A 143,247-nucleotide genomic window follows, 5' to 3' on the forward strand; every position below is an offset into this window, starting at 1 on the left:
GGGGTTTCTTGTTCTGCCCCCTGGTGAATGGTGTGCCATCAGGGAAGACTCCGGTCCAGTCAGTAACTCGGTCAGAGTAAACAGACTGACCTTCTTGATACTGTTTTCCTGAAAAACAAGAAGGCCATAGAACACACATCAACAGGAGTAACAGGCATGTGGCATGATAAGAAGGTATAACAGTGCCTATTAAAGGAGTCAGTGGAGAAGTTAGCTTACCATTGATGGTGCAGTTACGCGCCCAGACCACTTGCCCATCAGGGAGCACCGTTTGGTTTGGTGGGAAACGAAGGTCAATATTGAAGGTCGCTTTGGCTCCGGTCAGGGTGGGAGCATCGTTTTTGAGATCAAAGGTCACTTCACCACCTGGAAACAATGTTGCACACAATTTGATATTTCTGGACAGCCTGTCACGAGATGTGGTAGCAGATCCTACTGAAGTGAGAATAGTGAAACTCACCAAACCAACAGTCTCTGAATCTTGCGTCCCCATCTTTCCACACGGGATACATCCGTGAGTTCCATGAGCGGTAGCGTGTGAACAGGGTTTTAGGCTCTGGAAAAGACAAAGCATTGTGAAGCCTTCAGGGGAAAAAAACACATCATACGGTTCTGCTCATTCTCCTGCGGTAAGTATCCTAAACATCCAGCATCATGTGTGAGAGTGTGATTCTTTGTTTCCAATGAAACAAGAATATCTAAATTGTGACTTTTTTAATTCTTCTGTTCTGTCCCTAAAAATCCCATTCCTCAGCTGCAAGATATGTTTTAGTTTTCTTTGTGATCTCCCACTCTGCCCAAACTACACCATGAGTTCCAATTTTTTTTTAATAGAGGTAAAGATGTATGGGACTGTAGAAATACACATGAATTATCTAAACATAATGATGAAGATACTTATAGAAGTGAGAGCAGGTCTGTGTTTTTGGTGTTAAGAGGAGTAAAGGAGTGTTGGGGTTCTAGGCAGTGGGAGTCACACGACCTGCAATCCCCCTCAATCCTTTTCATGTGACTATCAGCTGAGCAACAACATCCGTAATCCCAACTGCAGGAATGAGGGATCTCAGACATTGGGGCAGCCTTTTACTCAGCTAGTGATGTGTGTGTGTGAGCGTGAGAATTGCATTAGGGGATTTTCTTCAAGTTTAATCACTCAAAATCATGTCACAATAACATGACTATTGATATTCAAACATCACATGCAAAAAGAAAAAATATATCTCTTTAATCCTGAATTACATACCTCGGAAAATATTTGAGCATATGGTCAAATTGATATTCAGCAGCAAATAAATTGGCATGTAAAGGTTTTATACGTCATCATCCATCACTTTTACACAGTGCTGAGCTGTGTTAGTGTGAAATAAGCGGAAAATTATAGATAAATTAATTTGCTGTTCAATTACTTGATAACAACAGTCCAAACAAAGAAGCACTAAGTCAAGGATTCACACACATACACACACACGCTTGTGATTGAAGAGAGGCAGTAAAGTGTGAGATTTACATTAGTCACAGTGCTCAAAAGTAATCTGTTGCTTACCCTGTGGCAAAATTTTGTAGGTACAAAGTGTCTTAAAACTCAGGCTTTAGCACCACAGAATAAAGGAGAGTTATCATTTATCATTTATCTGTAATTGTGTTCTTAGTGGAAAATCACCCAAAGTACAATTGATCAAATTTGTCCAAAAGGAAACCAAACATACAGGCAAGTGCTTGATGAGACTTTGTCATCTAATAATTGAGACGTACTCACTTGTTGCAGTTGCAGATGTAAAAGCCAGAACAAGCGTCAACAGTGTCACGGTCCTCATTGTGTAGCAGGGGGCCTGTCCTCTTTCTGAGCCCTGGTCCTCACCCGCAGTCCTAAACCCCAACTCAACTCCCAGAGAGACTTGGGAAATGTGTCCCCACTCTCTTTAAAAGAGTCCTGGGTCTTGAATTACCATAAACTTTCTTCTCACCTCTGACATCATAGGGAGTCTGCAAACTGGCACCGCCCACTTTGGCAAACAGATAGGTAGTTTTATAATTTCTGTTGCGCTGATTAGTGCAACCCCTGTGTAACACTGTGATTACTGTAGTGTATTGCTTGAACAGTTGTGTTCACTCATATCTCTTTTATATTGTTACTCTCTTTTTGTTACATTTTCTTTCTCACCTGACCTACATTATCTAGAGCAAAAAAAGGAAAAGATAGAAATAATACATGTAAATAATTCAACTGAATACAAAGTAACAGACATTCCTCAAGCAGGATAATATAGATATTTTGTAAGTGCATTATTGGAAAATAAACAGGTTGTTTTTTTTGCAGTGTGACTGAATATGTTGTATGTGATGCCTGCTCGTGGGAGAGAGATGGGCGGGAACCGTGAGCGAACCTCGAGTCATGCCTGTTTTTGATGCCTGACCTCACAGCTATGTGTGCATGGGGGTCACAAGATGAGGGTCTGGATGCCAAATCAATAGCATCCTTTTATTCCTCATCCTTTCCTCCGCGTCCTGCTCTCTACCCCAGGCTGTACTGTAGCTCTGAGAATCTCTGCCAAGAGCAACCGACGCAATAAGCTGCACCCGTGCTCGCTTTGTGAGACTGTGGGTGCTCATTGTTCCTCTTTAATAATCCAAAGTTTCACTCAGCTGAGCATTGGACTGCATTCAAACTAATGAGTTGATTGAAATGGTTAAAAGAAAAAATTAAACCTAAAATCAACTTTTCATTTTGTTTTTTGTAGAACCATAAAGTATCGTAACTGTAAATATAAATGCATTGTAGCAATTTCCACACAAATTTTTTTTATCTTGCTTTAGATTTGCAAATTTGATACTGAAGAAAGAAAATCATCCCACACATAGCATCTTTAAGTACATCAGGCAAATAAAACCTTAAACGGGATGCCATTGATACATTACATTTATTAATTTACATAAATTATTCCCATGGCTCATCTGTAATAACTATCACTCTCTAACTTTGCGAAAGCTAGAGAAGCAAGATTTTAATAATAATGTCAAACCAGTATACATTACTCTGCTAACACAGAAGGAGACTTATTTTGTAGACTCATACAATATTTGTCTAAAATGTTATACTCAAAAGTGTATAAAAATCGGCCCTTTGTTGCATGTCATCCCCTCTCTCTGCCCCCTTTTCTGTCTCCCTCCACTATGACTGTCTAATAAAGCAGAAATGCCAAAAAATTATCTTAAAAAAAAAATTTGTTTAATATGAAGTTGCAGAAAGCAGGATGGGACTGAGCATTGGTCAGGACATGGAGAGGTGGGGGCAATGAGGCACACCTGCGCCCAGGTAACCTTCTATGGGAGCATCCCAAAGCTCTAAAAATCACTCCTCCTTTTGGGAGGAGTTTGGGATGGGGCCACTTTTATGATGATAGAAGGATTCTATTCACTTCTCCTCCTCTCATTCGCTTTCCTCCCTTCCTTTCCTCACCTCCTCCAAGTTACTTTCTGGTAGGAGACAAGTGGTAGTGAGGGAGGACAGCTGTAGACAAACTACGGGCTACATCAGTTATGATGGGGCCACTTCATCAACAGCAGATGCCCATTTTTGATGTCGGAGTATAGCAAATAAACTGTTCCAAATGACCTCCACTCTCCCTCCCTCCTTCCTCTCTTCCACTTGTCTCCTCCACGTTACTTCCCGGTAGGAGAGGAGTGGTAGTGAGGGAGGAGGAGTGAAAAAGCTTTGGGATCCACCCCCCAGCGTCCTGTCACCCTCCCTGTTGCAGGGCCAGTGGTTTTACCATGAAGGTTGTCTCATGTTTGTGAGATTGTTCAAGCTGTGCTGCATGTGACCACTCATGTGCCGACAGACTGGTCACATGTACATAACAACAGAGCTAACAAGCACGTAAATCCTTCCCACAGGGCAGCTGACCCAACATACCATAGTCAACCTTTACAGCTTCATGCCTTCACACCTCTTCATCACTGACTTGTAGCTCGGCACACATGTTGAACACATACTTTCTGAGGGTAGGAGAACTGAAATTATTCATATTCTGAAATGAGTGATATACAGTAAAAACAAATGTTTGATCATGATGCTTGTAATTCCATGAATCATATAAGTTTGAGTGTTGTGTCACTTGAGACGTCCTGATGGCTCTGCAGGCTGAGGCACAGTCGTACACAAAGGGTTAAGGTTGGGTTTATGGGCTTGGCCGCATGTCGTCCCATATTTCCATGTTTCCTCATAACTCTCTAGTGATTAAGCTACTATCTAATCATCAGGGTTTCCACCAGTCATGGAATTTCTAGAATATCATGGAATTTTGAGAGGTATTTCAGACAGTGAAAGTTGGGGAATTTGATAAATTCTCTCTCTCTTTTACAAATGGGTCATTTTTATAGCAATAATCCAGGATATATTTTACAATTTGTTTCAGCTCAACTGCCCATTCAACCTTTCCCTTATCTGACATTAACCAGAAAAAATGGATTTTGTCTTAGAATTCAGATGGATCCCAAAGATCCAAAAATCACTCCTTCCTGGTCTGCGACCCAGAAACTAATGTTCAGGCCACCATCTGCCTGCTGTCCCAGTAGTGTAGGATGGGCAGGTGTGCCCTCTGTGGGATTTAAACTGCATGATTCTTTGATGATCCTCTCCAACATCAAGGACCAGGCTCACTGGAAGGGGGGCAGAGATGAGCTCAACAAGGCCACCAGGTTTGCCAAGTCCAAGTACAAGACCAGACCGGTGAATCAGTTTGTCTTTAAAGCTTTTTTATTCTTTTTGAATTTGACTCAAGAGTTGTGACACACCAGCTTCCAAGGCTACAGGTGAATAATGTAATACTTCCATGGAATGGACTCTCCACATCTCCAAACCAACATCCATAGGACCTGCTCACCTTCTTCAACTCCTTGGAAAATATGACAAACAACAACAACAAATTGCAGAGATTTACAACTGGCTATGGATTACATTCCTTTTTTTCTTTTTCTCCTTATTTTTTCTTTATTTCTCTCAATCTCTCTTCCTCTCCTTTAATTCAACCCATATAATTGTCTTATTGCGCGCTTGGTTTTTTGGACCTGATTGTACAATGACCACATTGCTCAAAAACAGCAACAACAAAAAAAAACTCTTGTTGGCGAGTCCATCGCCGACGTAATTCACATGCGACGAGACGTCTCGTCATGTGACACTTCAGTGTGCTTGAATGCCTGTTTCTTATCCCGAGACATGCCTCGATCCCTCCAATTGCACCTAAAATTAAAACATCAAGAGTTTGAGACTTGGCCGACAGTTTTTTACTAACCATTTTACTCAGTCAACAGCGTCACCCCTTGTAAAATGATTGCCGATGTGATAAATGGGATGTTTTTGGGGCAGCCGGGTGTAGGACCACCCGCCTACGAAAGTCGGTGTATTGTGAAACGAAAAACGAACGCCCCCAGGGTAACGCGGGAAAAGCTGATGAGTTCTGTGTTTTTTGCAGAAGGGAGCCGCGCTAATCCAGATATTTATTATTTTATCATTGCAGCGTTAGCAGATGACCCCGTCCAACTGCCCTTCCTTCGCGTTAACCGGTGCTTGTGGAGGCTCGGGGGAAACATTTTCTACAAGTTGTAGCGTACTTAGATCGCTTGTATTTGCCAAGAAGATCAGTTAATTATATGTCTCTCGATTCCCCCCTTGGCTTTACGTTGTGCTCGTAGCTGCCGAGCTGACTTGGTACAACACAAAGGAGTCGGTTTAGCTCATTTACAAACGCACATTAGGTCGTTTTATCAGATGGAGTCGTTTCAGAAAGTAGAAAAGATAGGGGAGGGGACGTATGGAGTGGTGTACAAAGCAAAGAACAAAGTCACGGGAGAAACTGTTGCCCTCAAGAAAATCAGGCTAGACACGTAAGTGTTGTTGATTATCAGCTGGTTACGATGTGGGGCTAAGCTAACGTTAACCGAGCTAACGGTAACGTTAGTTACGTTGTTTCTGTTCAATGAAGCTGTTATATCTTTGGGGTTTTGCCACGGAGTTGCTCATTCTGTTTTCGGACAACTGTTACGGAATTTTCTCTCGTTTAGATATCAGTTAATTGACATTCAGTTTAGAAAACAAAATCACTTTCTGTGACGAGCTGGGCAACCCTAACTTAACTGAGGTGAAGTTAGTTAATGATCTCCTCCTCCGCTCTAACATGGAGTGATGATTTTAACAAATAAGTTGCAGGGCTACCACCACACTAACAGTGTGGGATGGGCATATGAAAGTGAATAAATAGCAGAAACAATGTGTCACAAGGAGTCTCATTTGGCACCTGAAGATGCCCTGCCAGTCATTTTAGTGAGTCCAGGGGCTTGACTCATTCTGTACATCAGTGAAACGAGAATAGTATTTCCCCAGGCCAAACTGCTATTTGTGGTAATGGTAAAACTGGAAATAAGTGTGTGTTTATTTGACAGTCTGGCAGCACAGAAATCTATGCTGATGCCTTCTCTGCCTAAAAGTTAATTTCATCACACGCCTGAATTTGCCTAATGAGGTTTATGCACCAACCAGTCATCAGTTTTCAAGCTGTGACTGCATTTTGATATGTGACACTTTATAATGTGTAACAGGTGCTCTTTCTCATGTAAGCTCTTGCTACAGCATTGCCATTCTTTTTTGAATGAAGGACGGCAAACTGAGGACAAGTCTTGCTTTTGTGTGTGACTTTATTCATATGATTACCTACCCCGAACAAATACACCATCAAATGTCACTAATTTACCAGCATTTGACTTGTTGTTGGTGTTATTTCCCACTGCATTGTGTGTTTACATTTGGACAGATAGCCTAATTGTTGGCTGATTGCTGAATGAAACGTTAACACTTTATATGGAATATTCTTGTGCTGCCATGCCATAGATGTCGGTGACCAGAGCACCCGCTTACTGGGCTTCAAACAGTAGAAAGTCAACAGGTGACGTCAGGTCACGTTGTCCATTGTTTGCTACAGTCTGTGGTGTGAACATTTCAGCTGCTTGGCCCGAACTGTCAAGATACGAAAACATGTACAGTAAAAAAAAAAATATATATATATATATATGTGTGTGTGAGCAATAAAAACTACACTAAAACTAACTTTCTGAAATCCCTCACCAAGCTGAAATAAACCTAAGCTGACAATAAAATGAAGCTAAAAGGAAATTGAATTTGGAAAATTATTATAACCTGGATTAGATAATGAACTTCGATTAAAATATGCAGCCAATTTACCATGTCTTTCATTCAGTGAAACAGAGGGTGTACCCAGCACTGCCATCCGAGAGATTTCACTCCTCAAAGAACTCAGTCACCCAAATATTGTCAAGTAAGTACTTAATGTTGCCATTTTAGCTAAAACCTGCTTGCAAGATTATCATATCACTTAAATTGTGTTGGTTAGAAGGTTCTGTAACATTTGGCTAATCTGCCTCTGAAATCTTTCAGACTGCGTGATGTCATCCACACCGAGAACAAGCTCTACCTTGTTTTTGAGTTCCTCCATCAGGACCTAAAGAAGTTCATGGACTCCTCCTCTGTCACTGGTATCCCTCTGCCTCTGGTTAAGGTAAACGTGGCCTACATTGCAAAACAGATTTGTTTTGGTCTCTTATGAACAGCTATCTCGAACATATAATGGATTGTGTGATATATATATTTTTGGAAATCAAGATGAAAATGGACTCTCTGGAGAAGTTTAAGTTTATGCCTCTGTGTGTGTTTCTTACCCACTTGTGTTTGCAGAGTTACCTTTTCCAGCTGCTGCAGGGCCTGGCCTTCTGCCACTCTCACAGGGTTCTCCATCGAGACCTGAAGCCCCAGAACCTCCTCATCAATGCCCAGGGTGAGATCAAGCTGGCTGACTTTGGCCTGGCGAGGGCCTTCGGGGTGCCTGTCCGCACATACACTCACGAGGTAAGGTGTACGGCTGCCCTGCTCATCATGTCATTAGGTTAAGAGTCAAATCGTGATTGGAAAGATTTTTCATTTTGCAGTTGTCAGTGGTCTTGATCCAAGAACCGTCGGTGTTTGCTAAAGTGTTTAAGATATTTGTGAACATTGGAGTAAATATACCAATGTATTGCGATGAGACATTTGCAAAAAAAACGTGCTAAAAATTACCATTTGCAAGAATTATTCTTCAAGAATGTTATTTCCATGATTGATATAGTCAAAAATTCCAGGCAAATTAGATTTGTTTTGTAGATATTCTGTTTAGATTGTTTTTACAGATTTTTGAGACATTGTGGTTTCTTAACTACGTACTTCTTTGATAATGTTTTTCAGGTGGTAACACTATGGTACCGAGCACCAGAAATTCTCCTGGGCTGCAAATACTACTCCACAGCTGTAGACATCTGGAGCCTGGGGTGCATCTTTGCTGAAATGGTAATGCACTCTTTTTCAACTTCCAAATACAAGCGCCACTGTGAATAAAAGAAGCCTCTGTATAGAGAGCCTAAGTCCCTCCCCTTCCAGTGGACCACCATGGGACCTTATTTTGGAAAAAATATGTACGGTAGTCAACGGCGAGAGACAAATAATTGTTTGATCCCGTTTGAATTGTGCCATGAATTACACATATGATGTTTTGTCAATTTAAAAGATAATTTTGCAAGTCAAGAAAGTCGCAGTTTGTCGTAAGACTGTTGAAGTATAAGACTGTGAAAACACGTAATTAGAAAGACTACACACCCAAAAGTCGCGTAAGTGATGTCATAACTTTCTCTCTCCACAAGCTACCCAGAGCTGCTGAAGCTAAGTCCCTCTCAGATAGCAGTATTATACACAACCTGGAAGGTAGACAGTAAGAACGGATTTAAACTGGTTTAGGATAGTTTTAGTACAGTGGGGGGAGGGACTTAGGCTCTCTATTGCGCATAATGGATTAAGCAAGACATCTCACCAATAGTATAATCTCCCTGTCCCCTGTTGTCCAGATCACCAGGAGGGCCTTGTTCCCGGGCGACTCGGAGATAGATCAGCTATTCCGAATCTTCCGCACCTTGGGCACCCCCGACGAGGCCGGGTGGCCGGGCGTCACCTCCATGCCCGACTACAAGCCGTCCTTCCCCAAGTGGGCGCGGCAGGACTTATCCAAAGTGGTGCCTCTTCTCGATGAGGATGGGAGGGAACTGCTTGGGGTGAGAACATATTATTTTCCCTTATTTTTACATATATTTTGTGATTCAGTGTTTGGTTATTTGGTTTTGCATAGGTCTTACCAGGAAGTTATAGCTGAAAACTGTCAAAGTCTGAAATGTATTCGCTGTCCACTGAATACCAAGCCACTGCTTACTGTTGTTTACAATCTTTGACTTAAATCAGATATATTTGGAAACTTGCCCTTAATTAAAACAACATACCTCCACAAGAAGACATGGGCTGTGGATGATGTAAAATAGGGATGTAATGAAGCAAATGAGCTAAAAAGTGAACCTGTATTTTAAAAGTCCATGGACATACTGTATGAATAATGACATTTCTGTTTTATCATTTCTTTTCCTTGCAGCAAATGTTGAATTATGATCCAAACAAGAGGCTATCTGCCAAAAACGCCCTTGTACATCGATTCTTCCGTGATGTCACCATGCCAGTTCCTCACCTGCGGCTTTAAGACATGCAGACGAAATGTCAGGCAGATTCTGGCAACAACATCTGAGCAATAAGGACCTCCGGAGCCTCACTTCAATCCCACGATTGGAATGGACAGGAAAAGGGGACACTACGGGACGTTTTGGTCCCTTTTTAACAGACCATTCATAATACTTAAACCAGCTTTCTAGAGGGTAGATGTTCTGAGAGTTTCGCTGTTTTCAGCCCTGATGTTACACCTAGTTATGGATACTTAACTGGAATTGTTCAATATCATTATTCTGCATATCTGTGTGCCATCTTTGCGGTTAAGGTTATTTGTTTATTGGGATGATCCTCTGGCTGGAGTGCAGATCAGATTGTCAGATGCATTCCAGGAGGAGAGCATTTCCCACTTCGGTTAAATGGTATGTGGGGTTTAAGATGTCCAAATTTAAATGGCCAAAATGAAGTATGATTGCATAGATTTGTGGCACAGTGCAAATGTCAGGTATCCCATCTGACAGTAGCCAGCGCATTGTTTCACATTGTATAAGACTGGGGCTGCAGCTAAATGAAGGAGCGCGTGAGGATCTCATCAACAGTTGTCACAAAACAGTGTTCACCAGCAGATTGTCAAACTCTAGTGTTCTCCCTAGGTTGTTTTTCCGTTAAATTCCAAACTTGGAACTGAAATCTTTTACTTGTGATTCAAACTGTGGCTTTTATATTTCTGGTTGTGTAACAGACAAAAGTTGGAGATGCAGGACTAGTCAACACCACAGAACATGAAACGTTCAGCTTCCCTTGCAGGATTAAAGTTATATACTGTTATTTAGCTTTGTACCTACAGTTGTGATGTACAAATATTTTTTGTTCTGTCGTAATGCAGATTTTACAGAATCATTGTGCTTTTGCATCTTTCTTACTCTAGATTTTATCCAAAACCTATTGAACCATTTTTATGAATATTGTCTATTTACAGATTGAAAAAAAAATAAACTTGTTTAAATCACTGTGTTATTATTTGTTGCTGTACACTATCATGTTAACAGAGGCAGCAGGCAGGAGACATTTCATTTTAGTGGTGGGTATGTGCCAGAGACGGTTCACATGCAGGGTCAGTAGGGGGCGCCAGTGTCTCACAGAACAGGAGTCAGGTTGGTGAATGGTGGCTTCTCAAGCTTTGGCACCAAGCAATTGTGCCAAATAATTTCTGGCTCCACCTGGTGAAGTAGGTGAGTGCACACTGTCCCATTGCTGCACATTCACTCTACTGAACTCAAAAAGCACATTTGGCACCACCTCAGAAACATTAATAAGCTGATGATGCAACAGTTTCTTGGAGTAACTTCTGTTCAATATGCCCGTTTTAATATTGAGTCAGTCTAATGTTCTTGAGTCAGCTTATGTGAATACATGGCAGCTTGTGTATTAATACAAAGTAGGCATAAAACAAAGTATGAGTGTTAAGAAAGTGGCGTTTTAAGTATTCTCAAGACAATAAGAAGTATGTTTGAATATTTTTTAAGTCAAGAGAATGATGAGGCCATATTCTTATTAAAACTGATTTTGTCAGTGGTTTATTGTGCTTCCCAAATTAAATGGCACAATCAAGTCAGTAGTCTCAGAATCTATACTGACATCAGCTTATTATCATACTTCAGCTCCGCGGTTGAAGTAGGAGCTGTAGCACCATTAATGAATGAGATGAACAAGACCTTTTTAAGTTTGACCTGAAATTAAAGTAGTACAGCTCCACTATTAAAACATTTGAAGATAAATCCTTTCTTGTTTATTTATTTATAGAAAATGTGCCTATTTTTAATAACACTAAATCAACTGCTAATATCTGGTTGGCTTTAATGGGATGGTGACCTAGCCCCTTAGCACAGCAACATTTACTTGATTTTCTTGTTGGTGTAGCATTGTTAGTGAGGTGACTAATTTTGAGTTTGAGTATTTTGAGTTTCACTTCAGTTACAGTGTTGAAGTTACTTAATTTTTTTTTTATCATTTAGTGAATACATATTTAAAGGGTTACCATTATGTGTGCCCTATCACCCACTATTGAAAACATACAAGTGGACAGAAAAGACGAAGTATTTTTTCTTTTTTTTTGGTCCTGCTTCATAGAAGGTGAGGAAGTGGGGTGGGTCCTTGACCACACTATTCCTGTGTTAAAGCATAATCGTTTTAAGATAAAGCCTGTTCCTGGATTTGATGGCCTGGATGGCCAGGTGTGTTTTAGTATGGTGGTACTATAGATTTTTATGTCATTATGACATTTTGTGTCATTATGACATCTGCATTGTAAGATGCAAGAGGCTAGATTGATACCTTATTTTACTGTATACTGTTAAATATTAACTGCCATGGAGATTTCTCATTTGTATAGTTGTGCATTGGAGACATCTGACCAGTAGGGGGCAGGTAAGATTCACTTGTGTATTATATTAGCACCCTCAAGCCCAAATTCAGTAAGGCTGTGGTGCTCCTGATACTCTGTAAGTGTTTGATTCATTAAGATTTTCATACTCATTAGACTACTGTGCAACCATACCTGCTGTTCAAGCCTTGCAGGTGCAAGACGGGTTATGCAATCAAGCATGATTCTGATGATTGATTTGGATTATTATAATTCTCGAATCTACTGTATTTATAAACCATTCATTCAGTAATATTTACACACAAGTTTATCTAACCAATCTATCTTCCCGAACACAATTTGAATAGGGTAACCTATGTATGTGCATCACACATTGCGCATACAATGTACAGTCTACATTCATTAACCATTGTTAGTGTATCACATGTAATAGTTTTCACCTAATTTTGAAGGTGCAGCATGTGCTGTGTAATGGAAAGTTTAGTGAATTTGGGCCTCAGGGTTTCATGATTTATTCCTGTGTTAGGCCCTCAGGAATGTAGGTCTGTAATGCAAACACTTTGGACTACATAAAAATTAGATTCAGTGAGAAGGTTGAACTGTTATAAGCGCAGATTTTACAGTAAAACCTGTGACTTTTACACAAGCAAGCCTTGAGAGTTGTTTTGTAAGGAAAATGTACAAAATGATTATCTTTTATCGGTTACTTTTGTCATCACAAATGAGATTCACTGTTCAAGGTAGTTAATAGTGTTTGCTAAAAACAAATTCAAAACACATTTAAAGTGTGCAAATATCAACCAGAATCTGTGTCAACCACAGATGTTAGTTGTGATGAATCTGGCCTTTTGATGGATGTCCAATAGTATTCAAATCAAAAAGAAAGGAGGCCGATATTTCTCTGAATATTGTTGATACACTAACGTTGGTAGCCAGCCACATACTCACTGTTTACAATGCTATCAGGTTGTGTTTTTTACCTGCATTTCTCCAGGGAAAGTTGACTGAGCAAGCCTGCTCTTTTCCAGCACCACCTTGTTTCTCATGTGCACAGTATCACACAGTCAGACCTGGGAGCTGCTCAGTACAACCACAGTCTTCTGCTGCAGGCCACTGAGCAGCTTTACTGCAGCAGCTGGAGGTTCAGTGTCTTGCTCAAGGGCAGCTTGTCAGTAGTTGCTGAGGGAGCGTTAGTCATTCATGTTCCCCACCCATTTCCCAGTCGGTCTTGGGATTCGAACTGGTGAGCATTCAGTCACAAGCCCACTTTGTTTATTGATTGCTGACACCAAGCTCAGCAGCGCCTCAATCACTATACATGGAAAATAAGATTGCAGCTATCAAATCCAAGGCTGTTCCTGCTGTGCACATTGAGTCAAGCATTATTTATCTGGGAACTCACTGCCAGCTTAAGTCTGAAAAAGAACAAGGAAAGCAAAAAGTAGGATTCATTCACCGTAGACATGTTGTAGCTTAAATGAAGCGCTGGAGTCAGCAGTCGAAAAAAGTCTGTGATACTGACCCGGTATACCAGATAAAGTTATTTTTCTTAACGCTGAAGCTACTTAAGGAAATTCAATGATTCTGCATGAATCAACTGCCTGGCACTTTAAAAACTCCCACCACTGGAACCAGTCATCAATTCATTTTCACTAAATATTGGTGTCAGTCCGGATAGTATGCTCTGGCCTTTTGCCTGAGCTGTGAGTGCGTACATCAGCCTTTGGTCAATATAAGTTTGACCCTTGCTCATACCCTCCGTCCTGCCAGGCTGCTTGGGAGGCTCCTCCTGGTAAAAGATAATGGGGACTGACAGGAGGGAGAAGGCTCTGGCAGCCATGGTAATTGTTATAGAGAAGGAAACTGTCATTACGACTACCTCCTCAAGACAGAATAGAGCTCAGGAGAAATGAAGTGGGGCAGCTCTGCAGAGCCGGGAGGAGCGAGGCTGGAGGACGGGCCACATCTTACAAGAGCAGGCTGCAGAGGCAGGAGAACGCCTCATTGTTCTGTGGGGAGTTTCAGTTAAGAAAGCAAGGAGAATGAATGACCTCCTTATAGGATCCCTGCTCCACTTTCCAGCGTTGTGCTTTATTCAAACAGCTCTTTACTTTGTAGTGTCAAGGTGATGTGTGGATATACTCATCACAGAAGGAAATCTTGTCAGTCAGTATTGTTCCGATTGACGTCATACTCCCTCATGCTCAGCTGTACTTTTTTTTCCTTTAAAAAGTTTTAATTATTTCTTCTGCATTCTTGCTGCTCTGTCAATGGAACGCTACATTCCTCTCCTCGGATAAGTGCTGTCTCACTCCAATTGAGCAGAGTAAATGTGAAAGCCAGTGAATGGAGCAGCCTCAATAGGAGAAAATAAACAATTGCATTGGTCCAGGGGTGCAGCGGGGGAGAGCGGATGAGAGGAAGGGAGAAAGGCCTCCCTAACGTGCTAAGATTCCCATGGATACTTAGTCCTTTTTCTGTTTAAAGGAGGATCTCGTAAAGTACTTCAACAGTGGATGATTTCTCTTTTCTTTTTACTCCGTTTTTATTTGAGGAGAGAAAGGGGTGGTATGTGTGAGGGTGATTGTTGGACATGGGGGGGGGGGGGTCACATGCACACACGTGCGCGCTCGTATACACACACATGTACAATTTGCTCCTCACTTGTCGAGTGCTAAGTTTGAGAAAAGCAGTCCATTGTTTGGGAGTGAAAGGTTCTTGTTTTAGCTGTGTAACTAAATCAAAAGTTCCTTTTACACAAAGGGTTGCACAGCCTCAGTCATCCATACTGTGTCATTCTGAGTGGCCAGGGTTTTAACTGTTCACTTCTGTTAAAACAACAACAACAAAAAAATCACCTCCACCACTCTAAACCCCTTTCCCCTTGCCTGATTTTTCCCTTGATCCAAGTTTATGTTCCTCACCTCCCTATCATCCATACGCGTGTACACACACACACACACACACACACAGTCTTACTTAAGTCACTTTTGGGGTATTTACATAGACTTACATTCATTTCCTGGAAACTTACCCTAACCCTAACCATAACCACTGACCCAAAAATCAGCTTTTTACCAACTGGGGACACGGCTTTTGTCCCCAATTGCACAAGCCGTCCCCAATCAATCAACTGGTCTTAAGTCTGGTGTGTGTCCCTGAAAGTGACTTAAGTCATACCCACACACACACACACACACACACACACACTATCTATTTGAGCAGTGCATTTATACACATACCAATACCAGAAATCCAGGGAGACAAACAATGAAGATACCTGGGACTTTTTGTTCATATAAAACAATGCAAATTCAAGGATGCAAAAATGAGTTCCTCCTTCACGCTGCCTAACAATAACTGTTGTGGAACCATAACTGTTTGGTGCTTGGTCATCTTCTTCGTGACCTAAGCCACCAAATGCAAGAATCAGCAACAGGTACCAATAAATTATGTAGATTTGGAACAATCACAGTCAGCTGTTGGTACTTTGGTGGGAAAGGTCTATTCTGGGTAATTATCATAGGTGAGAAATTTTATGACATATTTTGTGCATGTATGGAATGACAGTAGTGTGTTTATACATAAATACAGGTTTGGTATATAGATGCAATGTCCTTGAATATCAAATCAGCAGCTCATACCAGGAAATATACAGGCCACTTTACGCATGGCAGGTGTTTAGAATGTGGGACATGGATTTGTTTATATTTTCTTAATCATGATGAAGAGGTTAATCAAAATTGCAGGAAGCCAAATGAAAAGACCTAGCTAAGTCTTAGCTTAGTCTGGCCTTTACAGCAATAATGATATTATTCTCATTATTTAGTCCATTGTTCAGAATCATATACAAGACAGAGAGGTCAGAGGTCAGGGGATATGCTTGTTTCTCCTGTAGCCTAAAGCAAATCCACTCTGCAATATCTCCATCTCAGTCACAAAGGTTGTTCAAAACTTGCCAGTCTGGTGAAACAACAAAGCCAACAGAATTGGTGTGTAATTTATTGTTGGATTTTCCCAGAAAGCCAAGGTCAGACTGACTTGCCAGTATGATCCTCCGTCACTTGAGATTCAGGAAATATAATAGATGGAAGATATTTGGAGCCGTATGTTCATTTAAAGTTCAGTACAACAGTTTTTCCTCTCAGGCCAATCCATTCTCCTGCTAAATTTACATTTTATCATTCAAGTTATATCGTAACGTTTATAAGATAAGAACAGTGATGAACAGATGCTACTTGTATAATGGCCTCCATTGTCATACATGGTATGGGAGATGCATTGATTAAGTCTAGAGATGATTTCCACAGTTATATTTCCTCAAATATCCTGTGTCCTTCAGACACTGCTAGCTTTATCAGTTTAGCCCACAAAGAGTTTTGAGCTGATCTGTTTAAGGAGCACAACTCCAGTTTCAGGTTTCTCACTGTGAAGCTTCAAACAAATCAAAACCTTTCTGCTCATTTTCTCTCATGCTAAGTCCGTCACCCCCCTCACCCCCATGCCTCTTCTTTCCCATCCTTCTCCATGTCTCTTCTCTCCCTCTCATCACGTTAGGACAGTACCAGAGGCGCCTCTGCCAACTAACCTACAGCACTTTACTGTCCGGTTTTTCCAGGGTTTCTTTCGTCTGGTTTTCCTAATATTTTAAATGAAGTCCAGTTTACAGCACATTTATAACACCTGACCAACATCTTCATAATAGCAATATAGTAAATGCATGAATAGTGATTCATGTATCACAGCATTTGGAAGATTACCGAAGGGTTGGGAAAGTTACTGCCATTACTGCCATGCTACTGGGTGCTTTTTCCAGTATATTTGTTGTTTTCCATTTTTTTCCAGGTAAACATTACCACAAGCTGAAAATTCCCACGTAATTTCCGATAATGTTTCTGTTGTGTTTTATCTTTCTACGTTTTGCTCCACTCCACTGAGGCCCCTTTACAGAAAGGGGCATCAGTGAGTTGGCAAGACGCCTCTGTTGCTCTCTTGCATGCCAACAACCACTTTCTTAGTGTAGGTGTCAATTTTTTCAAGTGGTGGAAATCTCATTTTGGAATGAAACTCAACAATTCAATGTGGGGAAATAGCACAAAAAAAAAAAAATAGGATGCTTAAAATTTGGTTTGTGCCAAATAACTTAAAAATTAAATTACATTTTAATTTAATCTAGCCCACTAATAAAGAATATTAGATTGACAATATTGCTGGAGGTACATTATGAAAATGTTCCTAATGTCTGTAGCCCATCTGCTGCTGCACAGCACTTTCCTCACGAAATATTGCCGACTTGAGGCTAAACATAACTTAAGTTAGCTGCCACACTAATGCTGATAGTAATTTGTTTTATTCAAAGAGCTTGGTTGTCGTGGTTACCCAACAAAAAACACAGAGAGAAATGAGCTCCGATATCATTCAGGATATTATGGTAAAGACTAAAGAGAATGAAAACATGGGACAAAATAGGCTAGCAAGAGACATTTCTACACACCAGGTGCACTCAATTCAGTTGAAAAAATCTCTCGCATAAGAATTTTCTTAACTTATGTAACACGTGTAAAAAAAAAAAAAAAAAATAGGCTGCCTCTCTTGATTCTCAGTTTCAGCTGCAATTGTGTAGGCTTGGACTGAATGCACTGCAAGTAAAGAAGAAGCAGCGGGTGTAGCTGCAGTGGAAAACACTGAGACAATAAGTTTGTATGGAACAAAAATCACCCCCTAATCTGGCCTCAAACTCGTTAAGACATCTCAGGCAAAATGTTACGCCCCTGAGTGCAGGTTGAGCTTTCTTCCATCATTTACAGGAGGCATGGAGGAAATATTTTGGTTCGGTACATGGCTTAACAACTCAAAAAAGTCATTTTTCACTTGACGTGGTCCTTAATGAGCGGCTTTGGGGGAAGGCAGGAGAAGCCCGCTGGCCAATGAGCTGCACTTGGGTCAGTTTGTATTTAGGGCGAATGTCTGAGGCGAATCTTTGAATGACTAAGTAAGAAAAGCATTATTACTGTAGGACTGCTGGCAGCTGGTGGCAGGAATGTGAAGGAATCAGAAGACATGACATAGAGGGTTGAAGACCAAGATGATGAACTGGAACTGAATAACTGCATCATAGAAATTTGATTATAGGTACCAGTACTCTGAGGTCTGTTTTTCATAAGTAGGCCTTACTTTAAGTGGTATTTTTCTAACTTCCAAACACCCACTAGGAGGTTGGACATCTGTGTTGACTTATGGCTTTGCTGTTGTCATCAACAATATTTTCTCTATACCAAGTCAAACAAGGGTGGGAATCGTTTTCAAGGCTTTATAGTTCCCCATCGACTACACCTTGATTTGTGGGCATGTGGGCATGATTTGTGGGCGTGTAACCACTTGACATATAGCAGACAAACCACATGTCAATTTGTTGAGCAAAATTTTCAGAATAAAAATCTTCATGGCAATTGTCATTTTTTAACTGAAAAACATGCCTTGGGTTTAGCGATGAAAATGTGTGTAATGAATTACAAGGTTGTGCAGAAACTGTATGGGAGCTAATAAATAGTTTGGGTGGTAAATAGTGACAGTTTTAAGGTTTACAGACTGATTGGATGATGAGGACGAGTCCTGAGGTGACAGAGGCTTGCAGGGCTGAATCTTTGAAGGGAAAGCTAAGTGAGGCAACGGCTCGGAGGGAATCTGTCAAGGTGATGGGTAGTCCCGGTTTTACTGGACTGGCGCTGTCTCCCAGAGGAGCGTTTATGGAACAGATGAAGTGGGCAGAATCCTTCTTTGCACTGGTATCATGCAGTTTCTCGATGGAGGGCAGCTGACAGTCAGTGATGTACCAGACAGTAATGGAGTATGTGACAATGGTTTTGATTATTGATCTCCAAAATGGACTAGGATTGGTTGTGACATTGATCCTGCGCAGGTTCCCCAAGAAGAACATCTGCTATTGGGCTTCTGGATTAGGCATGAGGTGATCTTGTCCCATGGTGATCCCCAGCAACTTCAGTGACTCAGCTGGGGTCACAATTAAGCCATTGATCTCCAGGTGGAGCTGAGCAGACAGGTTCCTTTAGGAGTCAATCCTCATCTCAACATCTTTTACAAGTGTTCAGCTTCAGGTTGTTAGCAGTACACCATGACATGAGGCAGCCATCTCACACCTCCACCTGTACATGGATTCATCACTGCTGGTAATGAGGTCCACCGACAGGATTTTCTCTGCAAACTTGAGCAATTTGACACAGGGAGCAGAGGGCGAAGTGGGAGGAGGGGGGTTCTAGGAAAAATGTCTAGATGATGTATGAATGACTATATGACTGTAATCATGACAATTTTACCTGTCACACAGTTAGCTTGAGCATGATGATCATTTAGACTGCTAGCATCTCTACCAAATGTGAGGATATAGCAGTCTTCCCTATTGTTCTGAGTGGAGGCTATGCTAGCTTTCTGCCATGTCGTTACTCAACGCGGACACTTTGACATATTGATAGTCTAGAAAGCAGTGTATTGACCCGGCCAGTTTTTCCTAGGTAGTTCAAGCTGATTTCACTCTCAGGCTGGTTATTAGCGGTGTGGACCTGTTCACATTAGGAGCGTTTTGGGTCAGCAGGTCAGAGGATCGGCTCACCAACACCTGGGGGACGCAGAGTTCACCATTTAGATGGCCATTAGAAACAGAAGGCTGGATCTAGCTGTGTTGGGAAGTGATTATTGATGCTTTATTGTAATAGTCAGAGGGTGGATACAGCATTTTGAGAGATGCCCTTGTAAGTGTTCCGCAAGTAAGCATTGTTGATTTTGGAGAGGGATTGTGTTTTTGGGGAAAAAAAGGGCGGATTCAGAGGTAGTGTTGATGAATGTGTTGATGGTGGCATTTTGATAGGGGTAATTTTGACCTGACAGGGCCCAGGCTCTCTCATGAATCAAAATGTGTCAGCCAGGCGCTGGAGATGGAGGGCCACTCATTGTGGCTCTGACACCCATGTGAGGGGCTGAGGCTGCTGGGGGTCAAGTGTGACACCTCATTAGAACGATGTTGATTTAGTGTGGCTGCAGCGCAACAGACCTCCTCCCATGGGGTATGGAGAGGCGTTTGAGTGAGGGGGTGGGGAGCGGCGAGCACTGGACAGAGAATGGGGCCTACTGCTCTTCATCCGCAAGGCAGTCATCTGACAGCTTGCAAATCATGCACCTACGCCGAGCACACCACCCTGCCCCCTTTTTAATTTGCACCCTGTCCCCAGTTTTTAAACATGCATTTCTTTAAACACAAAGGAGCTTTGGGAGAACATTTTGAGAAATGTAAACGTGTACCTAAATCTGCTGTCTCATTTTTTTTTTTTTAACCTATAGGCAATGATTTGGTCAGTTTTCCCCCTCAGTGAACCCAGCCTCCCTGTCAGAATAATCCTGACCTTTCACCTTTGATCTTTGGGTTTAAAATTGTTCTCTGTAATGTCAAGATTACTTTTGACAATCTGCAGTTGCGCTTTCAGCTCAATTGAAAACCGTTATTTGCCGATTTTAGGAATGAGAGTGAAAGTTTAAAAGTACATTTTATATTTTTATATCTAAATTTCTTAATCATATTCCTTTGTTAGGTTTTGTGCATTATTTGTAATTTGTGTCATGCTTTATTTAATTTTTTTGTGTTGAGGAGGTGATATTTAGAGAGCTGAGATTTTTAAGAAGCTTTTCTGTGCTTTCTGATAAACTTCAGTTGCTAGGTAATGATTTAAGTATTTTGGCAGCTTATTCAAAATGAATAAAGTACCCTAACAATTTATATTCTCTTAAGGCCCACTCATGTTAGAGATATCTTCTAATAACTATCAATCTGTTATTGTTTGTTTCATTCCACAGAGGGAGCGCAGTAATTACGCAATGATACTTTTTCTTATTCACGTATTCAAATTAGAATAGAGATACAAACAGTAATTTTAGGTTTCAGCATGTTCAACAATAAGGTTTTGATTGGTGTCGTGACAGTTATGGCATTGAGTATATAATGTGGATGCAACAAAAGTGCCACCATTCTTATCCTAAATAATGGATTTGAATGAAATTTGGTATGTTTGATTCATATAAAGGTCCTCGCTTGTGTAACAAGTTCCATAGTGTATACTCACTCTAAATTATAATCCACACCAACTTGCGCCAATAGCTGTAACATTTAATATACTGATTAATATTTGGCACCATATGTGGTGTGGGCAGAGGTTAATTCTGGGTTCGAGGTCATTTACGAATCTCAGTCCACAAATTATATATACCAAGTTTGCTGTTGAGAAGAATAATATTTAAAAAGTTTTAGGGAAACTGGGAGACTGCTTCTCAATAAAGAAAAAATTAAATGATAGCAGATTTGAACAATCCAAAAATAATTTTGTAGGCAAAGTTCAACTTTGACCTTTAACTTCAGTGCCCCCATCTGGCCAACTGGCCATACTGCAGCCACCAACTCATGGTGCAAAGTTTCATCTCTCTATTATGTAGGATTTCACAGGACATTTAGGAGAAAATGGGAGGAAACAAGGAGAAAAACATTGTGTGTCTGTCCTGCAAGAGATTATTTTGTCAGTCCTATAACAACACAACTTTCCCTTCCCATTTTTGTTTTATTTTTAATGGCATAGACGTTTTATTGATAGTTTTTATGGAGATTATGTAAATTAGGGGATTTACCCTCCTCAGCAAATCTAATGCAAATTATTACAATGCAAAAGCAGATGACCACCCCCATCTCCATTATTCTTCAATGTGCCCTTTTATTTAGGTAGCTTGACTGATCCAGTCGTATTAACTGATCTTTTTTTTCCTTTATAACATTACAGCAGTAATTACACCACAAAGCCACACACTGTCACTGCTGGGCTGTCATAGGATCAGTCTGCCAGTCAAATCAGTGAGGAAATCGTATTTTCCTTGCGACTGTTTGAATTTGATTGAATTGACTCTGAGGCCTCCCCCAAATGTCATAGCTTATCACTATGCTGTTCCCCCTCTTTCTGCACCACACAAAAGACATTAAGTAACCCTTTTTGCATTAACCCATCATGCATACTTAAATTTGAAATGATGGAAAGCGTTGAACCAAATTAGTGTATCAGAGAATGCATGAATAATGAATGAATCTTAATTCACAGCTTTGGTCATTTATCATCAAGTATAGACAAAGATTATTTTTCTTAACAGTTGGAGCACTGCAATTTACAGATTTTGGGTGTACTGACTCACTGATATATGCACTTGAATCTAAAATAATATTGGCGATAAACCTGTCCCTCTCTGCCTCTCTCTGTGACGCATGCATGCACATGTGCACACGTACACACACAGAGGTGTAGAGGGCCATCTGTCTTCTGATGGTACAGATCTGGGAAAACAATGTGGGCTTCATGTCATTTCACAGACTTCCCTCCATTACAAAGCAAACTGCCACAACAGATATCATTGTCTGCCGTTTTTTGTCACTATTGTGATCTGTGGTGAAAAGTGATTTAAAATGTTACAGATTGCAGAAATGTTATTTGTCATCTACTTATTAACCAATCTGCCTTGCCAAGAATGAATGATTTATGAATGCTGTTATATGTCACAGTCCACTTTTGTTGCCTTTGAGTTTTTACTCATTAGTCTGAATAATAACTGTCACTAATTCAAGCTGTTCTCGAATGGCTTTTTGAATAGAAAGAGAGGGAGAGAGTGCGAGTGAGAGAGAGAGAGCAATAGAGAGGAGAGAGGCCTGAGAGATTAACTCCAGTGAGCTCACTCTGTGAGGCCCAGGAACGGCTGAATATTGTTCTAGTGGTGGGGAGATGGGGAGATGGAGAGGGGGGCAGAAAGGAAAAAAATCCCTATGCAGCCAGAGAAATGAACTTGATGATCTCAGGGGGGCGGGGGGAGGATCACCATTCCTTGCTCCTGACAATCAAAATTAGATTGGCCAGCACTGTGTCAACACTAGCCTCAGTTAAGGCATGACAGGGGAGGGAGGGAGGGCAACCCCCCATGGGTTTTTGAGAGTTTGCCATGTGAACTATGGAGACCCCACAGTGCCTTTCACTGACTGCTCAGGCCTCAAAGAAATCCACAACCCTTTTTATTGGCCGGCACTGTAACCAACGGCATCTCTTCCCAACTTCTATATTTTGGCAATTCATTATTGCTGTTTTTGTTGCCATGTTTCCTGAAACCTAAATCTGCAATGCTGCGTTGCAATCTGCATGGCTTAAAAAAAAACATCCCCAAATATGAATTGTCTTTGTTTAGCAATGGAGCTATAGAAATTGCTTCTCTTTTTTAGAATTGTATTTTTTCGTCTTTATAAATGTGTGCCAAAATACTTTCAGGGCCAACCATAAGCATCACATAAACATAAAGCAAATACATATATATCTTTTATGAAAAAAAATGGAACATACAAATCTGATGAGCTCTTTAAGGGTTAGAGGTCGATTGAAATTCATGATACATGTCAGACAAATTGCAGCCTGTAAAGATCACAAGCAAAGCAAAGTTACATGTATAATATCAGGAAACAGAAGGCCTCCTAGCACTTCACAAGTAAGCAAAAGAATGCAAATCATGAAAGATAAGAAAGGTGAAATACCATATATAGCTGCCACTGTATGATCCATGACCTCCATGCCCATAACACCCCTCATTTCTCAAGATGGATCCGATATGTGAAGTGGGATTGTGTTCATCGCAGAAACGCAGAGCAAATTTGTTTTGTTTGTTTTGTTATTGGTCTCTTAATATGGACGTCTGTCAAGGGAGGGGAAGATTGAGCTGACCAAGGGTTGTGTTTTTGGAAGTTTGATCAGTGACCTGGAATCTTTCAGTTTGCTCACCCCTACCAGGGCAGAGAGAGTGCAGCTGTGTCCTCGCGTAACCTTCCCATTTCTTATTATAACATCAGAATGCATTTGATCAGAAACAACCCAGGAGAGGAAACAACAACTTTTGTAGCTGCTCCATGCTTCACAGAACAGAAACAGAGCATCCTGTTTTTTTTGTTGTTGTTTTTTTGCACAAGATTTATACTTGAATCCACTTATAATGACATTTTTGCGTTGTTATTTGTGTTATTGTCATGCTGCAGATTGAAGAGGATGTTCAAAGAAAGGAAGGAGGTTTGGGATTATTACCATGGCTGTAGCGGCAGGAGCCGAGGACAGCGAGGTACAAAAGGTTTTGTTTTTACGCTCTTGGGCTGATTCCTGTTGTTGCCAAAAGAGAGATGTCCGACTGACTTTCAAGTAATCACACACTGCTGTGAGAAGCATTCAAAATAAGTGGACGGAATGTTCAGATTGCTGTGTGTCGGGAGAGAGGAGGCTGCTGGTAGATGTTTTGAAAGTCAAGTCATCATTAGGATGTTACACCTGTGAGAACCAGGGAGAGAATTAATTTCCCACTGGCTCAGACTGCTGTACAATGACAAAGAGGTTTTTGGTGTATGTTTTGCTCATTGATATTATCCTCTTTTATACCTGCTGTGGTCTAAAATGTTGAAACTTTCAACTTCATGTTATACTAACTATACAACTATACAACTAAATGTGTAGGGTTTTTGAACACTGCTGTAGTACCTGCAGTAAATCCTGTTTTGTTTTAGAAATATCTAAAATATCTGATCATGGATGTAAAAAAAAACAATTTGTCTAAAACACTGTCACACAATTCCTGCAGAAATGTGCAGAATGTTTTGAGAGAGCCTTGATTCATTTTTGGCCTTTTAACAATAACTTTTACTTTTATTATTTGCATGTTTGCGAAATTATATTCTTTCTTACAATTATGTTAATATTGTGAGTCCACATGGGTGCACTCTCTTTTTGTCAACACATTTACCTTATCATTATTTTGAAATTAATGTTTGACTGTCACTGTTATACATCTAACTAACATCACTCAAACTCAGGTTCAAATACATTGTTGAATCTTTCATATTGATGCTCCATTCATGAGAATTAAACAGTCCCATTCCAGTGAAACTGTGGAACAACAAATGGATTTACAGAACACTGTGTAATTAGGAGCTTTGTTGCTTCCTATGTGGGTCTGACTGTTAGACCTGAGAGGAACTCCTCCAGGGTAGGGATGGTCCTCTCACGTCCCCCAGGTCTGCTTTCTGACCTGCAGGACGGCAGAGCAACATGCCCCGGCAAGGCACACACTGTCAACCAGGCCCGCTGGATTGCAGCTTACCACTGTCTATGGCAGAGCCTAGCATTAGTCCGCTCCCAACCAGATGGTGCGCCAGGAGCACAAAACATTTAAGTGACACCTGTCATTCACGGGACACAAGAGGGGAGACACTGAGCCGCTCGTAGTTACGAAACAAAATGAAAACTAATACAGATGTAAGTAGTCCTTTCTCTCAAAGTGAAATCTCCCCTCTCACCAAGTGAAATCTTACAGGATCACTTCCCTGAAAGTGCATAATTCATAACTTTGTAATGGGTTCTGGGGAGTGATGAGTTCTGTACATTTTAATAAATTAAGCACATTTTCTATATGCTTAAGTCTCCTGCTACTATGACTACTATTAGTATTTAGTATTAGTATTTAGATTTTATTACTACTGCTACTACGATTTATGCTACTATTACTCCTGCTACTACTACTACTTCTACTACTACTAATAAAAATAATCATTTTTTTCTATAGTGCTTTCAGGGACGTCAAAGATACAGCAGGCAGCAGAGCATACAAACAAAACACCAGAACACAAAAATCAAGATAACAAGGTATATAGCAGAATAAAACTAAATATATTCAGAGACTAAAACAAAATCGAGTAAAAGTAGATGACAAAAACAAGATGACAGGATGGAATAGCAGCTCTGCTAGCAAGAAAGATATATGAGTAAAAGTGAGTCCCAATTATCAAGTGCAAATAACATATGATGTACTTAAGGCAATGCATCCACACTGAAACAAATGGGATGAATACTTTTTCAAAAATAATTTTCTATTCAGTGTTTCAGTTCTATTCCCTCCCTAATAATATGATTTTCTTTTCCACTTTGAGAGGGAAGAGTAAGCTAATGAGATCTAAATCTCACACAAACGAAAACCTCCAAAACATATATTTTTTATTATTGTTTTGCACAGTTTGAATGGGATGGATAATAAGCAACTGTACACTGCAGTACAGAATCTTCATATTGAGTGAGCTTTGTTCAGCTGCCTTGCCCTGTCACAACTCAAAACTTGTGTCTCCACAGTTTATTTTATTGTCATGTGAGATTCTTTCATCCCATAAGAGTGTGTGTGATCTTTCCTGAACAGTTCCCCTCTCTAAACACTGGCCAGTCAGTGAGCCAGACAAAAAGGTGTTACTGATTACTGTGTCCAGCAATTTAAGCTATTGAGTGCTGCCCCCAATTCACCTTCTTTCTTAACTTTATGGCCATAATTGCCATAAAGCTCCTCCCAAAACCTCCCAACCCCCAGCCCTCTCTCTTTAGAGCTTTGTTCAATATTCCCATAGTACTGTACTTTTTTTTTTTTTTACGCAATTCCGCAAATACCTCCACAGCATAGTTTTATTTTTGTTTTTAGTTGATGAAGCCAGGTCAGAGTTCATCATGTTAGCAGTTTTAAGGCTTTCAGCTACTTAACACTTCATGTCCAACTTCTACAACTGCCCCTCATGTGCCAAAACAATAAAAACATCCATCGGTGTTGTTCCTCGTCTATGTAGGGCGGGTATGAGGGCTGATGTGTTCGGTACATTGACGCACTTGAGGGGCAGAAGGACTGTGTGAATGTTTGTTTATGTCAAGTGAGGATTTGTCAAAAGGTTTATGTCATTGCTGGCATCAGTCTTCTCTAGCTTGTACTGGGTGGTCTTTGTCTGTTTGCATCCGTAAAAAGCTTCGTTCTCACTCTCGTTTGTCCCCTATTGATTCTCTAAATTAGGTTGATGAGAGGCCCTCCTATCAGGTGGCATATTAATTGGGTCAGGCTGGATGGCATATGAAATCCAAATAATGGCTACCCAAACCAACACTAAACCTTTGTCCTCTGAACGCTCTCTTTCACCAATTAGCCTCAGAGTGAATCTGCTTCCTGCCACCTCTGGTACCCGCTTCAACTTTTCCAAGACCCAGGATGCCACCAGTGGCTTAAGTAAAGTGTGTGTGTGTGTGTGTGTGTGTGTGTGTGTGTGTGTGTGTGTGTGTGTGTGTGTGTGTGTGTGTGTGTGTGTGTTAGAGAGAGAGAGAGAGAGAGACGCAGTGTTCTTATCAAGGTGTGGGAGCAGGCTGGCCTGAACAGACGAATTAGAATTGGTAAAAAATAAACAATGAATCTCATAAGCTAAATAAATGATTTATTGTACAAAAGAAAAATGACAGTAAATAAACAACAAAAGGCAAAAATAACAATTGAACAGTTATTCATATGCACAACCATTAAACTACAAAGTTGGGGTGATTTTTTTTACTACACAAAGAACAGAGGAATGAAAGGGGAAAGTGAGCAAAACATTAGAAGCGGTGAACCTGTCCAAAACATCATAAATGTCAACATTTGGGTAGTTATTTACATAGAGATTTCTTACTCTCATATATTTATATGAAAACACTCTCACACATACCAGTATACAAACACTAAAATTCAAAATGCAACTTCTCCACAGCTTTAACCATAGTTAAGCCGTAGTTCTGGGCACAGCTAGTTATTTCTTTTGACCACATACATTACCAGAGCCGCTAACTTCAGTCATTCTTTCGAACACAGCTGTCAATAACTCAATCTGAACCTGAGAGCAAGGGGACCCTGTGGTTTTCATCTACATTTTTTTTTTGGGTTTCTTCTGGGTTACACGTTTGCACAGATTAATTTATGACAAAATCTCAAATTAAAAAAGGTTTTTAGAAGGCTAAAGTGAGGTAGACATACTTTGAAATGCATTATAATTGATATTAATAAATAGACAATTGACCAGTTGAATTGTTTCCAACCACTGCCCCTACCAGTTTTTTCTCCCTTTGAAATGTTCTAGCATATTCTTGCTATCACAAAAGTTACAGCACACAACATGTCATCCTCTACTTTGGCTAACGATCCCTGGATACTCCTCCCATTCTTACATGGGTGCTTTCACTTAAAATACACACAAAGGCAAAACATGTCTATGTAAGACAGTCGACACATCGTTAAAGTCAAAAGGACATAGTCTCTCTAACTTGGTAACAGATTGAAGTTGATGGGCGGGCCATTTCCAGTTAAAGCGTTCTATGTTCATTGATCCAGACACTTATTACACACATGACTTATCACCCAAAGTGGGCAAGAGGCCTTTTAGGCCGCTGGTATGTCCAGGTTCCAGATTGGATAGAAGTGTGTGAGTGTATGGACAGGCCCCCGCTTCAGACAAAAGTCAGGAAAGCGTGATGGTATCAAAAGAAGTGATAACCTCTCTAGTTTATCCACATGGTTTATCACCAGAAGCTTGAATAGTTTTTTATCCTATACTGTACAAGCTCTCTTGTGCTTGGTAAAACACAAACAACACTTCACCTCCTCACGCCATGAACGTCCCATAGTGCAAAATTTATTGTTGGTAAGGTAGAGTGCCCAAAAAGGTTTTTGTACCCCTTTTTAATATATACATATATCATTTATATATAATGTCAGAAGGCTCTTCCTTTATCCAACAGCATAGTGCTTTCGTTTACAACAAAGGGATATCTTTGCTCTGATATCCAGGAGACAAGACAGACTTCAAGCTTACTAATCTACTCTATGTTCAAGCACTTCCAATATTTTCTCCATGTTGACGATACAGTTGAGGTTGCGTTGGGGGTGGAGTGGTGCATGGGGGCATTTCAAAATGCAATCAAAGATGCTCTCTGAACTAAAAAGAGCGGTTCAGCTGCATTCACTTGTGGTTGGATGTGATCTATAAAAGGACAGTTTGACCAGAAGAAGCTGTTATTATTTCAATGTACAGTACTGTAGCTAAAAGGATTTTTTCTGTTCTTTTCTGTTGCGGAGGTGGGGTAAATACTTGTGTGCGGTATATCTGCAAACTAAGTGATGTTTCTCAAACAAGTATCACTAACAAGAGAAAGTGAGAGAGTGAAGGGACTGGCTTGACAGGAGTAATGTAGCTAATGCTATTTTGTACTTTTTAACTCAGACACATGAACATTACTGTAAGCTGTAGAGTATGTAAACTTCTATTGATAGTATTGTGTTATTTATTTTTGTATTACTTTCGACCCATTAAATTAGCTGAAATTTGAAATTCACTGGAGAATACTGGCACCTTTGTGTGGTTGTCATACTTTTATTTCAAGGTTTCATCGCTCATCTATATCCTTGAGTGGAGAAGGCATCATAATAACTAGGGATAGATTTTGCCATCAATCTGTTTGCTATTACATGCTCAATCACAGTCCTCTTTGAGCTATGAAACAGTGCATTTATTTTCATTTAATGCAGTGTTAAAGTGTTTTTTTTCTCTGTTACATAGAGGGAAGTTTGAGAATTAAAATGTGATCTGACCAGAAAGCTTTTGTCCGTCCTCATTGCAGGAGTGCGTCACACTGTGAGCCGACAGTGAGCCTCCTCCTCCTCTCTGAGGCAGAGCCGAGTGCATCTGCAATACAGTTTCCTTTTAGAACTTAGTGTGCAAGTTGAAACTAACTTCACTTGCACTATAATATTAACTACTGCTGTAGAGTGTAAGGAAAAGCTATATTAACAACTTTATTTGTCCACTTTTAAAGATGGAGTAAAAAATAGCATAACCTCTCTCTCTCTCTCTCTCTCTCTTCTTTTTCTTTTTGTGTTTTACAAGACTACAAATAAAAGAAGATCAAAGTAACTGTGAAAGGTTTCATGGATACTCGAGAATGTCACACTGGGGTGTTATACATTAATAGAGGGTGTAGGTTTGGTTTTGGATCTCCTTAACACTTAACATCTCTAAAGCACATCTCTAAACAATTCTCTAAACAAGATTTTGGATTTATCCTAATAGTATTCATGAGCATGCGAGGAGGGTTTTGTTTTTTTTGCTCATCTGCTGAGAGTTTTTGTTAAGTGATGGATTGCAAAATAATTCTGATCATGCCCCTTTCCCAACATTTGTGTGGATCAAATCCCTCCAGTAAGTGTATCAGCGAAATACAGTATTTCTAAAACTTCAGATAGCCCAAATAACTCCTCACTTCAGGACTGAAATTGCTTTAAAAAAATATTGTAAATGCTTATGTCTCCTGTTATCTCAATCCACTAACCTGGACATTTCACAAAGATGCCATTGTTTTAAAAAAAAAATCTTGAGATAAAAAACAAAAAACAAAAAAAAAACAACCACAAAACTAACAAACACTTATAACATAGTTTTGTCTCATTTACCGTTTTCTGAAGCTGCTCCACAAGTACAACCTCTTTGAATCATTCAAAATGTATTTCTATCACTCAGTCCTTTTTTGATTCATATTTCTTTTATAACTTTTTTTTACATTTAGAATAAATTTAATTACTGGAAAACATGGAAGCCCAGTGGGGGGGATGTTTTGTGGCTGAGCAAAAGTGAAATCTGGTGCCAGGGAGTGGATTCTGGTGCCAGGGGAGAGCTCCATAAGGGTTTTGGGTGGTATGATGCAACGCTGTGTGTCTCCCCTGCAGCCTAAGAGCAGCCACATCTATCTACCACCATTCCCGGGATCTTGCCGTGGATGATCTGCTGCTTGTCATTGAAGTAGAGCATGTTAATGGGGGACATCTTGGTCGGGGTGCAGCAGGGCCCGGCGGAGCCTCTGGGGTTGGCGTGCTGCACCAGGTGGGTGTGCGGGTATTTCTGCATGAACATGTACTCGCACTGGCCGGAGCAGTAGTTGGCTTTGTAGCGTTTGGGGGCGATGATCCAGTCCCAGCCGAAAGCCTCGAAGTCCACCGTCAGGGGGTAGCGGCAGCAGCGGGACTCGGTGGAGTGCTCGTCGCAGTCCAGGCCCAGGTTTCTCCGAGAACGTTTGGTCGTCTCGAGAACTTTCACTTCCAGGAACGGCTGCTGGAATCAGGGGGAGGAGGGGCAAGAGAGAGAGAGAGAGGTGGTTATAAGAGAACACTAGCAGTGAGGAGACTGAAGTGACCACAACACACAAGCCATCATCCAAGTTTGGGCTCCAAATCTTAAAATAGGACTGATATCAAAGAAGGAAAATGTGCTTATTTGAAAGGCAGTTAATCATTTTCTTAGAATTTTGTTCACCAAATTTCAATTTTCATGCTAAAACTATCTATAAGACATTGCTGCTCCAGGACTACAGGAAAATAAAGTGCGCCCCTGTTTCTTACATGGTCCCACTGGGTTTGGATTGCCTAATTCCTTATGACAGTGTAACATTATGCAGCATCAACTGTCAACACTGAAAGTGGAGAGCAAATGAAGACACTCTTATGACTTCTTGACAAGAATATTCATGTCTTATTTGGGTTTTTTTAGATCATTTTTAGATTCGATTTTCATCAAATCTTAGGTTAAAAACAGAGCAAACTGTATATGAAAGGATGATTTCTATAGATGTCCTGTGGCTGTCAATCCATTCATCATCCCTGTAAAGATGATGCTAGTGTTAACAGGAGATGTACGCACACATACAGCTTAATAATCACGATGGTTTATTGTTTTTCACTGTAAGACCAGATCATTTTCATTCTGTTTCATTCGCGTGAAGTGAATGGGAGCTGTCTGAGTCTGGAGGTACACACACACACACACACACACACACACACACTCACTCACACTCAAGTTCAGCTGACCAGTTCACTGCACAGGTCTGTGTAGACTACAGTGCAATCAATGCAGTAATTAGGACATTTTTTTTGCCTACATGTGTTTATGTATGACATGGATGTAGAATGAATACTATTCAGATCCATGTACCAGCTAACCTGTCTAAAAACTCTTACTGGATTTTTGCTGGAATTGACTATAATGGTTTATCTGTAAGATTAGTGACTTAAGACACCAACATACTGCTACAAACTGCTTATAAATAGTTAAATAATTGATTAAATAATATTCTGGCACTCTAATTTCAAGACTGCAACCATCACAGACAGCTAGCCTTAATCAAAATGTGAACATCTGATGAGAAACTAGTATTATGGGCTAGTTAGTCTGTGGAAAGATTTTTTTTGTCCTGGACCATGGCACTGTCTTAGCATGAAGAAACAACATAACACTTCCAGCCTCAGTGCATGTACTTCTACATGGCAAGGGATTGCCCCATCTGTTGTCTAATTTGGAGCCATACTGATATTTAATCATGATATAGCCTCGCTTTCAATGAGGAGTAAAGATGATGCAATATGGTTAGAATACAAGATAAATTAATTTGTCTTTACCCTGCAGTAATTTCTAAATTGACGGTTAGTGATTTTTAGAAGCCCCCTCTTAGGACATTTTAGAGACATAGAAAGTTTTTGTTTTTGCAGAGCTGACACCAGCCTCCTGAAGGCCTTTTGCTAGAAAATATGGTTTGACACCATTACCTTCAAAATTGACTCCCTTCAAGTAGTTCAACTGCTTATTCTTAGTGATACTTCTGCTATTGAAATGCATCGGATTGCTTGTATGCAAGTAGGCTAGTAATTTCACACCGAATTATTTTGCACTAAAAAGCTGACAGGAGGATAGTCACAGTTTCTCAACAATAAAAACTGGTGTAAAAATGTTGTGAATGTCATTAGAGGATGCTTGATTAGTAAACATTTCAGTAGCCTTTGTGGAAAAAATAAGCAAACCCCTATTCAATATCAAATAAAATCGAGTAGTAATCGAATAAAATAGAGATGATTGCTCCACAAGTTAGTTACAACAGCACCCTAAGAGACTGTGCATTTCTATCCTACGAGCTACTTTATTGCATCCATGTTGAACCCCAGGTGTAAATCAGTCCCTGATTGGACGTCTAGAATGAAAACCAGCAGGACTCTGGGTCCGAGGACCAGGACTGAGAACCACTGCACTAGTTCCCAGGCAGGTAGGTGTAAATGAAACACAGTCACAGAATTGCACTAATAGTAAAGCTTGACTGTTTCTGCACACAACAAATTTTTTCCATTAATTCCATGTCATTTTGCAACTCAAAAGTCACATACAGATCACTGTAATGATCACTGAAATGTTAGTTGTGATCCAGTCAGGTCCACTGCTAAATGGTTTGTGCAGTCAGCATCTAATTTGAGCAGTAACCATGACAACAGAACTGTTTGATCCTTGATTTGCTACTCAGCTTAGTACTGTCTTTACATCCAAGCAGGTGAAGGTGGTCTGCACTAAGTGAAATTTACAAACTACTAGCCACTAAACCAGGAAAAAGGATTTTACACTTTAGCTCTGGAACAAACGTATGCAGCTTGTGCAGCCCAGACCTGGACCATAATTGCTTCAACTTTGGCTTTGATGTACTGTAGGTACATCTGATATTTTTTTATTTTTATTTTTTTTTAAATGCACCTTAATTAGCTTTTTACTGTGGCAGTTCTCTGCTGGAGTGCTGAATGCATTAGTGGCTAAATGATTGACTGGATGTCCGAGTCTCAAGCAGCTACAGCGATCATGTGCTCGTTTTAAGTTGTTCACTGGTCTTTTGTGTGTTTAGTGTGGTTCTTTCAAACTAATCTTCCAAATGGGTTTGATACAAAAATCATCATAGCAAATTAGCCCTGATGAGTCATCCATTAACAACATGAAGTGGGATGATATTTTAGGCTCCTTGCTCAGAGCCTGAACATCAAGTCAGTCACTGAGCCAAAACTGTATGCCAGACCCTCACATGATGTTGTGAAGCAAAGCCTGACAGAACCAGTAAGATCCATAGTAGAAACCTGATGTTAGCTGTTTGAGCTAAAGCCAACGCTGAAACAGTGACGGTCCACAATTCCTCTGAGGCACTGTGAGTGACAGATTACCCTTTAAGGAAACACTTTACTCAGATTACTGCTGTTAAATAAGATTTTACCTATTACTGAACTACCGATTCACTTGCTTTTTCCACAAATGGTACTAAATTCTTAACAAACAGTAAATGCATGGTGCCTGAAAAACTCGTTATATTTATATATTCTTATAATTGACGGATGTAATGATTTACTCATTGTTTTCACCAGTTTCTACTGATGAGAGAGATTTTATAAGTTAAGTTTTTCATTCTAATCCTTCAGTGTTTCATCTAATCAAGTTTGGTTATTTTTCCCAGTGGAATGAATAGGAGGTCTTGACTTGCATGAGTGTTGCTAACAGTTGCTAACAGCTACCAATTTTTCCCAAACTAAAAGTCAAACACCTGGATGGCATGAAAGGTTTCTTAATTAGTCGTTAATAAAATAAGCATCTTGAAATTCAGAAGCCACACGCGTTACATTTCACAAAAACATATGAATGAATTTCTCCAAACTGATGAAATCATTTAGCTTTTCAAAGCAGTAACACAATGCTACATTTGAAGTTATTCTTAATGGTCAAACTGTCCATTTCTAACATGCATGGCAGAGCCGACCCTCTCCATGCTTGGTTTGATCCATGACCCAGCAGGTCATCTGCAGGCTACCATAACCTTGACCTTTGGGCAACGCAAGAGGATCAAATATTTTACTTCATCATGTTTATTTTACAAAGCCTTCCTCTCCCCACAGTGATTCCAGCTGGGCTCGAGCACAGTTTTTTGTGACGCATTCAAAAGAGGAAATAAGCCGAAGGGCCATAGGGGTGAGACCATGTCAGCTTGGGCTTTAGGGCTTTTGTTGTAGAAAAAAGGCTCAGAGGATCAGGGAGAAGGGGAGTTTGACTCTTTCTTTGCTTGTTGTGTTTTGCTTTATTTTTGTATACATGCCTGTGTCTCTGATCTTTTATTTTTTTTCCCCTTAAGAATAACAATGCATACTGCTGTGTGCTCAGAGTGCAGCGATTTATTGGCCAAGACACCAGAGCTGACCTCTGATACGTGTTGTGAAGATCTGACCCAAATTACCACTTAGTAAACATTTGGTGTTGCTTAACTGGGATGAGTGGCCTACATAATTCAGACGTAGATGTTGTATATAACAGTCAGTGCCAAGTTACACCGGGGTTTCAAACTAGATTAATGGTTCACAACTGGTTTTGCTTTGAGACCGAAATTTGACCTCATCCATGAAGTCACATGCACTACATTACATAAACGCAGTGATTCTTCACTAAAAAGATCATCAGAGCAAATATGCAGGCCTAGGCCAAATCACTCTGAGCCTAGTGGCATATGATTTGTGTACATTGGTAAAATCAAATTCACAGAGTTTGAGGCCCAGGAGCATCTCCTTGATGTGAGACTTCATGGTTCACTGAAGCCTGATGTGAAAACGGGTCTTGGAAGTATCCAAACCTTTGATTTCTTTATAGAAGTTTGGGACAACTGTTTGTTGGGCTACAATTTGAATACCAGTTTAGTATTTGCAAGGCATTGTTTTTAACTTTTTTCCACAACAAAAGCCATTTGAATCTTGTCAGCATTAGCTTTCAATACAATATTGGTTTAGCCTAAGTGTGGGATTGTAAAAGGCCAAGCTGTGTTGAATTAGTCAAATTAAATGAGCTTCACAAGATTTTCAGTTTTCCCCATCATTTGGAAAGAAAAAAGGGCCAACCTGCTAGGCACAAAACAATACGGTGTGCTGCTTGTTGTTGCAGAGAACAAAAAGGATCAATATGCACCTTTCCATATTAAGTTTGGGATTTCTAAAATGCAAACATGACCTGAGAATATGTGAGCCATTGCATATTCTCTATATCATGCATACACTTAATCTGTAGGAGATTAGGGTATGTGATATGGCGATAGCAAATGGTAAAGGCTGATGCAACAAATATAGGTTATACAATACACTTTTCTTTTCTCTCCACTGTAGGCTCATAATTGGACTAATTTAGAGTGGCCATGACTAACATGTTAAAGAGAGTTTTATGGTGATAATATTTAGGGTTGGAAACATGTGGTGCTTCAATGCATGATAGGTTGACATACAATTTATGATGTCTGCTGTCTGTTTTAAAATTCAAATTCAAATCAGCCACTTGAGGAATGAGATTAAATAAGGATTTCTTCAATGTTCAGGAGCAAGTTTTGTATTTCGCTTGTAAGTTTCAATTCGTCATTTCCTGTAGGAAGAGAAGATGTCCCACCAGTGACCGTACCCCACACCAGAATTAAATTTGAGCAATTCGGGTGAATCCTCAGCATCTCAATTAGGGGGGATGGGATGCTCTTCTCTTTGTGGCCGTACTTTATGATTTAGGCTGATAAGATGGGTGTAGTTTTATATAGAAATCTTGCCTAGTGCAGCTTTAAGCCATTTGTGGCTATACTGAAATTGCTGTCATTATGGTGCATTATCACTGCTTTGACCCTGCTGGAATACAACTGCAGACTTTGGAGAATCGGGCTTGTAATCGTAAAGTTGCCAGTTTGAATCTGGCTGGGAAAATCTGGCTGGGAAAATCTGGGCTGATAAAGTGAGTAATGCGTTCACCAGCAGCACCAGACTGGTTGTACTGGGCAGCTCGCAAGTGTGAAAGCCTGGAACTGTGTAAGTGTGCAGCAAGGCGTTGCTGAAAAAGAGCATGCACGCTCAGGCAATCCTCCCTGTACAAATAAAGGATAACGACATATAAAACATAAGTTGGGAAATCCCGAATGTCTCCTGTTGTTTTAATGACTGTTTTGAAAATGAAGACTCCTAAACACTAGTAAAACTTGCCTGAGGAGTGACCAGCCTCTTTTTTCTCTTTTGTCTGTGACATTCCCAGCAGTCACAATGAACCAAAAAATACTATTCAGACAGGACAAGAGAATAAGGACAGGTCACTTCCAGGACCACCAGTGGCCTCTGTCTTCATCTGACTTAATTGACTAATTGGGTTCAAATGTAAGAGAAGATGCTTTTCTTTACAACAACAATATTTTGTTGGTATTGTCTACTGTTAATGCTGCAACCCAAGATCCAATGGTTGAGAAACACTGGATTAGATGTCATGTTTCGCTGCACAGCTAAAGTAGCAACTGCTTTTCTTGAGAGGCTTACACTTTCATCAGTGCTGCAAGAGTTTCACAATTCAAGTGAGAACAATATCACTGCCATCTCTCTGTTCCCCATGACTATTAAGGTTGGAGTCAATTCCAGTTCAGTTCAGATGAAGCTATCAGTACATATTGTATCTACTTATGTTTTCAAACCAATCGTTTTTTCAGGTTTTTTGTTGCCCCCCTTCGATTGGAATATCAGTTGGCATTCACATTATCTGATCTGTGATGGAAGTGACTCTTGTGCCTAAACCCCCCCCCCCCCCGTCTCCCCGGGACAGGTCTGAGGGTCCTTACCAGCCCCTCCTCCCCAGGCCTCAGCGAGGTAACGGCCAGGTCATTGCCGCTCTCATCAAAGGCGTTGATGTCGATGCCCCAGTTGGTGTGTGGCTGTTTGAACCAGTTCTGCAGCACGTGCTTAAAGTCAATACTTTGCCAGTGGCCCACTCTGGAGTTGAGCTCTATCTTCAGGGAGCGGATGCGGATGTGGCGGCTGCCCTGCTCCGTGACGGGCTTGAGTCGGAGGATCTGCAGGTAGACGGTGGAGGTCTGCTGAAGCGGTCGCAGGTACACCCACAGCTGGGCCTTCAGCACCTTGGTGAACATCAGCTTGGGGCTGAATTTGAAGAAGCAGCAGCTGGGCTTCCCGTCCACCTGGACCAGCGGCTCCGCTGCAGAACAGAGGGGAGTCACGTCAGTATATATTGTGGTCATGGTCCTCATACAAATAATACATTACATTGCACTTGCACTTACTGTGAAAACATATAGAAACCAAACACTAACATGTTTCACCCAATCAGCCACACCATTAAAAAATCCCTTGAGATCAGAAGTTAATTCATCAGTTTTGATCAAGGCTCATCATCCAAGGCTTAGCATTTTGTTTCAGCGTGTATGACAAAATAAATTTAAAGTGGTAATCCACATGATCCACTTCCCAGAGATCAGCTGTCAATCAGTGTGGCCAGAAGCCAGTAAGTTTGAGTTTCTGTAGGTGGCGCTCTTTTCTTTGTCTGTTCAGCCATGGTGGCTATCACTGCTCATGCTGACTACTCAGTTCTTCTTCTGTTTATTCCAAACAAACCGCTGTTAGTTTATGTCAGGTTGGTAGGAAAGACCAACCCGACATCGGGTGTTTAGAACAGCAAAAGTAAAAGCTTTAATCAACTTCAAGTCATTTTTGGCTTTTTGGTTACAGAGTGTGTCACTGAAACAGACAGGTCATAGTTTGGGATCTGCCTTCTTACACCTTGGGATTGAACTCAGACCTGTGGCAATCAAAAACAATAACATACACTTATCAGCCTTTGTTGATTTACAACAACTGTATCCAGCTGGCTAACTCCAAAGAGACTATCTCACCAAACCATGTATGGGTATTTCAAAGTAGATAGGTTTATCATTAAGGGGTTGTATTGCATGGAGTCAACAACAATGTTGAATCAACAATCTTCCCTCTAAACCCTACATTACAACAACCCCCAGCTGGAGAGAGATGGGTTCAGCTATGTATTTGAGTTAACAGGAACAAATGAACAGAGACAGATGTATCCATGCTGAGATATTCCCCTGAAGAACCCACAAACCATCGCACTCAAATACATGTGTTGTTAACAACTACAATGACGTCAGGCCAGATAACTGGAAAGGATCCCATCTAAGACAGCCAAGTCAGGGCATTTCAAGATAAAAGTGAGTTTACTCCCAAACAGTTGTAACAGTTGTTGTCACACAGAACAACATCACCCAACGTTTTTCTGTCTTTTCTGTGCACCTACTATGGAATTCAGACTTATTGGTCCAGCCCTCCTCACAGAAATGATCTATTACTGAAGCGCAGTCCTTTTCCTCTCTAATACAAACATATATTTCACATCAAATGGTGGCCAGTGGTGACGGCACAAATATTTATGGCATATAAAGACACTCTGTTTCCTGTAATGTAAGCAGCTTATTTCTTTCCAAGAAATGGCTCTTGGTTGTTGGAGAAACTGTTCCCTATGAAGTGATAACATGTCGATTTTTGTTTAACACAACTGAATGGATTAAGGAAGGTTGTGTTCATCTTGTAGCTTAGTATTACATTATTGTCAACGGATGGGAGATCAGTTGCTTTACGTATACAATTCCTATTTTCATGTCCTGTGATGAATATGGAAAAGAAATTAATAAAAATGTAATATACACCTTCAGTTTGAGGTATATACGTTTCAGAGTAAATAATAATCCAATCCCAGAGTTATTTTGGATTTGGTTGAGGATGCAATGCTATCACACTGTTGTCCCACCTTAGTTGTTGTACACTATATACTCCACAACTGAAACATGCAGTTGTAGTTGTAACTCACTAGTACCTCAACTCACTCTGAGCACTGTTTGTGGGTAAACTGAGCCGGAGTACCATCCTCTGTCTATCTGATCATATTTGCAACATCTACAGGAAAGACACTGGTTATCATATGAGCACATGATCCTAAACCATGAGGGTTAATAGTTTAGTATAAAGACCGGGGTATTTGCCTATCTGAAAAAACAGTCTTTACAGTTGTTTTGTCAATTCAGTCAGGTTAGATCTGTGATTAAATCAAGGTTGGATGAACAGATACATTTGCATATTAAAACAAGGATCAGTAATGGTGGCCAGTGGCCAGATGGTAACCTTAGATTCCCATGGGTCAGTCATAATGAAATGGTTTAGCCTCCCTTACGATAAGCAATATTAAAGCATCTAAAGTTTTTACTAGCTGACACTAGAAATATATTTGGGGTCTGGATTAGGGTTTGTGTCAAATGACACAAGGAGTGTCTTCAAATAGGCAGATTTATTCCTGTCATGATCCTCAGCCCAGGGTTTCTCTATGATTTGCACCACATGTCAAATCTGCACAGTGGTTCATTTACATAGACCTCCATCTGAAATAATGACATCCATCCATTGCATTCATACATTCATTTCCATGTAAAGCGTTCATTTATTAAGGGAAATTTATTCTGCCTCTATCTGGCATAATAATGTGCCAACTGAGTACAATAGAATATTTAATCTCCCTATTTTCAGAGAACATATTTGATATTGTGCAACTCAAAGATTTAAACAAATAAAGCATGTTTACTCTAATTTATCTTAGAGAAGAGTGTTGTTGTTGCTCCATTTAAAAAAAAAAAAAAACAGTATGGACCTGTCAATCATTGCTAAATCTGAGGTTGCTCAGGCAACCTGCAAATGCTTCCTGGGTCAAAAGGTTATTTGGCACCTCAGCCTAGTTAAGAAATGGGATCAGGGGTCAAAACCGTCAGCCCTTTTACATCTCCGGGGTGCTGGGGAGGGGCAGTCCTAATAGCCAGATTGAGTTTGAAGGTCAAGGTCGACCCTATGGCAATGGTAATATGTCTTTCTTCACAACACTCCTTTTCACCAGAGAATCATCTGAAATCCCTGAAATACAACAGAACTGAATCAGCCACAATTTGTTTTTGTTTTGATTAGGGTGGAGACTCTCCAGCCAATAGTGATTTGTTTATCAAACCTCCATTGACCAGGAGAGAACACTGCACAGGGCTGTTTTTTACACTAAACAAGTGTTGTAATTGAATTATGGGCATGCATAGAGGGATATGAATTCACTGAGGTACAGATGGACTATCCATTAGAAGAGTCCAGGCCAACATTGAATAAGGGCCAAGCCAGGGACAGACGTGGTCCTTCAGCCTGTATTTCCAGGGACAGTCATTAGTGAGTGTAAATTATACAGTGTCTCACGCTGGACAAACAATATGTCAATGTTCCTTTTGGTGGGTTGCTGGGGTCACAGCAATTAACGTGGGTGGTGTTGTGTTTGCTCATCAGCACCAAACTGGGAATGAATGATTCTGCAGTTTACTTGGGGTTTACTTGCGATTACTATTTGTTGTTGTTGACCTAGGGTTAGGTCCTAACCCTAGACCTACGCCAGCTATGGCTTTGCAAACAGTTTTCATCGCTTTCACTGAGCTCTAGAAAAAGAAACAACGCACCAAACACTGCAAAGCTGAAACAGTTTCACGAGGAGAGGCCTACCGTGAGCACCGACCCTCTAAAGGAGGAGTAATCTGAGAAGCAAGGTCTATACACCGTGATCCAGTTAGGACCCCAGTTATTAAACACACATGCACAACATATGAGCTACGTCATGCTAAACAATGACTGCATTGATAGGTGAAATCAATTTGTGCCTTTATAGATCCTGTAATTGAACAAGTTAAGAGGCAAACCATGCAGTATGAATGCCTAGAGCTTAATTACACCCTGCGTCTTGGCAGAGCGTTCCACTGGTGCTAAATGAGCAAGGCTAGCTTGTAAAGATCAACTAAACCAACGGGACACTTAATCCCCCACCTGAACTCGCTTTGCTCCTGCTGCCATGATGCATTACTGGTGAATGGAGTTCAGAACTTTACAGCCTGTAGGGTGCAGTACCATTTATATGGCTTAATTTCCTGTACAGTTTGCTTTGTTATAGCTCAGTGCTATAACACTCTTCATTTTAAACCTGGGGTGAGGATAGAAATTCAGATTTTGCACACAGCACCACCTACTGGAGCCATAACACTTGCTCCTCTCCTCCAGCACAGTAAAGCTGAAGGTGAAGATAATAACTAGTCACTTAAAGAATACTCCTCTTATTTTACTTAAAAACTAAAAACAAGGAAAGTATGGACAGAGGCTATGTTTTTCCAAGGGAAACAGGGTTGTTTGGTTTTCCCTCCCATGTTTCCACTGTGCTTCATTATTACAGCAGCTTATTTCCCTATGGTATAATTGCAGCATATGCAGCACATGAATTTTACTGCCAACACACAGCAGGCCTGCAGGTGAGACTATTGAACATCTGGTTGACTCCCTGGGTACCTGTGTCCCATAGTTAGCCCGAGGCCTTCTATATGTTCATGTAAGGGGAGACTTATAGAGTATAAGGGTTTATTCAGCATGCCATCTGTCCATTCCAATACCACTGAGGCCATTTCAAAGTGAACCACTTTTTAATAACCAACTGCAGTAATATAACCATGTGGTACACGAGAATGTAGCCAGCAAAACTAATGAAAACTGATAAACAGGAGCAGCTAGGGTAATGGTTAAACAGTGTAAAAATTTTATATTTCACCATTAAGTATGCCTACATCTTAAATGATATCTGAAATAGGGGAGATAAGCATATTTCTTTGACTCCCACAACAACACATGAAAGATAGAAAACACATAATAGAGCCACAGTGAGTTCACAAAGCCTCCTGCTTGGTCTGATGAAGGCTGTATCTGTGCTGGTTGCTTCTTGTACTTCCCATCTCTCAACTTCAATAATAATGAGCAACCTCACTATGTTCCCAGCAGCAATGATAAGCTACCCAACAATAATCAATACAACCAATTTGCAAGCATATGGGAAAATGCTGGCTTGAAAAACAAGAAAATGGACTCACTCAAAATATCAGGCAGCAAAGTTAAAAAAAAAAATCTTAACATGCGGCTTCTGTGAATGATGCTATACAGTGAATGATGTCAGACGGTTTGACAGGATTTTATGAACTCACCATTAATTTGTCAACAGATGTTTAGCATAGCATGTTGAAGTTTTATTGTGTTTTGGCTTTGAAAAAAATGACCATCATAACCATAACTAGCTCAGAACTTTGAAGAAGTTTCATTAGATTGTACTATTTTATCCAAACTCATGAAAGATGTTGGCGTGCGTATGTCGCCTCTGTTTACATGTGCAGTAACATATGCCAATCAGGTGAAAATACGCTGCTAAAATGGGCTGGGGAAAGAAATGGTCATCTATTGTTAATGTCCAAATGGATAATGCATAATGGTATAAACCTAGATAGGGGTTTCATTTGCATATATATCTATATTTTCTTTTCTTAATGGGAAATGCAAATGTGCCATTTTGTGGCGAGTGTGTGTTTGGGAGCCTTAGTGTTGAATAAATGTGACTCTAGGGTATCCCCACGCACCTCAGCATATTAATCATCGTGACACGTTCACGGCCCTTCTAATAAGACAGGGGCCACAGTGCACCCCCTCAAACATCCCATCCCACCCCAGCCCCACTCCCTCTTTGTCTCTTGGCCAGTCCCAAGGGACAGAAAGGGTGGTGGGGGAGGCAGGGCTGGAGCAGGGGATGGAGGGGGGGTGTGAAGTTAGACCCCCTCATTCAGAACCCCTCCCTTGGGACAACGGCAGGCACAAGACTCCTATTAGGACTGAGCACAGTAGCCCCCCAGGAGCAACAAAAGACACCTCCTAATGCTCCCTGTTCTAGCTCAGTGAACACACACACACACTCACACACACACACACACACACGCAAACATACAACCACACATATACACACAACAGACACATCGGCTCCAAACTGACTGTCTTCAGAACAGAGATAGGAAGATTATGATAATATATATATTCATATGTGTGTGTGAAAATTGTTACCAGAGGAACATGCAGAGACGGCAGGACAGGGGCAGAGAAAGATAAAGAGTGAGCGTGCAGTGAACTGCAATAAGGTGGACAGCTGGACAGCAGGCAGCGTGCCGGGGTCTTACTGTGTGTGTTTGTGTGCATCCACACATAAATTCAAGAGGTTAATGTCAAAGGAACGTTTTCTGCATGTTCTGCTGTTTCCAAAACAGTCAATTCCCAAACTTTTCCCCTAGATAAATAGTTCATAAATGTCTATCTAAAATCAAGACAAACAGAAAAATAAAGAAAATGTCTTTGATAGATTTACAGGCGATATTTGAATTGATGCATCCAATGCACTATGTTTGGCTGCTTTGAATTTATGATATGCTTCATTCAATGTGTTATTGAATGTAACTTCTCTGAGTTCAGTATTTGCCTCAGGTTTTGTTTTAATAAAAGCAAGAGGAAACTCCAAAACAACATTTAACCCATTTAGCAAGAGACTCTCATACAAACAGCTGAGCAGAGTCTGTTCTTGTGAAAATCCTCATTTTTGTACCTTTGGATTTTCGCCACTGATGATATCATCATGATTCAGTCCACCCCATCAGCCTTTGAAAGTGCTACAGGAAAGAGGAAGGCAGTGCAAATTTCCCACTCCCCCACCTATAGTGGGTGAGCACTGCTGTTCATTCTGCAGATGATGCTGAGTAAAGTGAATAGGTTGAGCAAGACTGAAATGAGAGCATGTGTTGTTGCTATTTGGAAGCCATGTGGAGCTTAGCTCACGCCTACTGGAACATGTTCATTTATAAAAGCCTTCCTTGCATATTTTACACTCCTTTGCTTCCCTGCTTATTTTTGTCACATTTATATTTTCATCAACAGCTGAAACCTGCAGCCAAGAGCAAAACTTGAATCCCAAAAAATAGTCAGTGCACACTCAATTTTCATTGCACACACCTTCCTGAAACCATTCCATGCCGACTTAAACTTGTCTGTCCATCAACTGAATCATCTGTCGGGTTGACAGCTATCACTTGTAAGACCACAGTCAATACAGTGAACTGAAATGTGTCTAAAATTAAAGAGCACTTGAGTTTTTTCCCATATCATGTTTCAACATGACACCAACACCAACATTATCCAAAATGTCCTGCAGTGTGTGAGTCAGTATGGCGTTCAGTTTGGTAGTGACCTGCAGGGATGTAGAGAGGTGATTGATGGACAAAGGAAGGAAGAGAATAAACAATGAAGAGGCTTGTGAGAAAAAGTAAACAAGACTATGCTGTGTCTCCATTTATAGGATAACATGAGCATTTCAGCCCATTACACATTTAACTACTTTTTACACTTATTTAGGCTTTATTTAGATGATGTAACCTCAAACACATCTAACACTTCCAGTTTCCTCATTCACAGGCCGACCATATGTCACCAAGTGTGGTGATAATGTGCTGCGTATTTGACTGATGCAGGGTTCTCCAAGCTTAAGATAACTATGGTTATTATAGCTGGAATGCAAAATAAATACACTCATTGATAATTCTACTAACTAGTTACCATCATTAATTTGTGGGTGAAATTTAAACATAATAGGATCCAGATCTACAAAAGCTCCCTATTGCATATTTAAATTCCCTCTATAAACAGGTGCCTGTTGGCGGTGCATGATAGCGTGAAAACAAATCAATACATTATTCCCAGTATATTGATATCGATATTATTATTACTGATCAATTAGTACTCTTAAACATTTACCTTGTATTGATATAGGTCTACTGCACATAAATATAGTGTCATAATGTTCAAGAGTTTATCTGTGATCACCTTTTGTGCCTCAGCTAAGATACGCACACCTAATCAGTCTAGTTTACATCATACACTCTCTGATCACATGTAAATCAGTTAAATTACTATGAGATCATAGACAAAAGTCAGGTCTAACAGGGTTATGCTATACCTAGTGCGAAGAAAAGTTGGATAAACAGTTAATTCATACTGACAGTACACTCTGTTATGTCGAGCATCACCCATAAGATAGAAAAGCACCTACATCAAATTTACAAGATGCTGTGTCATAAACAATATTGTATCACTGTTTTCTAGATGGAAGCTGGAGAATCTGGGACTGGTTGGGGCAAATAAAGTAAAAAATGCACAGCAACCATCTAACTCCATCTAACTTGTGTGAATGTGAACGTCCAGTGTCTATTTTAACTTGGGTAGAAGCCTAACAACTGATGAAAGACAGATAGGATGCTGATGCTTCAAGTGTGATTGAAAGAATAATATACAGCGTAAGAAGGCGATTAAAATAAATGCAACCGCTTCCTCTCTTGTGTTTATTTAAAGCTCATAGCAATTTGTCACAGAGCAGTGAGTGACAGGGAGAGAAGCTCAGCGCCAAAATAAAGCATATTCCACTCCGGCATGAAGCCATTCACAGGACAAGAAACTGTTTCCTTTTGCATAGATAGGTATTTCTGCATTAGTATAGCCTCCACTGTAACATTACCAAAGGACAATGTTTACATCCATTTTAAACTTTATAAATGCACCATAATCAGGTAGGTTACACCACTAGTAAAGGCTACACATATACAAGGCCAAGCAAATCTGCAAAACTGCAAACCTGTGCTATAGCTGAAACCATGATAGCCACAGACATTACAGCAGCTATCATTTGATCATATAATCCGTCTGCTTACGTTATTACTGATCAATACAACGAGCATAGCTAAGCCAACATGCAAACTTTGCAGCAATGTGTTTGCAATGCAAAACAATGACAGAGAAGGAGTTTACTCAGAAACGAAACCTAAAACAAAAAGAGCTTTCAACTAATGTGATGACTAATGTCATCACCATGGGATAGCCAAATTGTTAGTTTTTCACCTGCTTGCACGGACAAAGCTTGCTCTTCTCATCAGTCAAGCAAGAAATAGTGAAATTAAGCTAGGAGAGACATTCAGAAACTGTGAGTCTTTGAATGTCAACTGTGAGTTGACTTTCAAGTCCATCGGCCTGTAGCGGAAGGTTAGCATCTTACACGTTTTGTCCAAAAGGTTGGATTTGGAGACACTGTTGGCTGTTCTCAGCTGCTCTCATGGTCCAGTTGGAACAGAAAAAAAATATGTTGGTTTGATTTTGTTTATTGCCTTATTTCATATGGCAAATTATTTCTACAAATGACGATCAGCTCACCCACCTGCTTGTTTCAGAGAACAAACCAAGCATACATGATCACTTTCTGAAAGTCTAGATGACCTACACCAACACATGTAGCCAATGACTAACACATTTTGACCTTCTCATTAGACTCCACCTTGACCTTTATGATCATGTCCCTCTTTTCTGGGACCCTGGTCACTGATACATTTTCATATGATCAGAGTGTGCAGAAGTCTATCCGTTGCCCACAATTACATGTTGATGAATGGCACACTCATGGGATAGGCATAGTGACAGATCAGAGTGGTACCTGAATTGTTGTTGGGACATTATATGAAGCTGCCTTGCCCACATCATTGGTGTGTGTGTGTGTGTGTTTGACAGCAACTATGAGAAGGGATGGGGAAAACAGTGATTTAAAACTGAGGGCGCACACGTTTTATCTAAGGGTGGAATGCACCCTAATTCATGTCTAATGGATTATCTGAGACCAGCTCCATGACATTACACCTGTGCTGGAAATCATTAAATCATGCCTTTGAGCCTAACAGGTAAGCTGCACCAAAATCTTAATTCATGACATGACTTAGCATAAGAACACCTTCTAGCCTGTGGGGACGTGCCACTCAGCTTCTCTTTCTTTTTTTCTGGAACCTGACCAACCAACTCATTTCCCAGCTCAGTATCATGTAAACAAAACCATTACCAGCACCCTTTCCAAATAATATTTCCAAAAACTTTTGAGATGCATGTGTATTTGTATTTTTGACATATTTTATATAGAGGCAGCTTCACAAAAAACATCAATCATAAACCACCATAGAACATCCTTGACCTAGAGATAAGCAAGTAAGAGTCGCACTGCTCATCTGTTTTTAGCTATTACCATACAGACAGGAAGCAAGGAGAAACTCACTTAACTCACATGATTTTGATCGCCTGACTTGAAAAATAAGGAAGCGAAATCAGCATAGTAACATGCAAGCACATTTGATGGTACTAGACACAACAGGAAGCAGCCAGGGCTAAAGCCGCAGCCATTATGATTAGCGATTTTATTTGACTTCTTCTTTCTTGACTTCTTTTTTTAAAGGTGAGACAATGTAGATTACTTGAACTATTTCCATTATACTTGTATTTGAATCTTTTTGCACCAGGCTTGGCAGCAGCATGACTGAGTCTTGTTTGGGAAATCTAGCTTTTATAAACGTTTTGTGCAGATGTCATGGGTCAGTGTTATTGGTCACAAATACCCAATTAATATTTTTCCCGCCGTAAATACTAGGTAGGGGGAGAAACTCACAGGCACCTGGATACAGTCCTACTTGAAGCTGATTGGCTTTCAATTTATTACATCAGTCGAAATTCTCACTCACTGAAACTTTTCCTCTTTGCCTCCTTCCATTGACTTTGCATGCATTTCTCTGCCTCTACATTTTTTTTACCTTCAGTCAAACTGTAGCCGAGCTGGTTAGCCCGCTTTCTCGCTAAGTCTACCAGCGCAACAACACTTAAACAAGCATGTCATTGCAGCATAGGGGACAATAAGGAGTGTGTCATTGCAAGTAAGGTGCACAAATAAATCAATCAATCATTACTGATACATTTAATGCAGCTAGTCCTGCAGGTTCCAAGCTTGCTTCTTAAACGTGTTAATTCGCTACACATGCACACACACACACACACACACACACACACACACACACACACACACACAAACGCACACTCTCTCACACAAAGACCACTGACTACTGACACCACCTCAAATGCTTCAAAACTGCATGTATGTAAATTAAATACTTCTTCCTCAAAGTCTTTCAGTTGCCCACGCTTGGCTTTTGAAAAAACCCTGAAGCACACTGAAGGGACCCAAATCTCTCAGGGCCTCAGCCAAGGGTTTTCACTTAAGACAAAGTTAGTGTGACCAGATCTTGCCAACCAGGGTGCACCCACCCACCCCCACCCCCCCTCTAGATCACAGTTGTTAGGAAGACTTTTCTTTTATCGTATTTACTCAGCAATTTCTATACAACATGGAAGTATCTATCTTTCCCTTCACAGGCTTCTGTATTTCCCTCTGTGCTGTACAGCACATAAATCAAACCTGGCTCTTGTCCCTAAAGAACATTTCGACGTTTGGACAATGCGTTTTCCATAACTTCCATAATGAACTTCCTGAGGTGCTATGGGCATGGCAGGCGGAAATGCAACCACAGGTGATGAATATAGCAAGAAGCTGCTCTCACTGCTACAGAAAAGAGGCTAATTAAATTTTCATGTGGATAATCATGAGGTAATCCGCTGTTAGCTGCGCATCTTTCCAACACAGTGGTTTCCTCGAGGGACCCAACATTATGCCCATGCAGCATTTCCTTTGCTTAAATGCCTTTCAGAATTAATGGACTCTTCCATAAACAGATCCGCGGCTCCTCACACCCGACCACACAGACCCTGAACGCATCCATCAATAATAATCCCCTCAATGATCTCCATTTTATCTTCTCACTCCTCTCCCCTCCTCCTCACTCATGTTCCTACACAGGGCTTAATTACTGGTGTGAAGTAATTATTTCCTTTATTAGTGAAACGTAACATCTGTTTCAGGTCTTTTTAATTGTACCTATAAAATCCTTCCATGATTTCTGTCCCTTTAGGATAGGACTGGGCTGCTTGTTGCTCCCTGTGGACTCACTCCCTTCTGCCCCTCCACCCCCTTCATACCCACAGCATGGGCCACAGTGCACCTACCTCCATCACAGTCTTTGAATTCCTTTTAACAAGCAATGAGGAGCTCACTAGTGGACACACACACAGGCGGTGAAAGCAACGCACTCAGGTGGTCTTTATTACCGAGACATTTATAATCCAAGGAAACGCAGAATGTCTTTTGTCGCACAGCGATGCGCTTCAAATTGACATTAATGTAGTCTTACGTGCGCACTCAGGACTCCTCGGTGTTGTATTTTTGGTAAAGCATGCATTAAATTCTGAAGCAAGATATTCCCAAATGCCTGGAGAAAAGAATGGCTGGAGTGAGTGTGGTACATGGGAGCGTGGGAATAGGGGAAGGAGGGTGGAAGGAGTGAGATTCCTGAGGTCCTGGGGAAATTTTGTCCCTGTATTAATAGACTTTGGTCCCTTTGAAATTTTATTAGCCATAAAGTTGACAGCATGTTGTGCAATTTCTACAGTCCTACAGAACTTTCTTACGTTTTTTACTTCTTTTTAAACAAACCAGTCGTGTCAAGGTGTCCAAACAATTCGTCACCAAAGTTTATCTTTCCCTTGAATTCCCTCAACTGATGCGAGCAACTAAACAGGGAGAACAGGTGTCATCGTCAAACAGAGACCTCCATGGAATGAATAAATCTATAAAAACCTCACATAGTCATCAACTTCCAGCAAACACTGGCCAGTGGGTTGAAGACAGTCCGACTTCTGCTGGTCTGTCCTTTTAGCGCTCTCCCTCTTAATTTTTATGGTTCCTGCACCTTCAGGAAATGACCCTTTTATAGGGTCAACACTATAAAAGACTTGTTTTTTTGTGGGAGTGGTTAGTGGATGTGTGTGTGTGTGTGTGTGTGTGTGTGTGTGGCGGGGGATAAGTGTTCAAGTTACTACCGGTTCGTCTTTGCTGCCAAAGAAAGAGACCCGATGAGGTTAATAGTCTCCTCTTCCAATATATCACATAGCTGTGAACTCTGTGACCCTTTTTGTCAATAGGAGAACTTTTCTCTGGAGTGTGTGGTGTGTGTGTGTGTGTGTGTGTGTGTGTGTGTGTGTGTGTGTGTGTGTCTGTGCGTGTGTGTGTGTGTGTGTGTGTGTCTGTGTAAGAGTCTGTATGTGTCTGAGCATGTGTGCACATGTAGAAATATATACACTCATACCTCTATATGTGTGTGTCAATGTACATTTTTACATATTCAAGAGTGTGTAAGTGTGTGCTTATACTGTACATGCCTAGTGTTAACGGTATTACATAATAATATCTGCATGGGTGCTGCCTTATGTTTCACACAGTCAGGATGGACCAGACAACCAAAAAGTAGGTATGAAATAGTTCAAGTAATTGATAGGCAGTTGAGGTTTCAAGAATTGTCAAATGTACATGAAGAAATGTAGAAAATCAGATGCTCTACATCAGAGTCAGGTCTGTCCTTATTCATTCCATTAAAGGCATAGTTTTCCGTTCCAAACATTCAATGATCTCCCACTTATGTTTTGGACACATTGCCCTGTCCTTTCACTGAAATAAAACTTAAAAATGGAGAAGAGGCTGGGAGGGAGGGTAAGCGAGTGCTGCTCTCTGCTGGAGTGTCTGCTACTGGGCAATCGCAATATGATTGTCGCGGTACAGAAATATAGCTTTCTCAAGACTGGGATAATTAAAAAGTCCCTGAGATCTTGCACAACAACTGATAAAACCATAAGAACTGCGGTCCTGGTCCTCAGAGGTCAAACTTGTTTCCTATTTGCTCTGGCAGAAAGTTTTGGTCAGAGTATTTTCAGTAGTTATCTAGCTACCAAGTAACTCAATTTAATGGCTGACTCCAACTTCCGGACATATGTGGTTAAATAGCATTAAGGTGTATAGAGAGAGAGAGAGAGAGAGAGAGAGAGAGAGAGAGAGAGAGAGAGAGAGAAAAGGAAGGGGAGGTCATTGATGGAAGAGGAAGGTCTGGTCTAAATGCCATGGACAGGTGACAAATGAGAGACTACTGGGGTCAAATCCTCACCCCACCTCAGGCAAGACAAACTGCAACAAAATACACACTTACACACGTATGCGTTCTCACACACACACACACACACACTCATGCACACACACACACACGCACACATACATACAAACACATAAGCAAACAGTTCAGCTCAGGTATAAAGATATATAGATTTGGGGAAAAAAATCCAACAAATACGTCACACATAAATACATTAACACTCGTTCACAATGCTGCACCACAAACTGACACACAGAAAGCTATTAAACTGCTCAAAAACACTTCATTTCATATGCATGAATAGCGAGCTGAATAGTTACCTTCACAACACACTCTATGGAGGGAAACGTTTTAGTACATAAAGTGCCGCACTACGATATAAATAGCTCTACTTTTCCATGAAATTTCATAGTAATTAGAGACCAGGAAGCATGGACCCTCTCAACCCCCACTGCGGCACCCACGTACCTTGAGTGAATACTAAGAAGCAACTCTGGCACAGGTCCAGTTCAGTATGTACTGTGTGAACCCACATGGCCCATCAAAGGCAGTGCGCACGACCGTGAAAGGGTGATTGGGTTCGAGGTGCGCAGGGAATAGTGTTTGAAGTCCTCCTTCTATCAGAGAGACAGAAAAGGCACTTTTAATCCCGTGGGATCACTAAGGCGCCACAGGCAAGAGAGATGCACTCATTCTCTCAACTCTTCCACGAGTACCAGAGAAAAGAGGGAAGAAGAGAGGGGGCTAACAGGGAGGAAGGTGGGGGCGAGGGGAGAGAGAAGTAGCAGATGATAAAAACTGCAGCTGATGTAGAGGGATGAGGCAAACAGAACAGAGAGGAAAGGAGAGACCTGAATGAAGGTGAAGTGCTTTACCATGACAGTTACAGCAGTAATGTCATTAACTCCTCTGGCAGGCATGAGGCAGAATTAACCAACAATGGATTGTAATCATATAATGCCTTTCTACCTAGAGGAGCTATAAAAGCACTTTGCATGGTGTGTGTTGTGTGTCCTGTGTGTGTGTGTGTGTGTGTGTGTGTGTGTGTGTGTGTGTGTGTGTGTTTGGGCGGAGGAGGAGATGGAGGAGATCAAAATATGGTTTGAGGGTGATCGTGATTTCTCCTGTAATGGACAGGTTAGAGAGTCAGGCAGCAAGCAGACACAGGGGTTTCAACATGTCTGTGTGTACAGGTTGACAGAGTATAATCAATATAGGACACATTAGTAGGCCTATAATAGAGAGATAACAGCAATTTATTATAGAGTTGAATGGAAGACATGCATGTCAGTGTGCATATATGTGTGTTTGTGAGTGAGAGAGAGAGAAAGACAAAGAGAGAGAGAAAGAGACTGGGAACAATTCTAGAAAAGGGTCAGCAAATTAACTTGACGCACTATGACTCTCCTCATCTAAAGTTACTGCATGGAAAGCATGTCCTGAAAACAATTACCAGATAATGCAAATGGTTTTACTACAAATTTACACAAATCAATCATCTGATCATCTGATTTGTGCTTCCATGATTCAGCTGTAAGATGCAAGACGTTACTCCACTGAATCCCTGAATCATGTACTGAACAGCATCACTCATATCTGTGCAGAGTAAAAACAAGTCTCAAAGCACTAAAGTCTTAAGATGTTTAAGTTCATATGAGATTTGTGCAAGTGATAATTTGATAAGTTACTATGGCTCAGTAGAAAGAGTATTGGAAGAGAAAAGAAAGATAAATCTCATATGGCATTTCAGCCTGCAACACCATGTAAATTTAAAGTTATTGTGCTAAAATCAAACAGACAGGTGGGGCTTGCAAGACAGATTTGGAGGGTTTAATTATATATAGCCGATGTATTCTCCAAACTAAATAGGCTACATTTAGATGAAAAGAACGAAGCAAAGCACTTAATGCCCTTTCAGCATGTAGAGCCAAAACTACAAAAGCTAAGTCGATGTATGTCAACTATAAAACATGTCAGTGTAGGCAAAAAAAAAAAAAATGCAATTAAAACCTGAGAAGTTCATTATGCCATCGCTCACAAAGTCTGACAACACATGAGGCCAAAGTCGCCTCCACACAAGCCTATCTTTGTTCACTCGTAGAGAAAAAACTGATTATTTGGAGGGTATTTCATCCGCCCTGTGCAGAATATATTATGTGTGTAAATGTTGTTGAACCCCGCGATTCGCCAGGAAAAGGTCACACACTCCCCTCGACCCCGAGTGATTCTCTGTCTTTGTGTACTCGTAGTGAAAAAAACGAGCTGCGCCTATAAACTTCGCATTTAAAAGGCAAGTGCGGTCGAGGGGGGCCGCTGCATGAGGGAAACAATGGCAGCTTTTTGGACACACTTTTTCTCACTGCGATGAACAGCAGGGAATCCGGTAGAGCCTCCTATAAAAGACCGATAGAGCACAGCTGCCAGGGTTCAACTGCAATTTTATAAAATGTCTCTCAGGGCCTGCGGTTTATCTGCAGATTTATGTCCGCAGACCTTATGGGAAACTATAAGTGGGCAAGCAAGTTGTTAGAGGGGCCTCGTGACGTGACCATAACACCAAAATTTAACATGGGGCCTATGCAAAAAAAAAAAAAAAAAAAAAGATAAAGTCGCAAGGATGCAACTGCCAACCAAATGTTGCATTATCATTATTGATTTATGCACTTGACATTCAAACGTCTGTCATGCGTCCGTTCAAAGTCAAACACAAAAACACCGTGCATGACCATTTGAAATGTAAAAGTTTAAACATGCAGCCAGCCTGTCTGACAGCACTGCTGCACTGGAGGGGTCAGCATCCAGCCTGGCCGAAAATATTACACATCCAGTCTGTAACCCTGCAGGCAGGACTGTGTTGCCAGGTGCTCAACATAGCCCTCCATCATCATCATCATCATCATCATCATCATAGTCAAGACAAAAGCAGTTCAGTTAATAGGCCATAATGGACCAATCTGCGTTAAAGTGATGAGGCTCTTTACTGATTATTGATTTATCAAGTTCACACATGATCCCTATTTTGACAGCCGTGGCTAACAGTTGACCTGGGCCATTTGTCTAATTTTATCAGTTCACTAGAGGCACAGAGTGGAGCCACGCTGCTTGACCATAATAATCTCAAAAAGTAGGTTAGGTCACTCCAGTAGCTCGACTGTCAACACAGGACACAGGCCGGAGTCATTTCAACCTATCTGCCACATCAACATGCATTTAGAAACAGTCGCTCCCAGTGTGTGTGTGTGTGTGTGTGTGTGTTATTTTGTTGTAAACTGTGACTCACGCTCGGAGGCCATGGTGATCACGGACTCCGTGGTGGCGTGATACTCATCCTCCTCCATAAACTCATCCTGGGACGACGCGTCTCCCTGGAAGTCATGATGGTCCAGGAGCTGCTGGAGCGGAGGCGCCTTGGGCAGCAGCTGATTCACCACCTCCCGGCTGATGTTGGGCGCCTGCTTCAGGCGCAGCTTGCTCAGGATCTGGGACTTGATGGTCTCCAGTCTCAGGACTTTGCTCTGCTCCCTCCAAACGCACGCAGAGCATTCATGGGCTCCGGCGTCCTCGTCCAGGAGAGACAGCCCGGCATCCGTGGGCATCTCGCTGGCCGGAGGCAGCAGCAGATTGGGCTCATCGCTCCCCGACTGTCCCAGGGAGATGAGCACCATCAAGCACAGTAAAAAGTTGTACCTCGGCATTTTCTCGGTTTATCCCGTTATATGCCCTTCTCTCAGATGTGTGCCGCTACTTGCCTTATCCTACAAAAGGTAGGCAATCAGTGATATTCATCTATTCCAATGCGATCACTCTTAAGATTTTTAAAGCAGGAGCTTTAGCAATAAATTAAAACAAAAAGTGCGTTCCAGTGTGTCGGTAGGCTGTTCTGATTGAAAGTAACCAATTATCTCTCAAATGTATGCATAGCCCGCTCACATGTAAATGGTTGTTTTGGGGTCCGCTATTAGATAACAATTTAGTCCATAGAGGTGTGAATGTTCAGAAGTGTCACTGAAAAATGTGCAAGTGCGGTCAAAAAGGGGCTCTTTATATATCTCCGCTGCCCGGTGTCGTAATCCGTCTCCATTGGCTAAGATTGCAACAAAAGGCTTTTAGGTCTGTCACCAAGTCAAGAGGGATAGAGCGAAGGGAGGGAGGAAGCACCATTATGAGAGTATAAATCTTCTTACAGTACAGAAACAATGTCGCAAATTAGAGATATAGCCCAATTAGGTTATTGCGTCATGATGATGACAGAAACTAGCCCGCTGCTCCTGTTGTTGTTGTGTTGTTGTTGTTGTTGTTGTTGTTGGTTTATACTATAGCCTACTGGTGCTGTTGAATAATGGATTCCCCACGAATTCCCCACATGATCCCCTAAATTGCACACAGCCTATCAAATCGTTTCTGCTGCATTTTAGCAAGAAGCCAATTAACTTCACGCCGCAGTTGCAGTTAAGTCTTTAAAATGTCATAGATGGACAGAAGAAGCTCAATAAAACTCAACCAGGGGATTCAGAAGTGGTTTGTCCCAGGATCCTCCAAACTTTACATCGGGTTTTGACCATCAAGCAAGGCTATGTCAAAACTATATGGTATAATACAGACTAGGAAAACAATTAGCCTATACGTTTTCTCTATAAAATATGTGCTTTAACCTGGGACTATTACGGATTTTAAAATGATAGACCCATTAGCCATTAAATATGACAATGATAAAAGGCTGGTTGAATGGCTTTGGTAATCCTGCTACACGTCCTTGGAGTAGCAGGCCTGGATACAATCTTCTTTTTGCAATTTATATAGGCCTATTCAAAGCTAAAATTATAATAATCGATAAATCGAAAAGTAATCGATAAATTTAAAGTAATGGAAGTGTCATGCATTGCCAAAGAAGCGTGCTAAATGCATAGGCTATAGCATAGGTTAGTTTATTCTTCATTGACATTTTGGATAATGCAATTTTCGGGTTTACAGGATGCATCACCTTTCATCTGTAAGCCTTTGTGCAAGACTAGTATCAGTTAAAGAGCTTCATCTTTAAACGTAGCCCAACTGCAAACCATTAAAAGATACTGCATTGTATTTATGACTGTATTTATGCTTAGTGAAACTTGTAGTATTATTACTGTGCCAAATTTCTAAAAGTAAAATTTGCACTTCTTGAAGCAATGAGTTGCCTGCAGTCAGTGAGGCTTCAGTGACCTACTACTGTCCTCTGCTGGAGGAACTCACAGTTGCAGTTGCTCAGTGCAGTGTAGAGCAGGTTGTGTTTAAGATACTAGTTTTCATGTGAGTTACATCCATCACTCCTATGGTTACTGGGGTCAGTTTCACCATATGGAATTTGATGTCAAACATATAGCCCAGCACCACAGATGTTTAATTGATTTCATGCTATTACACCTTCACATCAGAATCAGCTTGGCTACAATGACAAAGATGTGATGTCTATCGAAGTCGCTATGAGTGGGAACCAGAATTCACATGATGTTATCTGTATGATCTTAGCCAGTTCATAATGTTTTATGTGCATGTTATATATTGAAACTGAAATTATAATAATGAACTGAATTACAAGTAATGAAATTATGAGGCATTCTTCAAATTGGTGCTAAAATAAAAGAAAGATGAACACATCTTTCCCAAAGAGAGCCAATACTCTCTTGATCCAAAAATAAATCTTACATGCTGCTGTATGTGCACCCAGTTTGTCTGCACATTAGCACCCAGGATGATTTCACAGGCATATGGGTGGGAATGTTGTCTGATTTGTAACTATCAGCGTTACAATGAAATTAAGCTCATTTGAATGTTAACTGTTATTTGGGGTATTTTTAGGGTGTATTTTCACTTTAGGTAAAGTTATTCCAGAAATCCTTGTAACTTTTGCTTGAGATATTTTAAAGGGAAATTCCACCCTCAAATACTTGTTGCATTCAGCTGAGGGTTATAGCTGCATGTAGTTGGAGAGAGTGATAGTGATAGCAGGACAGGTTTTACAGTCAAGAAAAAGAAAGACTATTCCCCTTAAGCAGCATGTTTTGTGGTTGCATTGCATTCTGGTCTATTGAGGCTACTGTCAGTGGATAAATGAATGTCTGCCTCTTTTACTTTGGATTTCTCCCTGTAAAATAATAAAGATGACGATAATGATTATAATTATTATTAGTATTAGTACCGGCTTGACTGGATAAGGCTAATTAGTTTTAAATTTACCGGCTTTCCACATTTGAAAAGAAATCCTTTTATTTGACAAACTACTGTCTCCACAAAGTGCTAATTATTATGCATCAAGCAAATACGGAACTGTTACATAATCACTGATGAGTTTAGGAGTCAAGGATGCGCGATGGTCCACATCTGAACTACAAAAGAACCATGAACGTTCCCACGGTTCCAAAGCTTTAGTCGACTCTCTCGTGAACGTCATCTCTCTGGTTTTATTGTCCACGCGCTTGTGTGACTAGTGTAGGCGAAATGTAGGCGGACTTAAAGACAGTTTGGACCCCGTGGCCTTCCGTAGATCACGGCTTGGGCGTCGTCATTCCACTGCTGTCTCGGAAACAAACACCAAACAGCACTTCGCCCCGAGCTTGGAGATCTCTAATATCCGACAAAATGCATTCAGTAACGCTGGACAGAAGCGGCTCTCCGAAGAAAAGGACGCTTTCTCGGGGAATGAGCGAGGACGAGTCGCTTCGCAGCATTATAAAAGAGGTGAGAAACCAGAAATCACGGCGTCGTCGCTTTAGTTTTACGGGTCTATACTTAGCACTCGTCTGAGATTTGTTTACAAAGGTGGCGGTCGCTTTTGCGTAACGCTTGCTCATCCTCAGTAATTTTCCACGATATTGCGTTAGATCGTTCAGTAAACTGGGTGTTAAGTTAAGTTGTAACGTTAAAGAACTTAGAGATGGTTCAAATGAACATGATAGGGCCCATCCCCAGTTTACTTCTCCATCAGTTTCCTCTGTATATATTGTCAGGCTGTGGCTCTGATGTTTTTCTTTTCTTTGTTGTCTCCTTGTCAGAGTGAAAGTTCATCCAGGCGTCTGACACGCAGCGACAGCAGATGTGGCACCCTGAAGAGGAGGAGTGACAGCCAGGTAGGCTCCAAGTCATTAATATGTAAATGATCCATATAATATATCAGAGGCTGTGTGTAGGACTTCATTTAAACTATGCTGCCCACACACATATGAAATACATTAAACACTCAGATGTACACGACTACTAAATACACATACATGTAGGAAACATTGGCACATATACTGTAGCCTATGTAAAGTACTAATATAATTACCTTAAACAAACCAAGATTTGCAGCCTTTACACTGCATTGTGCATTGTGTGCCACTGGCTCAGATTCATGGGAAATCTGCTGGATTGCTTTACGGCACAAAACAGATACTCATCTTTACTTTGCAAGTAATACACAACTTTATTCCAGTTCCACTATTCTTACCAGTTTCTACCTCATGTTAGCTCACCTTGTCTGAATGCATGTTGGCATATTGGCTATACACTCTGATCTTTCTTCATGCTCTTCAAAACAAACACCAGCAAGGGGGAGGGGGGCAAGTAACAACATCCTCTTTGCAACAGAAAGCAACAGTGTTTATGGGAAATGCGTTCTTAATTTTGCCAAACACAATATGTTACATGTGGTACCTTTAACTTCCCATTTTGGGCTACGTTCACACCACAGGCCTTTATGCTCAATTCCAATCTCTGCTCATATCTGAGTTTTTGGATGTTCATACCTGTTCTAGGATGTAACCCATATCTGATACCAATATGAACTGCATGTGTGTACAGAGTAACAATAACAAAAGACATCACATCTGTTTCTGTACCTACACTTCTTCCGCTTAATTCAAACACATTGCGGCTGAGTTTTGACTGCATTTAGGCATCTCCCCAAATACCAATCAAATCAATTACTGCACTACATTTCATTTTCATTGTTGTTTCTCACTGTCCTCCATGCTGATGTAGGCTCAGCCGAGCTGCTGTGGGCACCAAAATCACAGCAGTTGTCTCAGGTGTATGACGTAAGAGTGATTTATTGTTATGGCAGTACTGACAAATTCCAAGTTAAGAGGTCAAATACAAGCCGTAAGTTGTGTATCACATACTGTATGTATGTGGTCCAGATCGACTCAGCAGCTTTTTACTGTCCTCACTGGTAAGAAAGCATCAGATCTGGGTCACATGTGAGGGGGAAATCAGAACTGGGACACTTTCAGCTGCAGTCTTGCTTTCTCCAGCTAGCTACGATGGCTGCACAGGTTGCCTGCCCTCGTTTTCTGCCTTCTGGATGAACTTGAGACTGTCACACATACACTATGTATGTATGTGCAAGCACAGTATTTTGTTTGTGTGAACAACAAAGTTTGAATAAAGTCCTACACAGCCTCTCATAAAATAATGTTTGTCTTCACTTCTCTCCTTAATGTATTTTACTCAGCAATGTCATGTAGCTAATGAAATGTTTTGTTGTTTTTTACTTTCAGCAGTCTGACCCGGACCTCTTCATGGGGCTCCCAGAAATGGTGACTAGTCGTTGTTATTATTCTTATTATTAATTATTTTCTTAAAATCACTGCATAATTTATCATTTTATCAAATAAAGTACACAATTTTTAATGTAAAATTTCCAGCAAATAAATGGAAAGCCCACAGTTGCTGATTGACTGGCTGTTTCATGTAAGAAAGGTGTTAATAAACTCTGTTATGAATCTCAGTGTTTCAGTAAATGTGCAAAACTGCTAAATGTACTCGTTTAAATGTGATGGACATTAAATGTAAGACTACTAGTGTGACAACAAATAACAGTGTATATATATATAGTATAATATATATATTTTATAATATATATATATATATATATATATATATATATATATATATATATATATATATTGAGTCTTGGTGCAACCTGGGCATCTTCCCTGCCAGCAGTGGAAACTTCCTTGTTGAAGGAACTCAAACTGCCACAGCAGCATTAAATGCATTGAATGACCTCATGACTGCAGAGATTTTGTGTTGGCAAAACAAGAAGCACTTCATGACCAGAGTCCAAGTAGATTCAAAGAAACAAAATCACTTCACTGTAGGTTTGATGTTTGTTATCATTTCCCTGTTGGTGCATATCACTGTTCTTGATGTTTTGAATCTTAATCCTAACCTCTCCATGAATAACTCAAAAAAGACAGAAAAACAAATAGGTCTAATGAGGGATGACTGCAGTGATATACAGTATTCCTTTACATATACAGTAAAACCCCTACAGCAGGTATGCTGGAGTGATTGTCATGGTACCAGATGAGGCCGCCCACTGATTACTGTCTGATTGTCTGTGAGTGCTTGCTGTTAGTTTAACTTAGAAACGCTGTCCGCCCACTGACCGGCTCGTGTTCCTCTGAAGCTGCCTACATTGATATGTGACTGTTTTGGTGGTGTTTGTGGCGTAGCTGGAGCTGCAGGCCAGCTATGACGAGGTGGTCCAGGAGCTGCGTGGGCTGGAGGTTGAGCGAGAGGCTCTGTTGTTCCAGGTGGACGTCCTGCAGGACACGCTGGAGGGCGTAGAGGAGCTGCTGGCTGAGGCCCAAAGGGAAGCTAGACAGGCCAACATGGTATGTGTAGGCATGACCAACACTAAACACTACAGGACTTGACTCTAAAACACTAAAACGCTTGACTTTACTCAGGCCACATCAAGGCATTCAACATTTCCCATGGGCTCCTGTCAGTATTCTTTGTCTTTTCTAATGTGAAGTTGTTGTGTATTTTTGTTCCGACTAAGTATAAACATTGCTGTAACCAAGACTGTGACCGTAACATGTCTGCTGTCCTCTCATGACGCCAGTGTGTCTCTCTGCATTTGTAGGAGTTGGAGCGCGAGAGAGTGGCCAAGAGGAAATTGGAGAACATGGTCTGCTCTCTGATGCGAGAGGTGGAGAGATTAAAAGAGGTAATGGGGCTGCTGAAAGGACAACATTACATAATTTTACACAGAGGCACAAGCTTCCTGAATGTGCGCATGAAGACTGACTAATGGCTTGTTAATGCATGCCAACTGTTGTGTAACAGTTTGTCAGGGGAGTGTTGGCTGGTTTCAACTTAAGTTTACTGAATCTGACAGGTGTGTGTGTGTGTGTGTGTGTGTGTGTGCGCGCGCGCATGCAGAGTTGGGAACACTGCATAACAACTGAATGGGATAAATTCAGGGCTTGCACATTAGAGCCTCTTTTATATGAATCACACAGGTTGTTCCAAGGTTGAAATGTTTTTAAAACTGAACCAAACTAAAACTGAAATTTCACTTTGATCCCCTGAGGTGTAAAATTATGCATTTTTGGTTTAACAAAAAATGTCTGCTGATAGGTCACAAATCACACATGTTTATATGCAAGGCGTAGGCAGTATGACAACAACTGCAATTAGCAAAATGAAGTAGCCAAATTAATATAATTAATAGCTGGCTGGCTGTATTTTTGTCTTCTTTTCATTAGAAAGACCAATTTTGTAAAAACAATATGTAATTAGATAAAACTAATTCCACACAAGTGTACCCATACTTTGCCACCAGCTGTATGTCCCGCATAAGAAATTAGACAATTTGACGTGAAGGGGGACTTTATTAACTAACAGATCATTTAATTTGTCTTTGCAGGAGAGGAGCACCACTGTTCCAGTGAGCACACTTGTTGGGGAGCATGAAAGAGAGGATGAGGCGACGAGACAAGGGCACCAAATGAAAAAAGACGCAGAGGAACACAGTCAGGTCACACACAGAGAAGGTGAAGACTCCTCCCTGGGTGCACCTCTCCCTGAAAATCAGGTGGGACAGAGCGAAGAGGCAGAAGATGAAGGAAGCCCCCTGACGAAGCTCCACAGGATGGTCAGTAAGACCATTGGACAGATGCCCACTCTGGCACTGGACAGCCCGTTCTCTCCAGACGGGGTCCTCAGGAGGCCTTGCCAGAGCAACGTGGAGGACGGGCGAGATCCGTCTCCGGACGGGAACAATGACACGGACAGCTTAAGTGCCTATGAGGACGCGTCTGCCGAGACCCCGGAGCAGGACAGCAGGGTCTTTCCAGGCGACTCTGCTGCGGACCCGTTGGAGCTGCCGGACGACGATGAGGGCGGGGATCCAGCCAACAACTGCCAGGCCGATGATCCTGAGGCACCAAACCCCAGAAGTCCTGATTCTTGCGTTCTGTCTTAAGTTGATTCATTTTGCCATTTGGTTTTATTGGGAAAAAGATTGAAGAGCGTGATTGATCCGTTAAACGGTGAAAAATCTACTCTTGGACTTGCAGTTTATCCAGTTTATCTGATATTTATATTCTTTTTCTTTTTTAAAGGTTATTTTTCTGGGCTTTTGCCTTTATTATGATAGTTTTTACAGTAGAGATAGACAGGAAAGATTAGGAGAGAGAGAGGGGAATGACATGCGACAAAGGTCCCAGGCCGGATTCGAACCCAGGACATCACGGTTGCATGGTACACGTCTTCGACCACTAGGTCGCCCCCGATATTTATATTCTTATAAAACTTAAAGGCTAACAATAACTTTCAGAGTTGTGGTAATACACTGTAGTAGGATAATCTTGTTAGCCATCTAAATCTACCAAGTTCATTTTTAAATTCACAACAAAGGAACTCTCAGGATCCAGGTGGTTTTCAAGGTGGTTTGTAGTAATGACTACTTAGTATCATTTGCCAATCATTCCTTTCCACGTCTGAAAGGACTAACAAGGTTGATCTAGTCTGTTTCATATTTTTTACCATTTGCTAGACACGGCAAATACTCTCTCACATGCTGTTTTGACCCTTTACCTCTCTGGTAGTCAGTTAGAAAAGGCTGTTTGCATACTAAGAGCTGTCAGGACACAAAACAGAATTTACCTGTGTACAAAATACAGTGAGCTCCATGAGTACATGGACAGGGACTCTGATGTTGTCCTCATGTTACTTTGGAGGTGAAAATTACAGTGAGGTTACAGTACGGATTGTCATTGCGTAGATATGTTGGAAAGAGAATCTGAGTCTGACGTTTTTGGATTTCAGACTTTTAGAATTCCTACAGTAAGAATTTTTGACTAAAAGCCAAAAAAATACTGCTTTACTTTATAAATATAATATTGATTGCTTGGCATGCCAAAATGGGTCGACGATATACAAAGAGGGCTGTAGTTTGTTGTTCATCTGATACACCTGAATTATTGTGGGATTGAACATCCACAGTAATATGTCTTAGTCTCGCTGTATACGGTTTTAGGTCATGTACTGATGTACTGTCAAACTGGTAATAAGGGAAAGGATTTTTTTTTTTTAAATGTAAGGGAATACTTTTCAATATTTGTACTGCCTCATTTGCCTGATATTCACAAGAACATTTATTTTTATCTTTCAGAAGGTCTTAATACCTTTCCTGTCTCATTTTGAGAATCTAGGAAAATTGATTTGGCTGAATTTGCACTTTTTAAAGTTCTTGTATTGTGGCAGAATTTGTCAAATTGCATTCGAATAAACATTCCCTTTATAATACAAAACCTGCCTGGGAGAAATAAACAGCTGGCCCACTGTTGGCTGTCTTTTCTCTGCTTGCATGGTAATTTGTTTGCACACTTGCAGTGAAACTTGATGAAATTAGTCTTGTTGGACGTCTGCTGTTGCTGTACACACTGTATTTGTATTTAACCTTAACTTTTGAATGGATTTTTGATATTTTGTTTTTTACTAGATTACATTTCTTTCTTATGTTTGAGGCAAAGTCAAAGAATTGACCTTTTCCCCTCACTGGTGATCAGTGGTTTGCATGCTTGCCTAAGAATGTATTTTGATTTTCAATATGCACATGTATTCATTGGTGTCATTTATTTGTACTTTTGCACGCAGTACTTCTACAAATATATTAAATCATACTTTCAACTAAGTAATTTACTGATAATCAATGTCAAAAAGGGTGTTTTAAAAAGGATTTCAATTTTATATGTTTGCAAATCATGTATCGTACAGTAGCGCCCTGATTTTCAGTTTAATCTTTTGCGAAATTAAGAAATCTCTTAAGCACTGTAAGGGCTCGCAGTTTTGACTGAACACCGCATGCAACAGTCACGTCTCTTCAAAAAATGAGAGATCGCAATTTTCATAACTAATAGTCATCATAACAGACAGTGGAACAGCTAATGAATGAGTGCACATTTTAAACTGAAACCATGCTGTGGGTTTAGCCATGAAAAAGTGTTCGGAAGCTTTTGTTTAGACTTTATATACGGTTTGTCATTTGTATCGCCCCTTTGCTTCGCTCAGTTTTCCATGTGCTTCTTATCTTCTCTGGACTTGTTCTTACAGTCCAGGGTCAACCCAAACTACTGCTGGTGCACCTTGCTAATGGTCAGTTAGCTATTCATTGTACAAACGGCTCGGATCACACGTTCTCAGTCTGTACCTCTGACTTCTCATGAAGCAATCCAGTCACATTATTTTAGTATGTCACCTGCTCTGGTCAAATTGCTGTAGAAGATGTTTACTGTCACTGTAACAACAAAACTGTTTTGTATTTTATTTCCACACAGCGTTGCAAAACATATGTCCCTACTATAAATTGATGCATTTTATGGGTCTAAATATTTTTGGCTTGTCCCAAGCTTGTGAATTCAATGTTCAGATGCATATAATAAGTGACACAAATTTCTACATTTAATTGAAACTACATTCCGGAAATATCAAAATAAAATATGTGAAAAAGTATTGGTGTTGATTAGTCATTTGAGTTTATTTTGATTGTAAATTTACAATTTTTTGTAACTGCCAAAATACAGGAAACAACACCATAAAGTAATAGAGCATCGGGCTCCCATGAGCCACCAGGACAGCTTCAGTGTGTCTTGTCATTCTGCAACAAATATCTGACTGAGTAGTAGTATCAGTAGAAGCAGTAGTAGTAGTAGTAGTAGGCCTATTAATCAACTGTTTCCTTTATTTTTGCAGTTACCTGTGGCTAGCTATCCTCTCACTAACATAATTTCAAAACTATTGACTCCAACAACAGACAATCATTCTCCATGCATCATTGTTCATGAGTTTAACTGTTGTTATTTTTCAGATAGAAATTGTAAAGCACCAGGGAATGACTTTTCACAAAACATTTTCACTGTGGTCAACATGCAGGAAGCACATGAGTCTGGTTGGTTCCTGATAGCTGATGTTTCCCGAAAGTTCAGCAGAGGACAACTTTTTCTCGCTGACAGGCTGGTAGACCACAGTCATGCAAGCTGGGTTTCTTTTGCTTGCCTAGGTCTGTAGTGGTGTACTGGTGACTAGTGTGCACTCAGAAGTATGACTTAGTTCAAAATATATAAAGGTGGATAAAGAATCTGAAAGGATCCTGAACACCAGTGACTAATGTAATGTCATTGACATAACATTGACATAACATTGACATAAGTGATTGATGTTATACAATAATGAAATATCACTTCAGATCCCTTTATTTGATACTGAGAGTCCAAATAACATTATTACAAGAGCTTGTAAGGAAACATATCCCTGCACTGGACAACATAAGGCACAGGTTAAAAAAAAAAAAAATGCTGATATAAAGTGACCTTCCATCAGCTTTAAATAATAATGGCTTATTTCAAACATAGAAATTAGCTATGTTTCTGACACCAAATCTCATCAAAACAACCCTTTTTCTTTCTTGATGCTCAGTTGTTTCCACTGTGGCAGGCCTCCAAACTGCTCTTTGGTGATTCCAAATATGTCCTGGAAGTCCGAGTCAGAGAGGTGTTTCTGAAAAGCAGTTCACACAGTTTAGTAAGAGAAAACAGATGACTAACATTTTTACTTACCGGATAAGGAATTACCAGCGTTTGGCTCAAAGACACTTTAAGAGGGTCAAACCCAGCAGGACAGCCTCATTAACCACTAACCATCCTGCTGCTCCTCAGTTCATTTTGTAGCCAGTTGAGATCACATTATTTTTTCATTTAGTTGTTATCTCCCTTGGCCCTTACTTTAAATGCATAAATATGTTTCATGATCCCTAGGAAATCATTCTAATTCAGGGAGATGAATCATGCCATCTTTGTGACCCTTGCAATATCAGTATAATTTGTTTAAAATCTGAAAAGATATTAAACTTATACAACCGTAAGTTGTGTTGTGGCATGAAAGACAATCAGGAAGTGGTAAATGGTTCTTCAATGCAATAGATTACCATGTGTTTTATTAGGTTTCTAGACAATTGGATGTGTAGAAGAAAATTCAGCACACTGTTTCATTGGGCAGAACTAATAATAAATGTAATAAGAATAAATATTGTTTTCAGTGTATTCACTGTTTGGCATGCATGCTCTACACTGTCATGTTTTTCACACCAAAAACAGTCTGCACAAGGCCAAGAATGGAGGATCATGGGTAAGGCCATCTGCAGAGGTTATGCATATCTCGCACAAAAATAACTTAATGAAAGTATCCAAAACAAAGTCATGTTCCCATGCGCTGTCTGCAACAATAACTAGTTAGATCATGCAGAAAGTGTACAACAGGTGCACAAAGATGGCGGCCTGCTGGAGTGGCATCGTTCGGACCTTTCGTCTCCATCGCACCATGCTAAGCACACCCAGTTTCAACCCTTCCTTCCTTCTCTCTGTCTGATCCAGCACTAGAGACTGGAACTTGACTTGAGAGAGTGATCATTTCCAACCAACAGGCCCATCTTTATGCGCCTGTTCCCTTCACACACAAACTACCTCCTTCTGGGCGGGGTCGACCCCCTCAGGCAGCTCAGTAGCGCGCTTGTTGACCAAAGCTTCTGGCGGGAAAGACTGGAAGATTCTCTCAGTCTCAGCACAGTCCTGCTCCTAGGATGTCATGAAATGAAAGCGATAGACATTTTGAATTTATGTCATTTTTCCTCACCAAGCACTTAGGAAACTTATTTTCCACTTTTGGGTCACAGTTTATATACAGTTATAGTTTTTGTCCCTTGTTTTTGACTTCTGTCAGCGTTTTTTGTTATGTGAATTTCATACATATTTAGTTGTTGTTTTCTTTTAATATTGACAGTTTGGCTGGCTAACCACAAATTAACCAGGATTAAAATTCTTCATCACGTTTTAAAATTTCAGTCTATAAAATGGGTTTTAACATTATGTCAGACCACTCTGTTTGTGAATTGGCTGCTCAAAAAAGACCACATACTTATGTTTCAGAGAAGATAAGCCAGAACATTTCAAGCTCTAAGGATCTAATGTAATGTAAGTAATGTGAGTCAAATCAACCTTTATTCTTACTACTGTAAAGTTAGCAAGTCAGCACTCCAAGAGTAACAGTCCCTGAATGGCCTGTACCAATGTACCAATATAGAAGTTTTCACATGTAACAAGTTCTTGAACAAGTGTAGAAGCGTAACATTTTGGTTTCTAGTGTGGAGTTGCTGTACATTACTCTGCTTTTCCTGTTGGCTAACAAGCTTAAGAAATGAATGATATTGTGCTTACATTTGGAATAAGAACTGGTGACGTTAAATCTCCCAACTCCTTCTTCAACTCTTCATAACTCTTTCCTCCCTGAAAGAAAGAAACATTTTTCAACATATTTTTGCCACATCTGAATATGGGCTTTGTGATTGATGGAGGAGACATGGGCTATATGTCACACAAGCACACACACACATTTCACTGTGTGTGTTTCACTCACACTCCATTTGGAGGGATCCCAGGCGGTGAACCACCCAGTGAAGGTCGGTGGCTCGTACCCTTGCTTGATCAAGATGACAGGAGTGTCTGGGTCTCTGGACCCTGGGTGGGTGCGCAGGTATTCCTGGCTAGTGACCACTGCCTCCTTCCGTTCTACCTCATTGGCCTCATTGCCCACCCAGAGAAAGACCTGAGACCACCAGGGACACAACAGATGGCAGAGGTGGGAACAGAGAGCTTGACAGTTACAGGGGATAGAAACCTCTAAACGGGGGAAGAAGTGAATTGATTGATTGAGATGTCACCTAACGCAGCACAAAAAAGCCTTCACACAAAACAAGATATGTTGGAGATTGGAAATTATTTTTAAAACTAAATAAATAAATCAAAAATATTTCTAACAAACACCTCATACCTGGTCCCATGTGTCTAGCAGCATGACATCATCCTCACTCAGGTCGTCCTGTGTGAACTGAGTCACCTCCATCACGATGAAACGGCCCGTCTTATTAGAGCATTCAAACAGGCGAGGCTGGTGGTCTAAAACAGCCTGCTGTAGTCTTTGGAGAAAACACACACACACACACACATAGTAGAGGAAAACAAATGTGTTTTCTCTGGAGGTGATACTATGACTGCTGTAACAAACTTTTTTTTTGTTTACATTTGAACAGTTGTAAGTTTCACTTGTTTGCCAATATAACTAATAAAATATAACTTACACCAGTTTTATCATTACCTCTTGTCGTTAGCATAGGGAGCTTTCCCTCCAACCAAATCCCAGAATTCAACGGGCTCCTGACCCTCTGCCACAATCTCCACAGCAGTCCAGTTCTGTCCAATCACAGAGCTGATCTCCTTCGCCATGGCCCTCTCATCGCCACTTGATCCCTTGGTGAAAACAAGACAGTTAGACAATTGCACCATATTCATATTGCGATTATGCTGAGCTCAGATGAGATAAATGTGGACCATAGTTGGTGCAAGTTTGACTGTGACCCACCAGGAAAATTGTCTGCACAGCACCCCAAAGCTGGCGGGGATTCAGAGTTTAGCTCAAGAAAACGTCAACAGGGCGGACTGCTGTCAAAGGGGCTTGGACTAGACCCATCTTGTCTCACTGCTCAATACGCCACTATGGTTTCTCTGCTTCTTTATCTCATTTTAACAACATCTTCCCTACCTTGCCGCACCACACATTAATTCCTGATTGGCTCTTCAGCAGGAAGACATCGTTGGAGTTAAGAGAGGTGGCCAGGGCCGGCACCTCAATGGCTTTGGTATTGGAGGGGTCCGAGCCGTGGACCTGAAACAACCTGATTGGTGGTTCTGGATCATTAGTCCCTTTCCTAGATGTGCCACCCTAAAAGGAAAGAAGGAGATGTTTGGGAATATTCTGTTGGCATATTCCTGTTTGAAATGACACTTAAGCAGAGCATAATCTTATGTTGTAGACAAACCTGTCACTAAATAAATTGTAATAAATTGTAAATAAATTCTATGTTTCCAATGTGATTATTCCATAAGTGCAGTCAACTGTCATACCTCAAAAATGACCATTTTACCCTTAAAAATGGCCATAAAGTGTCTTGGCTCTTTGCCCATGGTTACTCTCATCTGCACAGGCTGGCCACCATACTTCTGATCTAAGTCCACAGCCTGAAATGCAGACGCTGCCAGTTCATCCTGTGATGCATGGCGTCCCTAAAACGACACGTGGCAAAGTATTTTCATTTTATCGTAGACTGCACTGATATTCAAAAAAAAAATACAAGGCAGGAACAGTGAAGGATAGACATTTTTGAGCGAGAGAAACTTAATATTTTTGTGCATGATCATGAATTTAAGTGCTATGAAAGAGGCTGAGTGGTACTGGTGCACACCACTTTCCCACCTGCCATATATAGAGCAGGTAGTTCTGCTTGTTGTGAATCAGGTAAGTGTAGAGGACCAGGTAGCAGTCTCCTCCGTAGAAGTAGCCATACGATTGAGGATCCACAGGGACAAGCTCCAAGTCCTCAATCCGCCACACCTGGGTGCATCAGTGTTTCATACATACAGAATTTGAAACATGCTTTTTTAGAAGTTAGAACTAATCTTAAATTCTGATTTCATTGTCACCATTACCTCCACTTGGCCTGTGCCATTGTCCACCATACGTTCCTGTGCAGCTACTTCTGGCATCACGTGCATCAGAGAGGCGTCAAATTTTTCCTGTGTGACATTAGCTAAACGAAATAGGTTTATAACACAATGTAGAATCAGAAATCAGTAACCAGTTGAGTTTTAATAAGACAAAAGGTGCGTTTTCTTTCTTGTTTGTTACGTTTTTTTGTGACTTTCCAAACACAGACACTTACCCACTTTCCCCCTTGTGTGCACCCTGCCCAGACCTTGAGTCTGGTCCTTCACAGTCCAACTCTGGAACAACTGCTTGAAGAGCGCTGACTCTGCCCCATCATTCACCGTCTCCACATTGGTGGTGATGGGATAGCTTTTCGCCTTAATGAACTCCTGTAACAGTCAGTCAGTCAGATAGAAAACCGCTACATTGGAGATCCAAGAAATATGGCATGGCAGAACAATCATTTTGGAGTTACACAGGGAAAAAAAAAACACAAGGTAGAGTAAAATGCAGAAAGAGCAGGTAAGCACTTGACATACATGGAGGTCTGATCATCACTCACCAAAGCTCTGGACATGGCAGCCTGTCTTTCAGCTTTGTTTGCTCTCTTCCCCTTCCAAACAAAGATCTTCACCCCTCCCTGGTCCAGAAAGAAGCAGTCCTAAAAAAAAGTATTACATTAAGTATGCATATCCAAGCCATTTCTTATATCCAGTAAAGATAATATAGCCACTAGAGGTGATTATGGTGTTCAAGCCCTAATAGCAACATCAAGGACCACCAGGGATCTAGAGCTGCATGGGACAAAGGACAGACCATGACAACCAAGTTTCATAGTGGCACCCAGAGATACAGTGATGGTTAAAACATACAGTAGGCTACATGCATCATTGAGTCAACATTGCTGCCATTACATCACATCCAAAGTGCCACCAAGCGGCCAAGTTTTGACAGATTTGAATGAATTTGGTGTGCATGCTCCAGATATCCTGAATAGCTCATCAAGTTTAGTGATTCTTTGAAATTTCCTTTAATTAGAGGCCATTCAGTGATACGCCACATCCACATTGACTAACCACAACCAAACCAACCATATTATGACTACAACCTGGCCCTAGAGCATGTATACCACGTCATAACATTCAGTTGACCCAATTTCAAGATATCAATTTTTGGCATTTGTGGCGCCCCCTGTTGGTAGATTTAGAAATGGCTTGATACTCATGCTAAGCCTAATACATATATCAAGTTTCATGATGATCTGATAAGCTGTCATGAAGTCATGACACCTTTTGTGATAGGCCACACCCGCACTGGTTGATACAACTGTTGAGCTGAGTCCATAGATGGTGGCAATCTGGCCAACAATGCTGAAGGAGATGTTAAAATGTGTTTTTTAAAGAATTCAAAATTGCAGAAATGTCATTATGGCAGACATGGGTGACCCGATTGGCAAGGTTATAGAGCAGCTCCAGCTGAATATGTGTACCAGCATTCATGTCAGTCAAACTTATGATTTGGGAGTTAACCTTTCAAAGCTGAACATTTTTTTTACCTTTATTTATAGTGCCACTATCTTGCCAATTTGGGTCACATTTCTTGTGTAGTATGTTCCCACCATTATCTATCATTTTGCCAATTTTTATGTCTCTGTCAAGTACCATTATATGAGAAATTGCAAAAATGTGGAATAAGGAGAATAATAAACCAGAAGCCCTAATTACAGTTGCTGAGTATATTGTCGTTGGGGAAAGATAATCCAGGCCCTTGTATGACACAAACTCACCTCATGATTCAGGAGATCCTGAACCAAAGGTCTGGTGGCAACTTCTGCGACCTTCAACTGACCATCAGCATCCGACACACTGGGATGAAGGAAGAAACAAATAAGAAGAAACAAACAGCACATTAAATGAACATGAGTGAATCCTCATCCACTGACTACATGACACATTGGGAAACGTCTTGGTAGTGACTGTTGACACCACTGGTCAGGCAGCAGCTCACTGGTAAAGGGTGAGTTGTGCCTTCTGTTCCTGGTCGGCTGTTTCGTCCGGACGGCCACTGGTCAGCTCACAGGTTCTTTCACCAAGAGTGCCGGTCAGGACTTGCATGTGTTGAGGCGAGTCTCCCTCTGCGTCGCCTTCAATCACCCTGATCTCTGCCCGGCCTCCTCTCTCTCTGTCTCGGATGTCTTTGGCCAGCAGCATGCCCTGCGGACCAGAGGAGCACCACATCAAAACTGCACAACCTGGGCCAGACACAGAACATTGGAATCCTACACTACAAGTTTGTGCACACAAAAAGGTGAAAACATTCAAAAGCAGATTTTGTCAGAGATGTATACATTTCCATATAAACCTATTTTAAGAGTGAGATGGTTGACATGTTGTTTACTTTAATTATCTTTATCAACTCATTCAAAAGCCTTTGTGTACTTTGACAATGCCAATTTTAACCAGATTAATAGGGGTACAAGTCAGCCATAAGTTCGCTTTGCTTTTGGAAAATTCTACCATTCATATTTAGCCTGTTTTGATGCCTATCTCATCTCATCTTGCTGCAAGGTGATTTTGGCAATGATATATGCACTTTTGGTTTATTCAGGAAAACAGTTTTCACTAGCAAGCAAGTTTCTTGTTAGAACTAGGCAAAGACGCTGAGGGTTTATAGGTCAACTGTTACAAAACAAGTTGAGCCGATACTAGTTTTATCTGCTTCTCATTTTGAACTTTCTTGAACAGGAAAGGTAACTTATATTAATAAGTAAACTAGCTAACTCTTATGGTTTTTTAACAGTATTCTTAACTAAATTACTAAATGCACTTCAGACAAATAGACAAAATAATGGAAACATCTAGTATATGAATATCAAGGACCTGATAAGGAGTAGGGCCACCCTTTGACCTCCGAAAAGCTTCAGTCCTCCTTGTAATGCTGTTATTTAAGTTCTGAGCTGTGTGCGGTGGGATATTGGACCAAGCCTCCAGTTCTTTGAGGGGGGAAGGAAGTGGAAATCAACTTCATACTCTGCGCTACTGATCTGATCTGGTGATTGGGGAGGCAGTGGAAGGTGTTTTGACTTCATCCTGAATCCACTCATGAATTTGTTTTACACTGTGTAGGGTGCACCTGGTCCTGTAAAATGGCCTCATATTCTTTGGCTGTTATACAACTATGAGGAGCAATCATTAGACCGAATATCTCCCACAAGGTGGTCGCCTATTACAGATCCACTACCATGTTTAACAGATGGCAACACACATTGTGGGTTGAAAGCATCATTTGGTTTTCTCCAAACGTAAACTTGTCGATGTAGCAAAAAGGGCGAAAGATGAATCATCCAGTCACCCATATTGCTATTTTCCTTCGCTCATTGGTCCAGGCTTATGCATATTTTTGGCATTGGATACAAGCAGTTTCCAAATGGCAGCCCTGCCATAAATACCAGGATTGTGAAGCTCACAACATATAGCTTTTGTTGAGACAGTGTTGATTTCATTCTGTGGTCATTTTTGTTTTTGTAAATTTTCTACTAAACCATGTGCAGCAACCATGTGTTGCTTCCCATAAGCATTCTGCAAACATACTAATGAGAACATGTTACACACAAACATGCACACAGTACTGACAGTCACACAAATCCTACCTTAAGCCTTTCTTGTTTGTTACTCTCCGGTCCATTCCACTGAATAATGGTCTTACCAATGTCCACCAAAAACACATCTCCAAGGTTAAAGCTCTGCCAGCTCATCACCACCTGGATCAAAATAAAACATCAGGCACTCTTCCTGTTTGACTCTCTGTGGCTCATACTGTTAAATCACTTCTCAGCATGGCTCACCTCCATGGCGATGACCCTTTTCTTCCCTTTCACATGAAGCAGTCTCTCAATGTCGTAGGAGTTGGTCTCTGTATGTCTCATGCCTGATGCAACTCCACCTTTCTTATAGCTAAATAAGACAGGGTTATTTTTTTCCACTTTGTCTTTTTCTGTCCCTAAGTGTGTTTGTGTTAATATATTCACAAACACGATGAGTTAAATAGCATCTTCCTATGCATATCAAAGTTACAAATATTGAAGGTCAATCCACAAAACAGGATGTGAGATCACAAATCTCACGCACCAATCCAATGACATCATCTCCACGGCCACATATTGATAATCGGACCAACATTTTCAGATTAACTCACATTATTCCCAGTTTGAAGTGGCCCCTAAAGGCATCAGACTCGTGGTTCTGCACCTCGCGGTGCTGCACCGGGGTGGAGCCCAAAAACTCATCAAGCTGTATGGTGTAAACAGCAGCTGCACCCTGTTCATCCTGACTAGACTGGGAGCCGATCCAGTAGTGGATATCATACCCCAGAGAGCTGCCCACCTTCTGGGTCTGGAGAGACACAGGGGTGGAGAAACAAACGGTGTGAGGTGATCGATAGAATAAAAACCTATATATCAATAATGCAAAGAGGTGACAAAAAAGAGCGTTTTGTCACTGGTTCCTATACTAAAAGCAAAAAAAAATAGCATTGGCATCCAAACCACAATGATTCATCAGTCAGCATTCAGGACTTACAGAGAGAAGTATGTAGCAGTCACCCTCGTAAAAATTTCCATAAGATTTTTCAGGGACTTGTACCAGCTCCATTTTCTATTGCACAGAGAGAAGCAGATGTCTATTTTACTTTAATTTCCACAAAAAAAAGAGGCAAAAAAATCATCCTGCACATTGGAAAACTACAAAAATCTCACATCTAATAACCAATCTCCAGTTTCTCCCATAATTGCTGCTCTGTAACTGTTTCAATCATTTCTCACTGGACGATCAGGTGGAATTTCTTGTAATTAAATCAGTCTGTTGGCTCTGTTGGAAGAGCTTAACTCTGTGTTGTTGTTCAGTCCACAGTCAGCATTAGAATACCTATGATCTAAAATCAAATTACCTCAACTCTCCAGATTATAATACCAGGGTTGTGAGTTACTGCTCTGAATGTGTACTCCATGTTGCTCAGATGCACTCAATTTGAATTTCAGGTGTCGCTTGCTTTTCCTGCTTTGGACATATGAAGTGGAAATCATTATGAGAACAGTAATGCAAAAATACATTTTCATGCATTTTTTAGTGCATCAAATACAATCTCCTTATTGTCAGACGCACAACAGCAGGAATGTTTACATTACAGAATATAGATTTAAAAAAAGATGTTGACTTCTCCAACCTCAGTCTATTTTCTCTTGATAAACTGTACAGTATGAGACTTACGATCAACCAAAGTGTAAACCTACAGAGAGGCAATACAATTAAATCACATAATACTGTGAACTTATGTTATGGAACAGAATTTACCTGATATTCTTGTTAGTAGAAGCACCTGTTACCAAGTATGATCCTCCAACAGCTGATTTTCCAGGAGATGACAAAAGGCTGTCAATCCTCTCTTTTTTCAGCACCCCTAACAGATTTGCCTGTGTTTGCATGTTCCAGGACCTTTCCTATTTCTCTGCCCAATCACTGGGAAAGATACACAACCCTACAGGCAAATGTGGTGAGAACAGGATTGGCTCATATTCAAATCCTTATGTGAACAAACTTGAACCAGTCATGGTGGTAGGAGCGAGAGGAAAGTCATAAATATACCTCCCCCCAGGAATTAGAATGATGGTATTGTAAAAAGCCATGGAACAAAAGACCTTTAGTTGACGGAGCCTAAACAGCAGCGAGTACTAAACAGCAACGGAGGCCCTGATGCTGTAATCAAACTGATGTGTATGATGATGAGATGGCTCTACAGCCCAATGCCAGGGAATGATTTACAAATGAGCCATAACACAATACAATAGGGCATTGTTAGCAGAGGTGGAAAGTAACTAAGTACATTTACTCAAGTACTGAACTTAAGTAGAATTTGGAGGTACTGGCAGTTTACTTGAGTATTTCCATTTCGTGAGACTTTAAACTTTTCCTCCACTACATTTCAGAGGGAAATATTGTACTTTTTACTTCACTACATTTATCTGATGGCTGCAGTCAGTAGTTACTTTACAGAATAAGGTTTTACATGCAAAACGTACAATAAGCTCATACAATATGTTGCATTAAAGAGTTTAAACTATTCAACAGTATACGGACAGTATATATAACATTAAAAATACGTCTTACAGGTTAATGCATCAATAATTTAACACTCTGAAAAGGACTGTTCTTCAGAATGAGTACTTTTACTGCTAATACTTCTATACTTTTACTTACGTAAACTTTTGAATGCAGAACATATACTTTTAATGAAGTATTTTTCCATCATGGTATTGTTACTTTTACTTAAGTAAAGGATTTGAGTAGTTTTTCCACCTCTGATTGTTAGTAGGAAGAAAGGTGGCTCCTAAGCTGAAGGACAAACAAAATGGATCCATCAGCAGGACGTTAACATATTTTATCTGTCCATATCATATGCACATGGGTGTAGCACTGGAGAGAGACTTTTATCTCTAATCAGAGCTTAAGTACAGTGTGTCCCCTTTCCCTTGTGTGTTCTCAGCTAAACCACATGTATAATGTTATCTGTGTGGGCTTTGTGTGTCCACTGGACAAATAGAAAAAAGTTGGTGAGTTGATTTGGTAGCAATATCTTGTGATATATGGAAGTTCCTGCAAAAATGAGCTATTTAAAATCCTTTTTAATCCTATCCTTATTTTTAAATCCTCTGAACAGCCTGGTCTCTAGTTTCTGGGTGTGAAGTTCCATCAGGCTGTTATTTAGACTCATGTCATATTTAAGAGCTGCTGAGAGCACTCAAAGATTTAAAGTTAAAAAAAAACAAAAAAACTGACTGTGAAATATAGGTCAGTGCTTGATCATCTAACAGTCAGCAATGAAGATAGCATTTATAACAAACTATAGCATGGATAAATTCATGCAAAAAAATATATATAAACGTGATGTATTGAAGATATCTTCAATTTCTAGAAAATCTTACATTTAATTGATTTAAATTCATGTTTGCCTCATTCTCTGGCGAGCTAGCACAATCACCTCGAGAATCCTTAGAACTTTTTTTATTAGTTGTTTCAAAATAGTGCTCTCTAGAAGCTGCTAGTGGATGCACTACAGTGTAATGAGCATGACATTTAAGAACAGGCAAAAAAGAAACATACAACAAGGTCAGGTCATCTTTTCAAGCCTCCACCGAGACCAGAAGACGTCCTACAGGGTTTTGGAGAGGTTCAATGAAAAGGGAAGCGTCAGATGCATCTATCCAAGGCTCAGTTTACTGCAGAACAGCAGGCAAAAGTGGCATAATAAACAAATCAGTCTCTGACCTAGATTGTTGAAATACATATCTTAAGAATCTGTTTGTCCTTATTAATTTGTCCTGCTTCTTATTTGACAAATGAATGAATAGATAGATAAATCTGAGCCCCAGAAAGGGGGATGGCAGGTAGTAGAATGAGGGAAAAAATCTGTCACAACTCCAACATGTGTGAATCAAAAAGAGCTAAAATTATTTATTATAAAATAATAAATTCTACAAGACTCTTGGAGCATTGAATATATTATCATTGAATATATTGATTGTCGACTATACATGCAATTATGTAACCTTGCACCATTGTTTATTTGATATATATTTGATATCACTGGCACCATAACGACGAGTGCATCAGTGACTGATGTGACCAGGATAAAATCCACCATGGTGTCTGTGGTGACTGCGCCCATGGAGCCGAACCATATACAGACATACTGCGGTGGTATTGAAATTAAGAAAAATGCAAAGCAGTGCCGCTGTAGTCTGCACGGGATGAAAGAAATACTGTTTTGATTTGCAAAATCCACGATGCACAGTAGTCGTATTTTCTACAGATTTTGTAGTTTACAGATATGAGAGAGAGAGAGAATGAAAGAAAGTGACTTCACCTTCTTTCACTAGTTAAACAATACACTGATGTAATTAGAACCTGTGGCAGGAAAACAACAACAACGGCTTGATTTCACAAACTCTTTCAGCTTTTGCATGACTGTCCTCCATAGTTATGTCTCTTTTGGAGATGATGTCATGTAGTAATCAACAACCAAAATTAAATGAGTAACACACCTGTAAAACTTGAGCAAACAAACCTAAAAAGCTGTAATTCTGTCTCATTTCTCCCCTTCTTTTACCATCGCACGCACTTTAATCAGTGTTTTAGAGTTAACTGAAAGACACAGTACCAAACCCTGTGTAAAAAGGGGTATGCAGTGATGTGATTATTTTTCTTGTTTGTTTGTTTTTTGTATAGGTGTCCTTGTAGTTGCATATACTGAACTGTAACTGAAAGTGCAATTTGACTTGTTAACTGGATCCAGTACCTTACTGACTCCTGCTCTCCCCCTCACATTCCGCCTCCTCCTCCTGCGTCACTTTTGGGTGATCCTACTTCAAATTCATTTCCTCTGTTTTAAAGAAAAGAATCAGACTCTACTCCCCCCAAAGCCATAAATATATAGAAACATCAGCCTACATATCACTGTTGTGTTTTTTTCAGTTTGTCACCGGTGGAAATGAAAGGATTGGCTGTGCTCTCTTGGAGAGTATATGGTTCCATCAGCGCCAGATGTTTTCAGCTCCTCCCTGTGTGCTTAGTAAAACATTCCAGTCCAGCTTTGGGAGTCTGCTGGTTCCTCCAGACACTCTCACTCCACTCCGGTCAAAATTCACAGGAGCTAGAGTGACTGCCCTGACAAAATGAGAGGACTTGTCGTCTTGGTGACTTTGGCCTGCTTCGCCAGCGCTCAACACCAAGCGCTGATTGATTACTTGGAGCGGAGACTGCTTGCTATTGAGGTAAGACTCTCTTTACCTCCCTGCCGAGCCCTGCTCTCCAGAGTCCCTCTGAAAGGAAACTTTCCAGGGACAGGGAACCATCAATGGAATGCAGATGTGGGGAAATGCTGGAAAAATGCAGGGAAATGCAGTTTCTCTTAAACGTAGTGTTTTTCTGCTTCTTTGGCTGGCTTAAGAGATGGAGTTAAAATGCAGATTAAAACCTTTAATTGGTGAGCTGCGCAGGCATGACAAAGATGACACAATATGCACAAAAGCTGCAGTTTGTAAAAAGTTACATAATGAAATACTTCTAAACTCAAGAGGGATTGATAAATGAAACTCTGCAAAAAGCTGATCATCTGCTTTACCCATTACAGCACTTTCAGAATCTGCTGTCTAGACCGGACACCAAGCATGCAGCTCAAAGCTTTTAACTCTTTCTCCCTGGGGGGCAGCGCTGATCAGGATCTCACATCTTCTGCGTAGCTTAGTTGTTCAGAATACTTGTATTGTCTTGGTATCATAGAAGTATGTTTATTATGATGATAGAGTAGAAAGCAAATCTTTTCAGAGACAACATATGCCAGAACAAACATCTTTCAGAGGCAGCAATTTCCTGCCTCTGTGTGCATAAATATCTTCTACTCTCTCTCTCTCACTTTCTCTAGAATAGGTTTAGAGTCCTTATAATAACATTTTCCTTTCGCTTGCCCCCTCCACAGTTAGGTCAGAGGTCAGGCTCAGCTACAGAGCAGCACCCCTGCTGTTGGCAGGGGTTCAGTGTCTTGCTAAAGGATACTTTCACCTTCTTTGAAAACAGGATCGCATCTCTCTATGGCATGAGCAGACCAACCGCTACGCCACAGAGCTGCGGGAGTTGAAGCAACAGATGGTCGCCCAGCTGGAGAACCTGGACAAAGAGAAAGAGGCATTGCGCGTGAATCTGGACAGTGTGGGGACGCGGATGGACCGCGTTGAGCGCGAGATGGACTACCTGGAGACCCAGAACGGGGCGCAGCCATGTGTGGATGTGGACGACAAGCTGATGGAGCAGCAGGTGACACAGGTGAAGGAGATGAACAAGGCCAAGTATGCAAAACTTTCAGGTGAGATGTGGCGGTCTTAAACTCCACTTTAAGACCAGCTGTTTACATAAATAGGTTGTTGTATATCATATATGATATATTATATATTATAACCACGATGTACCTGAAGATAATATTGTGTATTATAGGTCTTACAATGAATAATTTGCAATCCTTACAATGCATCTTTCCAGTGATAAGTCAATAACTCACAAAAGACCTTTTTTTTTTTTCACTTTTTATTGTTAGTTTTCACTCAGATAGACTCAGTTAGATTTTTCATTTGCAACACTATGTAGGCTGTTTCTGAGAATAACATGGTTTGGGGGCTGTTGACCTTGTTTGGCATAAATCTGTGTTGACTCTTTGTTTATAGACATTTGTGTGGGGCACCACTTCCTTTACCTCAGCACTCTCACTACACTTTTATTTTTCTGAGGACTTTGAAAACATGTTGCTAGAGAGATGAATCATGTGGATTTGTTGATACACTTATACTGAAACCCATGTAAAGTAGCTTATCTTTACAACTACCATTGCCAGTACTGTACATGTTTTAGGAATATTGTTTAATAAGATCTATAACATGAACATATAAGACAAAACAAAATAAGATCAGATAAGCTTTATTGTCCCTGCAGGGAAATTTGTCTTGGACATCAAAGCTGCAGAAACAAGGACATAAACACATGAAGAGAATGAAAACAGCATCAAGCAGCAGCATAGGATAGAAACATCATACACACATCATCATGGGATAAAAAACACATCATACAATCATAAAGTGGTGTCACCAAATTACAGAAAAAACATGAATTCCACATGGAGAAAAATCCCATGTGAACATCTTCACATCATGACACATCACATGGGCAACATGTGGAACACATGTGCTTTGCACATGGGAAATGTGTGGTTTTGGAACATTTTCATGGTGTCAAGAATTAAACATGTGCTCCACATATGACACACTTATGACATGTGATAACATGATTACATGTGATAAAACATGTGTATGCATGTAGGAATCATCACATGGGAAATTCATGTGTTTTTTCTGTAACCAGTCTCTTATCTCTTACTGTATATTTCTCATTCTAGACTGCAGGGACATGATCTCCAGCATAAAGGCCATGAAAATCCTGAAGAGAGTCGGAGGGCCAAAGGGCATGTGGACCAAAGATGTGAGCCGTGGCTCAGGGAAGGTCTACATTTTCAATGGAACAGATGAAGACACTGTGTACGAGTTTGCCTCAGTGCACGACTTCACCAGCTCCCCGGGCACGTCTCTGGCCAAAACCTTGAAGCTGCCCTCTGCCTGGAAGGGAATGGGCCATGTCATCTACAACAGCCACGCGTATTACGTGAAGGAGGCTGGAGTGCTAATGGTGGTCAAGTATGACACGAAGAAGGGCTCTGTGATCGACAGCGCCGTGTTCCCGATCCAGGACCACGTCCCCGTGTACGGTCTGACCCCCGAGACGCTGGTCGACCTGGCCGTGGACGAGGAAGGCCTGTGGGCCATTTACGCCACACGGCAGCATGAGAGGCACATCTCTCTGGCCAAGATGGACGCCAAGACGCTGGACATCGAGCAGATGTGGGACACGACGTGTCCAAGGGAGAATGCCGAGGCAGCCTTCGTCATCTGCGGCACGCTGTATGTGGTTTACAACACTCAGCAGCCCGGCCGCTCACGTGTCCAGTGTGTATTCGATGTCAATGATATGGTGACCAGTGATGACGCGCCACTGGTTTACTTTCCAAAGCGCTACGGAGCTCACTCCAGTCTGAAGTACAACCCACTGGAGCAGCTGCTCTACGCCTGGGATGATGGCTACCAGATCCTCTACAAGCTTGTGATGAAAAAGAAACTGGAGATTTGAGCTCACACACACACACACACACACACACACACACACACAAACAAACTCCCAACCCTGCTTGTGATTTAAGTCTGAAGTCTGAATTTTCAATAAACATGTTAAAATTGCTGGAAAGTACACTACTATGAGCAGACTTGAATATATTTAGGCGACTAACCTGTCATTTGTTGTGCTACTGTCTTCTCCAGTTTCTAAATCTGGCTACTTTAAGTAACGGTTATAAATCAGATAATCAGTTGTTTGGTTCTGGCCAAGCTGCAAACATGGCACACATCATAATTTGAACCTAGTAAATTATAGACCTAAATCCTCACCTTAACCTCACTGGAGAGCTTATGCCTAACTGAATATATGCCATCATTGATTTTGGAGGATATAACTGACATTACAAGAGCAGCTGTGCGGTCTGATTACTAGTTGCCTGGGTGATCACCATAACTATTTTTTAGGGTTTCCACAATAAGTGTCTTGCAGCTGAAAATCTTGAGCCTTACTGAAACTTTGGTGAAAAGCTGAAAATAGATCTGTTCGTATTCATCGACTGTCAACATGTAAATGCTTAGCTCAACTTTAATAAGGGCATTATTTGCTGAATATTACTGTATGGGATTTCACATCTATTATATTCTATTGTAGATCAAGGCAATACTTAATTCAGGAGCTTAGTTCAAATTTCATTTTGCAGCTTTTTAATTTTAACAATTTCCCCAAATTTCTGGTGACGGTAAACATTCATAAGGTATGAAAACAAGTAAACGCATGTAAGCTGAGAGTTGCTATACAGATGGGATATTAAGATACTTGCAAGGAACAACTAGCTGGCTAGCACTGTTACCTTTCTTTCTTTATACCTTTATGCCTTATGCATTAAAAATTGAAAAGTTTCATTCCAAAATGCTATACTGTATATCCATTTTGGAAAAAGTTTACTACCTGAAATTCAACAGGCAAAAATTTGAAAAACATTACTGATTCTGTCCTCAAAAAATCAATAGTGACCCATAATGTGCTTTACTTTCATGCCAGCAGTCACTATGTGAAAGTGGCTGCCATTTGTTTTAAATGATAAACATCTCATTTTGGAATGAAACTCTTCAATTATTAATTCCTCTCATTTTACAGTCTTTTGACAGTGGAGACAGCAAACATGCAAGTCAACATGGATTATAACTGGTAAGATTATGACATGATGTCATAGAGAGCAAAACAGTTCTAAACTGTTCACACCTACAGATAAAATCCTTCAATGGTTTCAAACTTTTTCCAAATCCAGGACCTCGGCGGTTCAAAGTGGATTTTATGGTGTTACGGAAACAAAATAGCTTTCAAAATGTTTTTTAGGTATTACTGTTTTTTATTAAACTAAATTACCAAAATTAACAAAGAGCACCAATATTTGTATTTTGTCTATTGTTATAACACATGTTTATTTATTTATGATACATTTGTATTTCCTACTGTATACATTTCTTCTTCATGCCTATAATATACACTTTTGCACACTATCATCTATTTCACCCTTTCATTATTGTTCATTATTAAATAAATGGCACATTATACCTGTTAACAGGCAGTCAGTCTCTTTTGCTAAGTAGGAATACAAAAATGTGTATATGTAGCAAATATATATGCTTTAAACTTATGATGTTCCTCTGTTGTGCTTTTGCCTTTGATGTTTTGGTCTATCAGACAATCACCAGCAGATTATAGCAGTCAACAGAAGAAACCGTACAATTTAGAGTTTTTATTTAATAAATTTTAAGTTCTTTGTAAAAAAAACACAACACATTTTAATTAACTTTTTACTCCAAACGGTGTTCTAGATTCTCCAATAAATGTTGAATAAATCAAAGAACACAGAACAGCACACCAACTGATATTTTACATGCTGTTTTATATGGACATTTCAGGCAAGACGCCCTTCTGGAGCTTGCTATTGACAAATAACAAGCATGCAATGGCCACCTGGTAGGGTGTGCTGTATTGATCATCAATACTTCATCTATCAATATGAATACATTCTCAAACAACAGTAGGCAACTCAATACAATCACATTACGTTAACATAAAACTTATGTATTGCATGATAGTGTAAATTGTTCTGATAATTGTGAATAGGAGTCATCAAAAATATCTAATAATCATGATATACAGTATACTCTTGATAAAATTCATAAACACAAATTCTTTAGGCCAGCTTATGATGTCGGGGAATCAGTCCCTCACCAAACCACTGATCAGATATATCTACAGTATTTACCACACTTTGTACACACTCAAGACACTCACATCTAGAATATCTCCTGATAATTTTCTAGACAGAAAAAAGAAAGTGCTCATGTTATAAAATCATATATATATATATATATATATATATATATATATATATATATATCAGATGCATGCATTCTAAAAGAAGCAACAACAAAATCATTACATTCAGATTCAGTTCATCGTTCAAACCACTTGGTGTCAATGTTTGCAAATTTGCTTGCCCTGTCTAAAAGCAACTGTTCAATATTTAACACTATTTAATGACAGAATAAGGGATGATCCAAGAATATCACCGGGACATTTTGAGTAATGTCTTCACAGGAGGCAAATTCACATGTCAATTTGTTATCCTTTAGTCTGAACATCCAAAATGCCCAGGCTTTTATACTTTCTTACTTAAGCTTGCTGGCGTGATAGATTATTTATTTTACCAATCACTTTTAAAGCTGCACTAGGCAAGATTTTTATGTAGAAATGCACCTGACTTATCAGCCTAAATGATAAAGTGTGGCTAAGTTTCTCTGCCCACAGGAAGTGATGAATCTAAAGTTAGGAATAAAATCCCAAACTGTCCCCTAAACAGCAGTGAGCAGCGCTCTGTCCAGAGAAACCTGGACTCATGACAGTTAGATCTTTTTCCTCTCTCTTCCCTTTGATATCCCTTTGATTTCTGTACTGATGTTCACATTTTTCAAACACTTACCTCTTGCTGCCATTTGGAGGTGCCAGTGAGTGAAGTTGCCTTGTGCAGCTTTATGGCTTGGAAAGGCCTGTTGCCTCCGAGCTACAGTTTAGATTTTTAACCCCTTCTGAGCCGGGGCACAGCATGAAATCCTCAAGCTGGGGCCATCTGGTCATTCTGATGTCCAGCTGACTGCGATTATTAAGAAGAACTGGTGATTTGTCGTCCAATTTGAGAGACAAATTGGTTCAGTCTGATTTTGAGTTCAAAACAGACTCAACTCTTTCTCCTCCCTCCTGCAAAATGTTATTTCTTCTGTGGTTGTTGCATGTATTGCAACAACAATGAAAAACAACAGTGAAGTCTTCCATTATCCACACACAGAAAAATACCTTTCAAGTTTATCATTCAGTGTGTCTGTGGAAGGGCTTATATGGGGAAACATCCAGGTCATTAAAACAATCAATAAGCAAACACAAAAGTACAATAAATAAGAAACAACAGAGACTGCCATATATGTACATTTTGCTATTTGCTGCCATGACATTTCAACCTCACACTTCCTTGACATTGAGAAATTAGAATTAGCATCAGGAGGGAGGAATATCGACGAATTGACTTTGAGCTTTCCAGCCATTAAACTTGAATGTGTTCATCTGGTCAATATCTGAGTTTGCACTCTCTCTTGTTGTCAGACAAACAAACAACCAGAGACAGTTTAACAGGAAATATTCAGACCCACCCCCCAACCACACACACTCACACACACACACACACACACACTGATCATATCTCAAAATGTGTGTTGTGTTTGATTTTATCTGTATTCTACCAATTTTATTGTTGATGTTGCTGATATGATTCTCTTGAGTGTCCACTAGGCTGAATCTGTATGCATTGTGAATATATTTTGTCACCATACGTCACACATGCACAGGAGACGATAAACTTTAACCTATTTCTTGACTGGCCAAAGTGGATATAAATGTGTTTGTGTTGTCTGCTTCACTTCAAGCCCGATAACCGTCTTGTGGACCAGAATGAGAAGAAATAAATTCACAATCCATGCAAGAGTGCAAGAGTTCGGTGCACTTGGACTCCTTTTGTCTTCTCTGCAATTGCACACAGAAACTTGTTGTGTGCAAAAGACTCTTTCTTCTATAAAAGAATAATCCATGGCAGACTAATGCACTCCACTCCATTAGAAATTGAAGTGAAACAGAATATATCTTCCTTGATTACTGCTGGTGGCTTTGATTGGCTTTGAAACACATTATTTATTTCAATGAATGTTTGCCATATTCTCCAGATTTGATACAAAGATGGGGTCAGATTGTGCTATATTATGGGTGAGTTTAATATGAATCTTTTCAAACCGCTGTGGATTTTATAAACAGGCCAAATGACAGCTATCTTTTCACCCTCATTCATAAACATAAAACAGTTACAAGCTCTTCTATGAACTACGGCCAAAGATTGCATTGGTTCCTGATAGCCATTGCCATGCTATAGGCTACCAAGCTTCAAGTTAAATGCTTAAAAAAAAGGAATATTCTATATTAATAACTTTTTTGAATCATAACTAAAACAATATCCAAGGGAAACTATATGAGATGGTTAAAAAGAGACAGAACTGATATGGTGAGAAGGAAGAGCAGAAACAGGATCTGCAAGTTTGCCTGTGGTTTTCACATGTGATAACATCTAGCAGCATGTCTGAAGAGTCAGATATACCAGCCTGCCCCAGTGAGAGAGCGGCTGTGAAGAGCTTCTCTTTGATCGTGTCTCAGGATGGAGCTGTTTGCCGATGATTCAGCCTACGACTACTACTATGACAATTTTACTGCCAATGAAACATATTACTTGGACGGCCTGGATTGTCCCAGCTCCTATCTTCAAGGCGCTGACATCTATCTGCCCATACTGTATTTCCTCATATTTTTCACCGGCTTTTTGGGCAACCTCTTTGTAATCGCAGTTGTGGGCAGCCAAGGTAAGAGGAGAGGCCGTCTGGTGGACACATTTGTGGTCAACCTAGCGCTGGCTGACCTCGTGTTTGTCCTCACACTGCCGCTGTGGGCCGTCTCTGCCAGTCAGAGCGGCTACTGGAACTTTGGCCCGTTTGGGGATGCGCTGTGCAAGCTGAGCAGCTACATTATTGCCGTCAACCGCTTCTCCAACATTTTCTTCCTTACCTGCATGAGTGTTGATCGCTACCTGGCCGTGGTGAAACTGATGGACTCCAGATTCCTCCGGAGTAGTCAGTGCATCCGTGTCACCTGTGCAGTGGTCTGGTTGGCCTCCCTGGTGCTGGGCATCCCGTCCCTGGTGTACCGCAGCGTGAAGAAGTCCAACAACGGGCTCTCCTGTCTGGAGGACGAACAGTCACCTTTCTTCCTTGGCCTGAGCTTGACCACAGTGTTACTCACTTTTGTTCTTCCAGTGTTAATCATCGTCCTCTGCTATGGCACCATTCTTATGCACCTACACAAGCACTGTGTCGCTGCGGCTAATCCCCGTGCCGAGGCCCGGCGCCGACACTCCCTGAAGATGGTGCTTTTCATCATTGTGGCCTTTGTGGTGTCCTGGCTCCCCTTCAACGTGTTCAAGACCATTATAATTGGCTCGCAGCTCTCAAATGCTGATATGAGTTGTTCTACTCTGTCCTGGCAGAGGGATGGCCTCCTCATCTCATGCTGCCTGGCTTTCCTCAACAGTTGCGTGAATCCAGCCATTTACTTTTTCCTGGACCATCACTTCAGACGACAGGCTGAGAATCTGTGTTTGGCCTGCTTGGGAAAGCCAAAGCTGCTTCACAGCCACAACTCTTCAGCTTCATTCACCAATATCGGCACTTCAGAGAGCTGTGGGACAACTAGTGTGAGAAGCCGCCTTCAGTCGTTTGATTACAAAATCTGATGGAGTACAGACTCCACACTTATCTTTAGCTGTGAAGGCATTCATTTGACTGTTTTATCATTTTTTGAGCTCTGTGATCTGTAACAACTTGTTAAGCTTATCTTGGTAATGAGAGACTTTTGATTGGTGATTGTGCATCTTGCACAATCACCAATCATCAGTATTTTTCTCTCTGCATGTAGAGAGGGGAAAAACAGAGATAGATGCAGGTACATATGTATGGTAATGTGTATGGAAAGATCACAAAACACAATGCTATAACTTTGAATTGATTCTTTGTTTATGTGGAAAATTGTATTATCTAAGGAATTTTTAGAGTCAGTAAAGTAATGCTGATATATGATTGAGTATCCATTAATATCTTTCAAGCATTAATTATTTAACCTAGATATATGTGAAAAGGTTTATGCGGCTACTGTATGAAAATCTAAAATTTTGATGAGCTTTACAGAATTGGTAAGATTGAGTAAGATTGCATTAATTTAGTAATAGTTTTGCGGTTATCTTATGAGTAGAATTTTGACATTTATAACTGATTAGTTGAATATTTTTGCTGTTGTTTTCTTTTTGATAGATTGAGGAAAAGCATTACTGTTATGTTTTATGTGAATAATGTTATATGAATCAAAATCTTTACTTATGAAAATAACTTATGAAATTACTTATGAAAACTTATGAAATAAACACTTTTTTTTACTGTATACATAACTTATCTTAACTTGTTGTTTTCCCCACTTATCAATAGCTGATATAAATGTAACTACTATCTTAAACATCAAATGCCTGTTGGTTATATACAGTATGTATGTTAGTCAGCTGGCAAAACTATACACATAACAGAATAAAGTTTCCACAGGCCAGTCCCAGATTTTGGAGGAGCCCCAACAAGATTTTGAAAAGAGCCATACTGATTTAGGACCCATTATTTACAGCACAACTCTCACTGTACAGATGGTCGTTGGAGCAGTACATCTGGGGAACCAGGAATTCAATTTGGAATCTAACATCATGATTACATTGTATTATAATTTAAAAGTTAAATCCACCCACACAAGAGAATTATTATATGTTATTCCAATTTTTTGGGACTGTTTAATGATCATACGCTACTCCCCTTTTAAAGTTGGAATCCAGCAAACTGAGACTTAAGTGACAGTTACTTTATTGCACTTATAGAATGTGAGCTTTTGGATCTAAATGGGCTTTCATGGTTGTGCTAACAGTCCTGAACTACTAAATGTACCCATATCCCAAGAAAATCCTGCTAAGTACTGAAGTACTGCCACAATGCCCACAGTCGGTCTGGTGAAATGGTAAAATGGCCACTTTAAATGGTGGCCATTTTAGGACATCCTTGGCTGCCTTTGTCGTTCCTAGATGTACTTTGTCAGATTTAGGTGGACTTGTGTCAGGTTTAGTTGTACTTTGTCAAACTTAGATGGTGCTCACCAGATTTAGATGGAATTGTATCAGGTTTAACTGTCTTTTGTCAGACTTAGATGGACTTGTGTCAGGTTTAGTTGTACTTTGTCAAACCTAATACAACTCCAAAGACAGCTAAACCTGACTCAAGTCCACCTAAATCTGACAAAAGACAGCTAAGACTGACGAAAGTCCATCTAAATCTGACAAAGTATAACCACGAATGACAAAGGCGGCTGAGGAGCTGAGGATGTCCTAAAATGGCCACCATGCTCCCATTCATCGTCAGTGGAGCAGCTCCAAATCGTGTCACCACAGAGTCTTGTTTTCAGCTTTGGGAGAGACTTGTACTCACACCTAGAATAAATTGTCCACAGTCATAAGAATAACATTTATGAAATTTGTGTTTTGCTGGGATGTAGCGTTAAGAACTTGATCCGATATGATGTGATCTGCAATAACCAAAATTGACATTTGAATCTTCAAACAATACTCAAGACCTCCAAAAGATCAATGAAGTTTATATACGCTGGTGGAGAAATATTATTACCTCCACCAATGGAGTTGGACAGTTATCGCCCCGTTCCGTCTGTCTGTCTGTCTGTCTGTTGATGCAATAATGACCAGGGTTGGTGATAATAATGCCCTGTATTGATGCAATAATACATTTTGCTGAATTAGCTTCCTGGAAATCAGTGGGATCATGAGCGTTATAGGGGAAATTAGTTATTCGAAAGTTCAAATGTTCATTCATGCCCACATGTTTTTCTGTGACATTTGCATTATGAATCACCCAGTTTCTAAAGCCCTGAAAAACATGGCAGAGGTTCATACCTCCCTTTTCATACCTGGCAAATAGTTTTACAGAAACACTGACCATCTTTTCTACACAGCACTGTTTGAAGTCACAAGTAATCCAGCAGTGTTTGGTATTTTCAGCCAATAAGGAAATTTCAGTGAAATAAACATTTCACCAATTGATTATAAAATTAACAATAGCAGTGTGAAAGAACTATGTTTCATTGTTTTTAATGTGATTGGCAGTATCTTATTTAAGGCATGCAAGACAGTAGAAAGAACCACAGGATCGCAGCTGAACTAACTCAGTAGGAAAGTAAGCATTATTTTTAGTTACTGTGACCAAATAACTGCAGTAAACTTAAAAGACCAATATTTGTCTTTTTAATATTTGTTTATTGTGAGCTTTTCATCAGTTGTATTTTAGACAAGTATTGAGAATGTCTTCCTAACCACGTTTCATATTCATGAGCAAAGCACATTGTAATCTCACTGATTATTTAAATTTTTTATAGAGGTCTAACTGACTTGACCCAATTATGTTAGTAAAGATAGGAAAGGATCTATGTAGCTATCAAATATATCAACAGTTATGACTTTTTTTTTTCTCTTACAAAGCAAATGGAATGAAATGACGCATCCAAAGGTCATTAGAAGAAAATGTCTATCATTTGCATTAATTGAATAGATAGGGAAATGCTATGTAGAGATTAAAAAAATATGCAGATAAGATACATTTACTCATTGTACTTCAATTATTTATGCAAATTTTACAGGTGTTGACTTGGTCTATGATTTAAAGATTGAAGTAAGCTGTTGTGGTTTGAGTGTGTTATGGTTATGTCAGCTATTTTCTTCGATGTTAATGTAATGATTTTCAAAATCATGTTAAAATAATTGAAAAAAACTTCATGAAGTTAGTCAACACAAACAACCTTTATACAGTAAGTGATTTAATACTAAAATAAAGTTATTTCCAATTGATCAGTCACTTATAATTCACTGAACACTCTTACTTGAAATAAAGCAATAAATCAAAAATAGGGATTGTAATTTCAACAACAAAAAAATAATTGCCAGGACTATTTTACATTATTGGTTTTGATGAATATTATCTGTGTACTTTAAAATACCTACTGTGACACATATTTATGCATTGCTTAATAGCATATAATATTATAATTTACATAGCTTTTGTCTTCGATTATCCTCATCTTGTGCCATTTCTGTAGAGCGGAAATGGCAGAATACAGAGAAATTAATGACTCATATCAATAGAATTAATTGAATATTTATTTCAGAAATGCATTTATTCAGGAAGAATTGAGGATAGGGTGCAAGTATTTTGAGATGGTAAACTATTTCCTCATTTTTATGGCAAAATTTTGTGGCTTCCTATTGAATGTGAAGCTGGAATTTAATAAGTCGCCTCATTAATGAGGAAAATCCACGATTAAACTTCAAACACTAAACAGTGACAAAGCCACGTCATGAATATTTATATCAGAATTTGTAAAAGTACATTTTGAATAATAAAAAAAAAAACTATGACAGTTGTTAAGAATTGATCAAAAATCCTTCACATCTTGATGACTTGAAACTTCTCTGTCAAAAAACACACAAAGTGAAAGGTGTGACCTTGACCTTTGATCTGTTAGGCATCACTCTGGGTGAGAGATATCAGTCATTTTCCGTTGGTGCCAACGGTGAGAAGACAGCCTTGTAATGTTCTCACGGCCCTGTAGGAGCTCTGCTGTGGTTGGGAGCCTGCCTCATTACAAAACGTTGAATTTGAGAACCAGATTACTCAAACATGTTGACAAGTGAACCTTCAACCTGTAAAATGAGCAAATTCTAAACTGCATGGTGACGAACAATGATAAACGCAAATAACACTAAAATAACATAAATGCAAATAACACTAAAGTAACATAAGAAATGTTACAATAACAAGCTACAGTGAACTGAAAAGTGAATTAGCATTGCATGATGGTGGAAATATTAAATATGGAAAGGGACTGACAAAACTGTGTAAACAAACACACAGAGCGTTCCAGAAGCGCTCATGCCAGGCCTGTGGCCCTGAAGAGATCAGATGATTGGCTGTGGTTTCCTTGTTTCTTATAAACCTCCACCACAACTGCACAGTGAGTTTCTTACTGTATGTTTGTCTGATAACTCAGGTACTAGGAGATGATGAACAGATCCATCAATTTATATGTAAAACACTTCTGGGTCCTGAGCTTCATTTGATTTAGGCAAAATTGACACACTGAAAAAAGGCAAGATCATATTTTGACAATGAAGTTACAATTCTGTCTTTCAGGTCCCTTCGAAGCTTAATCTTAATGGCACTTTGATGCGTACGGTGGACTTTGTTTCAGAATATGTGAGCAAAGTGTTGCAGTACAGATGGTATTTGAGTCCAGTTCCTGAAGTTTCAAAGTAAAAATAAATAATTACCCTCTTGATACATAATATGAAAACAGAAAGCTCTATGCAGTATTTTTTTTCCATAGTGACAAGAAATGGTGATGACTTTGATTTTCTTTGAAACCTCAGAAACTGGTTGACTGATTGGTTGAAAGATGTGTTAAGAGGGCTTGGTTTCAACTATTATGAAAGGTAGTTATTGTTCAAAAAGGATGTGATATGATGATGTTGTTTTCATAGAAGGCATTTCAGCCCAAATGAAACAAGGGAGTGAATAGACTTTTTACATTGTTTAATAGGTAAACTTTCAATAATTTTTTACAAACTACACTTTAGTTCAGTACCTGATCCTCTATCAATCAGAAATTAAAAGCATGTTTCAAATGAGGCATATTCATAAATGGAGGTCAGTGTGACACCTCCACTGTAACAGAGAGGAATAAAAGGCAGCGGTCTTCAGACTATTTTGACAGCACATCAAATAGAAGAACAGTAGAAAAACTACTTCTGATGACTGAAACTATTTTGCATGTTATGCACACAATGCAGAGTGGAATGAGGTTGGATTATATAATTCCAATATCGCCAAGCTATAGGGTAAGGGTTAATGTGCTGTCAAATGTTGAAAAACCACTTCAGCTGATGAAATCCATGTGTAAAACACATTTCACCACCATTTGTCATGTGGGAACATTATTTCACCATCAGGCTAGAGTCAAGAATGATGCTCTCTACTGTGGATGCATTGTGATTAAAAAAAATCATGACAAACTATAAAAACTTAGTTTTAGTCACACAAATGACATGTTTGCAGACTAATGAGCCTGTGGCGTCACATGAAGAAAACACACTGGACCTGATCGAATCCATCACTTCACACATAAAGTCAGACACTTTTAACCACCATACGTCATCAAATCATCAAATGTTGACTCACTTGGTGAAATTGTACAATGGCTGAATGGCTACAGGTTGTTGGCTTGTCATGCACAGAAGGTGTGAATAATGAATAAGTTATTACGTTTTTATTGTCATATCAAGTCTATATAACTAATATCTGGTGCATTTTATACTGTCATATTGGATACACCCATCCACCTGAGCTCATCCATTAAGAAATGCTGATTCACATATAGTGCAATTAATTATGACTGAACAGCTAAAGGTTGTTGGCTTGTGCTATGAATAATGAATTGGTTATTGGATTTTAGTGTCATATCAGGTCTGTATATCAAAGTGACCCAGATTTGTGCATGCTTTAAATTGGCAAGCTAAATGGCTCATTGAATCGGGAGTTTTCCATCAACCTCGCAATGATTTGTAGCACAGTGAGTAGGTGATGTGTTTTATTTTAGCATTCTGAATTGGTGTTGTTGTGTTGGGCCATACAATCTCAGCAATATGCATTGTTAACTTGGCCAACCCAGACCAAATCATTGGGAATCTTTTACACAATTTTTACCATTTAATGAGACACACCCAGATAGATGAGGTGAACCAGCAGAATCACTAGAATCTCTACTTCTATTATCTAGCTTGATTTGTTACTCCAGCAGAGAAATCTACCTAAAAAACCTTTATAATTATACTATATCTGATAATTTTGTAAATTATATTACTTCTCTAAACCATGAGAGTATAACTTTATCAGAGACTTGGCTGACTGATGACTGTAACTGGCATTGTGAATTGCCTAAATACAATCCCTTCACTCCATAAGAGAAAACAGGTTAGTGGCGTCTTCTTATCTTTCATGATGATTATGATTACAAAATCATATTTCTCATTTTGAATTCTGATATGATTGAAATGCAGGGAAATGCCCTGAACAGGTTGCCAGTCCTTCACAGTTCATTAATACCTGCAGGTTACTCCAGTTATTTCCTTCCATCCTCATTTACAATCCTACAAGAGTTACCAGTTAGCTGGTTCACTGTGAACCAGAGCAGATCTCGGTGGCTCCTGATAGCCATGATGCATCCTAGTGTGATGTTACAACCACCAGAGGTCCTTGATGGGTTCCCAGCAATATGAGGAATAGCTTAATGTAACTTTTATTTCGCTCTTAGACGTTAGCCTAATAAGAAAATGTATAAGGAGGATGGCTATTTTGATTATAGGTTTCACTGTTATCATTCCACCGACAGTGTAGATAGTTATGCACTTCTATACTAAATCATAACTAACTACAAACATCTTCTTTGCTGAGGTTCCTTAAGTTAAAATCTCGACAAGTTGAAGATGGGTCTGCCACATTATGGTGGCAGGTTTTCAGGCTTCCTGCACACTACGCAACGCACTGCTGACCTCTAGCGACTGAGATTAAAAAGGACCCAAAACCTTCCCAACACATGCTGTCCTCGGTCTATACAATCAGAAAAGGCAACTTTTCTCGTCTATGCAATAAATAAAAATGGTTGAGACGAACGAGTTAAACTTACCTACAAGAGATCCAGTAAGAAACGATAAGCCATACCTGCAGCCCCTCCACACCTCAAAGCCCACAGAGCAGCAGAGACGAAGCTCACCACTCGACCTATCCGTGGATGGAAAAATGCGACCTTCAAGTGCCGTAAACTCCTACTTTCAAATCTACAGTAGTAAATACGACTTGTCTCACTTTACAGTGCCATTGATGGAAATAAGTGACAAAATGGACCCTGTATCAAAAGTAGATTTTTTGTGGCTGTTGATTTATTTTATAAATCAAGTGGCATATCCCTACTTTGTCTTGCAGTGGCATAATGAAGAGGAGAAAATATGCATCAGACATGTAACAGATGTTTTAATTAATTGTTTTATTGGCCAATATGTGTTGTATAGATCACATTTACCATCACTTGTGGGTAAAACTGTTCTATACAACACGGCTTCCAATGCTCCCTGCCCTTTAAACGTCGCATGTTGCCAACTCGGTTACCGTAGAAGATTGTTAGGTCGTCATATTTTCGACAGCACCTGAAGGTAGCATAGTAGTACTTTTACTGATTTCACTCAATAGACGTGAACTAGCCTCTAAAAGTTGGGCTTGGGGATGTAGCAGACTTTTAATGTTGACTCATTAACTTTTCCACGAATTTATACCACTGAAGTACAACGGAGGGACAGGGTGTTGTTTTCTTCAGCCTCTTTTCTTCATGTAAAGAAAAGAAACTTCCAGCTCCAATCTGGGATAATGCAAGCCAGTGAAGCAGAGGGTGCATGGATACAGATGGAGCACGATGCTAGCTAACTAACTAGCTAACGTTACTTAGGTAAGAGCAAAACACAGACGAGGTTTTGCACATTATTACATTTTTAAATCTCTTGGTGTACGTTTGCACATTGTCTTATTTAACTAATGCTACTGAACTGTTGTACATTTGGAAATAAGTAATTATAAGCAGGCAAGAGTTTGAAATAAGCTGCTAACCGTTAGCAAGCTAGTGAGTTTCTAAAGTTTGTTAAACACTTTTACAGCTGAGGCTAGTTAGCTTTATTATGAAGCAGAGTTGAGTGACTGTATGGATGAAATGGATGAATACAAGAAAGACAAGAATCTTCCTTTGCTTTCCCCCAAAGAGACTTGAAACTCGACACAAGTTTGCATATTAACCCAGAGCAGTGGTCCTGTCCTAAACTTTTGGACCACTGGAAAAATAGAGGGGCGTGCATGCACAGATTAGTGAACTTTACATTAAATGATTATTTAATTGTTCCTTCAGGACTATTTTACTTTTATGGTTGTTGTGGAATCATAAAGGGTGCATATTCATTGTTTCATTATTCATTATTTCACATTCATTATACATTTAAATTTAACACTATGTTAAACTACTCAAACAGAAGAATTTTTCAGTCTACATCGGATAACTATAATGAAATTATTAGGCATTTACACACAATTTGTGCATAGTGTGCACCAATCATGCGAATGTATCAGTGGAACAAATCAAAGAGTAGCTAAAATAGCCTATTATTTTTATTATTTGTGCCATTTTTGTTGCCTTAGTTGTGATAAAAGCCTACTCCTAATGCCAGTGGTGTGTTGGTGTGTGGGCAACATGATGCTCTATCCACTGAGCACGTAGGACACTCAGAGTATCTGGTTATTGTTCTGCCTCTTTTTTTTTTTTTGTTTTTTTTTGGTAAGCCTGGGTTTATACTCATAGGCACTCGCTGGCTCTTTTTTGTTTTAGTCCTTTAGTCCTTGTTTTTGCTTTAGTCCTTTTAAAAGTGAACCAAAGTTTAAAGGTGTACCGAAAACTGTAATAAGAGATCTTCTGGGTGTACTGACCAGCAGGGAAGTAATGAGCTGGCAACATCCTCTTTCAACAGAAAAACAAAGCATTTAAAAAAGATCTTACGGGAGAGGAACAATGAAATCGATTTACAGGGGCTTTTGATATTCTCTTGCATGCACTCCCATTCAATAAATCATGCCAGTTATAACACTATGTCTACTTTAAAGATGCAGTTTACACATAATCTCCAAAATGTTGTCTTGAATAGACAGGGATCACACACCTCCTGTGTGAAAAGCCTGTCACCCTACAGCAGTGATTTGTTCAGCTACAGTGGTTTCAAAATCTAGTGTCGAGGTTGGACACCTTTTAAAGAATGCAATTTGAAGCTCATAAATCTCTTTCCCACAGGGACATTGGTTGCTAGCAATGATATTGGATACATGCCTGAATCCTCACCAGAGGCGGGGCTTGCCAAGTTGCCATAAGCATTTAAAAAAAAGTACAGACTTTGGCTTTAATCTCTGAATAGGCCTGCTTTGATGCTACAGTAGTCCCATTAGTTGGTTAGTGATTTCCTGTGCTGGGATGGTTTCCCCAATCTATACATTCCTAAGTATAGAGCAGGGGGCAAGAGGCCACGAGTGGTTTTAAGGTCTCTGTGAAACGGTGTTGGTGGGTTTTCACTCTCAGCGTTAAACTAGGGATTGGTCACAGCTCAGAGGCGTCTACGGTTCGCATGGTGGTGCACAAGCTCTAATTTAGTAGTCCACATCAGACATATCCCTTCGGTGCACTTGCTCATTTGAGATGCATATCCGTTTCACATCGACATTATGCTCAATTAGTACCTCTAGTTTAGGCAATTCAATGCTTAAAGTTGGCTGCAGGCAACAGGGGTACCAGTCAGAGGGGTGAGAGAGCCCAGTAGCTTGGAAAGTTGCTTTTTAGTCCTTTTTAAGCCTTAAGATTTAGATCTTTTTTTAAAGCATCAATTATAGTCAAATTATCAAGTGTAAATTATCTACCTGCTGAAGTAAGAAGCAGTAAAGTTGTAAAGTGTTGCGTTCTGGCCACATGAGGAAATAGCTTGATTGTTGACAAACCTGCCTCCTGGCAGCTGACTGCACTACACACTGGCTGCAGTAGGTTAGCAGTTCACTTATGTTATAAAAGGACTCAAGAATATTTAAAGAATTTTGTTTTGCCAGCTGCTGTGTTGCCTACACAAAGCCCCCTCTCTGTCTCTCTGGGGTTTCTGGTTTATATAAACCACCCATGACATCCACCAACTGGCTACTTTTATACTGGACCGGTGCCTGTTTTGTACAGCGGTGTAGTGGAACTGTGTTTATCCAAACTGACTAGTCTTACTAATGGGCATAATGGACTTGAAAACTGCAATTGCACAGTTGTTGGAAGTACATTATTGATAGAGCAAATCAACTTCACATCATGACAAAAAATATCTCCTGTGTGGTCGCCGTCCTGTCTCTTCCAACTCTTCAGCTTCCCCCCTGCCTTTCCAGTGTCACAATTCAACCACAGCTGCTCGCTCAGTGTGTCTAAGCTTCTTCCTTTCATATGCATGTGCACAGCATTGTCAGAACTATACAAAGTATACAGCCCCCTGAATATTGGACTGCAATGTCAGGGGAGGTTTTAGGCCAGCACTGTGTCTAGCTGGATTTTAAAATGTTGGCCTGTTTCTTCTAGCATTTCCCACTCCCTAACTCCCCTCTAGTAGGAAAGGCAGCCTCAATATTGTTGTCATATTCTTCATTTGCTTGGCTTCACTTCCATTTTGATATTAGGTTAACATTCTGCTTGGCTTGCAGCCTTTTTCTACAAGGCGCTGCTGTAGTCATGCTTACTGTATTATCCATATCGATGCTAATAGGCAGGATGTAAATCCCTCCTCCCTGCAGCCTTTACCCACCCACAACTCAATTTGATGTCTGATTGATTACATCCATCATCATAGTGAATGCTAAAGGCGAGATTGCTCACCTGGCCATGAAACCAATCTCCAGGCACTGCCATGTTGTTGAGCATATTTGTTTGTCTTCGATATAGGCTTTGACCAGATATGTGATGTTTGGTGCTCTAAGAAATCAAATGCTATGTATGAATGGCTTTTAGCCAATAAACTTATTAACATATCAATTACAAAACTGATGCAAATATTCTCCTCTTTATTCTGCCGTTGCAGCACAAAGTAACTCTGTACCACTTGGTTTCTAAAATAGTCACCAAAAAAGCTACTTTTGTTTCAGGGTCTATTTTGTTATTTCTGACTAAAACTGACTTACTGTAAAACTCTGAACTTGGTGTTGGGCCAAATATGGCATGGTACCACAGTAATTTTTAAATTCTTGGTAAGGGCACATGGTAAGCACATACTCCTCACTCTAGTGTCTGTCAAAAAAGAAAGTTCATGTAGTCAAATTCAACATGATTTTAGTCTCTTATGTTGTCACTCACTGCTAACCTACTGAAGGGTTATCCAAGACGTTAGATATCTCTAGGTTATACTATATTGCTAAAGCCAAACATATTTTAAGATATTTATCTGCCGTGGCTGGTATTTATGAAATGGGCCCAATTGTGCTTACACTGTGAAGCCTAAATGTAGAAAGGACTGAATCAAATATCCGCCTATTTCGTGCTGTAGCTGCTGCTATGTTGGTGCCATGTCATTTGAGATCTGATACTCAAGTGTCTGGGAATTGCTGGACTTTGTTCAGAGTGTCTAAGCACAGACATTCTTGGAAAGCCTAAATGAATATTGGGATTCTGAGTGAATGTGAGCCATGCAGTTGCAGAGCAGGTGCTAACTCTGGGTCTCTGTAAATCACACAGACTATCCCACCGCCATGTGGTTCCCGCTTTTCAGGGGAAACAAAAGTGGCGAGCCTCAGATCAGAAGGCCTTAGAATTGTCAATCTGCATGTAGGTGGATAAATGGTGAAGAGGGTTGCACAGGCTACACATAAATGATACAGGATTTATTTGCAAGTCTAGGCTAGTAACTTCCAAAGTTTTTGGTTAACTCAAGAACAGACAGTTTTGATGGCCTCTTAAACAACCAGGAGATGGCAGTAGATATGCATTGACCAGATTTCTGACCTTCGATGTGCGGAGCAGCTCTCACAAGAGTTAACAATCATTTCAAGCCGTCATTGTTACGAGAACAGAACAGTCCAAGGCTGTTAACACTCGCTCTGGTTTGCTCTGTATTGTATGGATCTATAAAAGACTTCATGAAAGAGCTATCTATAGTGTGTGACCAACACAGGGGTTTTTGTTTCTGTCAAGAGATTGTCTTTGAATGTTTTAAAGATAGACACCTTGCAAATTGTCCCTCATATTTGGGCCCAAAAATGAATGTCTGATTTCAACAATGAACATCCTTTGACTGCTAAAATTTGATGTTTAATGCCAACATCATTCTGGTATTGGTGCCCAAATATTTCTAATATTTCTTTAAATATTTGTACTGCTGTGTTTTTGACAGCAATGGTGCCTTGGTAATGGTACACAAGTTTCAGCCTATTCATGGGTTACCTCCCAGTTTTCAAGACACTGATAAGAGAGAAATGTATTTTGTCTTTATCTTTGTTATTGTCGACACTGTTTCAAACTCAAATACAAGAGTTGAGTCATATGATACTGACTCCAATGTTCAGCCCTCTGTTTGTGGCCACTCCTTTTCAGTAGGCGAGCCTTCCTGAGTGGGTGAGATTCTCATTCCTGTCCAGACTCTACTCTCTAAGCAGTTTAGCTTTTGCTAGTTTCCATTCAAGTCAGGAATTTTGGGTTTCCAGTTTTTTGGATTTTTTCTGTCTTAAGTTTCTCATAAAGTAAGTACATTTTGTTTTATATGTTGTGCTAGTGAAAATGTTTTCCTGTGTCTTTTTTAATTGATCCATGTGTCCATTTCTACAATAGCTTCACCGGCTACTGGCTCACTGTGCAATGTCTCATTCATTGTATTAATTGTGAAATAGTATATAATATTAGTTTTATAACAAGACATTCACATGTTTTGATTTCACTCTTCAAAGACAGACTATAAGTCAGAAGTTTTGTTTCTATCTGTAAAAATGACATTTTCGCTGCTGTTGCGGCAACAAGGTATTTTCTTTGATATATTCTATATAGAGATAAACCTGATTTGATCACAAATTATGTCAGGGTTGGTTTCACTGTTTCATCTGCGGTTCTTAAAGAAATGACTGACACTTGACTAAAAGTTATGAAGAGTGGTACACCATGCAACAGTGTTGAGTGGTGTACCACTCTTCATAACTAACGGTACAGTATCTCAGTACCTTTAGAAACTGCTCCATACTTCTTCTTTTTAACCCTAACCCAGAATTGAAAAATACCCCTACCACAGTCTTTCATGTCTTTATATACTGTATCTTCGTGTCATTCAAAAATGAACAATTGTATAAAAATGTGTTATAGTAGAGACATACTGTATTTATTCACACATAGATCAATTTTGCCAAACATTTTACACGAAAATGATTTTACAGACGACTTAATGTAACATCAGTCCATGCGGTGCGTTTTGACAACAAAATACATTCTACAGTGTGACACTTCTTGTAGTATCAGCTTCCCTTTAAAACTTTAAACGAGTCCAATCATGTGTCATGGAGGTTCAAGAGTATGCAGGTTTCATTTCAACCAAAGACGACGACAGGGGATTTCAATGATTAGAACACCTTCGACCAGAGAGGAGGAACCTGCACACTCTCGGGCCTCCGTGGCACATGATTGGAGACCCCTGCTTTAAAAGTACAGTGTGTGTGTATATGTGTGTGTGTGTGTTTGTGTATATTGTTGGGAGGGGGGGGGGTTGACTTACTTCATGCAACTAAGTATTAGATAAGTATTGCGGTGTTTGTCAGTTTATTTCATTTCTTTTTGCTGGTATCACATTGATTCAAAACTGTGATCCTTTGCCTGGTTTTGATACCGAGGTAAAAATCGTTTGTACTGTGACAACACTAGCTGCTGCATATAGTTTCATAGTGTGTAGACATAATTAATCTTGTCATTGAGTAAGATTTTTGTAGACCTGTTGACCAACATGCTAATCATTGATCATTATTCCCTGCCCGATCTACTGTGGGAAAATGCCACTTTGGCTAATTGATATTTGTATTCCAAAAGTGCCAATGGATACCCAAGATCATTGATTCTAACATTTCTGCAAAACCTAGCTTGTGGGTAATTCATGTCTCAAAAAGAAGTGGTTTATTTTGGTGAAAAGAATGCAGTGTGATGTTTTTGTTGGGCGTTGTTAAATCATGAATTAGCCAATCACATCTATGTGAGCACATGCATGGAGGAAGGATCATTTCGGACAATCGGCTATCCTCTGTTGCAGACCTCAACAAGCCAGTGTGATGGAATTCAACTCGCTCCTCATTTCCTGTATTCACATAGTTAATAATCAAACCAGCAGTTTAACATATATGGCTCATACATTTTGAGTCAGTCATTACCAGCGCTGAGATAATGGTGATCAGGTGACGTCAGAGACTCGCAAACAGGCAGTCACAGGAAACTCCCTAGACTCAGTATAGCAACATGTGTGTACTCATGCTTTGTGAGACTATGACTCCACTAGACCGGGATCAAGGTGTCTCAGAATGGCCTGTCACACCTGAATCATTCAAGCAACAGGTCACCATCTAAGTAACCTGCAATCTTTCTTTATGTTATTAGAGTGTGTTGCTATTTGGCTTAACATTTTGACCTTTTTGGATTTTGACCACCTAGCAACTATTAGTCCTCATTTTATTTTTAGCCTAATTACTAGTCGCTTCAACTCACAGAAGTATTATTGTACTAGTTTACATTCAGGCATTTTTTAACATCTTCCTGAAAATGGCAGGCTAAACACTGACTCTGTGCTTTCTGGGCTAGATGGTCACAGTTTGAATCTGTTCTGGTTTGGTCTTTTGGAGCTTTGCTAAAAGGACATAATGATAGTTTCATGAAACAACAATAAAATAATGTGGAAGGGAGGCCATGTTAAACATCATTGAGTCTTGGGCAAATTGGTTTGGTATTTTCCTTGGATATCTCATTGCACTGTATTTAGGATTCACTACTACAGACCCACTCAGCTCATTGTTCAGTGTTTGTGGCTTGTCGTGACATCTAATTCTAATTCAAATTCACATTGCCTTCAGCTGCAAATATGATCTGATTCAGTTTGAAACCCTGTTAAATATTCAATGACAGATATTTCCTGCACTTAGCAGGAACAATATTTGGCATTGGATGCAGTAAAGGTTTGTTTTCCATGTAATAATAATATCAGAGAGACAACTCTTACCACAAATGCACATGGCCTTTCAAAAATATGTGAATTTAAGAGATCTTGCCTCAACTCATCAGTCATAACAAAGACATTCTACATAGGTGCAATGAATTAAATAAGCCAATGAGTGAAAAACAGTATTACCCCTTGTTTTTGTGAAACTCTGGTTACTGTAGATTTGGAAAAGGTTGAAAATAGTCATGGCTGCTATAAAGCTGTAATTGTACTCCACAGGGCATGGTGAACCTCGACATTATCCTTTGCCTCCGCCACTGAAGAACAGCAGCAAGAAGCTGACCTACTGACATGGAAGGCAACGGGGAGATCAGTGACACCGACAGCGGCATTATCCTTCATTCTGGTAAGGCGGTTCTCTGTGTTACTACCGGGGATTTTGGAAAAATCTAGTAGCACAACTATCTTTAAAAATTGTTTATAGACATTGTTCTGTTTAGTGGGGGAATACACATTCACATTGCCTATTTTTTCAGGCACTGAAGTCTCTCAGTTGAGTATAAGCTAATGGCATTGCAACATTAGCGGACTATTATACTTCTGTGTTTTAAACTGTTCCTCCATTCAGTTTGTGGTGGCACAGACACACCGTGACTCAAAGGAGCACAGATGTGCTGCATCTTAGGAGCAATGAATTATGGTCATTGTAGTTCACTTTCAGCGCTGGCAGCATTAAATCTTGATTGTTTGAAAACTACACTGGCGAGAACCGCCAGCTTCATGCATCACGGCACCCGAAATGAATCCAAGACAAAAATTTACTAGGCGGGCTATTCATTTACCTGGGTGGGCCGCCCAAATATTAACGTTGTATGAGAAACACTAGCAGCTTTATTGAATTGCTATAGTTGTTGATAAAACATATGAATTTGAGTGGGATTGCTTCATTTCAGAAGATTGATCATGTGTCAAAATGTTCTGTTATTGTTCAGACTCCATATATTGGACTTACACCTTTGCATACCTAATACATGGATTTAAATTATACAATAATTTCTATAACAATGCACCAACCTTGCCTGAGGCCTAAATCAATGTTCACGCCCTATTCCAACCCAACCCTTGATAATCTTATCTAAGTACCTGCTTTTCAAATGACCTTAACCAGAAGAAGCCAAATACCAAACTACTGATTGAATTTGATCAAAACTTATTCTTATTGTATTTGACTGAAGAAAGTAAGTGGCTACCGGCCCTTCTTTGGACAAAATGTAGTGGTCAGAATAATCCTTCAGTTTAACACCTTCCTACATATACAGTCATAAATAATATGGCATATTGACTACATTAGGTTCACTTCTCTGCTAGTTGAAAGAACTCTTAATCCCTCCTCTAATTAGTCAACTTCTTTACTATTTCAACCTTGAGTTTACAATTATGGCTTTTGAAGCCTGGAATTATGAAATGGTAGGTAGTGCAGTTATTCCTGGACATGTGTTCATGTCCAGAAGTTTTAATGTTTTTTGAGCACAAATGAGTAAACCTTTATTTTCAATGGGTTTGTTAATAGCAATCCTGACGTTATACATTTATTCATATCATACTCAAATAAAATATAGCTGTGCCCTACTGATACTGGTTCTTTGCTTTAGTTGTGGAATCAGAATCACTTTATTCCACTGGTACAATAAAGGCACACTTGGTGAGGCTGGTACAGGGACTTATCAACAACTAATGTAACATAAGTAAATACTGGCACACATGGTACAGACAAAAGTACCTCATATTCAGTGCAAGGAAATACACCTACAATTCATAGTGTTGTGTTACATCACCGCACAGTAGCCACAGACAATGAGCTGTGTATAAGGTAAAGCAGCATATTGGTAGGAAAAGCATGTGACATGATGGGAGTACTATGAATAGGTTGACTGTACAAATCACTCTACATATGTACATTCATTACTGTGTGCATTCAGGCAGCATTGTATACCATATGGTTACAGGGATTGTAAATGGTGGTAGTGGATGAGAGAACATCCAGATTAGTTAAGAACAGCAGAGAAACAAGAGGAAAAGTTTGCAGAAGTTTAGACGCTACCGCTTTGTGTAGAGCCAGCTTAACAGGCAGCCAATCAGAAGCCTGTTTGATACAGATTCATTGTTTTGCTTTTGGTCGGAGAGAGTTGACAGTGGTCAGCAAGGAGAATAAGCAAAGACCAAAGACTGTATATCATTGAGCCATTCAAATGTTATCGTCAAATAGTTATCAGCCAGTGTGGTGGGTGAACCTTACTGATTTATCCGAGCTTTTACTGGCATTTAGCGTTTGGCAGGTGTTCATTTCAGATCCTGTTCCTAATATAGAGCCACCTCTGCCAAAATTCACCTCTTTTATTGCAAAACACAAAATGAGAGTGGGCAGTTCACCATCATCCACTAGCCAAGTGCTGGTATATTTTGGCTTTAGCTGGTAAGTTTGTTTAGCAGCTCTCGTCTGGAGGTCCTACTCTACTCTAAAAATCATGTGGCTGCTAAAATAGATATAGTGGCTGGTGAATTCTGGGAGTTAAAGGCCTGCAGACAAAAAGTGAGTTTCCTGCCCTGCACACAGTTGTAATACTTAACCACTCCATTTCAAATAGCCTGTGCTACACTGTCTATGCATTTAATTTGATAATGGTGGTAGAGGAATTGTAACTATATACAAAGTACTGTGACATCATAACCTCTGTAATAAACAAGCTCTGAGGGAATTTAGAGACAAAGTACTGATCATTTATTTTGAGTAGCCCTCTGTCCATTTTAGTTTTGCATGGAGAAATATCTCGTCATTTATAGCGCACTAGTTTGTCAAATGTAAAAGAGAGGAATCCAAGTTTTCTAATGACCCCAAAATGATTGCTCTTCTACACCCTGTATTTAGCAAAATGACACCCTGTCAGAGCACAACACAATCACAGAAGATTACATATCGTTAGCTACTATTGCTATAATCCTCTTGGCGGCACAGTGCATATAAATTACGTTCTCAATAACATAATCTACATTCTCTAATCCAACTCTCCATTCCAGCCTATACCATGTTTGATCTATATTAAGGTAGTAGTTCTAGGCATTGGAAAACAAGTGATCATCTGCTTGGTGGAAGAAAACAAGTCATGTGAAAGCTTAGATGAGAGGAAGTAAAGATGCATGCGGTCCATTGTGACCTATTGCCAAATCACAGTCACTATATCCTGCACGACATGCAAGATATATTCAAAAGTGTAGAATTGATAATTATGTTGGCGACATAATTCCAACATGTGATTCACGTTTCATTGCAAATGACCTAGCACATGCCAACAGGACCATGAATGATCTAGATTAAAGATGGAGCAACAACTCATTGTATTTCATGGTGTTTCACTGGGGGGAAATCAGTCATGTGATTTCACTAGTTTGTGTTTAGGGTTCGAAAGCATTTTCTCAAATCTGAATCCAGTATCGAATCTGCTTATCGAATCTGAATCCTTTCAAATCTCTTTTTACATTATTTGTTGGGGATAAGGGGACAAAGAAAATTTTAAAAACACAGCACTCGTTAACTTTTACGTGATGCTGCGCTGAGTGCTTATTCATCGTGCTTCAATATTGTGCTTTGGAAGTATTTTGAAATGTCTTTGTATTCATAAGCCAGACGATATTTTGTGTGTATCTAGACTCAACTTTGTGAATGGCAGTCACAACATTAGGTTGTCCTCGTTTTCCTCCCAGTCCCGTAGGCCTACATTAACTTGGAATTAAGTGCAAGGTCAGGAAATATTTTTTTGCTGCACCCAGTAGCACCTACTGATATGCTCTTTCCATGCTTACATTCCTTGCACCATATGTAATTGAGCCACATGATGTTTTTGCTCTCTACAATGAGAAATTGTCAATCTGGAAAGAATAGGGGGGTTGTCACTACTGACACCACGGTTTTTGGCTGCCATTCTCGGAAGAGGTTTTCTTTGCCCCTTTTGTATTCCTGTCGCACCTCCTTCCTGTCACACCTCTGTTTGTCAGTACCTGCAGGGACTCTGTTAATGATCTCTGAAGGCATGTGACAGTCAGTGCAGTTTACCCGAAGCCATTCCCACAGCCCTAAGAATGATCCTAAAGTCATTAGTCACCTTGACAGCTCCAGCTGAACAACCACACATTGTTTATAGTTAAGAAATTCCTACCACGCATTTACTGCAGTTTCAGTATCACTCTGTATCAGTGAAAACAAGGATTGCCAAGAAAGATAAATTTTTCTGGGGAAATTAATTGGAATGGGACAATCATTTGAATCCACTTTACCTATTGTGTCACATATTGGGTATCTTTTAGTTAGCTAACCATACTAAGTAAGTAAGTAGAAATTGCAACGACTTATAGTGAAAAATATTGAGTTATAACAGTCTAAGTCTATTAACATAATTGGCTACCCTGTATTATATTGATCTGTAGGGAAAATGGTTGGAAAATGTGCATGTTCAGCTTTTAATTAGCTCACCAGTCTATTTCTCTACAATTCTATGGAGTTATAGAAATGTAGTGTGAAAAATGATTTACAAATTAAGTGGAAGTTTAGACATGATACTAATTAGTTATAAATTAAAACATTTTAATAACTAAGTAAGAGTTTGTAATGTCAAATTAGATAACACTCCCATAGATGAGTCTTAAAAAGCGGTTTATAATTCAAAAAGTAGGATCAAACAGTGAAGAAGACTGATAGCGTAACAGCATTCATGTAACATTACCCGTCAAGGATGACGGGTTAATAACCTTGCAATTTTATACTGTCATATTTCAGCCATATAGTCTCAGGTGGGAACATTTGCTTCTTTGCACACAGGTTCTGACAGTCCCACAACCCATACGAAGGATGTGACCACTCACACGCGGGCCATGAAGCTCAAACACCAGGCGCTCCAAGACCGACTGGAGCTCTGCATGCTGGAGCTGAAGAAACTCTGCATCCGAGAAGCTGTGAGTAACAGTGATCTACAGATTAACAGGCCAACAGACTGAAAACTAATGAAGCATTGCATAGTATAGGTTCAGAGACTGCATTACATGTCACAGAACAAAAGATTTACATACATTTTCGTGATAATCTAAGGTAAGTTTATAAAGGTGTAAAAAAAATACTTAAAAAACAAAAAGTTGGACAAGTCTTACGTCATCAGGCATGTTGTTACAAAGTCTACTCGCTGTGTTTCAAAGGATCAAGCACCTTTTGTTGTGGACTAAGTAGGTTGGGCAGTTCAGTGGAGGTGGTTTGATGACACATTTAACCGTCGGACAACTGTGTTGCTGCAAACTAAGCTGGATCGGAAGACATTTATGAGACATGTTAATCTCAGAAGGGTTCTGCTCGGACAGGCACCCTACTGAGGGTAAGCGAAAGGACTTTAATCTGTCCTCCTGTCCTCTGTAACCCCAGTTTACTTTGGTTCTAAACACTGAGAAGAACACAATAACAACACGTTTCTTTCAGATACATTGTATAGTGAAATTGGACCGCGCAATATGGCTTCAGTGGGATTTTCTAAGTGTCTGTCAAAAGTTCTTTTTAAGGGGCGTCCTGGTTGCTCAGTTGGCTATAATGCTATCACACCGTACTTCAAATTCAAATCTGGCCTGGGACCTTTGTTGCATGTCACCCCCCTCTCTCTCCCAGTTTTTCCTGTATCTCTCCACTGTGAATTATCTAATACAGGCTACAAAATGCCACAATAAATAAAGAAGTCATTTCCAAAACTAGACATACATACTCAACCTTGGGACGGTCTCTGTCATGTGTTGTAGCTGCTGCTGCAGGGTAAAATCTCAGGCCTGATCATTCTTTCCTGTTGACACTCGGGCTGGGCATTCCTGTTGGGACATGCTCAGGTGTACTAATAGGAGGCTTTTAGGACATCTCTCCCTTCTTTCAGTGACAAAAGAACAAGTAAGATTGTGGGCAACACTTATGTCGTCGTCTGTCTGTGAAGTTGGCTGACTCAAAGTAAGGGTGTGTTATGACTGTTCTCAAATGAAATTAGTAATAGTGCGTTCTCAGGCCATTGATACGGGATTCAGTAAGTGAGATCCAAAGAATGTGTTGTGAAAGGGAATCTATGCAAAAGCAGAATTGTGCAACAGACTCCCTGAACATATATGCCTCAACATGCAAGGAGGACAGATATTTGTACATTATTTCAAAATGAGGACAATATTATCTCAAGATTTTGGTTTCGGCAGGTAGAATAAAATGATTCATTACTACTCAGAGAGATATGTCCTTATTTGAAGCATAGGGTAGAATTTCACCAAGGCTATAACTGTGTACAGAAATGTAAACTTTTACTCATGTTCAAATGTTGCTTTGGTGACAGTTGCATTTGTGCTATTCTCTGTGCCATTCAGGAGCTGACAGGCCGGCTGTCAGAAGATTACCCGCTTTTCCCAGGAGAGAAGCCTCCTCACGTTCGAAGACGTATTGGAGCTGCATTCAGACTGGATGAACAAAGTATCCCTCAAGGAGCAGAGGTAGAAGCAGCAGGGCATATTTTACAGAATGCAAGAATGAAGCATGTCACTGCATAGACCTCTGTGACACTAGATATATAAACTTCTCTAAGAGCCAGGAAGAGGTGCTTCATTTGCAGTCACACATGTTGTCTTCCTCTCTCCCCCCGCCGTAACCTTACAGGAGTCAGAGCTGAATTTGGTGGATGCCGAGTTAGCGCTTCAGACGAAGATATTTGAGGCGGCGCGCAAACTCTGCCGAGAGGATCACCTGAATAAGGCTATTAAGAGGAGCCGGTTACAGCAATGCAAGCGGGAGGAGAAGAAACTCAAAGAGCTGCAAGAGACGGCCTTTCAGCTTCGACTGGAGCACGGCCGATCCTCGCCACGCCCTGCTTATAATATTGCACAGCAAGGTGAGAGCCGTCCTGCCAGGCAACAAGAACATTGTTGAGATCAAATCCCTTTCAAGATGGACTGATTTTTACCTGATGACTTCATAAATCTTTTCACAATGTTGTAATGATTAAACTGACCAGGATCTCATGTAATACTTTACATATGAATTAAGGAGTTGTGCATTTTGCTTTAATTGTTTTTATTTTTCAGATCTGGGTACTTCTGATGACAGTTCTCTGTCCGATTCAGCTGTTCACGACGAAGGTACGATTTCAGAGAAATACTTTGGCCTGATTTATACTACTGGCAGAACTGTGGTTTTTAGTCTAGCATTGATGAGAGGAAGATCAAGACCAAATTTTTGGTGTAAATAGCTGGACAATGCTTGCCACATAACCAGTTGACCATCTAATATGCAGAGTCCAGTATACATACAAAAAGAAACTTTTCCAGCAGTAATGCTGCCCAGCCCCCTAATGACAAGTATTTAACTGACAGTAGGCTGATACCACACTCCATGTTTTTTCTGTTGTTAAAAGACACTTCCTCATTAATATAAATTATTATTATAAATAATCTATAGAGAAGGTGAAGCAGTCATTTGTAAACATGTATTGATGCTTGTCAAAATAACTTTAAGCATGTACCATACACTGAATCATTTTGATTTTTCTCTAGAAGTGGCCAGCCAGTCATCACAACCATCCTCTGGACTTCCTTATCCAACAGAGACAGATTCTCCCCAGCCGTTCCCCGTGTCCTCACAGTCCTCCATAGACGTCTCCTACATGTCTCCATCTGTGACCTCACAGGCCCTGGCACTGACCCCGAGCCAGTCTCCCCATCCGAGTCTTGAGCCCATGCTGAGTCTTGACTCTAGCCTTGTATATGACGCCCCTCCCATTGAGCACTCCCCCTGGACAGAGTCTAGTCTCGACCAACCTTATCAGAAGACCAAGAAGTCACGCTCCTCCAGTAAGAGCAAGTCAAGGTAAATGAGAACATCAACTTCCTATGAATCATGTTTTTGGTGTAGGAAAAGCAAAGAATTGTCAGTTAAATCCTATTATGTTTATTAAACTTTCTCAGTCCTTCAGTTATTACAGACTGTAGTAATTGTCTCGGTGAAATCCAAATTTTCTGGGCACTGGTAGCCTCAAAGTGAGAAAGCCAAACTGTGTGGCTCTCTGAAGCTGACGCTTCACTGCACTCTAAGTCTTACAGTGAAGCACACCTTTGTGCTTTATCATGTAGCACGAGAGAGATCAAACATCACAAACCTTGTGATGTTTGATCCTTTGGAAAGGCTGGGAAAACCTGGGCAACGGAAGTAACTGAGTAACACCATCCCTTAAAAACAATATTGTGCAACTCCAAACTGTGAATGTGAGTGACTGGTTTATGTAGCATCAAGCAGTGAGTATTTGAAAAAAGATGAAGTGTGCTCCGACAGTATAATGGGTCAGTGTTATGCACATATACAATCACTGCTGATACACCAATGCAAATTGGGATGTATTACGCCCCTTGATACCCACATTTCTGTGAGCTAACTTCATATTTTTTATATCATTTGAAACCTTGGAATTTCTACTTTTATTTAAAATGACACGACAGGCAGCTGTTCAGTTTCCTTTTATATTTGTCAAATGTAAAGGATTACACATTTCTTAAGCTGCCATGTTGGTTATTCAGCAGTCCAGCCACTACTGAAGTGTTGCCACCGTTGGAGGCTTGCTTAGGACACTCTCCCCTGCCACTGCAACTTTCCCATCTCAGGCTGTGCCACTCCCAGTCGAACAGCACCCCCTCTACACCAGAGATGCGTCTGCACCGACAGCTCTCCCTCAGGTAGCCTTCCCCCTCAAGCACACCTATGTCAGCACACCTATGTTGAGCACGCAATTAACTGCAAAGCACACTGATATTCTATTAAAGTGATTCATATTGAATGTGTAAAGGCAAATGTTACAGGTGTACAGATTAAAATACTTAACAAACAAAACACAGATACTGCATAAATAAAATGTATCCATTTTAAAAGGTGAATTTGTGCACTGCCTTTGCTGAGTAACATTCTTGTCATACTTGCCATGTAACATTCTCTCATGATTTACGCAGGTTATCCAACACTGAATCTCCATTTGGCCCAGAAAAGGATCGTGGTCGCACCAGATGTCCGAGGAGGCGACTGACGGATTACACAGTGACTTTACCAGAGGCTCCTGCCCCTAGGGTGAACTACAGAAGCCATGCTAGCTCTGAGGATAGTAACTCTGAACAGTCATCTACTTCTTACACAAGCTCCCCATGTCAAGAAATGCCCTGTGATCTGCCCAAACAAAGTCCGTCTGCATTCCAGCACCAGCACTATGGCCCAGTTGGCAGCCTTGGACCACTAGCCTTCCCAAGCACTGGCTTTTACCAGAATACCAGGCACCAGTCCAGCCCCAGCATTCACAAAGGCTACTACAGCGAGGAAGTGGGTTACCCATTTGATGTGGATATGGCACGGAGCTATTATGTCCAGCAGGCTCCCTGTCCTTCCAACAGATACGACTACTGGTATAAAGAGGCTGCTGTGCACCCTCAGAGAGCGCAGAGGCCCTTGCCTCCTGATGTCAGACTCACCCACTCACCCTCCCTATGGGAACATCCACACTACCGCTCTACTGGTCTCCCACGACAAGTGGTCAACGAAGAGCTGAAGTCATGGCACTGGCGTAACCAGTTCAAAGGACCCAGGCCCCGTTCCCTTGACAGACAGGGAGCGGTCAGAGTTAAGAACACACCAGACCGGGGGTCACCACTCTCCCAAAATCAGAAGTACCATGAACAGGTAAACAGACTATAAGATCTGTCAGTCAGAAGTACTGCAGTAAGTGGGCTTAATGGTTAGGACAGGAAATTCATTTTTACTTCTCCACTAGCCACAGTAGCTGATGGATCCCAAAATTCACTAGTCACTTTCTCAATTTCCCCAAATGATTTTTAGAATGGAATAGGACCTTGAAATCAATGGCTTGTTACCTGCCAAAGTAACTGCCCAGCCACACTCAGGATTTACTGGCATTCAGCAGTTGGCCTGCTTGACAGGAAAGTTCATGCTAACTTGGTTTCCTTACCTGATTGTGATTGATGTTTTTTTTTTATTTCTTGTAATTTCGAAGGGCAAAGCCTCCAGACCGTATTACTTTTTTGAGTTCTCCCCACACCATTTTTATAGTCTGAAATGAGCTAGCTTATGGTTGATGCTGCCTGTAATCTTCATAGCCTCTAAGTAGTTTGGTCGAGTGGGGCCTTCCGACTACTTTACTATTTAAAGTAGAAATTATGAAATGATTGCATCATTGATGCCGACAGGAGCAGAGCCCTGGATGAAAGTAAGAAAATGGCATCTGCCCTTGTTGTAATATCAGTATGATGTGCAGAATTGATTCAGTTCTAAATCAAGAACAATAAAATGCCAATATCCTGAATATGTTGTATCTTTTTTTACCCAGGCCTAATCAGCAAACTGACTTTGCAAAAAGAACAAAAGAGCTACAGACAGAGGTGTGTTTGACTAGTAAAATGGATGATATAGATTATATATAGAGAGAGATAAGTAAACTAATATACTCTAATTTGTTATTTGAAAGCAGTTATTTGTATTTAGAATACAGAGGTTACATTTACATGCACACTGATAATCTGATCTTGAACTGATCAAGGCAATACAGCTTTTGCAAATGTCATGTAAAAATCATTGTAATCGTAACCCAGTTAACACACCTAGATTTCTGCTCAGTGTTTTGATTTATTCAGACATGAATAAACACCTCAGCCCGATTTCATTTAATTTTTTTATTGTGAGCATGTATCAAAAAGGTCGTAGAGGAAGTTGAACTGGATGCAGTGGCAATGTTTGTTTATACAAATGACAGCAAAATGCTGAATTTACCAGTGAACCCAAATAGATGGATAGGTTATTAATATTCACGTTTCTTAAGTCATGTAGAAAGTATACAAACAACATATACAAAGTGGCCATGAGTTGCCACAGAACGTGAAGGACAGGCACAGGCTGCTACAGCAAACAGGAGTTATGAAACTGGCCACCAATACTCCAGTTTAATGTGACAATGAGATCATTAGCAATAAATTAAGAACTTAATCTGATGTTACTTGGCTCAAAGTAACGTAATTGCAGTATTCATGTACGGACCTTAGCCACATTATTGGAGAGTTTTCAGACTTGCCCAACATACTTTCAATTTATTGAATCGTTAATGTTACTACCAACCTTCATGCCCCTCATACCAGAATATTAAATGGGTTCATGGAATGCTATGCATCCGCAATGTGGTAAGCAGCTGCAGTGTGACTGTAGTTTATGACAGGAGAGAAATAATTGACGTTGGGTGTAGCCCATATGGGAGGGGGCGATTCAACAATCGGCATGCAAAATTGTGTGAAAAATGAGAATAGTGAAGGATTTTTACTCTACGTTTGTTAACATCTCATCAAATTATTGTCAAAATCTGCATAAAGGCAATAATTTGGTTATTGTGTGCATGTAAACATAATCAGTGGCTCAACATTAAAAAAAATACTAGTACTATTTGGCTACTTGCATAATAATGGTTTAGGTATGTGTAGTTGTACATCATCATATCTATTCTGTACTGCACAGTAAATTTTGTAATTTTGTTTTACTTGAGGATTGAACCAAGGTTCTGAATGCGCTGTTCTTGTTTCTGCCTGCAGATTATCCAAAAACGGGGTCTCCAGAGGGCTGCTGATGACGCTCCGGTTCATTGGGTTGTGGAAGACAACTCTAAGATTGTAAGTCAAGTCTGAGGAGACTAACCATGGCCCACTTACTGAAATATGTTTACGTAGAGGCTGCAACTGGATTATTTCTTCACAACCCAGCTGAAGTAGTCAGAAAATCGTTAATCGTTTGATTAACTGTCCATATCCATATGGGATTACCCTCTTCTTGACAGTGTACATCAGATGTTTACATGCCTGCTTGTATTTGGGCATATGTTGTCTTGTATTATCCATTACAAATTAAAGCTGTAATATGCCATGTTTTAAGCACTGAAATGAGGCTTCTAGGTCCTAGACCAAAAATCAGCTACCAGCTTGATGCTAGTTGCTAAATTTCCCAGGGGAACAGATCTTATCATGATCACTCAGCTTAAATGTAGCTTGTACATTGTTTAGAACATATACTGTATATTGTTGTGCCATTGTAAAACTATGTTTAACATTGAATACAGATATTAATTTTCATATGTGAAGCAATCAAAGATGATATGGTAATTAGCAGCAAAGTCGTAGACAATATGCTCAAACAAACACAGCAATTTCCAGAAATGTTACTTACTGTAGCTCAAATTATGAGAAATGTGGATGTTTGAAAAATTGCTTTTCTCATGTAACTAAAATTGAGGCCACTGTTAAAGTTTATTTTATTTGAATGACTTAGTTCTCTTTCAAACAAATCAGTTATAAAGTCTTCAAGTAAATTGTTTGAATTGCTTATCTTGTTCATACGACTTAGCAGTGCCATGACTCTTTCTGTAGCCTAAAACACACGTCTGAAGAGACCAGAGTTTGTGGGGCGATGTTTCTAGCTGCTGGCACAAGGAGGTGTGACAGGGAAGTTGACTGTCCACAGTTTGGTAGTAGGGAAAAGTGCAAGATGGATGCTGTTACTACTGCTCAACTAGCTATTTTGAAGGGAATAAATCCATAGTAAAAGAATGTAAAATGGATGGCATATTCCCTTTAATGCTTTTTAGAATAAAGTACATTTGTGTGTAATGTTGCGCTCATTGAGACGCCATGTTATTGCACTTTTTGAGCTGCTCTACTTAAATTTAAGATCCCAGTTTTATCTCCTGTTTACTGAGTATAATGGATACTGTATCCACAGCAGTACCGATTAGTTTGAATGACTTGAGGACTTAATCAACACATAGAAACTAGATACTAAGTTATTCAAATGAGATACAACTGAAATGATGGCATTCCATATTACATTGATATTATATTATCATTAGCAAATTAATGTGGGAGCTAGAGTGTTAATGTTTGGCAGTTAATAGAAGTGTTGTTGCCAATTTACATGTTAAATTTAAATGGCATAAGCTTTAACAGTTGTGTGTTTGCACACAAAAGGGCGTTGAGACAGCAGATCACCTGATCTAACGTCCCTTTTGAAGCCAATACAAATTTAATTCCTTGAGGTGCCAGCTCCTCCATGCAGGTTGGCCAACGCTGTTCTGAGTTCTTTCAACCAAATTTAAATTTAAATTGAGTTTTGGCCAGTTGACTTACTACTTCCTACATACTAGATCATTTCATTCAGATGAGAGTAAAGAATTCTATTGGCAGTTTATTTGACTGCCTACAAATCTAGTCACTGCTACACACTGACCCGTCTCTCAGTCCTATTTATTCATTAATTTATTATGATTTGCACCACTGGACCCATGGCAAATTTGGAGAAAGCATTAAATGTACAATCAAAGAAGAGATGGAACTGAGTATGCTAATTCCAGCAACAGAGAAGATTGTAAATAGTTGTACAAAATAACAGACCACAGTTTTATGTTACTTTGTGTGCCTCTCTTTTCACTGTCTTTTTATTTATCATTTTGTGATAGTTACAGTAGTTTTATAAGTGGACTAATGTGTAATGTTGCTATAAAAAAAGAAAGATCTGTGAAAATATTTTCCCTGTGGAGGTAAATAAAGAATAATTGCCCATTGTTGACTTTTATTTACACTCACTGAATTCATGCTGTAGGAGCAAACATTCCAAAGTAAAAAGCCTTGTCACTCTATTGTTCAGTTTATGTTCATGTTCATCTCATCCTAGTTATGCAATGCATGTGAGCTGTTGACAGTGGAAAAACAAATCAGAAGTATTGGGTGCAACCTGCAAACCTGAATTGTATTTACTAAAAGGAGGAAGTGATTATTAATGAATGAAAAGAATCTATGGCATTAAGAGCTAGAAACTGAGGCAAGAATTAAGTCATTTTATGGATTGTTTTGAGTAGGCTTTCTCCACAGAGAAAAGAAAGACATGTTGATGCTGTTAAGTGACATGGACACTTCAGATGTACTGAAATTAAAACATTTTTTATTTCAAATGGTATATTTTTCTTATTGATCAGTAATGTATGGTTAGGTACTCTTTAAAACATACAAAAAAATGTCAAATCAAATGAAACGTTACACCTCTCTATCCAGGGCGCCCGAAATAATTGCAGGCCCAATTAAAGCAATTAAAGTGCAATGGCATAAAACAGTAGGTTCTTTGCACACCTGAGCAATGTTGGTGACAGGCACACGGAAGACTTGGTCGCCTAAAAAATGTGCAAAGATTATTCTTTACACACAGGAAGGTCAAGAATGAAGCATGTTTTCTTTTTCTCCAAATGTTTTAACTGCAAGTGAAATAGTGTGCTGGAGGTTCTTCACATGATCAGAAGCACTTTCTAGTGTTTTCCAGGACAAATATTTTAAAATATATTTAGAACCACTAAAATACTAAGCCCCCTCACCTATTAAGTACATTAATAATATACGGATGTATGCTTTTATTTTGAAAATAGGGAACTTGAAGTGGCTGCTTGGTTGGTGGTAGCTTCACGGACGGGATCTTAACTTCCGGAAGGGATTGTATTTCACGTATCGATAATTCATCTACCTGGTTAGTGAGCTACCTTGTCAGGTAACTTGCGTCCATTTAATTAAATTACCGCCGCAAATGTTAACAACATATCTAGCTAGAAGTTGGTGCCGCCGTAAAGACTGTTGGACTTACAACTAGCGAGCTACTTTGCAAAACAGTCGCCTACTCGATTCGTCAGCGACGGACACAGCGCTAGCTAGTGTAGGTAACGCTAGCAAGCTGGCATAAGCTAACCGCTATCAGTTAGCAATGCTACCTACAGTTTTAATCAAATAACAAGTTATGTAGTGTACGTAACCATATAGTCACATTGATTTTACATTTCCTTGTTGTCAACGTCTTGCGCCTGTTTACATTTTGTAATTCATGTTCCTCCTCTCGCTGTGATAATCAACATTCGCCCGACCAGCTTTGCTAAGCGGTAAGTTGGCTAAACGTTTGTTTGTGTTGTCCGCTTCAGCTCGGTATCATATGTCAGTATCCCTGCTTGTTTAGGACATATTGTCCAGATAACGTTAGGTAATGTTAACCAGTTATTTTAGCCAATGACAGTAACCATTTTTAGCCGCTCTATTGTTCTCTAGTAGTGAATGCCAGATAAATCAACACATATGGGACCTAGATAACGTAAGCGGTGTAGATCAAAGCGAGTCAACGCATCACCAGCCATTGTGTAGCAGGAGTTAAATGTTTAAACATAAATTAGCTGGCAAATCTGTTTCCAATTTATACATCCGTCGTAACCACTGATCTCTGCTTGCTCAGGCAGAAATTACAGTATACCAGGCTCCAGCAGCACACAGAGACAGTGAGTAGGTCATCAGGCAGTCTCCCTATGTCAGGCCGAAACGGGTCTGCAAGTGATGCAGACTGCCGGATCTCTGAGGACTGCCATGTCCCAGATGTGGAGCTGATGGAGCTGGGACCACTGCTAGAGGAGGGGGGGCGACAGCCGGTTCCTAAAGGCCTCCATCCAGAGGTAGGACTGTTTCAGCAAATACCCAGACAAAAGTGTTTCCACTCAGTAGTTTCAATAGTGTCTCGTTATCTGTTCAAAGGGAGCCTCAATGCTGGCTGATGATGAGGAGGATGATGATGAGGTGGGAGAGGTCCTGACCTTACCACTTCAGGCACACCATGCCATGGAGAAGATGGAGGAGTTTGTACACAAAGTAATGACTTAATAAATACCAATAAATACCATTTTATTATCAATATTTAAGTATCCATTGGGTTTACAGCACCAATCCATATTTTGTTTAGCCATATAAATTGTAGGTGTATTCTTAAAGATTCTTGACTGCTATGACTGGAACATGGAGAATATGTGTTTTGCAGCTTTTATAATTAAGTAAAATACAGGTCTGTCTTACTTAATGTCCACAAATATTACCAATGTTAACAAACATTTTTAGAGCTTCAACATACATTTAAAGTCCTATCTGTCACATAATGTTAGTCCTTGAATCCTTGAAAACGCCTCAGTCTTTCAGTTTGAGAGTGAAAAATGACCTCATTACAATGTATCAACACAAACAAAGCCAGCGGGGGGGGGGATGTCACACAGCTATTGTGTATTTGGACCTCTGGGAATAAAAGATACTCTTAATTTTCAGGTTTGGGAGGGGCGCTGGAGGGTCATCCCTTTCCATGTCCTGCCAGAGTGGCTGAAGGACAATGACTACCTCCTGCATGGACATCGACCCCCCATGCCCTCCTTCCGGGCCTGCTTCGGGAGCATCTTTAGAATTCATACTGAGACAGGAAACATTTGGACTCACCTTTTAGGTGAGAAAGAAATGGTTCACAAAAAAAACAGTACACTTTTAGCTGCAAATTCTAACTTTGTTCACATTCTATTCGGGCTGAATGATATTGACAAAAAATCGAATTGAGATTATTTGACAGAATAATGCTCTTGCGATTTAAACTGTGATTCATATCATCACAAGTTTTTCTTGTCATAAATTCAGAAATCCATTTTTGGCCCCCCCTCTCTCTTAAGTAATTAATTGCAGTAGTTCATATTGCGATTTCGATTTTTTTTTTTTCCAATTAATTGTTCAGCTCTACATTCTATCATGTCAGTGTAATGTTTTTCTAAACTTTGGGTAATGCCTTCATTCAAAAATCTGTGGTGAGCTATTAATAAAGCTAGCCTGGTTCATGCGGGAGTCGCAGTCAGAGCAGAAAGTGGTGAAAGTGTTGTGTCTTCCCCAGGGCTGATCTTATTCCTGTGTCTGGGCACGCTAACCATGCTGCGGCCCAACATGTACTTCATGGCCCCGCTGCAAGAGAAAGTGGTGTTTGGAATGTTCTTCCTGGGAGCCGTGCTCTGCCTCAGCTTCTCCTGGCTTTTTCACACCGTCTACTGCCACTCCGAGAAAGTGTCTCGCACCTTCTCCAAGTAAGACCACATATCATAAAACCAGTTTGTGCAGTACTGGTCTGGCGGGTCTTACGACAGCTTACCTGTGAAAATGTCATTAAAAGAGATGTCACAGTAGAGACTTTTCACTGTTGTTGGAAGTGTGTATTTGTTTTGAAACCTGAAGTTCAATTCTGTGCATCCAGCAGATCCCCACAACCAAACACCCACTGTCTCTGTCACTTCTTGTCCTCAGGCTTGACTACTCGGGCATTGCCCTACTGATCATGGGCTCCTTTGTGCCCTGGCTGTACTACTCCTTCTACTGTTCCCCTCAGCCTCGACTTATCTACCTCACCATTGTATGTGTGCTGGGGATTGCCGCCATTATAGTGGCCCAGTGGGACCGGTTCTCTACGCCTCGTCACAGGCCTACAAGAGCAGGTGCTCCGCCATTAATTACTTGGCAATTGATGATGCACAATATGATGGGCACATTACACAGAGCATATGCTGGGGTTAGATGGATAATTGTTATGCTTTGTTTGCTTGTCTAAAATGATTTAATATTAAGTGTTATTTTGCTTTTTGCTATAATGAAATGTACATGAGACTGTTTCAAAATTATGCCAAGTAAATTAAGTCCATGTTTCTTGTAGGCGTGTTTATGGGTCTGGGACTAAGCGGCATTGTTCCCACAATGCACTTCACCATTGAAGAGGGCTTTGTCAAGGCCACCACAGTTGGCCAGATGGGTTGGTTCTACCTGATGGGTGCCATGTATATCACTGGTGCTGGGCTGTATGCTGCCAGGATCCCTGAGCGCTATTTCCCTGGCAAGTGCGACATCTGGGTGAGTATTAAATGTGTAATGCAACACTGCCTTTTAGAGTTCTGTGTTTAATTGCACAAACATCTGAACTTTTTGTGATATGGATTTCACTTAAGGTTTTATGTTTTTCCCAAGTTAAGAAAATTGGCCAAGAGAGTTGCCACAAACATATCTGATCATGACTGATTCTTTTGGCATAAAAATATAAAAAGCCATTTGCCACAGCCACATGAATATTCCACAGTTGCCTGGGTAGCTCAAAACAGATCTAAGATTTTTTGAGGTTAAAACTAACCTCATTAGCTGGATAACCAACTTACTAACATGACAGTTAGCAAGTCACAGCAATAATGTCTGAAAATCAAAGGAATAATGGGCCAAGCTGGACAGAGGAAGAAAAGCTCATCCTACTTCTACTGAGTGTGTGAGAGGGAAACATGGTTGGTTGCGCAAAACATCCTATGTGTTTTTTTGACAAGGATTGTTATTATAGGATTATTGTAGATTAATTTGGCTCAACTTCTTTCTCCTCAATGGGCGGAATAAATTAGCCATGTCAAGACTTTAATACATTAAATGGCTGTTTATGGTTTCATAAGTTTGTTTTAACTGTTTTGTTGCTATGATTGTGCAATGGCTTACTGTAAGTAATTATTTAGGATTAAAAAAAACGACAAGAATTATGTGTTAATGTAGAAGTGAAGATGGAAATGGAAAAAGCACAGTTAAAAATGAAAGAAATGCAAAAGATTAAATGTCAAATTGAAAATGCAAATTGGTATAAAAAGAAAAGCTGGATACATCTTGAAAATTTAAAATGAAAATTTTAATTGGAAAAAGCCAAATACAGTGTACTGGGAAAACGAAAATGGCCACCAGCTAGTGTAGGTCGGTCTGTCAGTTTGTTGGTCCGTCCGTTCCTTATTGGCTGTATTGATCCTAAAGTTGGATTGAGATGTGTGATCGTCTATATGTAATGGATTCACATGCTATTGGGGAATTTTTATTTATTGACTAAACTTATTTACTGAAGCGGACCTCGAGGTTTACAGACGGTCACATTGGTTACTGTTACATTCCCAGATGTTTATTTTGCTTGAACAAACACATGCAAATAGTAGTGAATGTTACTGAAAACAAATATGTCTCTTTCTTTGTCTTTCCAGTTCCATTCTCATCAGATTTTTCATGTGCTGGTGGTGGCAGCGGCCTTCATCCATTTCTACGGGGTTTCCAACCTGCAGGAGTTCCGCTACGGCCTGGAGGGAGGATGCACAGACGACACTCTGCTCTGAGAGGCCTGACTGTGACTTGATCATCCTTTTCTTTATAGCCCCCAACCCCCCCCCCCACACACACACACACACACACACACACACACACACACACACACACTTTAAAAAAGGCTGCTGGAATTTAATATGTTCACTTACTGCTCCCTCTGTACTTCTGATTTGCTCACATCCTATTTGGGTTTCTGGTGGTCTTTCTGCTTTGGCTCCTTTTTGCTCCAATTAAGTAGCATTAAATAGCCAATGAACTATGGAGGGGAATCTCAATGGGGCAGTACTTTTTTAATCATTATGGAGCTTGAAATTTCCATTTTTGCTTAAGAACAACATAGGGGTTTAACCAAGAAGAAATGTTCCTATAATTGATGGTCACTTCTTAGAAGCTTACTATACTTGTACCCAACTTCTCTATAGGCTGTTATTATTGCACATGGGTATAAAGAGTATGATTTGTGCTGGAACAGAGTGCACATACTGTAAATCATTCCTTTTTTTTTCTCCTCATAATTTCCATGTGGGATAGAGGATGGATATGCTGTCCAGGCTGTAGACAATTGCAAGGATCATTTAGGCCAAAAGGATCAGGATCACACACATTTGTTTGAGGAGGATGGAAACATACACATGTATTGTACAGACGTACCAGATTTGATTAACTCTGCTGACACTGATTGTGCAGCTCCATTAAAACCCAGAGGAGCCCCACCAACCATCCACACACTCCGCCACACAGTATGAGCTAGACTCCGATGAGAGCCGGCCTGCACCCTAAAATCCCATTGAGATTTGTTGAAAGACCTAGTTTCGTCTTTGCTCACAAGAGAGACAGAGTTAAAACAATTGTGAAAGGAAAATATTGTTCAAACCCCATAAATACAATTTAAATATGTCGTCTGAGTAACATGAGGTGTTAAACATTTTTGCCTGTGTGGCATTTTAACCAAAATGAATCAAGGGGTTGAATACTTTTACAAACCGTATTTCTCAGTTATTCGAATTTTATACTGAAATTTCTAGAATTTCCTTCCATTTTGATATAATGGAGTATTTTAATTGACAAACGCCCAAATCAATGATTTTGAAATTACTTTACGGCACAACAAACTGCAAAAAGTTTATAGCAACTGTGCAAAAATACATCAGGTCAATTAAAGTTTGAACAAGATAGGATGAGCCCTGCGTTGCAACACTAAGGTGCATAAACTGTTGAAGTGATTAGACCTTTTTTGCCATCATTTTTCAATCAGACACTATCATTGATTCATTTCTGGAATAAAAGTTACTACGCACAATGTACAAATCTGGATAGGTCAACTTGTGTTTTTTCAGCTAGAGATCCTTTTTTCATGCTAGATTTCAGATGCAATGAGAGGTGTAAATATCAAATGCACCTTTAATATATATTATTAAAATAAAAAAACTTTAAATCACTGTATGGGATTCACCATGTGGTATGTATGATATAATCTTTTAGTATTCCTGTGCCTTAGGCCAATGGAAATGTTTTTAAATAAAATGGCCTATCTTAACAGTCAAGGGAGCTTCAAGGATTTCCAGATGTTGACTTTTCTTGTTTTCCTTGCCATATATACAATCAAATCATTATTGAACTTAGAACTCCATTGATAGGTTGTATCAACTGCTGTTTAAGACTCCTTTTTTTAGGTCAACTTATTCAAGCTTTATTACAAAGACTAAAACAATGTGTATTCTTGACTTTGTGTAATGTCCTGTGTAGAAAGTGATACATCATACATTTCACTGAAATGTAAACAAATATTTATTAATGGTAAACTTGGAAAATTATTGTAATAAATTTCTTTTTTCCACATGTACAAACATGACTTCCAATTGCCTTTGGGTCCCAAATGCATAAGTTCAACTAATAGTAAGAGTGTTTAGCAAATGTAAGACCATGACATTTGCAAATGTCACGTTTGTCTCTAATGCCCTGACGTCTACAGAGTATATATGGTCTATTGCATCACCCCTTTGCAGACCTGCCAACACATACGCATTTACCGTAGCAGCTCTGCATTTTGACATCAAATTACGCTGCTACGAGTTATTACTCAAAACTACACCAAAGCATTTTTTTTAACTGCTGCAGACCTGCCAACACACACGCATTTTGTGTACCATTATGAAAATGTGACATGCAGCTACGCAAAAATGATCCTTTGATCCGTCCCGCTGTGTCAAACTCGCAGCAGACTGGTCTTTATTCCATGCAGGCAGTTGTCTTGTGCCTTAGCAGCCTGTGGGGATTCACTAAGGAGCTACAGGTAACTGGCTAGGTGAGCTAGTGCGTTCTTGGTTGTTTTTTTTATTGCTAGGTTCATCTGGCCTGTATGTAAAATAGAGAGGTTGAGGGAATGACTTATGCACACTCTAATATGATATGTGAACTCAAATCAAATAGAAAACAGCAATATCTGCTTGAAAATTGAAAATACATGGATAAGTACGTAGTACACAATGAGGAGTACAAACCACTGTATGGCATTGGACTGGGCAAGGCCCAGGTCAGAGGTCAGCTGATGTTGGTCTAAGTATAACATGTCTTTATACTGTAGGTATATGCATAGCTCACTCTATTGCTTTTCTTGATAACACATTTTATTCAGTCGGGCTGGAGTCATGATGGAAGTTGCGACAATGTGCTACTCAAAAATATTTTCCAGTGTTGGAAAGTCTGATAGATAGCACAGGACTGCACCCAATTACAGAGAAAGTGGCAGCAATCAGAGAGGCACCTATCCCCAAGAATGTCAGTGAGCTGAAGGCTTACCTGGGGTTGTTGAATTATTATCATCGTTTCCTGCCCAATTTATCCTCTCTGTTAGCCCCACTTTATTTATTGCTCAAGAAGGATATGAAGTGGAGGTGGGGAATTGCCCAGCAGAAGGCATTTGAACAATCAAAGGTTCTACTGCAGTCTTCACAGTGGCTTGTGAGGCTTCCCCTTATGGAGTGGGAGCTGTGCTGTCACATAAGATGCCCGATGGTTCAGAGAAGCCTGTTGGGTTTGTATCACACATTCACTCCAGCAGAAAATAATTATTCTCAGTTGGATCGAGAGGGACTTGCTGTGATCTTTGGAGTAAAGAAATTTCATAATTACCTGTATGGGCGGAGATTTACAATTAGAACTGATCATAAGCCTCTCATTAGCCTTTTCAGTGAAGTTAAAGCTGTACCCCAGATGGTCTCACCAAGAGTACAGAGGTGGGCTGTGACTCTCTGTGCTTATGGGTATGTGATTATTTACAAAGTGACAGTTCTGATGCTGGACCACCTGGATGCCCCCCTGGTGACTGCTCAGCAAGTGCGCAACTGGATGGCTAAGGATGCAGTCTTGTCCCGAGTGCGTGAATATGTTCTCAGGGGATGGCCAAATGATGTTGAGAACCCATGTCTCACACCTTATTTCCAGAGGGGAGATGAACTCAGTATACAGGATGGATGTGTGCTTTGGGGTGCCCGGGCGATCATTCCAATTCAGGGAAGATCAGCTGTATTACAGCAACTACATCAGTCACACCCAGGTATCACCAGGATGAAAGGACTCGCCAGGAGCTATGTATGGTGGCCCAAGGTGGATGCTGAAGTGGAGAGGCTCGTCAACACCTGCTTGAACTGCCAGGAAAACAGGAAGCTACCAGCTGCTGCTCCTTTGCATCCATGGGAGTGGCCTGCCAAGCCTTGGAGACGGTTGCATGTGGGCTTTGCTGGTCCCTTCATAGGCCGTATGTTCTTGGTTATTGTGGATGCCCATTCTAAATTGATGCCGATCCTCACACCAATTCCACATCTGCGGTCATCATAGACTGTTTGAGGAAGAGCTTCAGTCAGTTTGGATTACCAGAAATGGTGGTCTCAGACAATGGAACCAGTTTCACCAGTGGTGCATTTAAGAACTTCATGACTATATGGTATCATCCATGTTACCACCGCACCATGGCACCCAGCTTCCAATGGACTCGCTGAGCATTAGGTCCAGACCTTGAAGACCTTACTCAAGAAGAGCTCAGGGGGTTCTGTGGAGACTAAACTTTCCCGAGCTCTTTTCAGTTACAGGATCAGTCAACCAGTCAACAACCGGGAAATCTCCAGCTGAGCTGTTAATGGGCCGCAAGCTGAGATCAACATGCCAAGGAAAGAAGCTTCCAAGAGGGGGACTCCATCCTCACTTCAGCCACGGGCCTACCTGGATCCCTGGAACAGTAGAGAAAATGACTGGACCAGTCTCATCCACGGTTCATCTTAGGGTTAGAGTTAGAGTTAGGCTAAGGTCAGGGTTACATCGTCTGTGGAGACGCATCAAAAAGGCAAGTGACACATTGTTGAACATCTACTTGGTGTCACCTGATAGTTGAGTAACATTAGACTATTCGATCCATCGATTTTTCCACACAATACAAGGCATGTCAAAGCAGACTTAATATGTACAATTGAGAATAAACTCTGTCTACATGTATACATTCAGTAGGTATATACAGATTAGTACTTACAAAGTTAATTTAAATAAAATAACTTAAAAAATAGTACAGGAAATTACAAGTGTATAGTAAACACAAGGATACATTTACACAAGAGAGGTCAGGTCATGTAATATGATACAGGAGAGTGCAGTTATCTTGTATTTTACAGTCTCTACATCATGTTTTGTGCTGTGACAGTAAGAAAGAGTGTTTAACCTCCGTGCTGTCAGCGGCCTGCGGCGCCCGGCAGCGCCTCGCTCTGGACAGCTTGCCGTCGCTCCTCCAGTAGCTGTGGTGCAGCAGGTGGCGGCTGCTGCTCTTCTGTAACAACAACACATACAGACATTTCATTAACACGAGTCCAGTCATTAGTGAAATAACCAACAGGAATTTTGACACAGCTTCGTGACACTTCATGGAGCAATTTGAAAACAAACAGCCTACATTAATTTGAAAATAAATAATTTTTTTAAAATTGGCTTAACATTTCTCTCTGCCTCACCTGGTCCGTGAAAATTTAAGAAAACTGAAGAAGAAAGTCGAAGAAACGTTGAAAAAATGTTGAAAATCGTCAAAATAACCGTTGAAAAATTGTCAAAAAGCTGTGAAATTTCTCGTAGGTTTCCTTCTCAGCCTCAGAGCCGAATGACTGATGTTTTGGATGCGGTTGCCAGGGATTTCAGAACTTTGATGATGTATGACAATTACTTAAACATTGTATGATGTAATAATTGAGGATTCCATTAACATATCAACTTCAAATGAATGAATGGAAAAAGTAGCCTATTTATTACCAAATGATTGTAGCCTACTTGTCATTCCCACCTGGACTTATTACCAGATATTAATCTCTATCATGGAATAAACGTGAAGATGCGTTGAAAAGCAACGAGTTACTAAGCTTTGTGAATATGATCTGTAGACTCAGTAAATTGTATCTTTTATAGCCTAACTGTAAGAAATACGACTCATCCATTCATTGCACCGACTGGCAATTAAAGAAACGAAAACAATTCAGTGGTGGTTCTGCTTCTTGTAGAACTGCTTGAAAGATTGTCATTAGACCATAGGAAATGTGTTACTGGGCACTCCGAAGAAACTTGACATTTCGACTTGTGAGTTAAGTAAACTATGCCAAAGTGCCACAAACCCATGCTACAAAAGTCACTTGTCTCTCTGTCTTAGTGTGTGTTGAGGCAGAATCACTCACAACACGTGGTTAGGCTACAATCTAGCAAAGACATCCAGTTATTTTCCTATATTTTACCTATATTTTAAGGGAATGATAGGCTAATATTCGATTTCTCTTGTAAATTGAAATTCTTAAAGGGAGAAATAGACTTTGCATTTGTGCGCAATTACGCACGGGTGTATGTGTGTGTGTGTGTGTGTGTGTGTGTGTGTGTGTGTGTGTGTGTGTGTGTGTGCCCGCGCGGGACCGATTAATTATGGCTAATAAGAACTTTATAAGCAATTGTCGCTCTATTAACACATATTCAATCGTAATTAATAGAATTTTAGACACATTTACCCTCTATTGACATGTAGTCACATTTTCTTGTGCCCTCTGGTTGTGCGTCCCTCTCATACAGCCTGTCTGCTTCTCCGACTCATACTAGGTGTTATCTTGCTCCAACTCCAAACTATGGCTAGCAGGGGCTTTAACCTATTCAGGGAACAGTATAAATATCTAGAACTGTAACTCAGACTCAACCTTAATTGATCTCCTCTGAATTTAGTGCTTTTTGCGTCTCTAAAGTGTCCGGACAGCCAAGGTTGCTGTCTGCTCACCAGGTGTAAACAAGCTGCAAAACCGACTGTCATTACCGGAGGACATTAGCAGGACAATTACCAGGTCTGGTAAGAATAATTTTATCAAAACTCGTCCAATTGACTGTAATAACAGCTGATGACAAATAAAAAGATGGATAAAATATAACCTCCAGTCTGTGATCTTCAAGCATTCATTTGTGTTTTATCCCTTAAAGGACCTTATCCTCATAATCTGTATCAGTTTAATTCTTCTTCGTATTATGTATCATATCATATATCACCCTAAACATTTGGGTAAAGTCTCTTCGGTAAATAAAAGGTGCAACCTTTTCCACTACATCCCTGTTGGTATTAGCATGTGTTGTGTTGAAAAGTAACATCTGTGGATATGGAGTTAAATGCAATGTACATCTCATAAAATGATCATCTATGTACCCAGAAGTGGGTACACAGAAGTAGGAATATCAAAACAAAACTGTAAGCGATATTATAGTGATACCATAAGAGATAAAAAATTTTAAAAAACACCATTAAGTATGATAAGGTCACTATAGACTCACTGTAGACACTATAAGTCCTTGTAGGACTTTCTGGTTGGGGTATCTATGGCCATGAAATATACAATATTAACTGGGGGCAATCCCAAATCCTTTGCTTTTTGATACATATTTGATGGTATCAGATGCTGAGGGTTTAATGTTTTGACACGTGCAATTAACAGATCAGACCAATTTATCCGGAACCAAAACTTACACACAGGAACACACAGAACTGTGACTTTAAAGGGTATTCATTGACAATTAAGGCACAATGGTACATCAGCAGCAGAGAGCTGATCTTTTACTCACAACAAACAGTAAACAAGAGTTATTCATGGCTTCTCAGGGAGGGCAGTAGTGTGCTGGAGGGCGAACTCCGGTATATGGAGAACACCTTCCTCTTTTTGTCAGGCATAGAGAGTACAGCTGGTGGGAACTCTAGCTCATATCCTTGTTAAGGTCATATTCAGGATAAGTTTTAGAGTTGAAAGACAGCAGCACACCAATATAATAATAAAAAAGAATATAACAAAAAAGACGTCACCTCATTTTCACCAATTTATTTTTTGGCCATGACTGCTAACGCATTTCGGTATTACACCTTCATCAGAGCATCCACGATAAGTTTGTTTGCATGGATCATCATATCCAGATCACAAATCCATGCATACATGAATTATAAAGTATTCCAAATGTTACCATGGAAACTGAACTTTCACCGGCCATAAAAACAGAAAAAGGTGTTTACTATCCTGGCTACTATCCTCATTATCATTTTGAGTTTCTTATAATGAAGATATGAACTTATCAGCGAAATGTGTTAACGTGCTCAACTCAACTTAAACAAAATACTTCGGTATTGCAGTTAATATCAGACTATTAATTAATACAGTCTTTGACACGTATTGATGGTGTCATACAATACCTATCTGGTCAGCAGTACAGTGCAGCCACCGCCTCAGTGACCTCTACACCACTGGATCAGGACAATATTGCTTGTCGACCACAGGAGCATGAGTGATAAATAGAACGCAACTAGTCCAGCTGACAAATATACACTCAAAGTCAGGTGGTTTAGAAACAGAGATGAGACTCAGTCAGATTCAGATTTACAATCATAAGTGTGCTCTTTTCACACATGCAATCACACAATCTCTCTCTCTCAGACACATACACAAAACTATCTAACTCAATAGACATGTTGATCTATCTCTATGCAGATATGACATGCAAGTAGTGTCCTTGCACATCAGGGACACAACTCGAACTTGATTACATTTCCCTAAAAACTGTGTCATTAAAACACGCTCTAGCTTCTGTGCACTAAAACGATAAGGCCACTTCAGTTTAATGCTTCCTGGTGACTAGCAAAACAAAAACAACAAACCTGTATTGCTAAATTTGCAGTGCAATCATTTTTAAAAGGCGCAGCATGCAATGAAAGTTAATACATCACCCGCATACTTCTAGACATTCTGAGGACGGCCCGTCATCACTGGAGACGTGTGCCGTTTCATTATACTAAACATTGAATTGTTAAAATCAAACATCCCACATTTCCTTGTTTGTGAAAAGCAGAGCTAAGTGTCAACATATAATTTCTGTTGTTCTGATTACACTGGAAAGCCAAGGAAACAGATTATTTTGTCAGCAACTGACGGATACAACATTGCTAACAGAACATTGAGGATGTCTCCAGCTGTGACAGGCGTTTGTTTATTCCACAGGGATGCATGTGCTTTCATTGTATGTAACAGTCCTGCATGGTTAGCTTTGGCTTAAATATACTTTTCTGTACTCCTCACTCTTCTTTTCTCAGTTCAGTCACTCATTCCCTCCTACAACCTGTCCAGTTTTGGGATTCTCAGTAGCAGTTTTGGCATTTGGGGTGGCATTTCTGCTTGTTGACGTTGCAGCGACATCCCCCGCTGGTGTCTCCAGGACCCTTGGAAAGGACCAGAGGGGTTCTTGAACATTTTAGACAAAGTTTGAAACATATAGTCTCACCCTGGGACCAAATCTGATGATCAAATCATGAAAAATTCAAATAAAAACTTTTAGCTATATGCTTTCATTAGGGTAAGCTTAAGCTTCAGATTTTATTTGCATGGAGAGAAGAGAGCTTTTTCAATAATGTCTTTGAAGCTTTATAGACCAATAACTTGCTTTTTTTGGATGTGCCTTCTTTTTTAAATTTATCTAACCAAGGCTAATAAAAACATATTGCCATTTCTGTCTGTAACATTGGGCCTCCACAAAAGTAGACGGCAACAAAGTATGGGTCCCAAATCATAATTTACGAAGCCCGGGGGTGTATGAGATCAGATAGGCACATTTGGAAAATTGATGCAATGACGTGTTGATGAGACATAACAGGACTTCTTACCCCTGGCCCCCAGCATGGCCCTCTGGACACCCAGCAGATCTCAGTGTGACAGACAGTGCAGCGCAGCCAGTCGCATCCCTCCTTCTGCACAATGATGCCACACTGGGTACAGTGCATTGCCTCCCCCGACCGCACCAGAGTCTATTTATGTGTGTGTGTGTGTGTGTGTGTGTGTGTGTGTGTGTGAAAGAGAGAGACAAAGAAAGTGAGTGTGGGATAGACAAAGAGCAAGACAAAGAAAGAGAGGGTTGGATATGGGAAGATTTTGTTTGCTCAGTGAGGATGTAAAACACAAAAATATCCAGTTCTATGTGTTGAACATCATTACTCTTTGCACTTAAGGTGACAACGCATGATTCTTTTTCTTGATTTTGGTGACACCTTTGGTGATAAGCAGTCACTGCTTTGGTGTAGACTGCTGCTTCTTATATTTCTTCTACCGTCTTATATTTATTCCATACAAACCGCTGTTGTCGCTTCCATAAATGTAAAACGCATCACTTCCTGTGTAGCAGAGGATTTTTCCCAGGAAACTTGATATGAGCAATGCCTACCTTCAGATTGTCCTTGATTCCTCAAAGCCCCATGTCACTGTGAACACACATAGAGGACTGTATACCTACACACGATTGCCTTTTGGTGTATCTTCTAGTCCTGCTATCTTTCAGAGAACCATGGAAGGGATTCTTCGTGGTATCCCCCATGTGATGATTTACCTGGATGACATACTTGTCACTGGTCCAAGTGAGGTTGAGCATCTCAAGACTCTTGATATGGTGTTGCAGCATCTGGAGGACCATGGACTGAGACTCAGGAGGAGTAAGTGCACTTTTCTTGAAAAAGAAGTGGTCTACCTAGGACATAAGATAGTCAGGTGACCTACTGTAAATGCATTAACTAATAAAGAACATATAATTTCCTATCTTCACTTAGTTTCATCCACAGTTGGACTGAATATAGCCATTTTTTATCCTCTGGAAAGTGCTGTTCAACTGTCCCAAGTTACATCCTGGTTGGAAATGAGTGGTAGTAAGAAAAGGGAGCAAAGGAACAGTGGCAGAAAGTTGTTTGGGATGAGCCCACAGCTGTAATGGTGGTCACTAGAAAATACTCCCTCTTGTGTTCTTTTGCTGCAATAAACATTAACAAATAATGTACACTTTATTTGACAATGAACACAGACGGTAAAGCAATAAATAAAAGCCAAAAAAACAGAACAAGTTTACAGAAAAGAAAAAAAAAACAAACAGACAAAATGGGAATAAAATAGGTCAACAAATATGTTGTAAAGCCTAAGCTCATCAGACAGGGCGTTCCAAAATGTATTTTACCTGGCAGTTGAATACATTCACCTCGTCAATTAATTAATTAGCAGGACTTATATGACTTATATACGTTCCTTATATGCATAACGTGGTTACTTTCCTAATCACCAAATGGTAGAATTACCAGAAATATGAATGTTGATTATTGGTGACATTCCCCTGTCTTGCCTAGGACCCTTTTGTATTAGGAACCTATTCATAGTTTTATGTTTCCGAACGAGACCATTTACTGGCTGCTAAACCTGGCAAGCTAGCCTTGCCTACGATTTCTAGTCTTATTCAGCTTTGTTTACACTAAGTTCAAGATTGAGGTACATTCTATTCGATTTTATTCATATGTGCTTACCTTTTAACGGCTTTTGTTGTATGTGTATTGAATGTTTTGTTCGTCTTTCTAACCAGTTGACTTCAGTATTATTAACCAGGGGCAACACTTACAACTTGATGGCAATGTTGCAGTATTATTTATAACGTTCCTTATCCATATATATGTATTACCGTAAATATTAAAGCCTGGGGGTCGGTGTACGGGTTTGCGTTGTCATAATATGCATAAAGCTTATGATGAAAATGATAAACATTCATAATAAGTTTGCTTGGCATGGGCCCTGACGTGTAGCCGCACTTCCGCACTACAAACGCCCCCAAGGCTCTCAATTCTTGTCGACTCTCTACTCCTTGTTCTCCGTATCCTGGCCGTATTTTGTCGAGAAGACAGCAGGCTAGCCGGCTAATTGAGCTAATTTAACGTTAGCTAGTTGGACGTTAGGTTTGACACCTCATTTCTGGCCTATGTGGTTCAGTGCAGTTCGGTTGATGAGGGATATCATCATCAGCTAGCCGCCGTTGTGCATGTATATCGAAGTTAATTTGCCGTTTGCCAGGGTTCGAGATGGACAACGATCAACAGTCCAAAGAAAGCACTGACCGGTCCAACCTGGTTTCCGAGGATGGGAAGAACGTGAAGTCCGTCTTGTGCCAACGCTGCGGATCCAAGGTGCTTTGCCCAGGGATGGCGGTATTTGCAGAAAAAGAGGTATGATGTATGGCATTAGGCCGCTTTCTTTAAGCTCGTATTGTTAAGGTGGGCTGGCAGTCAGACAGTTCCATGAGTCGAACGTCACAGGTTCGATCCCCGCGACAGCTCGTGCCTATGCGGCTGACTGCTTCATGGGCATTTAATGCGAATACATAAATCCTAATTGCACTGTAATGTGTGACAGTCGTTTCCTCAAGCCCCTCCATCAGCCCAGTGTAGCCTAAGTACAAAACCCCAATGTACTGTATTGCTGATTTGAGTTCAACAGGAATAAGTGTTGCTATATTGTGTGTCAAGATATCTTATGGTCTGTTTTTCCTCAACAGCTGTTCCTGCCTTTGATGCGGAAAAAGACTAGCCTAAGCACATCAGAGGGCTCTGTGGATGGGGACACTCTGACCGCCCACTGGTTAGTGGACGACATGTACACCTTTGAGAATGTGGGCTTCACCAATGATGTGGGGCGAATCAAGTATCTCATCTGTGCAGATTGTGAGATTGGACCCATTGGTTGGCACTGTTTGGATGACAAAAAAAGTTTCTATGTTGCTGTGGAAAGGGTGGATCATGCATAGTGTAAATGCATAATTAAGCCCAACGGAACTTCAAACATTGTGTAGGCAGGCTATGCATCTTTTCATGGATTTGATATCTCCCAGAGTTGACCTCCCAGTCCCCCCCACGCACACACACACACAGATCTGGGTGTTATGTGTACAATGATTTGTCCATGATGACGGGACTGTGGTTCTACCCTTCTCCTTTATCACACTGACAACAACAGTACGATCTTTGTGTTCTAATAAAAATGTTTTTTTGAAAGCTGATGTTGAATGCCATTGTGCTAATATGTTTTGAATTCCTTAATCTCAATGTGTTTTAGGCATATCAGACTATTGTATTCACATTGTATTGAGAAAAAAAGCACTGTTTAAGTCAGATTAACAAGATGAAGATGGTAGTATCTTAGGTTATGATGTGTAGAGTAGATGTAGATGAGCTAGTGCTTAATCAGTTTGACTTAACTATTCAGTTCGCTGTAAGAAATATCAGATTTCCCTTTGTACAGACTTGCTCTAAAGAAACACGAGGGTATCATGTCACGTTACAGTCAGCATCTTATGCCTCTGACACTCTATGTGCTACATTGCTACTTGCTGATTTATTTGGCTACAAGAGGTATGTAGCTAAACTAGTTTGTTACCCAAAACTTTGCCTGTTGACCTGTAACTTAGTATTTTTAACATATAATATGGACATGGTCCTGGTGCATCTAACCTGGTCAAGTACCCAGCCAGTCAAGTGCATACCCCATCAGATAGGATAGGCAAACAATACTAAAGATTGCTCAGTGTACAACTGTTGAAGATGGCCAAGAGAGTCTGCTAAATTGTATGAGAAGGCAAATTTACAATTAAATTACAAATATATGTACATGTGAACCCAGGGCTTCTGGGCCCTTGGTGGCCGAGGGTCCCAGGTGCCCTGCATGTCTGGTTGGTAATCCAACCATAGGAGCTAGTAGTAGTAGCAGTGGACTGAACTACATTTGCCAAATGTGTACTTCTCAACTTTGATCATTAACCGTTTGTCATCCACCTTGCCATGTGCAATTTATTTTTAGGTCAACAATATGAACACAAGGCTTGACAGCTGTCAACTTCAAGAAAGTAGAATCCAATATCAGTGCATAGTTGGCCCAAATAAGTCCATTGCCTTTCATCTTATTTTTTAGTATCACTGGAAATATATAGGGGTATGCTTTTGTATTTGTTATTTTTTGTAAGTCAAATCCATAGACAATATTTTTTTATGTTATTACTGCTTCAAAAAATGAGATTTGGATTGAACCCCAATTCTATGGACTGGCATCAATGTAGACTATAGGCCACTTTGCTTGCAATTGACACTGACCTCTATAGATCTTTAACTGTTACCCAAAATCAGTGTATTTGAAGTATTTGAATAATTAAAACTAGAATATAGTTGAAACCTATGTTCATTTTCAAAAGAAAAATGCACCACTGCAAGGTTATTTAAAATAAACAATATCCACATTTTAGGCTATCCATGTAAAGTAACACAGAAATTATACATCTAGTAGACTGTTTAAGGCAGCGGTGCATTTGACATCAGATCCACGTCTCTGCATTTCATGTTATATTGCAGGAACAGACAGTTTGTCCACATTCTCTGATAGGATGACAGATTTGTTTGCAGTAACAATGTTCCTGCAGTGTAGAAAATTCTCAGTTGATAAGAAAAAGTTGCAGCTACAGATGTAGCATCTTGCCAGCCTGGCAACATAAGGAACTTGCACTCCTTGCTCATCCATCATGTCATTTGATTCAAATCCACAGAAATGTAGACTTCTGCCTTGTATGAGGTAATTTCTTCTTCTGTGACCATTGACAAGCTCCTAAGTAAGTAAAAAAAAAACAACAACCTCCTAAATGAGCCTGTCATGGCCACCTGCTGGGGAGAAAATACCACTGATTCTGCTGTGGACGAGTTCTGTGGCTTCACTGGGTTGACCTGTAAAACTAAATGACAAAGACTTTGAATACATTTGAAAACACACACAAACAAAAAAGAGAAAGAAAAATGCAACATTGTATGAAAAGCAGTAAAACCATGCCCTGTTTGGTATAAAAACCTGTTGTCCCGAATGGTGACGTCACTGTAGGTTCTCAGATGAGTGTCTTCATCCTAATAGAAAGACTTTTGGGTGTAGGACTGAAGTTTAACGCTTGAGCTGCCTTGATACGCCTAATGGTGGCGCTGTCCTGATTCATTGTTGCCATGTTTTTAGCATTTTTTTTTAGGGAAATCAGTGGCAAGATGGGGCTCAAGTGAGGAGCTGATGACGAGGACCATCACTGTCCTCTGGTGTTTGATCTGAAAAGTCTCCTGCCAGCGTCACTGTCAGTCAAGGGGACAGACTGTCTGACACTCTCTCGTCACGCTCGTCCATCAGGGCGGAGCAGATGACAGCTCAATACAATAAGATGAAACATTAATGATCCCCGTGGGGAAACTGGGTCATTGCAGCAGCAGGGAAAAATAAATGTATAATATAAATGTAAAAAAAAAAATAAATGAATAGAATATAAAGTATTGTGGGATTTATGCAGCCGGCAGTTCAGCACACTAAGTAAATACGCTGTGTGGAAAGTATGGGAAAGAGTATGGATCTCTTACATGTATGGATTTATTTACCGTTGTTACAGCATCGATTAAATTGCATTGTTTACATGAGGATGACTAAATATGAAATATGTCCTATATATATAAATATAAGTATGTATAAACATAACATAAAAATATAAAAAGGAGATATCAATATGTTAACATTAGGTAGGCTATATAGAATATAAACAAATAAAATATCAATATTCCATAATGAAAGACACCTATGATATAATACTGTCCTAAATGGACCAACAGGAAGCCCAAACAAAACAGAAAACAAGGACATTAAAATAAAATTAAAGACTTAATTAAAGAACAAACTAATAGAGTGAAACAACTGGAGTGAGATGAGGTGCCCCAGGCCTTGAGATTTTGCACCAGTTTCTAATAGAATGCAATTTCAAGTCAATTTGCATGTTTATTCTGCTGGTATGATGGACGTATAAAGCTTTGTGAGACATTTTCAATCAGTAATTTGGCGTGCCTTTGAAATTTGTACGTTTGGCTCAAGTGTGCCACGGCACCAAAAAGGCTGAGAGGCACTGTGGTAGAACACTGTTATCTAATCCTATAAACTGACAATGTAACTCACAGATATTGCTTTAAAGTTAGATCAAAGAGACCAGTTAATGTGCTTATCTTGTTTGTGTGTTTATTTCTACCAGCTGATCATTAAGTCAATGTAATGCACATTAATTAAACACGGCAAATAAATGCATGAGTAAGCAGTGTGGTAGATTTAAACAAAATGCAGCATTTTAACATAATATATAACAAAACACTGATCGGCGTATTTAGGAATAAAAGTAGACAAATGACGGAGCTAAACTGTTTATTATTAAACCCTTAAATCGCCAAACTCTGTCAATGCATGGCTCTGTGTCTGTCACTGCCCAATCAACGAGCTCATCTGGGCCATTTAAAAAGCAAGTCCCGGTCAGCGCGCAGAGATTTAGCGGGTGAGTTCGATTAGAAAACCCGACGTGCTGCATCTTACGTTTTACTACCTCGGCACGCCCGGGCGGGGCAAGGAAGAGCCAATCAGACTCGTCCCTTTGTGTAAACGGATTAAATTTGGTACACCCTCGTGCCGGCGGGCGCACGAATCGAACTCACCCAGTAGGAAAGCTCGCATCTGTGAGGAAACCAGGGAACCACTATAATCCTTTACTGGACCTTTACTACAGTGTTGTGCTCGCAGCGTGTTAACTGTGTGCGCGTCCCCTTCCCTAAACTAATTCGTAAGAGTACCAGAGGGATTGATAGCGAATTAAATGGCGATGTATGTATTTATTCTAACACACACGGTCCTACGGGCATTTAACGCCTCCTGACATTTTCATAAACCAGACATAAACACGTACAGTTTGAGCTGTATTGGTGTCATCAAAAAAAGCACAAAGACGGATTGTACATATAACTAGTACAAATAATTACCAAATGTATTTCTTCGCGTGAGATGTTATATTAATATCATAATTTGTGGGTATCTACTTTTTTAAGCGGAGGTACACGCTCTCTGTCGCCCCCCTCCCGTCTCCAACTAGATAATTCGTTATTGAGTTCAATGAGTGGAGAGTGGCCATGATCTGAAGCCAGAAATTGAAAGCGAGTATCTCCTCGTCAAATTAATCGCGAGGAACTTTAAATTATTTGTCCGACAGTCACAACAAAGATGCAACGATGACCCAGCCACAGCTGAATGAGTTTATTCCTCCTCCGGAGTGCCCTGTTTTTGAGCCTAGTTGGGAAGAATTTGCCGACCCTTTTGCGTATATCAACAAAATACGACCCATTGCAGAGAAAACTGGCATCTGCAAGGTCCGACCGCCACCAGTGAGTATTTCTTAATTTGGGCCACTATTCAGTCTTTTGCATCATGTAGTTTCTTTACAGCTGCTGTTAATAATTTAGCAGACAAAGTTGTGTTTTTAGACAGGTTTTCAACATGGCGGATTGCGGCTCCGAGTTGAATTGTCAGCTAGCTTGAGCTCGGGAGTGCGTTGTTTGCAACAACGATAGTGAAGCTGACTGTCCCCGTGACTGTTCACTCAGATACATGCCATTCAAATAAAATTAAAGTCCCGAGTAAGTTTTCACCCTCGAATTAGCCGGACATGTATGTATTCATTGGGACAGTTATAGGAATATGTCCCTCAAAATTAAGCCAAATGCTAAAGTTTGGCAGTATGCAAACAAATGGAAATTGTTTACGTTAGCGTTAGACGCTTCCTGGACTTGGGGCACGGAAATGGCTAACATTTGACCAAGATCAAATTTTGTAATTTCAGTGCATTTAAAAAAAAATAGATACTTGAAAAGCTGAAGTTTTTTCAAACAGGATTTTACGGATTTACGTTGAGTTAACCTAGGTAACGCAAACAGGCCCATTCATGATGCCGTTGTCTAACACCTTGCTGTAATGTTACGTACGTGCTTGGTGACCAACTCTTTATGGAGAGACGGATCGCGGATGTTATTTAATATTGCGTTGGTTAACGTTACTGGACAGTTGGTTAGTTAGCCTGAAACTTGCTTGGACGCGATTTTACCTGGATGTTTATAGCGGTATGTTGTAGACCTGTAGTAAATTTAATTAACATGAAAGCAGCTCACTCACAATTTGCTATATTTATAACATTTTATTTTTCTGATTGGAGGATTGTTCTGCCTCTCTTGCCTCCACCCACCTAAATGAGTCAGATATTTAGTCTTTAAAAAGATGAGAAGAAGCTCAAATAGCAGAATTTTGTTTCCCAAAATTAAATGTATAAGACTGAATTCTAACGCATCTTAAATCGATCTGATTGCTGATGCATTATCATGTTTTTGCTTGTCTTGGGTGCCTTGTCAGATTATCTCAGTGTTATTCAACATCCTTAAACCTCACGTTCACTTGACCCTCCCTTTGGGGTTATTAGTGAGGAGAGGGCAGATACGTGATGCAAGGGTGTGTCCATATAGTCATGCAAATAAGATAAAGGGGTTCTGCTAGTGAAATAAAGGATTATAACTTGAGTGGAGACTAATCCAGCCATTTACAGCGGATATCAGTTTGAAAATATTAACGTACAGGGTGAACATTGTTGTTTTGAATCTGTATGTCACCAAATATCCGGGTCGTTCTTCAATGCAAATTAGGAAACTGTGACGGCCCATTTTGCACAACTAAAGGGGAAAGGGGTGGAATGAAATGTAAAAAAAAAAAAAAAAAAGAAGAAAACTTGCCCTCGTGGTTACCCATCCAAAAAGAAACATAAGTCATGGCTGAATATACACATCACATATAAATAAAAGGAAGGTAGTAGAAGGTTAGAGCAAAGGTTGTTCGCTCTTGCAGCCTCAAGTTAAAAGCCTATGTTTATTATGGGATGGTCGAAGGAATTGTTGGCCATCACATTTACTGCAATAGAATTATTTTGACAAATTTACAGTTGTCTACAATAGATATCTTCAAAGAGAGAATTAAATTGTTTTCTGATGCAGAGCTTATCATTTAGAAGTGCCCAAGCAGACAAAAAGTCATACTTAGCACCTCGCCTGAACAGCATCTTGAGTAAAAAGCTTTACTACATACAGTGTGGAAAGAAGTGGCTGGTCAAAAACGGGTTCTGTTACGATGCCCTTCTCCTTGTGTAGCTATATATAAAATGGATATATGTAAAAATTAGACTGTCAAAAGTTTTGAGTTTGTTAAGTCCACCATTTGCCCTATCCTGCATAAGCACCATTATGCCAGCGCTGTCGAGCAGGTGTAGACCAAATTTTAAAATTTTGATTTTTTTTTTAAAACAAACCCAGTAAATAGTCTGGACTTGTATATTAAAATGTGTATGATTGATCCAAGTATGACTCTTATTTTAAAATTTGATCTGCGCTAGCACGTGCCACATAGTCAGAGAATGGAGCTTACGGTACACAGTAGGGCAAAAAATAAAAAAGGTTGACATTGAATGGGCAGTTTCAAAGTGGATTTTAGCTAAGTCAAACTTTTGAGTGCCACATATTTGTTTTGTATATGCTCAAGGAGGAAGGCAATGGGCGTCCTGGAGTCCTGTAACATCCTGGGTTTGAATCCAGCCTAGGACCTTTCTCCCTCTCTCATATCATCCCCCTTCCTGTCTCTCTCCACTGTAGCAGTCCAATAAAGCAAAAAACACCAAAAAATACAAACATTTCTAAAAGAAGGACGATATATGCAACCTGTTTTTGATCAGCCACTTCTTGCTGCATGATATGTGGTCAAGATTTCCTCCCAAGGTTTTACATTGGTCACATTCGAACTTGAGATGCGCGTAAATGCAAATTAATTCCAGCGACATCTTGAGGCTGTCTGGGCAAACTCGGCATCAGACCTATTTGTCATTGCTTATTTGAGGAGGGCCAGTCAGACCGAAATCGCACTCGTATTGTTTATCAGAGTGGTCGCACTTGTGTTTGAGCAGTCGTCAGAAAAGCCAGGGCCGTCCCAGATGTTTCAAAACAGTTGTGGTCACCTTGTATCAGGACATTTGTGCTTCTAATCCAGCTTAAAAATGTGTCTAAAGATGACACGGTAGTATTAAAGCAGGTTTTGTTGTCCCTGCTCTGACCAGCCTTTTCAAGAAAAAGTCTGTGCAGACATGGTAAATTTTACATTGCTAATGCCATTGTAAATATTACATGCAATGTCAGTGTTCCATCAGCTGTGCGCTAGGTGGTTATTTAAAGGGAAATGCTGCCCATTTTCAGTAGTAAAATATGTATTTCTCTACCCTTCAGGGAGTACTGTGATCATAGACAAAAAGTTCAAATTGTTTCCAGAGCCAGAATTGCCAGAGTCAGGTCACATGAGCAGTTTACGTACCTCCGATGCTAGTTTGGTACGCGCCATTTTCAGTACAATGCAGTGTCAATGGAAGTTTGGATTTGAGACCCGAACCCCGCAATTTGGAAGCAAACAGAGTTTTGAGTGTCCTCATCCAAAGTGTTGACTGTTTTGTAAAAGATAAGGTAATTATGTCTTACGAAGATCCACCAATATTTTCTGTTGGTGCATCCATTTTATTATGCTACAAAATAATATAAAAAAAGCATTTTTTTGAGTAAATTGTGTAGATTTCTATATCAAAGTGAAAAGAAAATTTTAGACATGTTTCAAGATATATAAAAATAAACCTTGTGTGCAAAAGTAAGCTCTCCCTCCTGTTTCCTTTATGCATCACTAGCAAATATTTCTACTCTCATTTCTAGACTTAATTATTGGTTTTGGACAGTAATTCAATTCAAAATTTTTCTGTTTTTATTGCCAGCAAAGCTGATATCAGGCCCTCTCAATAAATCTCAGTGAGATTGGTGGTTTTAATGTGGATTGTGAATTCTGAAAGCAGGAGCATAGCGTCAAGCCCAGTTCCTAAGCCATCGAAGAAAAAGTACCATCCTCCCATTTCAATGTGGGGGAAACACATGGGGCATGTTTTAAGTTGATAGAGCTCAGTATTTTGAAAAGTATTAGGACCATCTGCTTACAAACATATCAAAAAACTGTGCAGCCAAGTGCTGATACTTTGTCAGTCTAAGAGGGCTTGTTCCATATGAAGGTCAAATGTGAAACGTATCTCAACTAAGGATAAGCGTTTCTGTCTGCTCTTCACTGGCAGAAATGACATGTTGGGAGTCTTGGAAGAAGCTTTAGTGACCGTAAACTATTTCAACTTGTATTAATGTTAATACATACTGGTAGCAGCTCTCTTGACAGTTGTAGCAGCCAAATTAACAATATAATAATGTTAGTTTATGGCAGCATAGAGGCTCTTGTATGTGTTACAGTCATTAACAATTTGAAATGGGCTCTAGATGTTGAACTAAATCAGACTGCAAAACTGTGTGTGTGTGATGATTTGCAGATACCATAAAGCCAAATGGTAGTTGCATCAGCTACTTAAATTCACTGTGGGACAGGAGTTCCCAAATTATTAACCCACGTTATTATCATTAATAGTTATCATTAATATAACTTTAATCACGCTTAAACACTTATGCCTTACCTCACTGTAAACTGGGCTCTCATTGGCTATTGCCAGTCTCTGCTCTTGGATTCAATCTGTGATCCCCACTCACTTTAGGACCTGTTCAGATGCAATAAACTCTGTAATAAACACACACACGTTTGTACACACACTGACTTCCTCTAGGTCTACCTTTAATATTCTATTGGGCCACTGGACTGCTGTATCTTTTTGCAGTGGCCGGGATGTTCCGAGTAGGGATGTGGTCAGGCTTATTGGATTACAGTGCAAGTAAATTCAGACTCCTCATTGACTCCAGACCTGCCAGT

At 40.1% G+C, this 143,247-nt stretch overlaps 11 protein-coding genes across 20 annotated transcripts in view; 8 read left to right on the forward strand and 3 right to left on the reverse strand.

Annotated features, from left to right (window-relative positions):
* Positions 1-1,814, reverse strand: part of pmela (premelanosome protein a) — a 5,657-nt gene extending 3,843 nt beyond the window's left edge. Inside the window, exons 1-4 of the mRNA XM_071910858.2 lie at positions 1,757-1,814; positions 461-556; positions 220-366; positions 1-108 (exon numbers count right to left, since the gene is read on the reverse strand). The exon at positions 1-108 is cut by the window's left edge and continues 27 nt beyond it. Coding sequence (XP_071766959.1) covers positions 1-108; positions 220-366; positions 461-556; positions 1,757-1,814 — 409 coding nt within the window. The remainder of the gene's footprint in view (positions 109-219; positions 367-460; positions 557-1,756) is intronic.
* A 3,588-nt stretch (positions 1,815-5,402) lies between these two features.
* On the forward strand, positions 5,403-10,578 carry cdk2 (cyclin dependent kinase 2). The gene is made up of 7 exons (XM_071909965.2): positions 5,403-5,886; positions 7,254-7,331; positions 7,451-7,571; positions 7,748-7,918; positions 8,291-8,392; positions 8,944-9,147; positions 9,516-10,578. Exons 1-7 carry the CDS (start codon positions 5,771-5,773, stop codon positions 9,618-9,620), a joined length of 897 nt encoding a protein of 298 aa, XP_071766066.1. The 5' UTR covers positions 5,403-5,770; the 3' UTR covers positions 9,621-10,578.
* Positions 10,579-30,627: 20,049 nt separating this feature from the next.
* LOC139921028 (growth/differentiation factor 11-like) lies at positions 30,628-55,098 on the reverse strand. 2 transcript variants are annotated; one of them, XM_078283751.1, is made up of 3 exons: positions 54,684-55,098; positions 37,358-37,731; positions 30,628-31,005 (listed from the first exon to the last, which is right to left on the reverse strand). In XM_078283751.1, exons 1-3 carry the CDS (start codon positions 55,096-55,098, stop codon positions 30,628-30,630), a joined length of 1,167 nt encoding a protein of 388 aa, XP_078139877.1. The 2 variants fall into 2 exon arrangements, with proteins under 2 accessions (XP_078139877.1, XP_071767276.1); XM_071911175.1 differs by having other exon boundaries at positions 30,628-31,008.
* A 2,864-nt stretch (positions 55,099-57,962) lies between these two features.
* Positions 57,963-65,167, forward strand: LOC139921038 (uncharacterized). Of its 3 annotated transcripts, none has more exons than XM_071911187.2 (6): positions 57,963-58,117; positions 58,432-58,506; positions 59,917-59,955; positions 60,877-61,038; positions 61,293-61,376; positions 62,079-65,167. In XM_071911187.2, the coding sequence occupies exons 1-6, from the start codon at positions 58,019-58,021 to the stop codon at positions 62,634-62,636; spliced, it is 1,017 nt and encodes a 338-aa protein (XP_071767288.1). In that variant the 5' UTR covers positions 57,963-58,018; the 3' UTR covers positions 62,637-65,167. The 3 variants fall into 3 exon arrangements, with proteins under 3 accessions (XP_071767288.1, XP_071767306.1, XP_071767297.1); XM_071911205.2 differs by having other exon boundaries at positions 60,958-61,038; XM_071911196.2 differs by having other exon boundaries at positions 59,920-59,955.
* Positions 65,168-65,225: 58 nt separating this feature from the next.
* On the reverse strand, positions 65,226-75,651 carry avil (advillin). Of its 2 annotated transcripts, none has more exons than XM_071911131.2 (20): positions 75,595-75,651; positions 75,191-75,297; positions 74,824-74,898; positions 74,441-74,637; positions 74,091-74,199; positions 73,896-74,006; positions 72,254-72,459; positions 72,033-72,111; positions 70,809-70,907; positions 70,482-70,635; positions 70,249-70,349; positions 70,016-70,153; positions 69,667-69,825; positions 69,305-69,484; positions 68,861-69,012; positions 68,537-68,681; positions 68,123-68,311; positions 67,924-67,992; positions 67,174-67,284; positions 65,226-66,211 (listed from the first exon to the last, which is right to left on the reverse strand). In XM_071911131.2, exons 2-20 carry the CDS (start codon positions 75,248-75,250, stop codon positions 66,098-66,100), a joined length of 2,448 nt encoding a protein of 815 aa, XP_071767232.2. In that variant the 5' UTR covers positions 75,251-75,297; positions 75,595-75,651; the 3' UTR covers positions 65,226-66,097. The 2 variants fall into 2 exon arrangements, with proteins under 2 accessions (XP_071767232.2, XP_071767221.2); XM_071911120.2 differs by having other exon boundaries at positions 75,191-75,300.
* A 3,264-nt stretch (positions 75,652-78,915) lies between these two features.
* olfml3b (olfactomedin-like 3b) lies at positions 78,916-83,537 on the forward strand. The gene is made up of 3 exons (XM_071911163.2): positions 78,916-79,070; positions 79,873-80,158; positions 81,239-83,537. Exons 1-3 carry the CDS (start codon positions 78,972-78,974, stop codon positions 82,021-82,023), a joined length of 1,170 nt encoding a protein of 389 aa, XP_071767264.1. The 5' UTR covers positions 78,916-78,971; the 3' UTR covers positions 82,024-83,537.
* Positions 83,538-86,739: 3,202 nt separating this feature from the next.
* On the forward strand, positions 86,740-88,035 carry gpr25 (G protein-coupled receptor 25). Its single transcript, XM_071910888.2, has one exon. It carries the CDS (start codon positions 86,771-86,773, stop codon positions 87,896-87,898), a length of 1,128 nt encoding a protein of 375 aa, XP_071766989.1. The 5' UTR covers positions 86,740-86,770; the 3' UTR covers positions 87,899-88,035.
* A 12,519-nt stretch (positions 88,036-100,554) lies between these two features.
* inavab (innate immunity activator b) lies at positions 100,555-116,760 on the forward strand. Of its 3 annotated transcripts, XM_071910162.2 has the most exons (11): positions 100,555-100,637; positions 103,355-103,481; positions 107,946-108,079; positions 109,502-109,624; positions 109,788-110,019; positions 110,213-110,266; positions 110,681-110,993; positions 111,698-111,853; positions 112,124-112,841; positions 113,506-113,557; positions 114,752-114,833. In XM_071910162.2, the coding sequence occupies exons 2-10, from the start codon at positions 103,427-103,429 to the stop codon at positions 113,509-113,511; spliced, it is 1,791 nt and encodes a 596-aa protein (XP_071766263.1). In that variant the 5' UTR covers positions 100,555-100,637; positions 103,355-103,426; the 3' UTR covers positions 113,512-113,557; positions 114,752-114,833. The 3 variants fall into 3 exon arrangements, with proteins under 3 accessions (XP_071766263.1, XP_071766247.1, XP_071766254.1); XM_071910146.2 differs by lacking the exon at positions 113,506-113,557 and having other exon boundaries at positions 114,752-116,760; XM_071910153.2 differs by lacking the exon at positions 113,506-113,557 and having other exon boundaries at positions 111,701-111,853; positions 114,752-116,760.
* A 911-nt stretch (positions 116,761-117,671) lies between these two features.
* Positions 117,672-124,018, forward strand: adipor1a (adiponectin receptor 1a). 4 transcript variants are annotated; one of them, XM_078283406.1, is made up of 9 exons: positions 117,672-117,740; positions 118,111-118,122; positions 118,471-118,680; positions 118,760-118,873; positions 119,318-119,489; positions 119,922-120,108; positions 120,326-120,513; positions 120,729-120,922; positions 122,068-124,018. In XM_078283406.1, exons 3-9 carry the CDS (start codon positions 118,537-118,539, stop codon positions 122,194-122,196), a joined length of 1,128 nt encoding a protein of 375 aa, XP_078139532.1. In that variant the 5' UTR covers positions 117,672-117,740; positions 118,111-118,122; positions 118,471-118,536; the 3' UTR covers positions 122,197-124,018. The 4 variants fall into 4 exon arrangements, with proteins under 4 accessions (XP_078139532.1, XP_078139533.1, XP_078139535.1 ...); XM_078283408.1 differs by having other exon boundaries at positions 117,710-117,740; positions 118,467-118,680; XM_078283407.1 differs by lacking the exon at positions 118,111-118,122.
* An 8,897-nt stretch (positions 124,019-132,915) lies between these two features.
* rabif (RAB interacting factor) lies at positions 132,916-134,566 on the forward strand. Its single transcript, XM_071910937.2, has 3 exons — positions 132,916-133,011; positions 133,585-133,736; positions 134,066-134,566. Exons 2-3 carry the CDS (start codon positions 133,593-133,595, stop codon positions 134,312-134,314), a joined length of 393 nt encoding a protein of 130 aa, XP_071767038.1. The 5' UTR covers positions 132,916-133,011; positions 133,585-133,592; the 3' UTR covers positions 134,315-134,566.
* A 3,943-nt stretch (positions 134,567-138,509) lies between these two features.
* kdm5ba (lysine demethylase 5Ba) overlaps positions 138,510-143,247 on the forward strand; it is a 22,604-nt gene continuing 17,866 nt past the window's right edge. Inside the window, exon 1 of the mRNA XM_071910326.2 lies at positions 138,510-138,767. Coding sequence (XP_071766427.1) covers positions 138,615-138,767 — 153 coding nt within the window. The 5' untranslated portion in view covers positions 138,510-138,614. The remainder of the gene's footprint in view (positions 138,768-143,247) is intronic.

Source organism: Centroberyx gerrardi, chromosome 5 (genome assembly GCF_048128805.1).
Source record: "Centroberyx gerrardi isolate f3 chromosome 5, fCenGer3.hap1.cur.20231027, whole genome shotgun sequence".
NCBI classification, from domain to species: Eukaryota; Metazoa; Chordata; class Actinopteri; order Beryciformes; family Berycidae; genus Centroberyx; species Centroberyx gerrardi.

Coding starts and splice junctions, on each gene's coding strand:
- cdk2 (XM_071909965.2), top strand. CDS start 5,771: ATGGAGTCGTTTCAGAAAGTAGAAAAGATAGGGGAGGGGACGTATGGA. Junction 7,332..7,450: donor AGTCACCCAAATATTGTCAA/GTAAGTACTTAA, acceptor GAAATCTTTCAG/ACTGCGTGATGTCATCCACA. Junction 8,393..8,943: donor GGTGCATCTTTGCTGAAATG/GTAATGCACTCT, acceptor CCTGTTGTCCAG/ATCACCAGGAGGGCCTTGTT.
- LOC139921028 (XM_071911175.1), bottom strand. CDS start 55,098: ATGCCGAGGTACAACTTTTTACTGTGCTTGATGGTGCTCATCTCCCTG. Junction 37,732..54,683: donor GATCACCATGGCCTCCGAGC/GTGAGTCACAGT, acceptor TCTGTTCTGCAG/CGGAGCCGCTGGTCCAGGTG. Junction 31,009..37,357: donor GGCCTGGGGAGGAGGGGCTG/GTAAGGACCCTC, acceptor CCCTGATTCCAG/CAGCCGTTCCTGGAAGTGAA.
- LOC139921038 (XM_071911187.2), top strand. CDS start 58,019: ATGCATTCAGTAACGCTGGACAGAAGCGGCTCTCCGAAGAAAAGGACG. Junction 61,039..61,292: donor AAGCTAGACAGGCCAACATG/GTATGTGTAGGC, acceptor CTGCATTTGTAG/GAGTTGGAGCGCGAGAGAGT. Junction 61,377..62,078: donor AGGTGGAGAGATTAAAAGAG/GTAATGGGGCTG, acceptor TTGTCTTTGCAG/GAGAGGAGCACCACTGTTCC.
- avil (XM_071911131.2), bottom strand. CDS start 75,250: ATGGAGTACACATTCAGAGCAGTAACTCACAACCCTGGTATTATAATC. Junction 68,312..68,536: donor TGCTAGACACATGGGACCAG/GTATGAGGTGTT, acceptor TGGTGGTCTCAG/GTCTTTCTCTGGGTGGGCAA. Junction 67,993..68,122: donor GGGATCCCTCCAAATGGAGT/GTGAGTGAAACA, acceptor TCTTTCTTTCAG/GGAGGAAAGAGTTATGAAGA.
- olfml3b (XM_071911163.2), top strand. CDS start 78,972: ATGAGAGGACTTGTCGTCTTGGTGACTTTGGCCTGCTTCGCCAGCGCT. Junction 79,071..79,872: donor GGAGACTGCTTGCTATTGAG/GTAAGACTCTCT, acceptor CTTTGAAAACAG/GATCGCATCTCTCTATGGCA. Junction 80,159..81,238: donor CAAGTATGCAAAACTTTCAG/GTGAGATGTGGC, acceptor TTCTCATTCTAG/ACTGCAGGGACATGATCTCC.
- gpr25 (XM_071910888.2), top strand. CDS start 86,771: ATGGAGCTGTTTGCCGATGATTCAGCCTACGACTACTACTATGACAAT.
- inavab (XM_071910146.2), top strand. CDS start 103,427: ATGGAAGGCAACGGGGAGATCAGTGACACCGACAGCGGCATTATCCTT. Junction 108,080..109,501: donor AACTCTGCATCCGAGAAGCT/GTGAGTAACAGT, acceptor TGTGCCATTCAG/GAGCTGACAGGCCGGCTGTC. Junction 109,625..109,787: donor GTATCCCTCAAGGAGCAGAG/GTAGAAGCAGCA, acceptor GTAACCTTACAG/GAGTCAGAGCTGAATTTGGT.
- adipor1a (XM_078283406.1), top strand. CDS start 118,537: ATGTCAGGCCGAAACGGGTCTGCAAGTGATGCAGACTGCCGGATCTCT. Junction 118,681..118,759: donor CTAAAGGCCTCCATCCAGAG/GTAGGACTGTTT, acceptor ATCTGTTCAAAG/GGAGCCTCAATGCTGGCTGA. Junction 120,923..122,067: donor CTGGCAAGTGCGACATCTGG/GTGAGTATTAAA, acceptor TTGTCTTTCCAG/TTCCATTCTCATCAGATTTT.
- rabif (XM_071910937.2), top strand. CDS start 133,593: ATGGACAACGATCAACAGTCCAAAGAAAGCACTGACCGGTCCAACCTG. Junction 133,737..134,065: donor CGGTATTTGCAGAAAAAGAG/GTATGATGTATG, acceptor TTTCCTCAACAG/CTGTTCCTGCCTTTGATGCG.